The 144,179-nt window shown below is 38.5% G+C and overlaps 5 protein-coding genes and 2 pseudogenes across 6 annotated transcripts; 4 read left to right on the forward strand and 3 right to left on the reverse strand.

The window, feature by feature from the left end:
• The first annotated feature begins 12,744 nt into the window (after positions 1-12,744).
• On the forward strand, positions 12,745-15,891 carry LOC143571256 (wall-associated receptor kinase 2 pseudogene; annotated as a pseudogene).
• A 23,154-nt stretch (positions 15,892-39,045) lies between these two features.
• LOC143571249 (regulatory-associated protein of TOR 1-like) lies at positions 39,046-51,710 on the reverse strand. The gene is made up of 23 exons (XM_077056731.1): positions 51,291-51,710; positions 49,152-49,254; positions 48,987-49,069; positions 48,735-48,893; positions 48,538-48,654; positions 48,300-48,460; positions 47,291-47,445; positions 47,062-47,206; positions 46,866-46,944; positions 46,673-46,774; positions 46,501-46,584; positions 46,301-46,411; positions 45,436-45,792; positions 44,338-44,521; positions 43,691-44,260; positions 42,680-43,006; positions 42,466-42,589; positions 41,014-41,138; positions 40,797-40,942; positions 40,628-40,729; positions 40,457-40,542; positions 39,749-39,842; positions 39,046-39,674 (listed from the first exon to the last, which is right to left on the reverse strand). Exons 1-23 carry the CDS (start codon positions 51,708-51,710, stop codon positions 39,336-39,338), a joined length of 4,173 nt encoding a protein of 1,390 aa, XP_076912846.1. The 3' UTR covers positions 39,046-39,335.
• Positions 51,711-58,404: 6,694 nt separating this feature from the next.
• On the reverse strand, positions 58,405-61,418 carry LOC143571241 (alanine--glyoxylate aminotransferase 2 homolog 2, mitochondrial-like). The gene is made up of 9 exons (XM_077056725.1): positions 61,161-61,418; positions 60,264-60,494; positions 60,015-60,185; positions 59,722-59,865; positions 59,452-59,631; positions 59,151-59,376; positions 58,788-58,901; positions 58,608-58,694; positions 58,405-58,524 (listed from the first exon to the last, which is right to left on the reverse strand). Exons 1-9 carry the CDS (start codon positions 61,416-61,418, stop codon positions 58,481-58,483), a joined length of 1,455 nt encoding a protein of 484 aa, XP_076912840.1. The 3' UTR covers positions 58,405-58,480.
• Positions 61,419-63,502: 2,084 nt separating this feature from the next.
• Positions 63,503-65,483, reverse strand: LOC143571242 (EP1-like glycoprotein 3; annotated as a pseudogene). The gene is made up of 2 exons (XR_013142060.1): positions 64,841-65,483; positions 63,503-64,449 (listed from the first exon to the last, which is right to left on the reverse strand). The product of XR_013142060.1 is annotated as an EP1-like glycoprotein 3 (transcript).
• A 17,656-nt stretch (positions 65,484-83,139) lies between these two features.
• Positions 83,140-84,557, forward strand: LOC143571243 (cationic peroxidase 1-like). The gene is made up of 3 exons (XM_077056726.1): positions 83,140-83,361; positions 83,547-83,741; positions 83,846-84,557. Exons 1-3 carry the CDS (start codon positions 83,140-83,142, stop codon positions 84,401-84,403), a joined length of 975 nt encoding a protein of 324 aa, XP_076912841.1. The 3' UTR covers positions 84,404-84,557.
• A 19,436-nt stretch (positions 84,558-103,993) lies between these two features.
• On the forward strand, positions 103,994-108,800 carry LOC143571244 (cationic peroxidase 1-like). The gene is made up of 3 exons (XM_077056727.1): positions 103,994-104,230; positions 105,161-105,355; positions 108,243-108,800. The coding sequence occupies exons 1-3, from the start codon at positions 104,012-104,014 to the stop codon at positions 108,798-108,800; spliced, it is 972 nt and encodes a 323-aa protein (XP_076912842.1). The 5' UTR covers positions 103,994-104,011.
• Positions 108,801-111,321: 2,521 nt separating this feature from the next.
• LOC143571245 (cationic peroxidase 1-like) lies at positions 111,322-112,655 on the forward strand. Its single transcript, XM_077056728.1, has 3 exons — positions 111,322-111,543; positions 111,769-111,963; positions 112,098-112,655. Exons 1-3 carry the CDS (start codon positions 111,322-111,324, stop codon positions 112,653-112,655), a joined length of 975 nt encoding a protein of 324 aa, XP_076912843.1.
• The last annotated feature ends 31,524 nt before the right edge of the window (positions 112,656-144,179 follow it).

Raw genomic sequence — 144,179 nt, forward strand, 5'->3', positions numbered from 1 at the left:
TAAAATTGAACTTTTTGAGAATTGTTAAGTGTTTAAGACTACTGAGACCATGGCTAGCACTGATTCAGAATTGTTAAAGGGGTATTTTTTGTTGGAAAATCAAGTGGGAACTCCTCAAAAACCTCCTAAGTTCATGACCTTAAATGACAACTTTGCCGACTTCAAGTGGAGTGGAGGTTCATGAACTTTATCTCGTTGACTGAAACTGATTTAATGAGATGTTTTGAACTAGGTCCTCATGTTCCCATGACTGTCACTCAAGCAGGGGAACAACTAAAAACTCCTGAAAACTATGATCAGAACGATAGGGACCTGTTAACACAAGATAAGAAAGCATATCTCATTTTAACTATTTGTCTTTCAATTGAGATCACTGAGACTCTACGTTAACACACAAGTGAAAGGGTTTGTGGGATGCTCTTGTTGAGAAGGTTGAGGGCAATGCTGAAATTAGAGAAAACAAGAAAGCCCTATTAAAGGAAGAATTCAAAATGTTCAACCATCGTCAAGGTGAAGCTGTGTTGGACTTAGTAACAAGATTTGAGAAGCTGATGGTTAGAGTCAGAGCTGCAAGTGTCAGCATCACAAACTCTGAGGTCAATCATAAGTTGATGAATTCATTGCCTTATAGTTGGAGTACAAACACTATCACAATCAAGAGAACCACCAATCCGAATGCCATGACAAACAGTGATTTGATATCCACTATCAAATCATTTGAAATGGACAAGCAAATGAGAATGAACAATCATCTGAGTTCTCTGAATCAAGCTGGAGTGAGCACTGCATCTTCAATGCCAATTGCTTTCATTAGCAAAAACTCAGCAAAATGTTTACCCAGTGACTACTCCAAAGTATTCACCATCTGTGGCTCCGCAAGAAACAACATTCATTTCAACCAGGAATCAGTCTGTTCCATCTGGTTTTAGTGCATTTCAAAAGGCAGTCGATATTGCGGTTGAACAAGCTTTGAAGGCTCATGGGATCACCTCATCCTCTAAACTTCAGCCAAGTAGAAGTTCAAGCTACTGTGAAGCACTACCCATGTTGAATGACTCAAATATCTCAATAGTCCATGCCTTTCTGTCAAGCCATGAAGAGTTGATGCAAGGAAATCTATTGCCACAACAATTTGAGATTGGGGATATGAGAGATATCAATCAAAAGGATCTAGACAAGATGGATATCAAGTACCAAATGGCAATGGCTGTACAAAGAGCTACAAACTTCATGAAAATGTATGGGAAAGATAGCTTCAAAGATTCAGATAGGAAGAGGATTGGTTTCGACAAGTCAAAGCTGCGATGTTACAACTGTGGTGAGATGGGTCACTTTTTGAGAGAATGCACAAATCCGTCAAAGCCAGCCAATGATATTCGTGTAACTGAGGTGACTGAGGAAGAAAACAGTAAAGCTGCTGGAAAGAAGCATGAGGTGCATAAGCCAAGCAGCTCAGCTCCAAGAATTGGCAATCATCCACACAAGGGTAATTCAAGCTCAAACACAAGGGCCCTTGTCTCCCAAACGGAGGTCCAAACTGGCATGGATTGAGATGATCAATTCCAAGAGCTGCAGAATCCTCTTAACATGGCAGGCATTGCTTTCACGACAAACAATGAAGCGTCTACGTCTTCAGCTGCAAGTTCTGATGCATCACTCATCAATGAGGTAAACCATAATCTTTGCACTCACGCTTGCATAAATAAGGTGACATATTATAGATATCTGCAACACGAAGTTTTGAAAGAGAATGCAAAACTTCGTCAATTAAATGCTGAATATATGAAAGCTGACAAGATCTATGTTGAAAAGATTAAAACTCACCATGATGATGTGGCAAATCTTAAACTTAAGAATTTTGTAAATGAGCAAGATGTCATCTATTATAAAAATATAATTATTAAGTTAAAAGATGAAATTGAGAAATTAAAACTTGATGCTTCTGATAAAAAAGAAAAGGAAAAACAAGTTGAAAGAGTTGAAGCGTCATCTGAGCAAATGGATGATATTATCGGAGCACAAAGAAGTACTAAAGTTAAAACGGGGCTAGGATATGATTATTCAGCGGTTCCTCCACCAATGAATGATAATTATACTAGTTTGCCCTATTTTAGCTATAGTACTTCTCCTGATGAAGAAATGACATATGGGATTGGTAAAGTACCAAAACCAGTGAAATTTGTTCAAGCAGCATCAAAAACTGCTGCTCCAATTCAATAATCTAATAAGTCTAATGTCAACGTATATTGTGGAGCAGGTGATATAATCAAAGGTGATTGTGGGAAGGTTAACCTGGGTTGTAAGTCAAATGGAGAGTTAGAACCCCGTTTTGAGTCTTGTGTGGGTCTAACAAAATCAATTAACAATCATGTCTGTAATAAAGTGTGTGAGTCAATGTTAGGAAGTTTGATGTCAGGATCAAAAGCTGTATTTTGTGAAACTTCTAGTGATGAAAGTCGTACAAATGTTTGTAATGAAAGTGAATGTTCTTCATCTGATTCAGATTGTGAAAATGTTTTTGACGAAACAATTGAAGTCAAGGTTGATGAACAGACCAATCCTAGTTGCTCATCAATTGATAATGATGTTGAGAACTTAACAAAAGAGAAATCGAGTTTTGAAAATGAAAAATCAAGCACTTCTTGTAAATATGTGCCACCAAAGAAAACCTCATTTTCCCAAAATACAAATTATAACAATAGTTCTCAATATTATGATCAGTTTGATAATGCCTATTACTATTCTCAACAGAAACCTAGGCGTTCAAATTATTTTACTTCAAAATTTTCAAATGTTCATCGTTATCAGACAGATACAGGTTACAGACATGTTGACCCACCCACATCCACTTACATGCAATGTAACATTTCGGTTTTTTTTACCATATTCGTTGTTTTCATCTTGTCATTGTATGAACATCTTTCGGATCCTAATCTTTAATAAAATTTTGCAATTATTAGTGTTCGCTTTCAGCCCTCCATGATTTATTTAATGTTTATTCTTTATTTATACTACAAAAGTGCATGTATAACCTAGTAAAATCCATATATTTTTAAAAGCTAACAAAATTAAATCATATTTGTATGACATAATTATAGATATATTAAAACACAATACACGTGCTTCCTTTTTCCTTAATCTGTCTAGATATGAACACACATATAAGTCATACATTTTTTTTTACAAAAAGATTTAAAATCCAATTCTTGAGATAACTTCCAACTCTCCTAAAAATATAACCCCTTGGATTCTCTACTAAATAACATATTAATTCCAAGTATCTAGTCATAACATTTTAAAGTTACAATACCATTTCCTTCCTACATTTCTTTTTCTTTATCTATTTACCTTCTAGATGATAGTTGACTTAGCAAAGATATTTCAAATCTTGCAAAGATATCTAGAATTCAACTTCTTGGACTCTTCAATATCTTGGACAACCTTATACTCCACTCCAACACCTACATAATCTACCTAATCTTTCACTATCTCTATCCTAGATTCTACCAGCAGATGAAAGTCAACTTTGAAGACCCATATCTCACTCCAAATTCAACTAAATGACTCCATTCTTCGTCTATATTAACCTTCAATCTCCTCTTGAAAGATTAACACTGGCCTCACTTCATTTTATCAAGTTTTCGACCTTCAAATCCACATAAAGTCAATACTGCGCAAGTACCGATACTGCGGTGATACTTTTACTTTGTCATTCTGTTTAAGGTATCAAACGAACTCCGATTTAGTTGATTCTTTTTCCCACTTCCAAGGATTTCATTAATGTTTAGTTTGGTTGAATTCCCAGGTGCATTTGATGCCCAGAAACGACCTGACATTCGCCCAAAAGAGTCACGAGTTCTAGAGGCATCATATGTGAGTTTTGTCATTCCCCCGTTTTCACATATTTTCAAAAGTTTTGGGGGCGTATACGTACTTAAAATATTTCATATTATACATATCTTAACATTAGCAAACGTGGTATTGTGTGTGAATTGCTAGACCTAGTTGCTAAATTGATTACTTGTTTAATTTGCGCATTCGGAGAGGTCCACCATATTCTCAATATAGTATGATCATACGACCGTCTACTTTAAACCGGCGCCCGATTTGCTTGGCAATGGTTCACTTGACACTTATTTGCTCATTGGTTTGGTTTATTTACTGTTTTACTTGCGTTTTGCTACTTTTCATATTATATATATCATTGCAAAATTAATGGCATGCTCACTCAACATTTTTTGTTGACAAAACTATTGTATTTTCTATGTATATGCAGGTTATCATTTAAACTGAAGACTTGGAGTATTTGAATGCTAGATTGAGACCTTAGGCCATTTCAAGAAACACTTTATTTAAGTTATAATTTGGATTATTTCTATTTTGACATAGATTATTGTTTGGAAATTAAATTACTATTTTGGATATTATTTGGTTATTTATGGAATGAATTAACCACAATTATTGCATGATAGTTACCTCGAGCTATGAGCAATCATTCTCACGCCCCGGCATTTCCGCCTTAGGTTGGGGTGTGACATGCAACATCCCACATATTTCAGTGATCAAGATATCTATAACTGCAATCAAAGAAAATGTTGCTTTGTTTGTGGCAATCCGTCTCATCTTGCAAGACATTGCAAAAACTGGCATAAGCAACAAGGAGACGTCAACTGTCAGTTTGGTCAGACAGTTCATAAATTTCCTTCTCAAACTATGAAAATGTCTAACCAAACTTACACTTCAGCCAGTGAGACAGATTTAAGGCCCAAAAGAATTGAGAAACCCAAGAAACCTTTCTGCCTAACCCAAAGGGAAAGGAAGAGGTTAGCGAAGGGGTCTGAAGCTAAAAAGTCCAAGAACCCTTCAAATGTTTTCTCTAAGGCTAATCAAGAAGACTTTGTGGTTAGGTCTAAACCAAAATGAAGGCAATCCAGAAAACCATTTCAAAACCGAGGAAATCATAATTCAAGTTCCTCGAGGGATTGCTCTTCAGATTCTGACTCACCAAAAGACTATATTTTCAGAAATAATAAAATTAAACTTGGTAATTTTGTGTTTAATTTTCCCGAGACATGTACGTCTCGGGAAACCCTCCACTAACTGGTTGTTCTTATGTGTAGGGTCAGCCTAGAAGGCATGTCAATAGTATTTGGTACTTAGACAGTGGCTGCACCCGACACATGACAGGAGACGAGTCGCTGTTGTTTGACATTAAACCATTCGACGGTGGACATGTTTCCTTTGCTGGTGACATTGGAGGAGATATAACTAAGCAAGGAAAAGTCTCAAATGGTACTTTGACATTTAATGAGGTCAATCTGGTGGAACAGCTCAACCACAACCTGCTCAGTGTATCTCAAATTTGTGATAAGAAATTCTCAACCCTGTTCACAAAAAATGAATGTCTTATATTGAAACCAGGTTTCAAAGTCCCTAAAGAATGGATCATGTTGCGTACTCCGAGGCACAATGATGCCTACATTCTGGACATGAGAAGTAATTATTCCCTGCGTTCTGCTTCTTGTTTGATGTCCAAGGCCTCGGAGAACGATTCATCCTTATGGCATAGACATTTGGGTCACGTAAACTTTAAAAACTCGAATAAGTTGGTTAAAGGTGACCACGTGAGGGGTTTACCTGTAAAGTCTTTTCATTGTGCTGAAAAAAGTTTATCTTGTTCAAAATGCAAACAGCATAAACTCCCTCACCGACTTAAAATTGTCAATTCCATAAACTCCACTCTTCAGTTGTTGCACATGGACCTTTTTGGTCCAATTCAACCACTGGCAATAGGTCGAAAAGCTTATTGTCTGGTTATTACTGATGATTTTTCACATTTCAGTTGGACGTTTCTGTTAGGGCACAAGGATGAGACATCACAGTTTCTACTCAGGTTTATTGCGTTGGTTGAGAATCAAACAGACAAAAGAGTGAAGTGTATCAGGAGTGACAATGGAACAGAATTCTGCAACAAAGTTGTGAATGAATTCTGCCACAACAAGAGAATCCTTCGTCAGTTCAGCGCACCTTACACTCCCGAACAAAATGGGGTGGCTGAACGACGAAACCGTACGCTGGTTGAAGCCGCTAGAACAATGCTGGCATACTCCAAACTCCCATTAATTTTCTGGGGTGAAGCCATCAACGCAGCTTGCTTTACCCAGAATCGTGTGCTTCTAAACAAAGGACTGAACAAGACTCCGTATGAAGTCTTCTATGGAACGAAGCCAAGGGTGAATTTCTATAGAATGTTTGGATGTACCTGTACCATACTCCAAACCAATGCTGGAACAACCTCCAAGTTTGCTGAAAAGGCGGATGAGTGCTATTTTGTTGGTTATTCTGCTGACAAAAGTGTCTATCTGGTGTACAACAAGAAAACTGAGTGATCTTAGAGTCTTTCAACATTGATTGGCAAGAATTAAACCCTACTGATGCACACAACGGTCCTGACTGGATGTTTGACTATGAAAGTTTGTTCAAGCAGTTTCGTGGGATGTATGTGACACCAGCAGTACCACCAATTTCCCTAGTTGTTTCCGCACCAGTTCAACCTGCTGATGATCAGTCTATCTTGATGCAAGCTGTATTGAGAGGACTTGAAGATGTTAGTATTGCTGCTCCTCCACCTGCACTTAATGTACAACCCGTGGCTAATCCACCAGCCCTGGCCAATAATGTGTAGCCCTCTACAGACACCACCGAGATACCCGTTGTTGAAGACATCACTAATTCAGATACCGATTCATGTGTGTCAGCTGACAACGAAGAAAATGTTCAAGTTGAACATGTAAAGCCACCTCCAGCAGAACCTAGTGTGGTGGAATCCGTCCCCACACCTCCCTCAGAAGAAGATAATCAAGATCATGCAGTGGAGGTTGATACATCAAATGTGTAGGCTAATCCAACTCCGAACGAAGCTTCTGATAACACCAACTCAACCACTGTTCCAACCGTTGTTGTCCCATTCTATGACAACCTATGGGAAGGTCCCATTGCTCCAGAAAACTTGATTGTTCAAGAGGAATATGCAATTGATCCTCAACCAAGTGCTTCTGTCCCTACGACCACCGTTTTCCATCCCATAGAGAGCTTGACCATTCAGCTAGAGGCAACACGAGTCGAGCATGTCGAGAAAATTCCACAGTTACCAATTCATCGTCAACATCTGACTAAGAACATCATTGGATACCCGTCCACTGGCATCCAAACACGCAGCACCTCTGACACAATTAACAAATGTCTTTTTTCTTGTTTTATTTCACAGGTGGAACCCAAGGACTATAAAGTGGCATTGAAAGAGAACTCCTGGGTCGAAGCCATGCAGGAAGAGCTGTTACAGTTCAAGAACCTGAATGTTTGGAGGCTAGTGAAGAAGCCAGAACACAAAAAGCCGATCAAAACAAAATAGGTTTTCCGAAATAAGAAAGATGACAAGGGGGTGATCATTAGAAATAAAGCCCGGCTCGTTGTACAAGGCTTTTGGCAACATGAAGGTCTTGATTACGATGAAATCTATGCACCGGTAGCCAGATTAGAAGCAATTCGTATCTTTCTGGCATACGCCTCGTACATGAACTTCAAAGTATATCAAATGGATGTCAAGACTGCTTTCTTGTACAGGAAATTAAAAGAGGAAATCTATGTCAGTCAACCTCTAGGTTTTAAAGATCCAAGTCATCCTAATTACGTTTACCACCTTGACAAAGCACTTTGTGGTCTTCATCAAGCACCTCGTGCATGGTATGCCACACTGGCCGATCATTTAGTGAAGAACGGATACAAGAGAGGAATCGTCGATCAAACTCTCTTTGTCAAGAAGGTCAAGGGTGATCTGATTCTTGTACAAGTTTATGTTGATTACATTATCTTCAGGTCCATGAATGAGAATCTGTGCAAGGAGTTTTCTGAGATTTTGTAGAAGCTATTTGAAATGAGTTCCTTAGGAGAGATGACTTTCTTCCTGGGCTTACAAGTTGAGCAAAAGAAGGATGGGACTTTAATTCATCAAGAAAAGTACGTTCATGACATTGTTTAGAAATTTGGATTCAAGGACTCAACATCTTTCATGACACCAATCGCTACGCGACCTGTTCTCGCTCCTGATCCATCAGGAAAACCAGTCGATCAACACTTTTATAGGTCAATGATTGGCTCCCTGATGTATCTTACTGCAAGCAGACCAGACATCATGTTTCTTGTTTGTCAGTGTGCCAGATATCAGTCAGACCTGAGGGAATCCCGCATGACGGCTATCAAGCGTATTTTCAGATACTTGAAGGGTAGACCTCGCTTGGGTCTTTGGTATCCAAAGGAATCTCCATTGAAACTTCATGCTTACACCGACAGTGACTATGGGGGATGTAACTTGGACAGAAAATCAACATCGGGTGAATGTCAATTCCTAGGAGATCGGTTGATCTCATGGCAGTGCAAGAAACAAGTTACTGTGTCCACCTCCACAACAGAAGCCGAGTACATTGCTGCATCCAGCTGCTGCTCTCAAGTGATATGGATCCAGCATCAGTTGCTGGATTACGGTTTGAATTTCTATGGAACCACGATCAAATGTGATAATGAGGCGGCCGTTTCAATTGTTAAACACCCGGTCCAGCACTCAAAAGACTAAGCACATCGACATCCGAATACACTTTATTCGTGATTGTTTTGACCGTAAGCTTGTCGATATAAAAAGGGTCCATTCTGACTATAACTTTGCTGATCTCTTTACCAAAGCTTTTAGTCGTGCCCGATTTTTGTTTCTCATTGAGTCATTGGGCATGATTTCCTTTGAGTAAATTTTATCTTTGTTTTAAAATTGTAAATATTTTTTAAATATGTCACAATTTTAGAGGAGAAAAATGAGTTGACTTTAACTCACCAAAAAGATTTTCTATTCACTCTAGAAAAACCAAAATCAAGTCACCTGACTTAACAAAAAGATTTTTAGTTTTATATATAATATTAATTTCATCTTTACTCCTATTTAAGAAAATTTAAAAAGATTTGTCCCGTTTAGAGGGAGCTCTTTTGTAGAGGGAGTCGGTATTTAAATTTTTTCAATCAAGAATTTGATCTGACTAAGTGGAAAGTGATAGTACATTGGTATGTAATGACTCTATAGCGCGTCAAAAGATTAAATCAAAAGGCTACAAGGTCACTCATCGATGTGTAGATAGGATTGACAAACAAGTAAGTGTTAGGTGATATAAACTTAAACTTTTGCCGATACTAGTGGCTATACGTTTATAAAGCAGTTGCATGATTCCGTTTAAGTCATATTAATAAAGGAAGAAATGTAATTACACATGTCATACCCCAGCCTCTCTTTACCTGATCACAGTTGTCTTATGAAAATCAGTGTCATTTTAAATTTTTTTAACTTAAGTCAAGAAAAGAGTCATGTAAAGCGTCAAGAAAAAGAAAGAAAAAAGAAAATTAAAGAAAAAGAGTCAGAAAAAGAGTCAGTCTTAGGAATTTTAACTTCTGCTTTATTTCTTCATTTATTTTGATTCAAGCCTTGGACTTTCTCCTGCGCGATAATATGGTATTATCCGACCTGATTGTTAAGGCCTTGAATCTTCTTCTTTGTTTTATTTTATTTCTTTTGTTCAAGCATTGGACTTTCTCTGCGCGATAATATGGTATTATCCGACCTGATTGTTATTGCCTGAACTTCTGCTTTATTTTAACTTTTCTATATCGAGTCAAGTGTGCAAAGCACAAAGTGTCAAGTGCACAATGTACAAAAGTGTCAAGTATGTTGATAAGGGTACTGTGGTCAACTAAGAAAGGTTTAAGCCAAGTTGAGATGATATGTCAACACAAACTAGGCTCGATATATGATGGAATCAGTAACATGTCTGATTAAGTGGGGACCACATAAGTATCGTGCCTAATCGAACCTTAAATGTATCATATTAACATAAAAACACTTGTTAAACAGGTGGACAATATTTACAATCAATGATGAATTTGTGTCACAATGACATTAAAATAGAAACGTGATCTAGGGCTTTGCAAATCAATATGATTCCATGTCGAGATCGTTTTTTGTAAATATATCAAAGAAAAGAAGTAATGAAAATTAATTAAATTTTAACTTTAAATATATTTTTTTAAAATATTTTTGTTTATGTTTTGTTTTTATTTTTCATATATTAATTAACTTAGTGTTTTAATATTTTATGTTTTATTTTTAATTTTTCACTTAATTTTCATTTTTATTTTTTTTAATTTTATTTGGAATTTAAATCAAATTTCACTTCATTTTATTTTATTTTGTTCTGTTAAAGAGATAACTATTGCAAATGTTAAACAAGTAACGGACCGACAAAAGAAAATAAAGAAAAATAAACAAGTGCTCGGATTCGGTGGGTAAATGTTTTTTTTTTTTTGGTTTGAAAATGCAAATTTTTAAGGGACCGAGGACCGAGAGTGTATTTTCAGTGATTACTCGCGATGTTTTGACCATATCGTGAGATAGGTTGACCCTATATATAAGGGAAACCTAAATTATCATTCATTATTCACAAAAATTGTTACTATTCACTCTCTCTTCTCTCTCACACTTTGAATACAAACCCTAGTTTTCTTCTTCAAAATTCACAATCAATCAGCCTCCATTATCGTCTTTTATCATGATTCCAGATCCTACACCCTCGATATAACTTCATAAACATGATTCTTCACCATCTGTTCTTCTTGTTTTCTGGTTTCGCGAAGATCGAGGCGGCGGTTCATATGAACCATCGGCCAGATCTAAGAACAGATCTTCAAATATGTTGTTATAATCACACTTATAAACTGCCATTAGACTTTAGTTTGTGTTAATCATCTTTAATTGTTAGTTTTTAGGTTTATTGTATATCGTTTGTAAATATAGGTTTTTTTTCATGTGTTCAAGGGTTCAATTGACCAAGCAAACCAAATGGTTTTTGGTTCAATCTCTCCAGAAACTCAATTCGCGTCTAGGCGACTCCAAAGGAAAGAAAAAGAAACAAAAAATTGACTAAGTTAAATTTCCTAGGTATTGAAGTGGCTCGAACAAAAGAAGGTCTCGTGTTGAGCCAAAGAAAGTACACGTTAGATATTTTGGAAGATTGTGGCTTACACGGATGTCGTCCAAGTACTTTCCCAATGGAACAAAACTTGAAGTTGGATAAAGACATTGATGGGCCTCGAGTGGATGAAAACCAATACAGAAGACTTGTGGGACGACTTTTATACCTTCAAGCCACAAGACCGAATATCGCCTACTCAGTCAACATGTTGAGCCAATTTGTCTCTGATCCACGACAAACCCACATGGAGGCAGCCACCCGAGTGTTGCGCTATCTTAAAGCCAGCCCGGGTCAAGGAATATTACTACCGAAGGAGGGTGGAACGAATCTTGTCACATATTGTGATTCGGATTGGATGGGATGCTAATACACAAGACGATCACGTACAGGATATCTTCTACTCTTGGGTGGTGCACCAATTTCGTGGAAGTCCAAGAAACAATCGGTGGTGTTGCGTTCTTCTGCAGAAGCGGAATACCGAGCGATGGCTACTACAGTAAGTGAAATACTTTGGATGAGATGGCTCTTGAAAGAACTCGATATTGCTCAATGTGGTCCGACCCCTCTATTTTGTGATAATCAAGCCGCGCATCATATTGCAAACAATCCCGTGTTTCATGAACGCACGAGACACGTTGAAATGGACTGCTATTTTGTTAGGGAGAGAGTAGAGTCACGAGAAATCAATCCTCTGTACATCGACACCAAATCACAGATTGCCGACTTATTTACTAAAGCTTTGGGAACTCAACAATTTCGGTTTCTACTTGACAAGATGGGTGTTCGAGATCTTCACACACCAACTTGAGAGGAAGTAATGGAAACCACCATATTTTAGTGATTCTCTCAATTATTTGACCAGATCGTTATGCATCTTTTTAGCCCATATTTTGAGGAGTAATATTCTCCTTTCCTTTTAAGTGTAATTGTCTCTATATATCATGTGGAGACATTTTTTTATCTATTGAAAAATAAAACAGAAATTTAAAATCTTTAGGTAAAATATTGACCTAATTTATTCATCTCATGCCGGTTTGGATTGGATTTTGCTCCTCCTTCCCTCCACTAGAGTTGTCACCTGCCAACTCTTGAAATACCCAAACCATCTCAATTTATCTTTACTCGTCTTATATATCCATGATATAGATACCCTCTCAACTTTTGCACAAAAAGAAAAACTTTATTTCTTATTATGCAATTCATCTCACCCGCCCACCTCACGTTTCTATATCTGATTGCCTCCCGCTTTCGCAATACACACTTTATAAAAAGAAAATTAAAAATAAAAGTCAAAACAACAAATGAAGTAGACGAAAAGTTATTTTTACTCATTTGTTGTTTACTTAATTAGCATGACAAAGTAGATGTGAATGGTGGTGTCTATAATATTGTGTAATTAACAAGGTCGGTCATTTTTTAAAATGACGTGCTTTTTTCTATTATTTTTGTAAGGTTAACTTGTTTAAATATTGGATATTGTGGCATATACATGATACATGCTACACCAGTTAACCCTGCCAGAACACTTGATATATAACAACTAATGAATTACTTAATTACAATTTGAACGATTGACCTTTTCATAAGTATTATTTCATGCATCAATTCATACTATAAATCAGTTGGATTTACTCTATTAACAATATCAAAAGTAGTTTGGTTGTAACTACAAAACACAACCATGAAACTAATATTCCATGTTCCAATGTGGGTACTACTTCTAATGTTCTCTTTCACAGCATCTGATTCAAACTTCACATCTGAAACTTACACTCTTATCACTGCTACTAACATTGCGAAGCCAGGCTGCGAGAGCCGATGTGGAGACTTAATCGTCCCCTATCCTTTTGGTATCGACACCAACTCAACGTGTTCTATAGCCCACGAGTTTGAAATCTACTGCAACACTTCGATACATCCTCCCGTGGCCTTAATTAAAAATACAAATACAGGTTACACCCCAATTAAAAACATATCTGATTCCACACTCCGGGTTTCTAGTATGGTGGCTACTAGATGTTATTCGCCTAATGGTACTGCTTCCAACTCGTTTGGTGTCTCTCCAGATTTAACGAATTCGCCCTATACTTTCTCACGGGTAAATAAGTTCATTGCTCTCGGTTGCAATGATTACGCTTGGATGACCTCAGAGTCAACGTCTAGTAACGTATCTACGGGTTGTGTCGTGTTTTGCCCTGATTTAGGGAGAATCCACGGTGACGAGTGTTCGGGCAATGGTTGTTGTCAATCATCCATTGATCAAGACATTACCTACTATCAAACTCAGCTAAGTTCCTTGCTTGATGCAGATGATGTAGGCTTTACGAAGCCTTTAAATCAATGTACATATGCGTTTCTTGCTGAGAAGAACGTGCACATGTTTAATGGTGCAACAGATTTAAATGACACTTCTTTCCGTGAAAGGATTGAGGCTAATGTCTCAGTTGTGCTTGAATGGGCTATTGGCAATCTGAGTTGTCAAGCAGCCGATGGTTTCGCATGTCAAGCGAATAGCAAGTGTGTTAACTCTACTAGAGTAACTGGTGGATACCGTTGCGTGTGCAAAGATGGCTATGAAGGAAACCCTTACCTGTCTCCTGGCTGCCAAGGTACATAAATTATTTCTAAGTTTTACATGTTTGTTTTATTGCAAATTATCATTTTTCCTTAAGGTTTTAACCAAATGTAAAATTAAACCTCATAACATAAGATTGCTCATATGCACCAAGAGTATATGTATAATTCACAATATTAAAAGGTAAATAATCTGTTGGTGCATCATCTCAACGCCAAATTGACAAGTCAATAAGTATATTATATCAATCCATTCCGGCCTCCTAATAGTTTTGACTTCATAAACCATAGGCAGTTAAACTTGGAAACCAATGAGCTTTCTTTTTTTTTTTTTGGCTTTAACGTCAACTTTACAGGCTCAAATTCAACTCTTTGTATTTTATTATGAGTGTACAATGGAGAGTTGGATATGTGAGGTTTTGAAAAGTAAACAAAATAGATGTTATTTGCTAATTTATAGTTGAGGCTCCGTGAATGTTATTGTCAGTCTTGTATGTCTTGTGGTCTTTTTGTGTTCATCTACTCACACAAGTCTTAATAGATTATTAATTCTGACCGATGTAGTGCAAGTGAATTTTCTTCTTGTAAGATATATCTTTTCAAGTCCCTCTGTACATGTTCTTATTATTATTATTTTTTTTTTTTCGTTCACAAGTACGTGTAGCTTGGATCTCAATACATAGCCCTTCATCTTTGTTTAATTTCGGTTATCGTTAAAAATATCAGAATGTTGCAAATTATGGTATTTCTTTCTTTAGACATCGATGAGTGCCAGGACCGAGAAACCAATCCTTGTTATGGCGATTGCAAAAATACTCTAGGGAGTTACCAATGTACTTGTCCGCCAGGATCTTCTGGTGATGCAAAGATAGTAAATGGTTGTCAACACTCTAAAGACTCGAAAGTTTCGTCAATCAAGTTCAGTATAGGTAAAGCACTTGCAAATATGTGTATTCCATTTTTCTTCAACTGCTTCCGGTTTTCGAAACACATGTTTTCACCTAGAGCACAACAACCACTGATAGAAGTGTTCTTTATTTGTAATTCACATGTAGCAATGGTGTTTGGCATGCTGGCAATATTTGCTGGCATATCAGGGACTTTCTTTGTTTTAAAGAGGAAGAAGCTAATGATGCTTCGGGAAAAGTTCTTTGAGCAAAATGGCGGCATGTTGCTTAAACAAAAGATCAATTCACAAGGATCTGATCAAGAAATGATGTTATTTACCACTACACAACTTCGTAAAGCAACTAATCATTATTCTCAAGAAAATATTATTGGTCGAGGTGCCTCTGGTGTTGTGTACAAGGGAGTTTTGTCTGATATGCGTGTAGTTGCCATAAAGAAGTCCAAAATATTGGATGAGAGCCAAGCACAACCGTTCATAAATGAACTATTAATCCTTACACAAGTCATCCATCGAAATGTGGTAAAGCTTTTAGGGTGTTGTTTGGAAGAAGAAGTCCCTATACTAGTTTATGAATACATATCAAATAACACGCTCTATCATCACATTCATTCCAGGTTGGGTGGAATGAATTGGCTGACATGGGATCATCGGTTAAGGGTTGCCGCTGAAGCATCTAGTGCACTTGCATACCTTCATTCAGAAACTATTATGCCTATCATACACAGAGATGTTAAGTCTGGCAACATACTACTAGACGATAATTACACGGCAAAAATTTCAGATTTTGGTGCATCAAGGTTAATCCCATTAGATCATGAACAAGTAACTACTCTTATTCAAGGTACGTTAGGGTATTTAGATCCTGAGTACTTTAGCACAAGCCAACTAACTGAAAAAAGCGATGTGTATAGCTTTGGAGTGATCCTCGCTGAACTCATAACTGGAAAAAAGCCCATTGGTGTTGATAGAGTGAATGTCGATAAAAATTTAGCAACATATTTTGTCAATTCACTTAAAGAAAATTGCCTATTTGAAATTGTTGATCCTAGAATATTACGTGAATGCACTCTTGACCAACTGCAACTTGTAGGCGATCTAGTAAAGAGATGCCTTAATTCAGAGGGTCGTGATAGACCTACAATGAAAGAGGTGGCAGCAGAATTAGACAACTTGAGAAAATTCACAACTCGTCCTTGGACTCAACAACAAACACATCAAGAGACTAGAAGCTCAGCCATAGAAGTTGAGCAATCTGATCTTTACGAAGTTCCATTAGATACTATTAACTCAGAATCTTGCTACAATACCACATATATGGGGCTTGAAGAAAACATTCCACGTTAAATGTTCATCTGGTGTTTCTTGTAGAGTCGATTACTTGAGCATCACCACCTTTTATAGTTATTAGGGTTATAAATGTTGTTTTTCATAATGTTTAATAATAATGTTGTGTGAGCATCTTACTTTGATTTGACTATCTCCATGTTTAAACTAAAGATACGTTATCAAAATTCCGCAGCGAGTTCGTCGAGGAGTGCGGGGTAGCGCGCCCCTACACGGGGTTCGGGGAAGAGCCTCGAGAAAAATATTTAGTAACCTGTTTAGTTTTTGGTCAGTTTAAGGGTTTTCGATCAACCTCGAGTTTTTGGTCAACTTTAGTTTTCGGTCAACTTTAGTTTTCAGTTATGAACTGAGATCTCTGTTTTGACCGAGATTTCGGTTTTAAATGAGATCTCGGTGTAATCAGAGATTTCGGTTTATTAGATCTCGGTTTGAACGAAAAACTATATTAGGGGATAAGCTTTTGTTCCAGATTCTTAGGGATCAGTTTTATCTCCAAATCTTTGTTATTTTCGAAATTTGTATTTTCATTAATAATTCAAATCTCAAAAAAAAAATTGAAGATTTGTTTATTCATTTAATTTAAGAATAACAAAAAGATGATCCGAATTCTGAACCAAAATATGCATAATTTTTAGAAAACCATGATGAACACAAAGAATATCACTGAAAACATAATTGTTAACAGGTTTTTAATGTGAAAATCAGTTGTATTGTTTTGAAACACTTTATATGAGAACCGATTTCAATAAATACAAGCATAATAAAAACCAAAATTAGAGTTTATCAAGACTTTAGATTCATATCTTCCGGTTTAAATCCATATTTATTGGAAACCATGAAGAACCGATTAAACAACATCTCTCTTGATACCATATGTTGATCAATTCCTCATGGTGATTATGAAAACATGGATGATATGATAAAGCTGATAAGATGTGCGTACCTTTTATAGCAGGGAGAGCAGCCATAGCATATGAGAAACCTCCAGACATGATTGTCAGCTTGATCGAGTTCTCCTTTAGGATTTATTGTTAAGGATGAGGATTAGGGTTCTTGAGAGAGAACCGAACATGGGAGAGAAGAGGTTTACGAATTATGTGTTGTGTATATGTGTCTCGGGTAACCACTTTGATATTAATTAGTCTCCCTTAAATACACCCATGGTAAGACCTTTATTAGCTAATGAGGGTAATACAATATAATAATAACGTATAATTGTTTATTATTTTGATCTATTTATTATATAAATGATTATAATGATCATACGGTGAATATATAAATATATTAATTCTTACAATATTTAGATGGTTTAGGGTAAAACGTTTACTTTTTAAACGAACATCAAAATCCATTTTGTTCGTTCTTTCAGACATGAATGTCTAGCCCTTGAACTTTCAACTATTGGCACTTTAGCCGTGGTACTTTTAGATCTTGATAGTTTAAGCCCTTAAACTTTCAGCTATTGAGAGCTATCAAATATTGAAAGTTTAGCCCTTAAACTTTCAACTATTGACACTTTAGCCATTTAGCTTTCTAAAATTGATGGTTTAACCCTTTAGCTTTCAGAGTGACAGTTTAGCCCTTTCTCTTTTAGACATTCACAATTTAGCGCTTGTACTTTAAGCTATTGATGGTTGTTCCGACATGATCTGGACGCTTTGTTTAGGCTTTTGTATTAGATAATGTGCTTTTTTTTAGTTAAGGTTGCAATGGCAATTGCTTGAATCTTTAACATTGTCCATTATTGTTCATTAGGCAGGCAGTATACTCATAACCTTAACCTTGTGCCTGATGACCAACTACTAATTGCCTGACAATCCTCCATTGGTTTTTAAGTTAGGGACAGCTTTATATATATCCTTACACACTTGTGAAATGGGGAAGGGATAATTTGAGAACCTCTTTAGTTGTTAGAGATTTGAGAATCAAATATAAACCACATGTTTCATTAAGTATGTAACTAATTTGTTGTAAATTAAACCATAATAAAAAATTAAAGAACGAGAGAATCAGTATTATTAAATGGTAAATGGTATTTTAAGTAAAGTGCATGAAAAGAAAAGACAAAAAAACCAATTCATATTTTCTTTCGTTGTTTATATATATTTAATTATTATTTTAAACTAAATCACCTTTTTATATAAAAAAACTGATTTATTAAAGCGAATCATATGTTTTATAATTACATACATATAGCAATTGTTTACTAAAAAAACATTTACGTAAGTTACGTTCTTTTTAACTACACAAGTTACATTTCGTTTGATAACTACACAAGATACATTTTGTTATAGAAAAACATTTGCACAAGTCATATTTCTTTCAAAAAAAGATTGTGTAACTTATGTAAATATCATAATATTACATAAATGTGATATAATAATATTACATATATGAAATATCTTATCACACTAGAATTGTAATAAACATTTATAAACAATTTTATGTGTAATAGACCCTTAAATGTTTGTAATATTCTGATTTTTGCAACACTGCATATATGTAATCCACGTAACATGTGTAATATCATATTTACATTTACGTAATGCATATTACACAAGGTAATTTACATGAGTTTGATGTAATCCACTTAAATTATAATCGATTACATATATGAAAATATGTTTGATGTAATCCACTTAAATTATAATCGATTACATATATGAAAATATGGTATTGCATATTTGTAATCCACGTAAAATATGTGTAAAATTGTATTTACATAAAACGAATTATATATAAAAGACCATCATCAAACTTTTAATTAGTTGTTTATATTTTTGTTGAAAAATTTTAAAAAGTGTTTTCTAAATAAAATTGAATAAAGCATCAAGCTCTAAATCTAACATAGTGATAAATAAGTAAAATAATATAATATATTTATTTATCAAGATAAAAGGGTTCGTTAAAAAAATATAACTTGAACATGTATGCCATTAAAAAACCAAACTAAAATTGATGCAGATAAAATAATAGAGTAAGAATAAAAATCAAAATCAAAATCAAAATCAAACTATATTAAAAGATTAAACGAATTTGGAGTGAAGATTTTGAAAGTCAAAACCATTTATTTTTGCAAAATGAAAATTAGACTTCTATCATCCTTGAATGCATTTTGTAAAGTGAAAATTAAATTAATTCTTGTAATGATTTTTGTCTTTTTGAAAGTCAAACAATGAGAAAAATATTAATTAATTAGTTATAATAAAGAAAGAAAAATAAATAATTGACACAATTACCCTTCTAACTATTTAAAAGAATAATTATGTGTTTTAATTCTGTCCACTCATTACGTTTTCACGTTCTTACAAGTCAATAAGGTTTTCAATTGAAACTAGTTTTGCGAAACCTCGCGTTGCGGGGTTGTGAAACCATATCCAAAAATGAAATTTCATTCAAAGTTTACGATTGATTGTTTCACATTGCTTGCTCAATGTTTCTATGTAGCTCTCAACTAATTGACACTACCAAATCAAAAGTAAAGAAACCTACACAAATTATGTAGCACTCAAAAAGCTTTAAAAAACATCTAAAGTGCCCTACGTTAAAAAAGAAAAACGTATTCTAACCAACTTCGTTGTGTCCAACATTCACAGCCTGTAAACATCAAATATTGAGAATTAATAAGTTTGCAATGAAGTAAAATACATAATTATAATATAATACCTTTAAATGGCCACTTTCATGAAAGATCAATTTATTAAGCTCACAACTTGAAAGCAACAATGTTTGTACACACAAATGCATACTTCTTGCTAAAGAGACGACTCTTGCATTATTTCTAGCCTACAATATAAAAAAAAACAAACATCATCGTAGCCATAAATCGATGTGAAAGGAGGAATCACAAACATAACCATCATACTTCCAAAGGTCAAATTCGAGTCAAAAGACTAAAATGTAAACCGAACATCATCATAGCCATAGGCATCATCACATACCATAAACGAATATTAAATTGTCAACTTGAGGCATGGGTCGTATCACGGCTGCAACATACAATGCCACGTCTAAAACCAAACTTCATCATAGCCATTGTAACATCTCGGGAATTCCCTGATCAATCTTGGGCCAAAGGTGACAATTCTGAAACCTAAAGGATTGAAAATGAAAAATTGGATTTTTCAGACCCATCGCGCTACGCGATGGGTAGATAAATAAGATCATCGCGCTACGCGATGCAGATTCCCAGAAAGCCAAGAAAAAGGGGGTGCCACGCTACGCGACGACCCGGATTCAGATGGGCATCATGCTACGCGATACCCCATTAAGTAATCAGGGCCACGTGGCCAACCACGTGTCAACACGTGGCATCACCTTGTCAATTGCGGCGTCGCGCTACGCGACAGTCTCCAAAACTTTGCTATAAAAGGGGGCTACGGGTTTAAACCCCATGCATGCCACAATCACATTCACACACACACACTTAGTGTTGGAGAACGTGCCCGAGTGACGTGAAGTTCCAAGGTCCATTTTCTTGAAGTTCGTGTAAGTATTGGAGATATAACGAGCTGTAGAGCAATTAAGCGAGTTAGGAGCGAAGTTCTGCCAACTAAGCAATCATTCTGCCTTAGCATAAGTATTCCAAGTATTCACTAAGATAGAATCTAAGTTTAAGTTATTGTTAATCATATTATAATAGCTTAAACTCAGTCAAGGCTATGGCCTTTAACCTTGAAAGTATTTTCAAAAGCATTCACAAACAGATTTCAATCAAGCATATGTTTATAAATATAATGTTATACAAAACTATATTTTGACGGACATGTAGTAACTAGAAGGGGGATATCATTAGTAGACTCTTCTTGCCTAAGGTAAGTGATTCGTACACATCCCAATCAACCACGGGTCCCGTTTACTTACCTTGAGAAATTTGCCAATGTGATAGACTCTATTAGGCCAAAGCATGCTATACCAAACGTCACCCAAATACAATCATGATTTCGAAATACATTCACAAACCTAATCAAGGTTAAAAACCAGACTTAAAGTCTGCAGTCTAATCAAGAAACACCATCAAGGTGATCATTCAAACCTATTTGTTTATAGGTTAACAATCAGTCACAATCGGGAAAGGTTTTTTAAACGAGATCACCAAATCATTCAGACAGACAATCACAGGTGAATATGTTCAACCTTTTTATAACGTGAATACGTTAAAACCTTTACAAACAGTCAAAACATATTTATACTCTATAGGATGGACAGGTTGTTTGTCTTATAGAGTCAGTCAAACGTTTACATGAGATTACGTGATCTCTAAAACGTTATAATACAAATTAGAGAATAAAACAACTCAGACCGAATACACATGTTTCTGGATCCAAACATAACCGTTAAGCCTATACAGTCAAAGGCTACGTGGCCGCGGGCTAATGGTCATATATAATTTCTCCAGAATGGGCTACGTGGCTCGGAGACTTGTGTGTGTATGGTAGTGGACAATACCGAAAATAGGAATATTTCTGCTGAGCAATGTCAAGAAAACTATATTTGTATTATAATTGTTATTTAAAATGCTTTTAGAGTCAACGATTCACCAGCATATCGCTGACGTATTTTTCCCCACATTACAAGTAAGCAAGCATAGTACAGATAGCAAGGCATAAGAGTCATTTATGGAGTTAAATGCTCGCAGATGGTGATGGCTCAGTTTTAAATAAATAAAATATTATAACAAGAATAAACAAGGTTTGTAAACCAAATACTTGGATATTTATTATCCAAAAGAATTTTCAAAATAAATTAATATTTTATTATAATCAAAGACTTCCGATAATAACCTGCAACTCTGATATATTTTCAAAACATGTACCAACTATGGGTGTCACACCTAGGCCCTAAATCGGGGTGTGACAGCCATAAATCGATAAATAATACGTTTTTCACTTCAACATTTGATAAGAATTTAGAAGCATTTGATGTGCTCAGCTTGGTTTCAAATCATCATCATAGCACAAATGAACTAAATGTACAAAACGAAGGCTAAGATCTCCGTTATGGTTGCAACATACGTTGCCATTCCAAATAACAGAGTGTCATCATAGCAAAAAAAAAATGTACAAACAACATAAGTAGACTAACTATAATCGCTAAAGTATAACCAACCTTCCATATAGTAAAGAAAAGTAAAGCTCATAAGAAAGGAGCCGCAACGGTGACATCAGATGTCAGATGTGCTCGGATTGGTTGCAAACCACCATCATAGAAACCTTGAACACCTTTCAACCCATAAACAACCAGAATCCGCCACTAAAATGAGTGCAATCTCATCATTTCAACCCGTAATCAGAGCAGCGCATCAAAGTCATATAAACAATCCGCGACTCATGATAACCTTGAACCCCACACGTTGCAGATCCGCGGCTGCCATACACGACCCAAAATTCGCTGGCAACAAAGAAACCACAAATACGAACAACAATGAACAACAACCAACGGACTATTGCCCATCGAAGATATCAACAATTGATGTAAAAGTTAACCAATTTCAAGTACAACACATAAAGCATAATGTATACTCAGATGAATCACTTTCAAAAACCATGGCATTAACAAAGCATACCAGCCAATAACAACAACCGTTGACACACGCAAGGGTGAAGGTGAAGGTTCCGATCACAAAAACTGTACCACCACCGCTGCCTAGGGTTTCCAAAAAGGAACCGGCAGTAGTAGGTTAGCCGTGAAAACCCATCCCACTGCCTCATATCCGCAACAATAACATATCCGATCACAACCTTGAAGCCATAAACAACCAAACATCGCTACTACAATCATTCTGCCTTAGCATAAACAACCAAGCACGCTTGGCCGGAGTTTTTGGCAGTGGAGAAAGTAAAAATGAGACAGAGAGACGGTAACGATGGTAGAAAAGAAATATGAAACACTAAACCCTATGACTCATATGGTGTTCTTCTGCTCAGATTTATGTTTTGTTTTTCAGTGGTAGATGCTGAAGAGATGATATGTGTAGAAGTGGAAGAAACAACGTGGAAAGGTGAGAGACACATGGAAGTAAAACATGTAGGTACAATGGCTAAAGCATCATGGACAACTATTGAAGCCAAACAACTCCCGTAAATGTAATATATATAATCTCACCTCGTGTGAAATATCATATATATATATATATATATATCCAATCAAAACTTAAAATATCATAAATATTATAAACTATTAATTGCATGGCAATTACTCCGTAGGTTTTCAAGTGGTGTTTTAAGTAATGACCCAATCCATATGTTTTTAGGTGAAATGTTTTAAGTTCTTTTGCAATGACCTGTTAGGCTATCTGCTATGGTGGGAGGCTTCGAAGCCCCTCCATAGTGCCACATCATCGCCTCATAGAAACGGGGCTTCGAAGCCCGCCCCCCTATGGTTTAATGCCCCTTGGGCGCCCATATATATCTATATATATATATATACACTAGTAGATGTGCCCGCGTGTTGCGGCGGGGACATAACACGGATTCGGTCAGTATGAGCTCGGTTTGGGGTGGAGATGCTGCAGAAATTCGATGACATGGTATAGTTCGTGACTGTATCGTAGTTCGCTGTAGGTCAATGCAAGAGATCTTAGTGGAGGTTGAGTAAAAACAAAGCAAATAAGACAAACAGAGCGAGAAGTGTTTACGGTCAGCACAAGACAACTTGCAAGACGATACTTCGTTTATGTTAACTTTGCAATGGTAATAATATTACTTTTGGCCCATCGAAGAATTTGGAGAAAAAACATGTTTCATTTCGTTAAACGTAAATGCAAAAACAATGTAAACACAGGCATCCTTATTCCCATTAATTAAAAGTTATAAGCTAGCTAACAAACACATGAAATGAAAAATAACAAAAGATGATAACAAAAGCTGGACCAGCATCCTACGATTTTATTTTTTAAAACATAAATGCACAAAGAGGTATTTCTTTAGATTACATTGAAGATATATCATCTAGCAGGAACCTAGACTGAACTGCATAATCAACCGGACTAACAATCTTCGCATTAATCTGTGCTTGATACTCGATACCATCTAGCAGGAACCTAGACTCAACCGCAAATGAAGGTATGTCTTTGTCATTATTGTACTCCCGTGGTGCAACCATCAAACAAAATTCGTGTGGGGCCCATGTTGCTTTCTTAAGCTGTGCATGATAAGCACGTCCATCATCCAATAAACATTTGAAAGGTGCATGATAAATCTGCATGCGGGCCTAATGGTCATCCAAGCATGTCATATGGCGTGATACAATTTTTTTGCACAATTTACACGTGTTGTTTAGATAAACGTGTTGCATTTGTAGTTTAGGATTTACCTTGGACTTCATGTTATCAAGCTCATCAACAGAGTAGCCTATTATGGTTTCTGCCTCATCAACAAAAAGAGAAATCCAAACTTCATCACGGTGTCTGAGAACATACCTGCAATATCAACCAATTAAATATAGACGTCATGACCATGATTAGTAATCGTAAAAAATCAAGCATATGGCAATTAAGTATAAGATGGTAATAATGCATGTAACTATATCAAATCAAAACACTGAACGCCGGATGCATAAAAAACAAGTGACAAGACTCCGTTACAAAACAATAACAAATTCTATCATGATTACAGCAATACATGTGCCAAAATGTTCATCAGATGCGTAAACAAAGTGTAATAAGCTTAACGTGTGAACAACTGATTCTTTCATGGCAATATCGATATAGATGGTAAAACGATTCTTAAATAGGTTTGCCAGATAGCTGATCAGCAAGCAATAACCAATAATGGCCGACAGGGCAGGGGGGGGGGGGGGGTTGCGAGCCAAGTTCTGCAATTTTATGGTGTCAAAAATTTATATAACCGTACAGAAAATGATTGGATCTTGATCATTTTATAATTATTGGACCAAAAACCTTTTTTTTTTTATCTATAATCCATTTATTCAAGTTTAAGGTGCCCAAACTAAAATTAAAAACGAAAAAGAATAAAAATCAAATAAAAAATAAAAAGAAATAGAAGCCAATTGAAATTCCTCCTTGGCCCCTTCCTTTTTTGCGAAAGCTGAACAGAACCTGAACGAATACCAGGCTAGCCGACCAGCAGCGCAATATCAACCAATTAAATATAGAAACCATGATTAGTAATCATCAAAATCGTCACAATTTCACACACCTCAAGTTAGAGTCAGTTTGTGTTTTTTTGCATATTTCACATGAGTAAGCAGAACCAACGTTATCGGTAAGTTTCTTGTTGCATGTTTTGCATGCGCGATAATGCATGGCTTGATTAGTCTTAATGAAACTCATACATGCACGCAGGGATGAGATCGGTACCGTACAGATACCGGTACCAAATATCCCGGTCCCGAAAATTACAAATAGTTTATGGTATTGATTTGGTACCGAATTTCCACAACACAATGTTGCAATCTGCTCAATTTACCAAACATTTCTTTGATCAGCCGCATTAATGTATTTACCAAACATTTCTAGTATGACTTCTTTAGATTATGTAGTCTTAATGTTTTTATCCTGTAATGTTATTGAATCTGTAGCGATTGTATCGAGTGTCGAAAGAGACAAAGAAGGAGATGGTAACCGGGTTGCTTTGTTTTTGCTGACCGGGTCAGAACAACAGGCATGTTTTGTAAAAAAAAACTGCATCAGCGAGGACATATTTTGGTTTGAAACAAATGATGCAAGCTGTAGCTGGTCACCTAAGATGTGAGTGGACTGCATTTAGTGTTTGTTGGTTTTGTGTACCTTTAGTTGGTTGACAGACATGTAACAGATACAAAATATTTAATATATATGCTTCATTCTTTTTGGCTACATGCTTCAAATATTCAATCAAACAATTTGGACAGTTTCAATAGTTCTACAACTAATAATATATGATCAAGTTAGCGGTATTACTGATGATGAATCGGAGACTGCGGAAACGATGGACAAAGAAATCTGATTGTGTCGAATAAAACCTCCATGATGTATACTTAAGCGGCCTCAGTTTTGACCTCAAAAATAAAACATCTGCAATATGCAAATAACGAATCAGTTTTGTCCTTAAAAGTCAACTAAAGGGCAGTTTGACTTTGGACCTTGGCCTGAAGAGCTGTTTGGCTTGAAAAAAGTCAACTGAAACAGGGGAACTGTTGCTGCCATTGCATTAATAGTCTCAGTCAACTCGCTTAAGAAGTAGAATCAATAATATAATCCATCTCATAATATAATCAATCCATCTCATGAATAAACACACTAACACATAAAAATCAAAATAAGCAATATGCAGAATTCATAAGGATCAACTAGTGCCCCATTATGAAACATATTATTATTTAAAAAAGTTGTATAAACAATCGGTACTCAACCGGTACTCTCGAAAAAAATCGGCACCGGTACCCATTTTCCCGGTCCCGATAATTACAAATATTCGGTACCGGTACCGAATTCAATCGGTTTGGTACTTTCGGTATCGGTACCCAGTAACAAATGCTCGACCCTACATGCACGCATAGTGTAATATGCAGGCAACAAGACAAATGTCATTGTTAGGCTAACATAATAAGTCATGAATTACTATATAAAAGATTAAGAATTAACAACAGAAGTCATGGCAACAATAACACGGCATAACCAAAACGCATCACCAACATAGCATCATAATAACATGTATATCAAAGAAACTCCCTGTTGAGAAAATTAGGGGAAAAATAGGAACTGTTTCAACTATCCAAACTAAGTATGCATTAAGAATAATCTTTGAGACTTTTTAGATCTGCTCAACCGAGTTGTTTTGTTTACTTTGTAGCTTAACCTTTTTTTTTGTCTTATATCTTTTACCCATTTGACCTGTTAAGAGGCAGAACATAAAAATCTACCTTTTTTATAATAATAGGCCAGAGTGCCACATTTTGAATAAAAAATACTTAGGGTCGTGCTCTTATTGATTTAATGAATGTTGACTTGAATGACCAACTGAAAGCTTTTGAGTTTGGTTTTTATTTTTATAATAATCTGATTTTCTTATCTGTAATTGCACCATCTGGTCATTGCAGATTAATGTTAGTGATATTTATTGTTCAGGTTTGACTCAATAGTTTAGTTACCGCTGTGACCCAATAATATTTTGTATTTAAAAATTCAGTTTCAACCCTGCATATGTTCGATTAACAGTATAAACGAACGGTCCACGAATGCAGACGAACTAACATAAATGAATATAGTTGAACAAACATAAACAGACATAACTAAGTGAAACAAATTACACGTAGACGAGAACATCAATTACTTTTATACTTATGAGCTTATATATAAATTCTCAATATCATCAAATTCATAATTATTTAATGTCATCATCATCATCATCATCGTACTCAGTATATCCCACCAATAGCAATGCTATGGTAGGGTCTGAGGAGGGTAAGATGTAGACAGCCTTACCTCTATCCCATAGGGATAGAGAGGCTGCTTCCGGTGAGACCCCCGGCTCGATAGTAGTTTTGCATCAAGCCTTGGACATAAGGCACATAGCACTCAATCATCGGGACACCGGCTGATCGGTGCATGTGCCCTTGTCTTTCGGCTATCAACGCCACCACATGATGCCTGATTAACCTTCCGCCACTTTTAACGTTATTTTCACGAGATTAGTAAAATAACGTCAAAATTAGTGCAATTTTACTTTTGCCCACCCGAGGGTTCACACATATATACATTATATGCGCGCACCGCAAGCAGGGCGTTAATTAAAGAGTACGTAGTTTACTTATGAAAGTCAAATGATTTCGGTTTTAATTACACATTAGACAAGAAATACTTCTGTATTTGTTAACAAATAGCAACACGACGCAACTACAAAAAAATGTATTAACAAAGGTTCGTTTTCGGGATCATAAAGATAAAATCGAAAACGACGTTTGACTTATATAGAGTTGACCAATGTGCCATAGTACTGCTCATTAGTATTATTATTACCTAAGGCACTCTACTCTTTTTGGCGGCTTACAGGCATTGGATCACCCTTTGTCTCTCCGCTTCTGAATTCACAAGGAAACCATCAATATGTCTTGTACAATATTCCTTCTAAAGTGAAACAAGATGTTTAAAAGTCAACAAAATGGTCAAACTTGTATCAAAACTGAAAGAACAAAAATTATTAAACTTTGTAAGTTGCTAACCTGGTAAGCGTCTGGCCTTTTAGCGTCACATAACTTCTAATTGTCCCAAGAAACCCCAAATTTCGTGTTGGGTCTGAAAAAAACCATCAGCCCTGCGTGTTTGACCCACAGTAAAAATCAATCGGTAACTCCTCATAGCAGCCTAATTAAGTATATCTTTAGTAAATTTGAAAACAATCATCAAATTAAAACAATAGCATACAAAAGAATTCAATAATTTAAGAGTACATTTGATTGAAATAAAGAAAACAAAAATAAGTTATCTAGTCACAGAGAAACATAATGGACTGAGCAAGGTTTTAACATTCAACAAATTAGTAACAGTTAATAGTTGTCCGAATACGTTAAATTGAATTGAATAAGTAAAAGAAAGCGGAGAGAATGAAAACGTACCTGGTTTCGTGGAACACTGCAAACATCGGTCATAGTTATAGCAGAGGTTTTGGCAAATTGACAATACATAATACCAAGGAAGATTATTAACATACCTCGTGAAGAGTCTGGCGATGAAGAATTCCGTGTTCCTATTTTTATAGCAATTAGAATGATTCGTCTTTCAAATATTACATAGAAACTGACATCCATTGAAACGTAGCTGTACCTAAATTGAAGGCTGTAACGGATAACATATACGTCGAACGTTTGGATTCAATTCGTCGGGGAGGTTGTTGGTTATTGAAGGTATGAGTGGAAGGATTGTATTGAAGTCGCCGGACGGGATGGTTGTTGCCGAGAGGAATAATTAGGGCCATAAATGCAACGGCATCGGAATGCGGAAGGTTGCCTAGATGTATTAAGATAATATAGATATAGATATAGATATGTGTGTATGTATTTCGTGCCTTCCGAAAGACTCCCAGAGTCTTACAACAGGGTCAAATGAATGATTCGTGGGTGTCACTGAATCCATATGTATACTTTACTTTTACAGCGTACCACCAAACCAATTTATGCTTTGGACGGATTCTTTTTAACTTTCATAACAAGTAAAAGTTTTAAGCTGTAAAACCTTTGCTTTTTTGGCTTGTTTTATATGTATAAATATAAGTTAATGTATCCTAATTAAGTGGTAATAAAATTCCAAGTAGGCCGATCCACGAATGGTATGGCGGGTTTCATAGTTTTACTAAAGGTAAAATTCAACTAGGTGGATCCTCGCATGGTGAAGAAACACTAACCGGACCCCGGACAGATTACGGGTAACCTGGGGGTTAGATAGATGTTTCCCACGAGGGGTTAGACCCGGCAAAGATGGTTCTTCTGATAACCTGCAAAACAGACACCGTGAGCTCGTCACTGAGAAGGGGGGGTTCCTCCTTGTGACCACCCTCCGGCGTGAGAATCAGACTAGATTGCTCTTTAAATATAAATGTATATTAAGAGATTGCTAGAGCAGATATCAGGTATAATATGATGATAATATGATAAGATGAGATGGTCATACCATTTGTGGTATTTATAGCCGAAGGTAGGTTTCCAAGGAGGTATGGCCGGCTGCAACAGTGTTCCTGTTCCACCAACAGTAGCCTACGCACGTGCCCTGCTGGTAGTTGGTGGGTAGGTAGCGGCTGATAGCGACCAGGCCTGCTGTATACTATTCCTTTTCCACCAACTGTCAGCTACGCACGTGGTATGACAAGAGTTGGTGAGTAGGCAGCGGCTAATAGTGACATACAGTGTAGGAGCATGCTGCTCGCCATACTGTTGTCTATAAGCTGTCGTATCTTTAGTCAGATCTTTTTCCCATACCTCGTCAGGTACAGTACAGAAGATCTTCCCGTATCGTACGGACTGGCTTATTTGGGCGGGAGTATTCCCCCTCCCGCCCTTGTGCGGGATTGTTCCCGGCTTCGCTCATTCCTTCAGGTGACACTGAACGATTGAGAGCTAAGTGCCTTGTGCGTGTAGCCTTGCTGCGCGGGTGGCCTTCCCTAATGGCTTGTATCCGAGGCTGCGGGGACAGGCGGAGTCCTTCACCATTGGGAGGCATTTCCTGCGGGACCAGCTTGCGTACTGCGCGTAAGGACGTCACGTCTCTGAGCATGGTTGGTCCTGCGGATCCAGTTGGTTTCTGCGCAGACGTCCCTGTTTAAGGTGAGTCTTGCGGGTCCAACTGGGCTCTGCTGGGACCTACCTCTTCAAGTCCCCCCAGTCCAATGTTCTTCTCATGCGTTTTTAATAAAGTGAGATGAACTTTTGGACTTAAGCAAAGGGTTTTGAAAAGGGTTTTTTAAGGTTTTCCATGGGGATTCTTCCCGCGGAAGTCCTTGTCACTTGCAGAAATTCCCGAGTTTCCTGCTTGGTCTTTGGGTATGATGCGGGTAGGTCTGTAACCTCCTCGCAAGTCAGGAGCGTTGAGTCCCACTTGTGTGGACTCTCCATGAGGTTTTGGTAGTTTTGAACATAGTGATCAATTATGTTAAAACCACCAATTCCATCCTGGAGCTTCAAACAACGTAGTTCTCGACGTTCCCGCTATGCGGGGATGTTATTTCCGCTTCCGCAAGCATTGCCCAGAAGATCCTTCTTGGTTTCAATTCCCAGCGGAGCGCTAGGTATGTGAAGGGTTTTGCCTTAACACTGTACCAGCGCTCGTCTTACGGTTACTTTACTTCCAAGGTATTCCTGGCGTCAATTCCCTGCGGGTGCTAGGTATGTGAAGGGTTTTGCCTTTACACTGTACCCGCACCCGTCTTATAGTTACTTGGTTGCCGAGGAATATTTGGCTTCAATTCCCTGCGGGTGCTAGGTATGTGAAGGGTTTTGCCTTTACACTGTACCCGCATCCGTCTTACGGTTACTTGTTCGCCAAAATTTACTTGGCTTCAATTCCCTGCGGGTGCTAGGTATGTGAAGGGTTTTGCCTTTACACTGTACCCGCATCCGTCTTACAGTTACTTGTTTGCCAAGGTTTTACTTGGCTTCAATTCCCTGCGGGTGCTAGGTACGTGAAGGGTTTTGCCTTTACACTGTACCCGCATCCGTCTTACGGTTACTTGTTTGCCAAGGTTTTACTTGGCTTCAATTCCCTGCGGGTGCTAGGTACGTGAAGGGTTTTGCCTTTACACTGTACCCGCATCCGTCTTACGGTTACTTGTTTGCCAAGGTTTTACTTGGCTTCAATTCCCTGCGGGTGCTAGGTACGTGAAGGGTTTTGCCTTTACACTGTACCCGCATCCGTCTTACGGTTACTTGTTTGCCAAGGTTTTACTTGGCTTCAATTCCCTGCGGGTGCTAGGTACGTGAAGGGTTTTGCCTTTACACTGTACCCGCATCCGTCTTACGGTTACTTGTTTGCCAAGGTAAGGGGTATTTTCCCGCTTACTTTTTAATATTTTCAAAATTTGAATTTTGAAATTCGAAGGGTTGGTGGAAAGATAGGAACAGTCCAAACCTCTGAAACGTCGTGCGACGGTTTCTTCTGACTGTGTCAGGACGTGCAGGAAGTTATGGTGACGTGACAGTACATGGCCATTCCAGACGCTTTTCAGGCGCGTGGGCGCGATTTTCGGGCGCGTGGCCGCGAAATTACTGGCACACGTCCTTTCAACAGCTGTTTCCAGCTTGCTTTTTGCCACGTGTCATAGTTTCATTGCACCTTCGATTTCTCTCTCCTCCGCATTAAATTCACCGCATTAATTGCAATTACTATATAAAGGAGGAGAGGGTTCTTTGTAATCCACACTTTCACCCTTCTCTTCTTCTTCTTAGCGATTTCCGGCAAATACTCCCCTTTTCAGGCAAGCATTTTCCCGAAATCGTTTTCTTCTTCCTCTGCAATATGTCTTCCCATGATGCTGAAGCTGTAGCCGACGATAGGAGTACTGCTGGCGAGTGCCAGTGTGCTCTACCTGTCGATCAGTACCAGTACGTCGTCAGGAAATTCATGCTTGAGTCTCTTGAGCCTGAGTTTCCTGAACCCCACCAGACTGTGTACGATGCCCCCAGTGGCAAGATCGGGGTATATGCTGCATTCTTTGTTTATGGGAACCTTAGGTTCCCATTGACAAAGTTTGTGTACCGTGTCCTGGAGAGGCACGGTGTGCACCTAACCGAGTTGCATCCGATGGCGATTGCCAAGATCCGGCACTTCGAGTGGGTGTGCCGGATTCTGGGTATTGAGCCCTATGTGGACCGCCTGATGACCTTCTATACTTGGAGGTGCATCCAGGGGTGGTACACCTTGACAACCCGTATTAAGGGTTTGAAGATCTGCGTGACCGAGCGCAGTCTCCGATCGTGGAAGCGGGAGTTCTTCTACGTTTCTGCCCGCGCCATCCCTATTGCCATGAAGTTTAAGAAGGGGCAAGCGCTTCCGAGCCTTCATGCTTCCAGCTACCAGGAGGCGGAATGGTTCGCGAAGATATCCCGGGTCCAATCTCCGGTTTACCGGTTTGCGGAGTCCGGGATGGTGATGCTGGGGATGAGCCGGGTATGGAAGGATGCGTCCCGGTTTCCCATCCTTCTCGAATACGGTTTGAACTCTATTCCTTATGGTATGTCTTGTCTTTCTTGCCGATATGAGTTTGTCTTCTAACTGTTTTTCTTTTCAGAGGGGAACGATTTGGAGTCGCTCTTGTACCCGCGGGAAGCTGACGGTCCCGTGCGGGTGGGCACTCGTGCTCTAGACGAGAACGAGTTGCCCATCCTGGAGCAAACGGCGGATCGGTTTGTGGAGGTCTATCCGCTGGGCCACGAGATCCTGAGCCAACGGCGGCCAGGTAAGGCGATACTCTATCCTCAACCCCTCAATGCTGTACCCGCTGCTGGAATTCCTGACATCCTGTCCTCTTCTGAGGAATCCGCAGATGGTCCTCCGCTGGTGCGGAAGAGGAAGGCTGCCGGTGGGAAAGGGAAGGAGAAGGTGGCCTCCACAGCTGATCCGGTGCTCCTATCTGACACCGAGTCAGATAGTGAAGAGGTGGCGGGGAACCCCGGTGGTGAGAAGACCACTGTTCCGGAGGCTACGACTGTTACCTCCGGAGAACCATTGACGACGGCGGTGACCGGCATCAAGAGACCGGCTCCATCGGGCTCGTCCCCGCCCGTCCGGACGTTCAGGCTCAAGAAAACCCGTAAGTACAAACATCCTTGTTTTTGTAGATTTATCATACTTCATAAATTTATTAACACTTATCTTCTTGTGCAGGCGTGGATGTTGACGCATTCCAGGGTGGAGCGCAGAGGAGTACCTCTCCGCCGATGACGGTAGGCTCGGTCAGCCTACCTGAGGCGACGACCCAGGCGCCTGCGCCTGCTTCCGCTGGATCAGTTGCTCAGTCCCTTGAGCCGACTGTTCCAGCCAAGATGACGTCACCGCCGGTGGTAAGTGCGATTTTTACAGCATCTTTCACCGAGCCGGCGGTTACGATTGCTGCGGATTCTGCGGCAGCGACTGCGGCGGCTGCCACCATGCCCCCGCCACCGGCACCGACGGCCGGCCCATCAGGTACGCATGGGAGTACTCGCCAATCTTTGCCACCTTCCCATCTGCCTGACCTTTTGGATGGGTTTCCTTTGGGTTCAGGTGATGGGTTCGGCGGCTATCGGCCTGTTATAGACCCTACAGGTGCGTAGGGTTCTTTTGGCCCTTTTTCACTTTTATTTTTTATCATCTTTTCGTAACTGCTTTTTTGTTTTTGCAGTGTCGGATTCCAATGAAGTGTATGTTCCGCGATGGAACATACGCCGAGGAACAACCATTCGTACCCCTGTGGAGTGCGTGGAATGGGCTCGCCACGCTGCTCCCCATGGTGCGTTGGGGGAAGCCATGGCTAGCTACCAGGAGGGTAGGCTAACCAATGAGCTTCGGGTTCTCCAGGCCCGGATGCAGCCACGCGTCGAGCTGCTTTGTCGTGAAAACGACAAGTTAAAAGCAGCTCGCGCCAAAGACGTATCTCAAGCGCGGGCTCTTCGGGAGGAGAACCAAAAGTTGGCCGCAGCTGCTGCGGAGAAGGAGAAGGCCTTCAAGGCCCTCGAGGTTGAGGTTCAAGCGCGACTCGAGGCCCGCTCCAAGGCTGCCCAAGCTGTTAACGAACAGCTTCGGCTGGCTAAGGAGACTGCGAGGAACGCAACCGAGAGGGCCACCAAGGCTGAAGCCGTTGCTGAGCCTTTACGCGTGGAGAACGAGGAGCTCAAGGCCAAATTGGAGGCTCTCCAACGTGCTCATGATGCCTTGGCGATGGAGGATGCCAAGAAGCTTCAAGAGATCCTGGACCAGAGGGGCGTGCTTGATCACACCGAGCGGAAGCTTAAGGGCGTTGAAGAGGCTGCTGCAAAGGAAGTGCTACTTGCCAACCTTAACAAAAGCGAAGCCGAACGCGCCCGTACCCAAGCTCAAGCCGCCCTCCAAGAAGCTCTGGTTGCCAAGGAATGGCTTCTTCGAGAAGCGTTGCCTCAGGTATGTTTAGCTTTGCGTCTTCACGCTTTCCTTTGTACATAGAAAAGGTGTTTGACACTTGTATATTTTCTTTGTAGGTTGTGCATCGGGTCTTCTCAGAGACTACTTATGATGATGCCATGAGTGCAGCCCTCAACGCTTCTCACGAGGATGGGGAACGGGCTGGCTTCCTGCTTGGTCTAGGGTTCGTTGAGAAAGGCTTCCCGCCTTCCAACTTCCCTTTCTACAATGTTGATACTGAAGCCATATACGACCAAGCAGTAAATCAATACGCCGCCTTCCCGCATCCAGTGGTGGAGAAGGTGAACCAAGTAGCTGCTGCTGATGATGGGTTAGCTATCCTTAAAGCCTTCCTCGAACCGCCCCGTTCTTCTGATGGAGCGGGTCCAAGTGGAAGCGGCCCTGAAGCTTGATCCTGAAGATCCCTTCCCATTGCTAGGATAGTCTTGTACAGATGTATTTATTTTCTTTTCGTAGGCGGGTAGTTACCCGGCCATTGTAATAATTCGTTTGTGAAATACAAATCTTTTTGCGTATAAGATTGTTATTTCCTTCTTTGGGTTTCTTGCTTTATAAACTTATGACTTGCATACTTAGTTTAAATTAGCAATTTTCCAAGTGTAGAATAAGTTAACCTGTTGAACGTGGTTGATAATGGGTTAAAGTTTTGCTTCATCTTTCGTGATTGTGCGGGTAGAACTGTCACTTGCACTTAGTAGGATGGCTAAACTTTAACCTTCATCTGACCTGCGTGTAGGTTTTCCTCATCTTTTGAGGATAAGTTAACCTTTGAACGTGGTTGATAATAGGTGTGAAGTTTTGCTTCCTCTTTCGTGATTGTGCGGGTAGTACCGTCACTTGCACTCAGTAGGATGGCAAAACTTTACCCTTATCTGACCTGCGTGTAGGTCTTCCTTATCCTTTGAGGATAAGTTAACCTTTGAACGTGGTTGATAATAGGTGTGAAGTTTTGCTTCCTCTTTCGTGATTGTGCGGGTGGAACTGTCACTTGCACTTAGTAGGATGGCAAAACTTTACCCTTATCTGACCTGCGTGTAGGTTTTCCTCATCCTTTTGAGAATTTTGTTTTGAACCGTTAGACGCGCGGTTGTCAATAGGTTAGTGTTCAGTTTCCTTTCATGATTCATGCGGATAGACCGGCACTTTCATTTAATGGGATAATTGAACTCTTCCCCTTTAACTGACCTGCGTGAAGGTTTTTTCCTGTTATTGGGTTTGTGCGGGTAGGACCGCCTTCCCACGCAACGACTTCACGTAATGTGAATGCCGTCACCAGTGTTGCATAGTTTAACCGTTCGACGCGCGGTTGTTGATAGGTTATTGTTCAGTTTCCTCATTATGATTCGTGCGGATAGACCGGCACTTTCATTTTTGGGTGCTGAACCTTTCCCCTTCAACTGACCTGCGTGAAGGTTTTTTCACATTATTGGGTTTGTGCGGGTAGAACCGCCTTCCCACGCAACGACTTCACATAATGTGAATATCGTCATATTAGTGCAGAAAAGTAAAATCATCAGCTTCGATGTTCTAAAGAGAATCATTTCCATTAGAAGTGGCTCTTGGCCTTCTTTACAAATTGGAATTGATTTACATGCAAACTGTGTAAATGAGCTCCCTTCCATGTTGTTGGGATGGGAGTGCCATCGAGCCGATACGCACCTGGTTCGGGATCTCGTTCTTTACGCAGCATGTAGTCTCGACATTGAAGCTGGAATTTTTATTCGTGTTTTCCCCAGCTGGGGTTCTACACGCACCCGCCTGCTCAGCCTTTATTGCGCCACGAGGTGCGCGAGCGTCCCATCTCTGACAAATGCTTCGACCATGTCTTTTACGTCTATGCATTCTTCAGTGTTGTGGCCTTTTGTCTTGTGAAAGTCACAGTATTTGCTCCGATCAGCATCGTGACGATGTCGGATTATTGGAGGCTTTGGCCACGGGAGCTCTTCAGTGGCGAATATCTCAGTGACGCTTTTGGTGAGTGGCGTCCATCTGGAGTTTCGGTGCGGCTGTACATTATCCCTTCCGCCCAATCGATGTTGCAAGCCGGATGAGGTGTCAAAGTTTACCCTTGACTGCCAAATGCCTAGCTTCCGCTTTTTATTTAATCGGGCGGTGAGGACATTGTCTTCTCTCGTCTTCTGAGTGTAGAGGTTTGTGCTCTGTGGGAGATCTCTACCCAGTTGCTTCTCCGTTTCCGCATAGCGTTTTGCTGCTGTCATGATGGCATCCCATGTGGATGGCATGCCATCTTTACCCGTTAGGGTGCGGATGAGCTCTGGGTCATGCGCGCCCTGGATGAAGGCTGCGCGAACAAGATCTTCGCTGATATTGCCCAAACTTAGCTTCTTTGAGTTGAAGCGAGTGATGAAGTTTGGCAGAGATTCATCTTCTTCTCGTATGCATTTGAGGATTGTCCATTGCTCCTCGGTATACTTCCGTTGCTGGCTGAAGTGTTGGCTAAACTTCTGCTGGAAGTCTGCCCAGTCGTAGATGTGGTTGACCGGTAGACGATCAAACCAAGCTCTAGCAGCCCCAACAAGCGTCATTTGGAACATGTAGCACCACGTGGGTTCCGTCCAATTGCTGACGGTTGCCCCTGCTATGAACCTGTTCAAATGATCGTCTGGATCAGATATGCCGTCATATGTGCCTATGTTAGGCATTTGTTTGGCACTCTTTGGGGCGATTGCTTCCGCAATGTCCCTTGCAAACTTGGACGTTCCTGCATTTGCAACGTTTGGTCTGAACGTTTTGGAGAAGTCTCGTGGACTTCCACCTGTGCTTTTTGGTTTGAAGGCTTGTCCAAAATGCCTTTTCGGTTGGGATTCCATTTCCTTACGCTTCCCTTTTGCCCTATGGCGAGGGTTCGCGTCGGAGTCGGATTCCTCCGAGTCATCCTCCCAGTATTCGAATTCTTCGGCCTGTTGTACGGAACGCAAGCGTTCGTTCAACTCGGCCTGGAATTCCTTTTGTCGTGCCTCCGCCCATGCCTTGACTTCATCGAGAGTTTGGCGGGGGAGTCTTCGTTTCTCAACCTGGGTATCCGTGGATCCCAGTAGGCGATCATTTACTGCACTTGCCCCAGCATGAGTAACTGGGGTAGTGTTCGTAAAATTTACTTCACTTGCCCCGGCTTGGGTAACCGGGGTAGTGTTTGTAAAAACTGTGTTACCGGTATTCCCCCCAGTAGCTGGGGTCGTGGTTACCGGAATTTCTCTAACCATCTTTGTAGAAGTTTGAAAAAACTGGAGAAAAATGTAGTTCTAGCTTTATGCACGGATGGCGCCAATGAAGAAACACTAACCGGACCCCGGCCAGATTACGGGTAACCTGGGGGTTAGATAGATGTTTCCCACGAGGGGTTAGACCCGGCAAAGATGGTTCTTCTGATAACCTGCAAAACAGACACCGTGAGCTCGTCACTGAGAAGGGGGGTTCCTCCTTGTGACCACCCTCCGGCGTGAGAATCAGACTAGATTGCTCTTTAAATATAAATGTATATTAAGAGATTGCTAGAGCAGATATCAGGTATAATATGATGATAATATGATAAGATGAGATGGTCATACCATTTGTGGTATTTATAGCCGAAGGTAGGTTTCCAAGGAGGTATGGCCGGCTGCAACAGTGTTCCTGTTCCACCAACAGTAGCCTACGCACATGCCCTGCTGGTAGTTGGTGGGTAGGTAGCGGCTGATAGCGACCAGGCCTGCTGTATACTATTCCTTTTCCACCAACTGTCAGCTACGCACGTGGTATGACAAGAGTTGGTGAGTAGGCAGCGGCTAATAGTGACATACAGTGTAGGAGCATGCTGCTCGCCATACTGTTGTCTATAAGCTGTCGTATCTTTAGTCAGATCTTTTTCCCATACCTCGTCAGGTACAGTACAGAAGATCTTCCCGTATCGTACGGACTGGCTTATTTGGGCGGGAGTATTCCCCCTCCCGCCCTTGTGCGGGATTGTTCCCGGCTTCGCTCATTCCTTCAGGTGACACTGAACGATTGAGAGCTAAGTGCCTTGTGCGTGTAGCCTTGCTGCGCGGGTGGCCTTCCCTAATGGCTTGTATCCGAGGCTGCGGGGACAGGCGGAGTCCTTCACCATTGGGAGGCATTTCCTGCGGGACCAGCTTGCGTACTGCGCGTAAGGACGTCACGTCTCTGAGCATGGTTGGTCCTGCGGATCCAGTTGGTTTCTGCGCAGACGTCCCTGTTTAAGGTGAGTCTTGCGGGTCCAACTGGGCTCTGCTGGGACCTACCTCTTCACATGGTACAGCGGGTTTCATAGGTTTACTATAACATTATATTATATAGTTTTGCCTATTAAATAGAAGATCTTGTTGCTATTTACAGATGTTGCACACAATTATATAAAATAATAAATCCTAATTTAAATCATGTATATTAACTAATCACTAAAATAACCACATAAACAAACTTAGCGTCAAGCAATTCATGAACAGTTCGCTGAACGTTTAGTTCACTTACAGCCCTAAAGACATTCAATACAAATTTCAATTATATATAAACACAAAAGATCTTAAAACATGAGATGAACGAGACATTTTTTACAAATTTGAGAAAACAAGACTGTAAAAGCACACTAAACAAAAGAAAAACAATATTCAAAGAAAATAAAATAAATAAATATTTACACCATCTTTATACCTATATATCATCAACTTATTTCCTGAAAGCCTCCACCAAATACACTTCATTGTCTCACCAACCGCCTTCTTGGAGGCTTAAACGAATCGTATTATATATATTTCAAAAGCAGCCCACGAGCCTGCTTGATGGAAATTGGAAACCGGGCGGCTATACGTAGCCCTTGAATTCGGGCCAGAATGTGGGATTACGTTTAACGTGGTGGCGAGATTTCATCGGCATATATGGAAACACACGAGTCAAAAGCACCGGCTGCTAATAATATTTGGTACGGGTGGAAAGCTAGACAGCTAACGGGCCCGATTTTTTGGGCCATGAAAGTTGGCGAGTAGCGAATGGTGCCTAATTGTTCACCTTCAAGATTGAAGACTTTTATGAGTTGTTTGGCTGAGCCACTAGCTATAAGAGGTGCATGCCGGTGTATGGCTAATGCGGTTAATGAGCCACGGTGTGCTTCGATGGTTAAGTAGGAATCACTTTGGTTTCTGATATCTAAGAATTGAATGTCTCCTGCTTGAGATGCACTCACAATCTAAAATGACAAAAGATTGTAATTTAGTTTAGCAATAAAGCAATTAAAAAAAAGTAGCAAGTTTCGCTTTTTACCTTTGCTGGATCAAGTCCCGGTTGAAAACCGATTCCCACAACACGTTCGATTATACCACCGGCTCGGGTGTGGGGTCGGGTAACACAAACAAGCCTGAATCAAGTAAAACGATTAGAAATTTAGCAAAATAATTGCATATAAACAACTAACATCAAACTTTTAACTCACATCTATAGGCCTATAAACAAACCAAATGTTCAGAGAACAGTTCGAATTAACGGGAAGTTCATTTACTTAATAAACAAACAAGCATGAACACGCATATTGTCCGTTCATTAATGTTCGTGAGCGTTTGTTTATAAAAAATTCGTTTATGTTCATTTATGTTTGTTAGCTTAAGTTTGTTAAAGATCTTCAGTTTACATTCGTTAATATATTCATTTTATAATATTTTGGCCCATTACAACTATCTAGTTTTAAAAACGTTTTAGGTCCAACACATTGCTCTTCACATTACTTACTTTTAACTAGTTTTAGCTCAATTATGTTCGTTCATTTACCTTCGTGAACTGTTCATTATACTGTTAACGAACGAACATGAAAAATCTTTTTTAACGAACGACTCACAAACAAGAAAACCCAGTTTCATGTTCTATTGTTTGTTCAGTTAAAGTTAAACGAACATGCTCTGTTTGTTTTTTCGGTTCGTTTACAAGCTTACTGACACATGGCTAGAAATTACAAAAAAAAAAAAACTATAGCATTACCCATCAGGCGTTCTAATATCATATAATCTAACAGAACCGTCCACAAAGCCAGCTGTAAATTGACCCCCGTGAACTTGAGAAGCAGCCTAAAATTTAAAAAAAAAAAGCAAAATTACAAACCAGTCATGACAAAAATAAAAATATAATTAAAAATAAAATAATAAAATGTACCAATGCTGAAATGGTGCAATCTGATGCAAGAGGTATAGAAGTTAAAAGTTGCTCTTTATCCAAATCCCATACCATAGTTGATGAAATATCACCAGATGCATACTACAATAAAAAATAACTTTTATAAAATTTGAGTGGAAAAAAATAGTATTTTAATTAAGTTGATTACCATATAGCCAGACTGCTGCTGCCAGTCCACTACAGCATTAATGCTCCTGACACCGGGTCTATGACCATGAATCGAAGAAAATGCGGTTACTAGTTTTTGTTTGCCTCTAGAAATGTAATCTTTCCATATTCGCACATTTCCATCACCTGCGTTAACCAAATTGATAGACTTAGTTAGAATATTGGAAAGGAAAAGAAAAGACGATACGATAACTTACTTGAGGCTACAAGCAGTAAGCTTTCATCGAGCTCGTTCACCAAACAAAGTTTTGATATCCCTTTATCCGGATATTCATGGTTATTGAAACTGTTTAATAATGTTGCTTCCTCGTAATTCCATACTCTAGAAAGAAATAAGACCATGAATTAGTGAATGTTTTTAAGTAAGAATCAAATGAATTAACAAACTTAAAGTAGAATAAAATAAACACTAATATGGAAACCAAATTTAAATTTTTGTTATAAAGGAAATGCATGTAATGTAAATAAATTAGTTATAATTATTGGACAAAATAAGGAAATTAACTTTGATCAGCTTACCAAATTTCTTGCTTTTAATTATTTTTAGTGCATCGAAGATAAAACAATATGGAAGAAGAAAACACAATATCTAGACAGATTTTCACATCTTTGATCTTAAAACATTTTATAATCTTATGTATTTAGTTTGGGTGGGAAGATAAGAATAATGAATAAGCATAACATATTTAATCATGATTAGCAAACTTAAGTGTAGCCGAGTGGTAAGTCAAAGTAACATAAGAACTCCAAGGAGTTTCTCCAGGTTCGATTCTCGACTACCTCAAAGACGACATCAATATATAGCCAAATCTAGGAAGTGTTGGAACTTATTTTAGGAGTTCTAGTTCAATCCTCGACTACCTCAAAGACTACATCAATATATGACCAAATCTAGGAAAGTGTTGGAAATTATTTTAGGAGTTCTAAGATTATCCTAATGTAATTTCTAGATAACCTTTTGGTTTTATTTTGTAATTGGATAATGAGATTTCGATAAACTTCGAATAAATATTAGGACAGATTAGAAATAATAAAGATCTTAGAATTTGGCCTATATTAATTCATGTGTTTAATCTAACCAATAGAACGTTTTATTAGTTTTCTTTTTCAAAACCTTATAAACATTCACTACAATCAAAAATAAAATAAAGAGAAAAACTTCACAGCCAAGTTTCTCAAGTGATCCACTGAAGTCACTCAAAACCTTTTTTGTCACCGCGACTTCATTAGGTGTTCAAATAGTATTGTATTATTTAAAAATGTTTAAATTTTTTATGTTACGACAAACGAAACACATACGAATCTTCAATATTAAAAAGTGATTCACATATGTTTCATTTGCCTAACTTAAACTTTTAAAACATTTTAGCATTTATAAAAAAAAACATACAATTGAAACACCTAACAAAAGTTGAGTGACCTTAGAGGGACAAAAATACTGAGTGGCTTTAGTGGAACAATTGGGAAATTTATTCAGACTTTTTACTTTAAAGAAACAAAAATCATCTTAAAAAGATTTGATGCTTTCATCCACTTAATTCTACCTTTCAAAAACATATATTAGAGTTTGATATCATTTTTGATACTCATCATATGTTATAAAATGCAATCCAAGTATTAGAAACAAAACAAAAATATAGTTGGCAGACCTGATACATTCACCCTCATCTGCAGCAACGACTATCGGAGAAAAAGGCTGAAGCAAAGACGTTCTAGCGCCGCTTTCAAATTTCGTATCCCATCGAGCAATTGGATTATGCAGATTCGTACCAGCTGAAAAACATATAAAGTTATAAACTATAGAGTCAGTCAACTAAAGATGGAAGTTATAGACCATAAAATTAATTGTTTTCTGGGACCCACATGAGCGTTGGCATCTTGTGATGTTTTCAAAGACAATTCTTTCCCTTTCTTCACGTTTGATATCAATTTCATCAGTGTCTTCGTTTGCTGTAAGAAGCGGTTTCGAAAAATGGCTGCAGCTCCAGTTATAAATAGTTGACTGAGGAAGAAAACTGCGATCTGATGAACAAGGGCCAGCGTGTGAACCCAAAAGTGGGTCGGCTAGACCCGAGTCCATTAAATGTGGTCTGAATTCAAGAGAACAAACCCTTCGCATCCCTGTCAAGTAACTCGGTCTTGGAGGGCTAACTGGAGGTGTTCTAAAAGTCAACGGTAGATGACCTGTTCCTAACACACATACAAAAATATTTTAACTTTTAAACTTGGTCCACTATAACTTGAAACACCATTCAAACACAGATTATTACTAGGCCTGTAAACGAACCAAAAATTCAGTAAATCGTTCATGAACCGTTTGGCAGGAAATTCGTTTATGTGCGCTTATTTAATAAACGAATGAAGAAAAAACAGAACTTTTTGTTTGTTCCGATAAACGAATGAACGTGAACAATGCTCTGGTTCGTTTATGTTCGAAGGTTTGTCTGCGTTCTTTAGTTTGTGTTTGTTTGTTAATGTATTCATTTAAATTATTAGGCCCATAACAACTTAGTCTAGTTTTGTTAAATTAAAATATCACCCGTTATAATTGAGTCTAGTTTTATCAACTTTTTAGCCCCAACATATTTATATTCACCTGCACTTTTAATTGGTGTTTTCTCAGTTATTCTTGTCCGTGTTCAATCATCCATGTTCAGTAATATTTGTTCATTTGTGTTCATGAACCGTGTGTTTGTACTATTAACGTGTGTTTTTACTATTAACGAATGAACATTAACAAACACGAACAAGAAACCTCTGTCGTTTAAATAAGCGAACGAACACAGGCATGCCCCATTCGTATTCATTTGGTTCGTTTACAGGCCTAGTTATGATCTCAACTAGGGCATGTGTAACAATTAACATTAAAAGTACCTCCATTCATATCAAACCAAGAAGATGAACGGGCTAATCCAGCTAGACTGTTGGCAGCTGTTGACTCTCCCACCCGTTGACCGCCAGTGGCAGCTTTAGCTGACTTCGTCACCACTTGTTCGATTCCAATCATGGAAAGTACCCGTCGGCCCATACTCGAAATCCGCGGTGACGGGTCTTTTGCTAACGTGCACATGGCAGATACACATTGTGTATACAACGCGTTGTCTAACTGTCTAGGTTTTGCATGATTAGCCGGTCCGTTTGTGATACAATCGTTTAAACTCCCGGGATCCGAGTGCTGTGATGAGTCATCAGAAAGTGGTGACCCGTGCATAACACCAGATGTAGCAAGTGGGCTGCTGGATGAAGCCCGCCCGTCCCTCGTAACTGATTGGCTGTCACCACCAACCCGTGACAACAGGCCAATTTGAGAATACTGAGTTGGAGTATTGTAACCGCTAACTGAATTCCTAACTGTAAAAGGAAAAGAACTCGGCTGCGGTTTCCAATACGTTGCAGCTATAGCTTTCAGGTTTCGATTGTGGCCGAAAGCGAACCGCGCAAGAGCTGTAAATTCGGTTTGAGCGTTAATAATTTATTCGAAACAATATTAATGGGCTTTCATCTGAAACAACAAAGCATACCTACTGCCAACTCAGCCCTAACTAATGGGCTTCCATCTGAAATAACACTCAAAAGGCTTTTAACAATACTAATTTCAGCCCCAGCTTTTTCATCATCATCACGTTCATCATCTCCAACTTCCCGAGATGAATCAAATCCAACATCAAGTAAAGTGCCCAATGCAAATACAGCAGAAGCTCTGACCTGAAGAAAATATAACTTTTTTCTAACCATTAAAAGAAAAAAAACAACAATTGAAATTATCCAAGAAACTTTTGTTATATATAGCGGTGTACATTTTAAAGTGTTAGATTTTAAAACTGGTACTTATCTTGTGTCATTTTAGTCATTAAGCTTGTAAAACCGTTGCAATTTAGTCTCTTGGTTAACACATAACCTCTTAAATTTATTTGTTGGCATTGTGGTCTACATGTGCATTTAAAAGAAACCTTATTGACACATCAATAAAAAGTGAACCTATTTTTTCATTAAAGTCATTATAACTGACTTAACAATTTACCATGTAACCAAATGGCCAAATTGGCAGTGTTATAAATTTAGGGTAACTCTACAGAATAGTTACCATGTTTCCCAAATGTCTCACGTAAGTCACTCAAAATTTTTGTCCCTCTAAAATCACTCAACTTTTATTAAGTGTTCCAATATTGCACTTTTTTTGTAAATGTAAAAAAAATTAAAATCAAGCGAGGCAAATGAAACATATATGGATCTTGTTCAATAATAAGTGATTATTCTTTTCCAATTTGACTTAAATTAAACAATTATACACTTGGTTAGAAAAAATTCACATATTTCAAGTTGATTTGTAAAAAGTAATCATAAAACAGTAATAAAGATTCATGCATGTTACATTTGCCTTGATTAAATTTTAAAAATCTAACATTTATTAAAAAAAATAATAATACAAGACTGGAATACCTAATGAAAGTCAATTAGCTTTAGAGGTACTAAATGACTTTAGTGGAAGAGTTGGAAATCTTGGTTACTATTGTGTAAAGCTTTTCCCAAACCAAACTTAAATAACAAAAATGGTACATAATGAGTACTACTAAAACGGAACACAAAAAAACATCTACAAAGTGTAATGATTAGCAAACCTCAGGTTGTGGCTCAGAAAGTAGAGGTGAAAATACAGCAGGAGCATTAGACTGCAGGCCTATAATTTGTGCTTCTGTGAAATCTTCCCAAAGTTTTCCCAAACAAAGACATAGCCACTGTAAAAACAGTGGTTCGGTTTGAGTGTCATTGGGGACTGAACCACTTTGAAGATGTTTTAAACACACGTGAATTAGGTTAGCTTCAATACAAGCTTCTTGACCCTTTCTGTGCCCATCAACAATGACGGTTAAAACAAATGCAGCCATGGCTCGTTGTTCGGGATATGCTTCAACACTATCCAAAAACCTGATGAAATATGTGTGGCCTCCATCCTTCACCAGATCCACCTGGCATGACTGCCAGATCAAAAGAATTTGACTTCAGTCAACACTATCATGCTATACGAAAAGAAATACAAAGATGGCAATTTCAGCATGTTTACTTATGAATGGGTTGATTCGTCTATCTAAATGTTAACTTAAAAGTTTTAATTATTATGGATATTAATCAGTAATATAAACTAAACCATATTTGACATATTAAATATTGAAGAAAGATTAGCCGTTTTGACATGCAATATTGAAGGAAGATTAGCCGTTTTGGCATGTTATCCAACCCACCAATCATTATAAGTTCCTATTAGAGTGATCTTTGACTTATGTTGACTCTATTTAGTTAAGAGGAGTTAGTTATAAGAGTTAGTAATATATAGTTTTATCTAACACACTTGTGTTTCTCTCCTCTTAAATATGAGTAGTTAGTTCATTATCTTTGTAGCACACCAATATATGATCAATAATATGCCTACCTTCTGTCTCTACTCTATACTCTATCACTAAAATGACCTCAACAGCTTTTAGTTACCTTATCAAGTGCTAGGATCTTTGTCCAGATGAACACAAGAATTTGTCTAAGTTCAGGTGTAGTCGTCTGCAATAGCTTCAAAACATATGGAAAGATTCCAACTGATAAAGCCTATAATTAAAAAATATATATTTAAAAATACCATTAATAAATTGTCACACGCCAATGAAGATTATTTCTTTTAAGATAAAACAGCCTACCAAATCAACAGCCCATGGACCCATATCAAGAAATTTTCCAAGAAGCACAAGTGCATGAGATCTATGGCATTGACTGAGTAAAACCTAAACGGTAACACATTTTTATCAGTCATCATTTTCAAAAGTGAATAATTAGCTTCTAGCTATATTACTTCATTCAAATTTTAGATACCTGGAGAACAATAGGCAACTGCTCAGGCGGTTTCTTATGTTCAGAACCATGAGTGAGCCACACTTCAAATGCTTTCAACTGTTCTGTGAAAAAAGGACTCGGCTGACCCAAAAAAGAAAGTACCAGATTAAAAATTAATTAACAAGTTTATGCAAATTTAACTAAAAGCAACTTAGTTATGCAAATTGCATACCTGAAACTCTGCATTAGGGTCCTCCAGCAATGTTGGAAGCTGAGAAAGACAGATTTCAGCAGCCATATCCCATGCATCCCTGCAATTTACATGATCAGAAAGCCATAACTATATTAATAAAAAAAATTACCAACATGCCTTTCATTTTTTTAAAGAGCAGCATAATGTGACGGTGTAAATAAATGCATGTGCCTACCACATATGATGCTGATGCGTTGGAGGCAACATTGGATAAGAAACAGGTGAACAATTTGCAGACCGCATAATTCTCTCAGCAAGTAAAAAGTTTCGAAACAAACTTGCAACCAACAGATCTTGTCTGAATAACCTCTGAAATAAATCTGCAAAGAATAAAAATTTATTAAAATCAAGTGCTTGAAAAGAAAGCCAGTAACATAATAAGAGTATTCTTATCACATCAATACCATGTGGCAGAACATTCCAGGCAATTGTATCCGTAACTGCAGTAAAAATCCAGTTCAGCTCACCAAGCAGTGTTTTACGGTCGGTTTGACGGCCGGGGATTCGGTCAATAAGTGAATAATCAAGCGACTCGTGTAGCAAAGAACGGGTGCAAAACCTGGAGAGTTAAATGCTATCATAAGATCAGTGTGTACCATGAATCAAGTGAGTCATGTATTAATATTATGTAACTTTTTGAGCATACAAAGTCAACCCAACCGGGCCCGTATCAACGCATACCAAATTCAACTTTTTTTGAACTTTTAATCGAAACCCATTTTGAACTTTTTCCACCTCTCTAACCAACTACCGGCAAACAATGCATGTTTTTATTGGAAGTTAATCCTAATTAGTTAATGTGTGAATGTTGAAGGGCTAAACCATAAGAAGTTTAAAAGATAGGTTTAGTTTATTAGTTATGTTTATCTGTTATCAGTTAATGTTTACTGGATTTTGTGATCAAGCCAAGATCACGGCTCTTTCTTTTTATTGAACAAACTTTCACACCAATACATGGACCTAACCATCTATTTAATCAAACAAATTAAAATAAGCATGGCTAATAATAACTAAGCCTATCTTTCAAGATTCTTAGATTTTAGCCATTCAAAAATTCACACATGATCCAACTAGGGTTCTTATGTGAATGTTGAATGGCTAAACCGTAATAAAGTTTGAAAGATAGGTTTAACTTATCAGTTGTGCTTATCAGTTAAATTGCTTGATTTAATTGCACGTTTACCTAGCTGTTTACAGTCCTAGGTATTAGGTATGTTTAGGAAGTTATTTAGCATATATAAAAGATTAAAGTTCATGTAATTGGCGTGAAAGTTTATTCAATACTATGAAAGAGTCATGAACTTGCTTGTGTTTATCAATCAAGATCTGAGCCAACAATTTTGACCCAAACCCATTTTCGCCCCTTAACTTGATTATTTTGGAAATAACAGAATGATTTGAAAGAGTATTTACCATCTTAATGCAATCTTAATAGGGGTTGTAAGGCAAGAAGTAAACACATCAGCAGGAAACTCATGACTTTGTGGTAAGGTCTCATGTGCTTCACAAGCTGCGAGTAAAATACAGTCACGTGGTGAAGTTCCTGAAGAACTTGATGGAGTACAATCTTGAAGCTACAAATTTAATACAATAAAAAATTTAGAATAGAATAAAATATAAATGATGTTAAAATTTAGCAAATATATGATACCTCAATGAAGGCATTGACTATCATCCCTGCAGCCGAACAGTCAAACACATATATTGATGGAGTCTTCAACCACGAATCCAGGTCGCTGATCGGTAAAGGTATATACTGTGTATAACTCTACAACACAAAAGGAAAAGATTAGTCTAGCAAAACTAACAAGGGCATAAAAAAACTCAAAAAATAAAAATATATATTACCCTGTTAAAAAACCATATTTCACCATTGGCAGTTGGCTTAGGTACACCATGACCATTATAATGAAATAAGACCCTTTCAGATTTTGCATATTTTCGACATGTGGTACAGAGTTTCTTCACTTCTTCCACTGTCGGGTCTAATTGACATTTGTATCTGGCCTGTTTCAATGTTCAGTTAAGTTAAGATGGCAGTTGTATAGATATTTGTGATTGATATATGGTGTAAACTGTAATTAAGCAATAATCGCTCACCTTAGGTTGCCACCTTTCATACTGAATATTTAATGTCTTCCCAATCGTTTCAAGTGCTTTTTGTGGCGCCATAGAGAATGGGTCTGAATATAAAAATGAAAATAAATTAGAATAATAGACATTTAAAAGCAACAAAAAGAAGAAACATGAACATTATAGATATACCTATCCAGCACTCCATTCTGGCACAAGGTGAAATCTTTATAACATCAGGTGGGTCCACGCTAATATTCAAACATAACACAAGTGCAACACATCCTGTTTTCATCTGCAATTCAAATCAAAAACTAAATCTAATTACACAAGTGATAAAAAAGCAGATATTTAATGTAAACTTTACTTGTCGAAGAAACCTTTACTTTTGAATTTTGATTTGTACATATTCAAGGTTGGTAATACAAATAATCTAAAATGTGAGCAAAACCAAGAGCAGTGACTTAACAATGTAGTCTGATTATTAAATGTTACTAAAATGCCTATAAAAAATAATAGGCAGTCAACTACATGAATTTTTTTCAGAATTTTTAGCAAAACCAGAGTAACCTATCTTATAGCCAGTGTGACACCTTAAACAACTTTTAATACTTACATTTATCCCTAATGTCATAGTTGTCAATAGAGAATAGCGGTCAATAGCGACAAGCTACCAATGTGCTAAGTAGTGACAGTGATGGAATAGTGCCCGCTATATCATGTTTAGCGATAAACTAGTAGCAAATTTTAAAAAAATAAATAAATAGGGTTTTCATTCATGAAACTTTTTTTACGGTAGAGATTGGTGGAATCTGGTCGGAAAAAATACATTAAAAAGCAAACAAAAAAAACAGTCACTATTTTCATGCTTTTCAGTAGCTATACATTAGATTGCGGGGAACTCCCGTTTCGCAACATAGCGCGCTATAGTGCTTGCTATCTTCGATATTGACAACAGTGCCTAATATGTGTTCATCTTTTAAAAGCATCCAACATCTCATTCCCCATGTCAATCTCTATGAGTCTATTCAATTAAATAACACTTCTTTATTCTTTTTTTGTTACTTTTCTCTTTCTTCCAATCAAAACCACTCATAGAAAATATAATGAGTGGTTTTGGGAGTGGATAGTGAGTCCCTAAATAAGGGGAATAGAAAGTGAGTCCCTAAACTTGATCCACATTTTGGGAGTGGGATCTAGTGTCAGATAAAGCTTTCCCTAAATTATATAAAAAATGGTAAACAAAAGAAATGAGATGTGAATGCTCTTAACATACTTAGATCCCAAGGTGTTTCTCCATAACATTCACGTCTAAACCTAACATCTATCTCATTAATCAACATGTATTCATCAGAAAAAAGATTATATCATTAAACATCATCTCACATGTCTTTCGTGAAGTTATTCATTACTAAAGCCACAATATAAGGCAACAACTATCCTACCACCTAATAAATGTTTGCCAGGCTTCGGCCTTTTCCCAAAAGAAAAAAAAACATTCGACTACCCCCAGTGTAAAGAATAATCATATGAAAAGAACTAATCTTGTGATCACATGATTACACACTCATTGCAAGCACCTAAATAATAATATTTCTGCTACTGACACAGTTAATTTGAACACATAAAGTTGCCTGATTTACCACTACAAAAACATAACCTTCTTCATATCTCTAAAAATGAACAGCTTTACAATCATGTGAATCCTAACTAACAAAATGATACCACTTTTGCCTAATATCCAACCCTAATAGCATACTAAATTGGAAACTAACAGGTTAAGTTCAATACAAAATAAGCTGCAAGCATATATCTTACTAAAAAAGCAGCCCCTGATTATAAAGTAAACAACAAAATGAGACCACTTTTCTCTAATATCCAACACTAATATCATACTAAGTTGGAAATAACCTGCAAGCATATATCTTGTTCACTAAAAAAGCAACTCCTGATTATAAAAAAATGCAACAAAACAAAAAAATAAGCTACAAGCATTACAAAAACAGTTGATTTGAACATAGTAATTCGCCTGATTTAGCATTACAAAAACACAACCTTCTGCAAATAAGTTTGAAACTAACAAGTTAAGTTTAATACAAAATAAGCTGCAAGCCTGCAAGCATATATCTTTAATAAAAAAGCAACCCCTTGTGATAAAAAAAACAACAAAATGAGACCACTTTCCCTAATATCCAACACTAATATCATATTAAGTTGGACATAACCTGCAAGCACATATCTTATTAACTAAAAAGACACCTACTATCGAGATACTGATCATATACAATCATTAAAATGCAAAAATTAAAACGCAAAAAAACGACGAATTACCCGGTCCTTAGGCCGCCATTTCGACACCAAACCACTTTCCGCCGGACCAGACGGCATACACGCCTCAAACGCCTCATGTCTAAGCTCTGTCAACACAACATTCTGCGGCAAATACGCCATGCTAGTAGCCGGCGGTTGATTACTACTATTAACTAGCGGCGTCGTCTCCGAATCCTCCCTATCCATATTACTACTACTACCATAATCCCCCACCCTCTGCACTACCGATCCCGAAGAAGAATCCCTATCCCTAATATTATCATCATCATTATTACAATTATTATTATTATTATCATTATTATTAGTATTAGCATCCACTACAACAACAGTTGAATTCAAATTGATATGATTCGAATTCGAATACCGGTCGAGGTGATTCGAGAGCGAAAACCTAGATTCCATCAAATCGCCCAATGCCATTACAATTGGAATCAATTGAATCGAAAGCTAATCGACGAAGCCGATAAACCAACGGCACATAGAGACTGACCGGATAACAGAATCCAGGTTGGTTAATAAACCCTAGGTATGTGGATTGGATTGAATGGAAGTGATGGTGGATGATTGAAGTAAGGCGACTAATAAGTGATGAAATATGGAGATGAAGATGAAACCCTAGAGATATGAAGAAGCAGGAGCATGTATTGTACAGTAGAAGTAGAAGTAATAGTGCGGCTCAACAGACGACGAGAGAAACAAAGACTGTGTTTAGAGAGAGGGGATATTATTATTATTATTATTATGGGGTTAAAGTGTAGGGTTATTAAAAAGTTGGCGGTTCGAATCTTGGGCTCGTAATTTGTTCAATAAAAGTTTGAATAAAACTAGTTAAAAATAACTTGATTTGAAACGACCTGAGCTGAGCTGAGCTGAGCTGGCTCGTTTTTTGAACTGAGCCGAGCTCGACCTAAGTTCGGCTTGGGTCATGGCTCGGCTCATTGGCTCGATCATAGGCTCGTTTTACCAAGCTGTTCACAAGTCGAGCCAGGGTGGGTTCGGGTTCAAGCTCGAGCTCAAAATCAAACGAGGCAGCTTGGCTCGAGCTTGAGCTTGAAGTAAAGCGAGCATATGGTTGAGCCAACGAGCCGAGCCATGACCCGAGCCGAGCTTAGGTCGAGCTCGGCTTAGTTCCAAAAATGAGCCAGTTAGGTGTAGTTGTTTCAAATCAAGTTTTTTTAGCTAGTTTTATACGAGTTTTTATCGAACGAGCCACAAGCCGAGCTTCAAGCCGTGAGCTTTTTGAATAGCCTAGGTTAAAGTGTTTAATAAAAAAGGTTTATAGGAAATGTCATCAAGCAAAATATTATTATCGATTGTTTAATCATGTCGGGTTTACAGGTTGATCAGTTGAATTGTTTAATCAGAGCGTGTCCTAGACGGTTATAATCATGTGACCAAGGGGTAGACGGATAGTAATTAGGGGTGTATACGACTTGAGCCCAAGCTTCTTTATGCTCAAGCTCAGCTGGTTTATAACTGTAATTCTTAAGCTCCAAAAGCTTGTTTAAGCTTGGTTTAATTTGAGTTTTTAATGAGTTGATCTCGAGTAGCTCACGAGTAGTTTGGCTTATTTACACTCCTCGGAGTATTTAAGTTGTAAATGTGTTAAAATGGGACAAGTGTGTTATAAACGAATAGGTATGACATAATGAAAGTGTGTTTTTTTATTAAATGGGTTAGGCATGACACGAAAATGCCGGTTATTGTTGGGCATTGTTGTGTTTCAGATTGTGTTGAAATTGTCACTGGTTACCGTAGTTCAATATGGGAAAAGAAATTAGTTGAACAAGCTATGGTTATGTGAAGTTATGATAACTAGTCGTCTTTGGTTTATATGCCTGACATGATTGTGAGTTCGTATGTCAACCCATAACATAAGTTTGTAAAACCTACTCATTTAGTTTTGTAATATGTGATTGTAATTATATAAAGTTTGGTTTAACCAATATATCAAATGTATTACATGGGTTAAGATTAAAATATATCTAAAATCGAATGAACTACTATAAAATTAAGTTGAACCTATAACTATTTGGTTGAGACGTACATCACTTTACCATCAAAATATGTATTAAATAAAATGTGTATTCTTTTCGTTGTGGAAAGCCAAGAAATTGTTTAGGAAACGATTATCGTTGTGGAAAGCCAGGAAATTATCTTTTGGTGGTCGACTCATGGTAATCAAATTGGTCCTTAATTCGTTACCCACTTATTACTTCTCGTTATATAAGGCTTCGGATGGGGCGTTGGAGAAATTTGATAGAATCCAAAGAGTATTTTTTTGGGAGGGTCGGAGGACGAAATGAAAATAAATTGGGTGGCATGGAATAATGTGGTTGCTCCGGTTAAAAGGGGGGGGGGACCAGAATAATGTGGTTACTCCGGTTAATAGGGGGCGCGTGGGTTCGTTGCGTGAAACAAATCTTGCTATGCTTGCAAAGTGGTGGTGGAGGTTTAAAAATGAAAAAAAGGTGGGTTATGGAGGAGGCTTGTTTGGGCTTTCCATCACTTGGAAAGATCATGGTCGTTTATTCTGGTTAAGGTCTCGTTACCGGGTCCTTGGAAACATGTAGTGAAGATATCAAGTGAAGTGGCTGAGTTGGGGATTGATTTGGCTATTGCTATGCGGTGTGAGGTGAAAAGTGGCAGTAATACTTTATTTTGGATTGGCCGATGGTGCAGGGACGTGGCATTCCATGCTCGTTTCCCATTGTTGTTCGAACTGGAAACTAATAAGTGGTGTAAAGTTGACGATCAGTTACCAATGTATGAAGGGGAAATATGTAGGCAATGGGGTTGGGGTTGGGGTAGAGTACCGAATAGGCCGGTGGAGGTGGCTGAACTACGCGAACTGCTTATTGCATGTTAACAAGTATGTCTTCTGAAAGGAGAAGATAGTTAGGTTTGCGACTTGGATTATGGGGAAGGCTTTTCGGTTAAGAGTTTAAAAGAAATTTTTGCTATTAATTTGGGGTTCGAAGAAACTTACTTGTTTGAATGGAATAATTTTGTGTAGAAGAAAGTGGGGATCTTAACATGGAGGGCGGAAATGGAACGTACACCGGTTTTGTTTTCTTTGTCTAAATGAGGTGTTGTGGTATAGTCGATTGTCTGTCCAGTTTGTACGTGAAGAAGATTTGGAGTTGGTGGAACACCTGCTTGCATCGTGTCAATTTGCTGAATCAATTTGGAGTATTATTTCTAGTTGGTGTAAGGTCCCAACAATCTTTGCTTTTTCAACTCGGGGTTTGTCGGAATTACATAAATATATTGTCAAGTAGAAAGACAAGGATGTTCCACGCGGTGTGCTTAACAACAATTTGGTGCCTTTGGTGTGCAAGAAATCGTTTGGTGTTCGAGAGAAAACCGCCTAGCTTAAGAAGTGTGATCACTAAGATAAAGGCTTTAAGCTATCTGTGGGTAAAAGATCGGTCTACGTGGTTGGATTTAACGTGGAAAAGGTGGTGTGCGTTTAACGTATAATCATAATTATGAGTGTAATCGGGCGGAACTTGAGGGGTTTGTAGATGTAATTTCTTTATTGTACGGGTGGTATTGGTGTTTGCTAGTTTCTTGCTAGTGCTTGAATAGATTTTGTTGGTCGTTAAAAAAAATAGTCTAAAATCAGTATTAATAAAACAGTAACAAAAGTAAACTCATATTAAAGTTATGATATTGCATAAAGTTATATGCACAAAGACTAAATTATGATGATTTAATATGTCGTCATTGTTAATGTGTCACTTATAACTATAAATTAAAGTCCTCGGTTTATGACTCTGAAATCAACTGAATTTAATGAATGATTACACTTTACCACCCGAACGTATCAATGTATGATGCAAGTTGTCCTCTTTCTGAATAAGTCATAGGTTCTAGGCTTGTTGTGGACAAGTGGTGTGGATTTAAGAGTAGATATAAAATACACTTGCCAATAAAAAAATATCATGCATGCATAAAAACATATGAAGAGGAGATGTGTTTATGGTGCTGTTTGTTTTTTTAAAAAAGGTCTACAAAGGGTTTTTTGTTTGCGCCGCGTAAACATTGCCATTTGCAGACTGTTTGTTTTTTCGAAGACATATCATTGAAAAACGTCTACACAAACTCTTCTTGGTGCAGACTTGGCCCGTTAACTTCTAGAATCTTCTAAGGTCTACAAAGGGTTAAACACTATCACCTATCTACACTCACTGTCCACCACCGCCACCCATCGTCCACCGCCACGACCGTCCACCACCGCCGCCTTCCACCACCACAACCCACTATCCGCCGCTACCACCACTGTCTACCACCATTGTCCATCACCAGCACCCACCGGCCGCCGCCACTTGTCACCACCGTCTACCACCTACCACCACTGTCCACCACCACTATCACCGTCCAGCACCACCACCGCCCACTACCATAGTTCGTACACCACCAATAGTTTATTTTAGCAATCTACAAACATTGAAAATTAAACATTCTTCTTCTTGCAGACTGCAGAAGTTTTGTCCACCTCTTCTTCTACAGATGTATGCAGATGTGGTCCACAGACTGCAGACATTTTTCCTCTAAAAAACAAACACCACCTATTTGTTTTAGAGACACCTCGTGTTCTAATTTCAACGCCTGAATTTTTATGTGTTTTACATCATGTTGAGTTAACAAATGTCAACCTAACTTGAAACATGTAAAATTATAATGATATCCTATTTACATTTGCTATAGGTTGATAAGTGTTCATTTTTAAGATTAATCATGCCATCAAGAGGATAACACGCATTTTTCTTTTTAATAGTGTTTGGATTCATCCTGAATACTCGAGTGAGGTTTTTTGAGTGGATGCAAACTGTTCATACTGATTTTGATGCTCCATGCTTGACTCACCCAATTTCACCATCAAGAAGGAAACTCATTGCTATGGGAAAACTCTTTGAATCATGTTTTGAACCTGAAACCTTAAGGATCTCAAACCTTAACCATCACTCTTATGTTATTAGAACAAAAATCAACTACGCAATGAACTTATAATTCAATGTCTAGATGTGACTTTGTTTATTTATTACTTGTACTGTATGTCAAAGAAAATCACAACAGGAATTAAGGCATGATTGGTTTTAAACTTTGCTTGTGGCCACAATTTTTTATTTACCTATTCTATAGCTAACTAGACATGTCTCTTCACCATTTTACGTAGATAACATTTATATCACCAATCATATCAAATTAATTAAGTCATACATTTAAGATCAAACAATTAAAGGTGTGCTTCATTTATTATCTAATCAAATCACTTGTAGCTTTTGACATTGTGAAATAAAATTCGTGGACCCTCTAAGGTCAGTCGTTATGGGTTAACGCCGCTTCACGTCGGCAACCCACCTTAATGATGTCTCCATCAACCCCTAATTGTTGGTAAGGCGTTCTCTCATAATGCTTAGCATAATTCACGGAATAAAAGAAGAAAGAGGAATGATATTTTTTTTTTTATTTTTAAAGAAAACATAATACGATTTTTTGAGACTCTCTTCCCCTCGACTCTATTTTTATAAAATGTCATGTAATATCATACTAATAGGCCTTCTTATCATCATATTTTTTTGCTTGTTTATTTGAACCTATATACCTTTGTTTGAAATGGTATATTGATTTTTATTAATCCCAACTATTGTCTTTTGGTCACTGATGGTCCCAATTAATGAATTGGCAACTGACAATCCCAATTTTTAACGTATTTGTTCATAATGGTTTGCAACTAACAAAATCCTAACGCCGTTAGTTTCGGGTCATCGGAAAAACGTTTTTGGAGGGAAAAGTCAATTTTTTTGCCGGAAAACACCACCTGACACCGCCACCACTACTTGAGCACCATCAACCAATTCCGACAATGGTTTTAGGGTTTCCGGCGAAATTAATAATTGGGGCTTTTACTAGAAAAAGGTTTCTAAAGGTCCGATACAAAGTTACCAATATGTTTGGGATGAAAATGTTGAATTTTCAGGAAAAAAATGGAGTTTTCCGGCCGAAAATGTTTTTCCGACAACCTGAAACTAACGGCTTGAGAATTCTGTTAGTCGCAGACCGTTAGAAACAAATACGTTAAAAGTTGGGACCGTCAGCAGCCAATTCGTTAGTTGGGACCGGTAAAACCAAAAGACGATAGTTGGGTTAATAAAAACCAATATATCGTTTGAAGTTAACATAATCAATTAAGATATTAAAGTTCCTGTAAATGCAATTAGAAAGTCAAAGTTATTATCACGTTTTTAATTCATTTCCAATGGTTACTTTTGACTTTAATTTAAATACAAACCAAGTTAACCCACAAGTTAAAAGATAGTTTAGTTAAAACCAACTCATTATGTGATATTGACATAACATTAATGTGGTGTTTTAACTCGTGTTTGTTAGTTAAACCAATTTTCTTAGACCAAATAAAAATAGCCATATCAACAGCTAGCCTATAAACCTCCTCATATTTGCATCTAAAATATAAGTAAACCATCTATTAAATGAGTGTAGAATAGCTAAACTACTCTCTAAAAAAAGGCGCAAAACTGATAACTTGGTTACAGGGTTGTGTATGATTTGGTTCAGTTCGGTTATAGCCATATCCAAAACTGAAACCCGATAACTTGGTTATTTGAAATTCCTAACCGAAACCAGTGACCGAAATTTAATTAATCTTCGGTTAATTAACCGATATATTGGCTTGGGCTTGTAGACCAAAATTTGAACTAATGATATTTTGTTGTCAGGTTAGGACCATCTTATCTATTAGTTGGCACATGTACGATAATATCAAAATAATGCGTAGCATACCATGTCACGCTTGCATATGCTACACCAACTCCTCATTATTAAAGTAACAACTTTACAATGAACAAAACATGTTTGACGCGTTAGATCCTAATCAACAAGAAAATACGCTAACAAACCAGAACCGTGCTCGAGTCATTGAACCACTTAATAGAACTTTCATCATATCACTTGGTTTGTGAGGTCCAAGACATGGTCATAAGAGGAAACATAGTATTTGTGCAATAAGTGAAATGCCTTAGTAAACATTTTTACATATTGAAAACGAAAGAAAACCAATTTGTAACATATTCTTTCGTTAAACACAGTTTTTGTTGAGGCGACGAGGTGTCGACTCTTCATGTAATAGAGGATAATATATTTAACATGATTTCGGTACCTAATCTTCAAAGCTTCGACATCGAGTAGTCCATAGCATCCACAAGAAAATCTACAAAAGGACACAATTCAAAGAATTAACAAATTATTTATAATAAAGATATTAAAATGATAAAATTTTAAATAGTAACACACCTGCATCTTGTTTGTTGAAGCATAATGGTGGAGTGATTCTAAAAACATTACCATAAAATCCACCTTTACCAATCAATACCCCTAAATCTGCAATAACATGACCTCTCAAATGATTCATACAAAAAAATATATAAATAAAAAACTTGTTACGTTATATATCATGTCAAATATTATTCATACCTTTCATGTTATCCATCACTTCCAATACTTCTGCATTTGCCGGAGTTTTTGATTTTCGATCGGTCACAAGTTCGACTCCTAGTATCAACCCTCTTCCTCGTACATCTCCGATAACTTCCATAAACAATCGATTCAACAAATTTATCAAAAAAAAAAAAAGAACAAAACAATTAATTATAGTTTTTACACATTGTTCTTAGAAGTTAGGACCAAACTAGACCGGAAAACATCAACAAATCGGTCTAGTTAAGTACCCTTAAACCAACTAGTGGACCAGTAAGACGACCGGTTCAATTATAAAACCATTGGTTTTCACACAACTTAAACATAATGTGCATTTCATTAAAATTATGACACACTTACTTTCATGCTTATCTTTAAGGGAACATAAGCGTTCCTTTAAATAGGATCCAACAACATGTGCATTCTCTTGAAGTTTTTCTTTCTCAATAACTTTGAGAACCGCATGGCCGGCCGCAGTGCTAACCGGGTTTCCTCCAAACGTATTAAAATAATTTCTACGGGTTAGAACCGCCGCGATCTCTGGGGTTGTTACTACCGCGCCTAGAGGAATCCCATTTCCGATACCCTATGAAAAAACATATAAAACTTTTTAGTAAGTGTTTTGGGTCAACTCAACCAGACTGACACAGTGACAAAATACCTTTGCCATTGTGACTATATCAGGCACAATGCTATGGTTTTGAAACCCCCAAAAGTTGCTCCCGGTTCGAGCAAATCCACATTGAACCTCGTCAGCAATCACGAGCCCTCCGGCTTTCTTTATGGTACTATATACACTAGTCAAGTAATTTGGGGCCAATTCGACAATTCCTCCAACCCCCTACCATTAAAGAAAACACTTATGGATTTAACGTAACAAATAAACGTACATAATATAATCCCATTTATAGCGAAAAAAAAAGTAGTTAACCTGAATTGCTTCGAAAATAAAACCGGCAACATGACCCGAGGTCCCAAACTGGATTAAATCTTCCACGTCTTTAGCGTACTTTTCTCCATCCGACCCAAATGCTCCTCTATAAGGATCCGGATTTTGCGTGTGGTGCACCCCAGTCTAGAAATCCAAAACAACATAAGTTGAGTAACGAATATATGTTTCAATGAACAATAAATATATGCTATGTACTTATCTTTATGTTTAATAACAACAAATGCATAAATAACATGACTTTTGTGTTACAAAATAAAAAGGATTTTAATTACCTGCACAACATTAAATTTCCAGTTATACATTGCAGTTGCCCCCATTGTCCCAGCCGCGTTACCATGATACGCGTTCCTCAACGATATAACATCTTGACACCCGGTGTACAACCTTGCGATCATCAACGCTAACTCGTTTGCCTCGGTACCCGAATTAGTAAAAAACACAACCTGCCAAGAATGCACCTAAAGTTAACATACAATCAAATCGAATGCTAATTAATTAACTCGTTTTGATATGTTGTTAACCTTGAGATCACCGGGCATCTTCGAGGCCAGGGCTTCGGCAAAATCGGCAATGGCATGGTTAAGGTAGAGAATGGTGGAGTGTTGTATGTTGGTGACTTGGTTTATGATGGCTTGAACCACATCAGGGTGACCATGACCACAACTTACTGTGGCAATGCCTCCAAATCCATCAAGGTATCTTCTCCCATTCTCATCAAACAAATATTGCATCTTTCCATGAACAATGTTCAACTGTTTTCCACAAATATAAAACACTTGTATATATTATTATAACTAGATAACATAGATCCACTCAATACAAAACAAATTTTAAGCAGATAACCATGAAAATCATATGAATACTTGCTATGAAATAATAAATAATGAGAACTTTGTTAGATGTTAAATATTTATATAGGGGATAGAATGACAATTACAAGAAAACCTAATTAAATCGTATGTTTTAACTAAGGTTATATTGTATGACAATAAATATTGCTATATCAATATTAGACTATATACTAGTTTAACTAAAAAATGAAAAAGTGATTTAACACGTCAACGTCACATAGGTATGTACGAGGGTCTCACTAACTTTTCTATTTAAACTTGTAACGGTTTAACTAAAAATAATATATTTTTTAATATTTTCTTAATAAAAAGTTGTAATTGTGTGGTTTGATTGGTTAGAACAAAGTCTGGCCTCACATCAAACCCTCGTCTTATTGATAGAATATTATTATACATTGCATCACTTTCTTAGTTTTTTACATATCTTTTAACATACTTGCACCTAGTGGATAAAAACTAAAAACCATCTTATGCATCATATATTAAAGTTATCAACTTATCATACTTATCATTCTCACTTTTTCTACTTAAACTGGTTATGCATTAAACAATATAAACCAAACTCACCGGTTTCTTGTAGAAGTAAAACATAGACGGGCTCAAAAACTCTTTACGCTTCTTAAGGATTTCCTCCACGGTCGGCCCCGTGTACCGCGGGGGAGAGTATTCAAACCACGGCAACGTCTCTGGAGCACATGGTTCTTCATTCTTTGACAAAGAACCTACGTGTTCTGGCACCAAAGAGAAACAACCTCGGCGACACCATGATACATGATCCTTTGTTGATCTTAGTACTCTCGAAGTTAACGCTACTAATCTCTGCATATTTGGTAATTTTTTTGTTTAGTGATCAAAGTGGACGAATATTAAGGGATAAGTTGATGTTTTGGTCACGTCTCTATATCATACATTGGATTGGATTTATAAGATGAAGTAGATATTATTTTTTTAATGTTTCTGTAGATGTGCTTGTACTTTTATAATCATGCAACCAAGTGATTGTTATTCATTTGGATTATTATTATTATTATTATTATTATTATTATTATTATTATTATTATTATTATTATTATTATTATTAATAATAATAATAATAGAATATTCTAGATAAAAAAAATGACCAATTATTGTATGTATCGGTATGGGTTTGGCAATTGGCACTTGGCAGTAACTGTAACTGACCGATTAAATATAGACATGCAACATGTGTTAAACAACAGTATTTTGAAACGTCCCTGATCTGTCAATAACAATAGTATTTGAGTTTCACACGTCACTGATCTGTCAATAACAAGAAGTTACAATTTTTTTGGATATGATATTTGTATACCCTTTAGTTATCTACACACACCCTACGTATGATTGTATAGGGTTATACCATCGTATGAAACCCCATATTAAAGAGTATGTGGATAGCTAAAGGGTGTGTGGATAACCATAGTTTTTTTTTCTTTTGTATATTTTTAAAAATATTTTACATTTTTACATTGTTTTTAATATTGAATAAATTTCATATATTAAAATAAAAATACTCAGAGTTATATCTAATACACAAATTTTATACCTAATACAACTAATACAAGATTACAAACTAGAACTTATCCATTGAAACCTAAATACCTAATACACAAATCAAAACCAAATACACATCGAGCCTAGAAAATAGAACCTTATACACGAATTGAAATAAAGAATTTGACTTTTAAATGTTATCACTTGAGAATTAAAGATCGAGATGTGTATGAGAGATGAAGAGAGATGTGAGTCATTGAGTCGGGAGAGAGGTAGTGTTTGACTGAATAGTTATACCAGGTGTTTGTTCGACAATAGCATGCAGTGGTGGCTTTGAGAATTCGCGTGCCCTGGCCGAGTTGGAAAAAATATGTCTCTTTAGCGTTAACGAACTAAATAATGTAAACTAATATTTTTAAGCGACGATTAAAGTTATAGCTATAAACATAACAATTTTGTAAAATCAAAGTACTATAATGAGTTTATGACATACCGAATTACAGTAAACATAAGATTTCAGGTATTTAAAAAAATATATACATAATATCAAGAAATTTTTAAAACTTTTGTGCCTCGAAAATGCCCCGGCTTGGCATTGCCCACCCTTAGAGCCTTAGAGCCTCCCCTGAATTAACATGTACTCGTGAACCTTTAATAAAATTAAGCTACAAAGTTTATTTATATTTTTATTATGAACGCTCCCATATAAATTTCATTGAAAACCAAGTTAAAATATGAATTTTTTTATGACTGTGGTTTTTAATCGTCTCAAGTTGTACTTTTATATTGTATTTTCAGTAGTTATAATATTTTAGCATGTTTTTTAATATGTTTATCTAGTGTTTTCTAAATATTAATGTAAAAAATAATAATCATGTAACATTTTTCACATAATGAAACCACGACATCCTTTCGTGAAAACTGTGTGGAAATCATGTAACATTTATGTGACAGTTTTGATCAGCCACATAATATAATATAATATACACTGAAGCAATTAGATGAAATCAATCGGGTCTTAGTTTCTATGTAAAAACCAAGGCATTCATTTAATAATACTAAGGTATAATTATTTTTAGTTATCACGTTGTGTGGTTGAGCTGGTGACTAATGTCTTTAATTTATATAAATAATTGTTGTATTAACTATTATTATAAGCATTGTATTATTATTAAATATATATTTTCAACTTAAGCAATTTACGATATTATTGATTATCTTTATAGTAGTACTTTATGCCACTTTCGATCTGTTTAATGAGTAGCATCTCGGGTCCGTTGCTAATCACACCATAAACAACATTTGAGTCTTGAAAATCATGAGGTTTTATTAACATTTTAAATAATTTCAAGCAAGTTTCAACAACTTAAACATGTATTAATGTATACCAACAAAACTTATTTCAAATTTTAATTATTATTTGCTACATTTTTCCTTTTCCATAACATATACAAACCCATTCCACCCAAACATACAAAAAGAACAATTCCATCAACAACAACAATCAAAATCAATTCCCATTTCTTCAATCCGTTCCCATTACTCTCACCCTCCAAAACCTTCACCATAAAACTTGTTTCTTCACAAACATTATTAACCTCTTTCATTCCCCTTAACTCTCCATACAAATAACACTCCCTATTCTTACTTGAAAACAATGCACCAACACATGTACAATCCTTTACACACGAATCTGCACATGATTCCTTTGTCGTGTTAACAATCTTCTTGTTTACATCTCTCAAAACAGTCATCACGCTCCGTATACCTTTCATATTGCCCCTTGGACTTTCACAAAAGTTACCATGAGACCCCTTGATTTTCAAAATTGAACATTCATTCGAAGAAGTACAAATTTCATTCACTTTGCAAGCATTCGGTTGATCACATTTCCTTTTAAGAGCTTGGAACGAGGCTTCGAATTTGTGTGTTGTATTTGAGTAAAAATAACACCCTAAGTTCCCGTGGTATTGTCAATGGCGAAAAACCTTAAAATTTTGAGTCTTTTGCATGGAATTTGGGCAATCTTGTGGTTTTTATTGTTCAGCAAATGCAACCCATTCACTGTCAATTTAATGAATGATATGTTTCGGGGTTTCTTGAGGTTGAAATCCCAGTATGAGTACTTAGACTGACCAGAGTTTAAGTAAAGTGCGAGTTTTTCTTGATGAATTTCGAACGAATAATTCGAATTTGAATTTGTAGACGGGGAAGTTAGCTTTGTTCCAACAGATAATGTTTGTCCCAAAAGCATTACATATGTGGGATATTGAAAGCTTTGCCATATGAAGTTGTTGAATTCATCCACAAGAACAAGATTCCCACTCTTTAACAATTGCAACCTCTAAAATGTTCATAAACAACTTGTACTTAATCTTTAGGAAATTTGTTTGCAATCATCTAAAAGACATATCAAGCTAGTAAGATTTCTTTTTTGAACATGTCATTAATGCATGTATGAAATGGGAACCCAACATATAAATCTTAACAAAATAAGATCCTAAGTAATCGGTACCAATGGGTATAAGACATGATCTTATACTAAGGTATGAGACTAGAATTATCAAAAGCGGCATCATATCTGACCCATTACCAATAGAAAAAAAATATTTTATATTAGCTCAACTCAATCCAAAACAATCTATTTTAACCCGGACTTAAATAAACCATTTATCTTGACTGATTATTTAAACGTTTCATAAATCTTCAAATGCACTACAATAGACCAAATTTACCTTTATACCTTTGCCATAGGTTGCGGTTTGCCATCCTAATTGGTCATTATGGCCCGTCAATCTCAAGTTCCCGTCCCAAGTGAGGCCAATCACACATTTCTCAGTGGTAAGAAACCGTAATAAATGTGACGAGCTCCAAACCTTAAAGTTTCCAAGAAAAACATCAAACGAACAAGCATATTTCTCCTCCCCAGCGGCTTCAGCTGTAAGCCCAGCACGAAAGCCAGGCACCGCTTGACTAGTCTTGAGCACAATTGTTGGTGTAGCAAATCCGTTCATGTATAGACCGGGTAAAAGAACGGTAATTTCACTACCGAGTTGAAGGATATCAGTAGTGCAATGGCCATGAAAGGGAGTTGAGAAATGAATGAGTAATGCTAGTGAGAAAAGTATGTTCATGAGAGAAAGAGCTTGGGGGGTGGGTGTAGTTTTCACATAGTTAGTGTTTGTGTTTTCAGTGTGCTAAGGCTCAGAATTGACCCAATGAGACCAAAAAGAAGACATGATTGTGTTGTCATCCCACTCCATAAAAGGTAGCATGATGCTTACTTTCCAATTTTCCATCCAATGGTGTAGGTTGTGCACTAGACATTACCTTCATAAGGGCATTTTTATATTACATCATATTCATTTAATATTTTGGACATATTATTGTGGTTAAGGTGATGTATAAATACTTAGTATTTTCATTTTATTTCATAAGCTAGTTGGTTAGTCTAATAAGTCATTAGATTTTAGGATTATTCCATATTTCTATTATTGTAGATGTGTGTATAATAATAATTTTTTCTTTCTTTATTTTTTTTTGAAAGACGGTATTGTATAAAACGACAACAAGCAAAACCTGGTCACCAAAACAGACAATGTACGTATTTACAAATTTACTACATCAAAATTACACAAATTCTTCCAATTAGCATGCAATTTCTTTGATCTCGAACCCACCAAAGAAAACTTTTAACTTTTATTTCTTCCATCAACTTGGTTGAGCTGATCCTATTGGGCCATATTATTCCTTACATTTTATAAACTCTATAATGTAGCCCGACGTATTGATTGAATTAACATGTTTTGTTCGAGCCGTGGCAATGATGATATTGAAGTTCCATAACATCCAAAAATGAAAAAGCAAATAATTTTTCTTTCTATTACTAAGAGGTATTTTATGCATTTGATTATGAATCAATAACTTTTCTTAATTATACAGTATATGTTATATTTTATGATAATATTAAATATTTAAATTATGTTTTATCTGTGTTAGCCTATAAGTATAAAGTAACAATGACATATTAAATTGAATGCTTTTTCTTGTTATTATACTACATCCTAAAAATGTAACTATCAATTGATTATCTTTTTTCATTAGACTGTCCGCTATGGGCGTCGAAGGAGGGGAAAAAGGGCGCTGAAGGAGGGGGGAACACCGCCGGGGGGCGCGGAGGTGGGGGGGGGGGGCGGAGGGCTGAGCGCTTTCTGGACGGCCGACGCGGAGGAGGGTGTGGTGGACCCCCTCTTTCTCCATCTCTCACACAAATGCGCATATATATATATATTGGGACGCCCAAGGAGCTTTAAACCATAGCGGGCGGGCTTCAAAGCCCGGTGGCATTAACGTGGAACGGTGGAGGGGCTTCGATGCCAGCCTTATGTATCAAACTATTATATGTCCTATCTTTTGTAATATAACTGATATTACTTAAGTACCCCAACTGACAATATATAATTGCAAAATTGTGAGTGGGATGTGACGCAAACCTTCGAATGAAATTGGGTAACAATCCACTATTTCTTGTAAGAGTAGTTGCTGACGCACTTATGATGTTTAGGTGACGTACGCAAGATTATAACTAGAAGTAATTTAAGAAATAGTCCCTCAACTTACAGTAGTTAGTCATTGGGATCTGCATCTACTCTTTCGTCCCATGATAAGGATGATTTCCGTAAAACTATCGTCATTACATACCTCCTATATACGATGCTCAAACAATCTCAATCTCTTCTCCCTTAGTATATTATCTTATCTGAAATACTAGCCACCCATATACCCTATCTATAGCTTCACTATAAATTGGATCTTACCAGGCTGAGTGGTTGGTGTTGATTTCATGTAAACCACCGATCAGTAAAACCCCGGCTTTAAGTGGAATACGCCCGGGTGTAACGTGCAGATCACTCATAAGTTCGTAACACTATTAATAGTGACAATATATTTATTTTATTCCATAATTTCACAAGTATACAAATAGTTTGATAATGAGATAAACAACATTACATCTAAATGAACCAAATATTATTCATTAAAATAATCCTAAGGGATAACTAGTTTTCTTGTCCTGGAATTTCATCGTATCAACCCGCAACACGTTTAAAATAATATATTTTGTCAACAATACATGTTGGTGAGTTTTCATAAGTTTTTGCATATATAAATATATATAAAATGCGTGATTCAACGACTGTCATGCAATAAATATTCAAACATAATGTAAATGAAATCAAATAGTGTCATCCTCCCGTTCATTTTGCAGAAGCCGTAGAAGTCAGGGAAATGAGAACCACCTTACGTAAACAACCGAAGTCGTAACGTTAGACGGCGTAGGTACATCCCGTCGGGCCCTCCCACTATGTGTATGCGTAACTTCCACCATAAAAACAGTAAACACGTTGCACATAACTCACGTATAATTATAAACAATATGCAAGAATAATATTAACATGTACGATAAATGTGAATCGGTTTGTAAACAAGCATATAACTAACGAAATAAAAACTTGTTGTATGCTACACCCCAAAAATATTAAAAGCGTTAAAAATGGGGTTATGAAAAACTCACATGTTAAATAAGCAAGAAAGAGTAAATAAGCGAAGATGTCTTTAAGCGAGTGAACCGACATGGTTCGGTTCAATAAACGACCCTAGATAAATAGATAACTATGATCAAAATAAAGTTGAGGAAAGATAAGAAATAGATGACCGACATGTTCAGTTTATAATTCTTAAACGAAAAGTTTGTAAAAAATATATTTTTTGGTTCTATTTTTATAAGTTAAATGAAATATCTTAGTTATTTGATTTTTAATCAATTTATTTTAGTTTTAGAAAGAAAAAAAAATAAAAATAAAGGTTATAATAATTATTAGTTAATTTTAGTGATTTCGGTTCGTTCCGAGCCGAATATTATTTAATAAAACAAGTTTAACGAGTGGTTCATGTTTTTGGTCGGACATGAACTCGGTTTTGATTCGGGTTTGTGTCTAACATGCTTGAAATGATAAGATGGCGTGACATGTTGGAAAATCTTAGTCTTGTTTATTATTTTTGCAAAAGTTAGTTGTTAACATAAAACTTTTTTTTTAACCGAACATTAACATGCCGATGAGCAATAGTGAAAACACAACCACAGTTGTTAATTTAGAGTGACAACATGATGATGATCATATGATATGTTGCACATAAATAAGACAATAATTACCCGACGATTGAATATCAAAGAAGAAAGAAGAACTTGAAACTTGGATTTTAGCACTATTTGAAAAACAAGAACACAATTGAAAGTATAAAGTGTTGTGGTAAATAATTTGTAGAAGTATGAGAGCCTTTATATAGGCTTCAAATCGTTAATAACAAGGTTGAAGTGATTAATTGCATAAGCTAGTCATAAGATTAGTCTTAAGTAATATTAATCATCAAATTAATGAGTTTTGACCCAATTTGGTGAAGAGGGAATTTAATTATCAATAAAAAAAAGTCTAGGTTCATCCAAGACTTGCAAAATCAAGTCAAAGGGCGGGAATTTAGAGAGGATGAGAATAAGGCAGTTGACTCGTTTTGAAGAACATCAATAATTATAAACAATTAAATAACACAATCAAATACTCAATAAATGCAGAGAGTTTATTAATAATCCGAAAAGTATCAAAATTTTAAAATGGTTTGGGTTTTCGGGTTTTTAAAAATGACGAATGTCACACGATCCACCCCATGAAAGTATGAAACCGTCATCGTTGAGTTGTGATCGGTCAAACCTTTCATTAATTTTTTTTTAATTAAAACAATCATGTTCATTGGATTACATCGAAACAGAAGGTAAGCGAGCAACAAGCTGCGCCGCTACCCCTTTTTGAATCGCAAAACATAGACGGTGTGTCATATGACTCATATTCGAAGTAGAATTAATCAAACGTAAATTACTATTTGTGGTCTACAAGGTTTGACATGTTTAATCCTTTTAGTTCAAAACATAATTCCTGTAATCACTTGGTGAGGTTTGCATTATATAACGATTTTGGTTCTTGATACTAACTCTATTATATTATTCTATTAAGTAAAAGGGTACTTAAAAGTAATTTGACTATATATATAACTGTTTATCATATAAAGGGGTGCTCATATAAAATGTGACCAAAATAACATCTAAGCATGATTTTACTTAACCATGCACTATATGACACATCATCAAAGTAACAAATGCCAAGTAACGAGTTAATAACAATGTAGTAACAAAAATAAGTTCATATCAAAGTTATTGACTTATTGGTCCATTATATTGTAACATCCCGAAATTTCTAAGTAATATTTAATATATTATTTTGTCGGGTGAAATAAACGAGTTAGTGGAACAGCATAATATGAAGACTTAGTAGGATAATTAGATGGGTTTGGATATGGACCAAAAGGAAATATGGGCCTTCGGTCCATGGGCTTGAGGGAGTATAAATACCCCCTTAAACCCCAATCCTTTCCATTCCATCCATTTATCCGTATCTTTACACACACCCAAAACACACACACCACATACACCGCCGGCGGCCGAGGAGAGGAACGAACAAGATCCGAGAGAGGGTGAGCGATTAGTTGTGATTAAACAAGTTAAACGAGATCCAAACAAGCTCAAAAAGGTATGATTCTTGATCTTTGAAGTTTAAAGATCCAAGCTTTATAGTGTATAAACGACCGAAAACGGTTGGGGAACGTATTGGGTGATGTTGAACCATAACAAGGGTGTTAAAATTGCCAAAATGCTTGATAGAAACCAAACAGCGGCTGGACTGGGCAACTTCGCCGCGAACTGGGCAACTTCGCCTTCAAAGCGATAACTTCGCCTTCAAAGCGATAACTTCGCCTAAGGCCAAGTTCGCCTAACTGATAACTTCGCCTAACGCCAAGTTCGCCTAACTGATAACTTCGCCTAAGGCCAAGTTCGCCTAACTGATAACTTCGCCTAAGGCCAAGTTCGCCTAACTGATAACTTCGCTTACGGCCAAGTTCGCCTAACTGATAACTTCGCTTACGGCCAAGTTCGCCTAACTGATAACTTCGCTTACGGCCAAGTTCGCCTGATGACAACTTCGCCTAAAGCTAAGTTCGCCTGATGGCAACTTCGCCTAAAGCTAAGTTCGCCTGATGACAACTTCGCCTAAAGCCAAGTTCGCCTAAGGTTTAACTTCGCCTAAAGCCAAGTTCGCCTAAGGTTTAACTTCGCCTAAAGTCAAGTTCGATTAGAAAATAGATTAAAAACGATAAGTAAAAGTAAGCTAATACTAGGCCACCAGATTAAATTAGGCGAGTATTGATACGTGTAACTTATACAGTCAGCCGAGCTCAGTTAAAGAAGGGATTTACAACTATCGGAGGAAGAAGCAGAGTTCAGGTGAGTTTCTAGCCCCATTTCCTTGTTATGTTTTCGGGGCTGTGTGCATACTCGATGTGAAGTGTGAATACACTTACCTTAAGTGGTAAGTGTATGCTATAGATGTTATACGAGGTATATATTTTATAATGCTTGTCGGTACGTGAACGATCTTCGGATATTGCACGTATCGCCAAGGATAGTAAATTCCAAGTGGTTGATAGTGTGTATGAATGTTATGATGTGACTTGTTTATTACGTAAATACTGAACTGATATGAAGTGTGATATAGGCAGGTAGAGGTAGAGTGTGTTAGAAGTGGCAAGAGTCTAGTAAGGGTGTTAGTGGCATAACGTGAGCGCGTGATAGGGAAAGCCTGTACGTGCCATCGTTATTATGTGTGTATGATTGTTGATGTGACTTGCTTATTATGTAAATGATATAAAGCGTGTTGTAGACAAGTAGAGGTAGAGCGTGTTAGAAGTGGCAAGAGTCTAGTAAGAGTGTTAGTGGCATAACGATAGTACGTGGTAGGTTAAGCCTATACGTGCCTTCGTTATTAAAGTGGCAAAGTGGCATAACGTTTTACGTTATTAAAGTGGCAAAGTGGCATAACGTTATACGTTATTAAAGTGGCAAAGTGGCATAACGTTTTACGTTATTAAAGTGGCAAAGTGGCATAACGTTTTACGTTATTAAAGTGGCAAAGTGGCATAACGTTATACGTTATTAAAGTGGCAAAGTGGCATAACGTTTTACGTTATTAAAGTGGCAAAGTGGCATAACGTTATATGTTATTAAAGTGGCATAACATTATACGTTATTAAAGTGGCAAAGTGGCAAGGTGGTATGTAACATCCTAAAATTTATAATGTTGAATAAAGAAAGTCATGTTAGTGATTTCGCGTTTTTAATTATTAATATCGAGTAGGAGCGGGTCATGGACTTGGATTAATTGAGATAGGATAAATGAGAATGGGATTTCAGGGATATAAATACCCCCAAAATCCCAAAATATCTCATTTCTCACCAAACTCCACACACACTCCACACACTCCTCAAAACACACACATTCTAACCGATCAAGATTCGAAGCCGAAACCCGAGATTTTGTTGATAGATCTGAGTTGGTAAGGTAAGAACAATCCAACAAAGCTATTATTACTGTAAATGGTTAGGATTGGATGGGTTAACCGGACCCGAAACCCAAACTGCCCAAATCGGACCCCTAAAACGTCGATTTTAGGCCGATTTGATGGTTGGGATTTGTAGGCGCCGATCATACGATTCCGTGGGTACCAAAATCGAGTTATTTGGCTAAGAAACGAAGGAGTTATGGGCAAACAGATCTGCAGCGCGATAACTTCGCCTGCAAGATTAAGTTCGCCTGATGAACTTCGCCTTCAAGCGTAACTTCGCCTTCAAGCGTAACTTCGCCTAAGGATAACTTCGCCTGAAGCCAAGTTCGCCTAAGGATAACTTCGCCTGAAGCCAAGTTCGCCTAAGGTTTAACTTCGCCTGAAGCCAAGTTCGCCTAAGGTTTAACTTCTCCTGAAGCCAAGTTCGCCTAAGGTTTAACTTCGCCTGAAGCCAAGTTCGCCTAAGGATAACTTCGCCTGAAGCCAAGTTCGCCTAAGGATAACTTCGCCTGAAGCCAAGTTCGCCTAAGGATAACTTCGCCTGAAGCCAAGTTCGCCTAAGGTTTAACTTCGCCTGAAGCCAAGTTCGCCTAAGGTTTAACTTCGTTGTGGGTCATATATAGATAGAAATACAAAACGAGAAGTAGTAGTTAATTGATATGTGTAAATATTATACAGTTAGCCGAGCCCAGTTAAAGAAAGGAATTACGATCACCGGCGAGCGTAACAGGATCCAGGTGAGTTTCTAGCCCCATTCCTTGTTATGTTTTCGGGGCTGTGTGCATACTTGATGTGTTGTTAATACATTTATCCTAAGTGATAAGTGTATGCCATATGTGATATATGTGATATGTATGAATGATTGCTTGATGGTACGTGAACGATCTTCGGATATTGCACGTACTGTCAGGTTGTAACGTTATAAATATGGTAAGTATGATATGTATGAATGATTGCTTGATGGTACGTGAACGATCTTCGGATATTGCACGTACTGTCAGGTTGTAACGTTATAAATATGGCAAGTATGATATGTATGTTTATGTGTATGAACGTAATAAAGTTAATAAAAGAAGGAAATGACGGTTGTATGGTTGTATGGTTACGAAAAGGGTACCGAGCCCTAATAATACTCGAGGTATGATGTATGGTTGTATGGTAACGTAGAGGGAATCGAACCCTACTAATATTCGAAAACAAGGGACCAGACCCTAATAATATCTGTGATGTTAGGGACCAGACCCTAATAATATCTGTGATGTTAGGGACCAGACCCTAATAATATCTGTGATGTTAGGGACCAGACCCTAATAATATCTGTGATGTTAGGGACCAGACCCTCATAATATCTGTGATGTTAGGGACCAGACCCTCATAATATCTGTGATGTTAGGGACCAGACCCTTATAATATCTGTGATGTTAGGGACCAGACCCTTATAATATCTGTGAGGTTATAGGGCGAAAGGCTCTTTAAAACGTATGATTATGAATGTAAAGAAAGTATGTAAGTAAGAAAGAAAGTATGTAAGTAAGAATGAAGGCGTGAGTACTTATGTATGTATGAAAGAAAGTTATGAGGTTAAGTACGTATGTATGTAATAAGGTATTGTATGGTATTGTATGATTAACTAGAACTCACTCAGCGTAGCTGACTTTTAGTATGCACGCAGGTGAGTAGGTTGAGACAGCTGGCTTGAGTGGAGGACACATGGCAGAAGACTAAAGCCTGGCATCTGAAGATCTGATATGTTTTATAAGTTATGTTTTGATTTTGAAAGACAAGAGGAATGTTTTAAGACATGATTATGAATTGATATGTAATGTTTTATGAAAGTTTTATATTCCGCGTAAAGTTTTAATTAACTCTGATATTTAGAACTGTGTTTATGAGTAAATCCAACACGAAAGTAGGGTTACCGGTGACGGGGCCTTACATGGTAGGTGTAAATAAGAGGCTAAGTGGTAAGGTAAGCAGGTTAGATGTGAAAGTGGGAATACACTTACCTTAAGTGGTAAGTGTATAGATGTTATACAAGTAGCTATTATGTAATGCTTGTCGGTACGTGAACGATCTTCGGATATTGCACGTATCGCCAAGGATAGTGATTGTCAAGTGGTTGTTAGTGTGTATGTATTCTATGATGTGACTTGCTTATTATGTAAATATTGTATTGATATAAAGTGTGCTGTAGACAATTAGGGGTAGATTGTGATAGAAGTGGCAGAGTCTAGTAAGAGTGTTAGTGGCATGACGATAGTACGTGGTAGGGTAAGCCTATACATGACTTCGTTATTAAAGTGGCAAAGTGGCATAACGATATTCGTTATTAAAGTGGCATAAAGTGGCATAAGTGGCTAAGCTGTAGGGGTAACTAAGAGGCTAAGCTATAGGGGTAATTAAGTGGTTAAGCAGTGGCATGTTAGACTGTGGACTATGTGTCTTCGGATACGTATATATTGTATGTAGTGGTTGTATGATAAGTTGCTTGATTAACTAGAACTCACTCAGCGTAGCTGACTTTTAGTATGCACGCAGGTGAGTAGAATGAGACAGCTAGCTTGAGCGGGCACATGGTGGGCGAATAGGAGACTGGCATCTGAAGACTCAAGATGTTTTAATGTAATTGACGTTTATTTTGAAAAACAAGAATGTTTAATTAAGGCAAGTTTTGGATTGCTGTAACGTTTCATGAAAGTTTTTATATTCCGCGAAAGTTTTAATGAACTCTGATTTGTAAGAACTGTGTTTATGAGTAAATCCGACGCTATAGTAGGGCTACCGGGTTCGGGGCCTTACATATATTTAGAAAATTAAAAACTTTCCTTTATAGTATCTGATTTATAAAACCTTTCTTTGGAGTGGAAACTAATTTTTTACCACGATAGTCCTACAGTGACCAAGAGATGACGTAAGAAGGCTAAAACATAAAATCCACCTGGTACATGTCATGTTTAAATGTTTAAATTGTGAAACATAGTGGTCAATATAATCTTACAAGGAATACCATTCAACTAATTTTTATTATGTTTTCGAAGTAGAGTTTGAGTCGCATTTGCTTGGGTTTATTGGTTAGCAGCATTCAACAAAACACATTATATTAAAACACTAGTTTTAGAGCCCGTGTCACACACCAGATAATTCAAATTATAAAATTATAAGCAAAACAAATAATTGCATAGCGTATATGAAAAAAAATGTATTACATCTATGCCTGTATCTATACAATGTATACATAAATTGATTTTTTTTTATATCACAAAATGATTTTTTAAATGAACTTAATAAAAAAATGCCCGTGCAAAAACGTATCCGAGAATGATTCTTTCTATTGAAAAATTCATTCTCGGTGTCATATATGTATGAAAGAATTTTGGTTATGAATTAATTTCGGAAATAAGACTTCTTATACGATAGTAGTTCTAACCATTCAGCCTAAATACAAAAGGAGCGTTACCTTTATTGATATATTTATCAATTTACCACCCATCAAAGGAAAGTAGAACATTAAATTGTAACAATGGATGTTCTTCAAAAACTATGTTTTTCTAAGCTAAACTATGAAAAATATTTTGATAAGTTTCATATGGCTTTTCGACTTTGTTATAATGACAACATAAAAACAACATGATAACCCATTCAATTTTGTGAATATTTTATTTCATTTGAGCATAGTTTAGCATGCCATGCTTCCCATACGATATTCTGATTACCATTGAAAGAAAAATTAATGTTGACATAAATATTTCAAATTTGATAAAAGTTAAGCATTGATAGGCATGGGGGTGACATGTTGAAAGTGTTCGCAATGTTTTTTTAAATTTTAATAGTTGATGGGAAAATAGTCAGTTTGCCAAATCCCGAACCTTTTTATTATTTCAAAAAATGTCCTTAAAAATAAATTTGAAACCCGAATCATGTTTAAAATTGTAACTTTCATACTTTTGACATTTTAAAGTCAACACTTTGAACCCATAACAAATTTGACGATAAATCTATTTTGCATTCTCAAACTTTTAAAAAAAATTTCATTTTTGACCCTAACAAATTTTGACCAAAATATAGTTAACTTGTACTAAACAATCTATTTACCAACTTTTGACCCATAAAATCAAATTTAAGTTCCACAAAAACACCCGAAACAATTTTCATTTGAGAAACATGATTTGTTGTTGATTTTTGGAATTCACCAAGTATTTTGAATATATAGTAAAATAATATGTTAATAACTATATTTATAAAAATATATAGATATTATATAAATATAGTGTAAAAGGAAAGTGAATAATTATTGATTTATTACATATATTAGGGTATATTAGTTTTGGAGGAAAAAAATTATGAGAATTAACCAAAACATGACAAGTGTTCACATTTATTTTACTTTATTAAAATAGGTAGATATTATCTAAATAGAGTAAATCTGAAATTTGGTGCCACACTTTGGACTGCATGTTAGGAATTATTTAATTTAAATAAGCGTGGAAAGTCTTCAAACTTATTTGTTATGGCTCAATGGTTTATGTAATGTTGTCATGTGCTTTCTTGCCTACTTGCCTATTTTTTATGTTACCAGTATAATCAACTTCTCCACATATCTGCTTTTGTGTATTTCCGACCCTAATTGCTCTGTTTCTGTGCTGATTATTGTTTGTTAGAAGCTACGTTTTACGATTATATGAAGGCTTTGTGTTTTATGTTTCGTTTATGAAGATGCTAATGTTTTTTTATTGATGACCTAGATTACCTGCAGTGTATATTATTTAGTAACCAAAATTAGTACTAAGTACTAACTTTTTTTGATAGAATGTAAACTAAATCGCTTTACCGAACCAACCTGAAAACCGGCTCGAAACCAAACTGGTTTTAAAAGTACTGCTTAGGAACTGGTTCGGAACCGATTGACTGTGTACGTTCGGAACCGGTTTGAGAATTTGTTCCTCGAATCTGCAGACTAATTCCAAGTTTTGTCAACCAACCCGACCCGCTTTCAAACAAAATTGGTTTGTAGATTTCATTAACGAATTTCGTTACATGCAGTGTATTAGTCTTCAAAATTAGTAGTAAGTTTTTTTTTTATAGAATGCAAATTTCCAACTTCTTATTATAGGTAGATAGCTAAACCGCATTACCGAAACGACCCAAGACCGATACGGTTTTAAACGGACTGCGTAGCAACCTAGGTTACATACAGTGTATATTATTCACTCATTACAATTAGTACTAGGTAATTTTTGAGGTAGGTAACTAAACCGCTTTACCATACCGACCCGAAAGGCAAGTCGAAACCGAACTGGTTTTAAACGGTTCGCGTATGAACCTAGGTAACCTGCAGCATATATCGTTTAGTCATCAAAGTTGGTACTAATTTTTTTTAATATAGAATGTAAATTCTCAACTTTCTATTAGAGGTAGGTAGGTACACCGCTTTACCAAACCGGGCCGAGCCAGTTTTAAACGGACTATAGGAACCTAAGGTACCTGCATTCTATATATTTAGTCACCAAAATTAGTACCAACTTCTTTTGATAGAATGTAAAGTCTCAACTTTTTATTAGTGGTAGGCAACTAAACCTGTTTACCGACCCGACCCAACCCGAAAAGCAGGTTGAAACCGAAACAGTTTTGCATGGACTACGCAGGAACCGTTTCGGCACCGATTGACAGTGTAGTTTCGGGAATTGGTTTGTGATTTTGTCAACCAAAACCGCTTTCGGTCAACAGATGTCAACATCCGGAGCATACCAATTTTAAGTTTTGACAACCAACCCGACCGAACCCACCCGAAAACTGACTTGAAACCAAACTGGTTTTAAACGGACTATTTAGGAACTGGTTCGGAAACGATTGACAGTGTACGTTCGGAACCGGCTTGTGAATTTGTTCCCCGGGTCTGCAGACTGATTCCAAGTTTTCTCAACCAACCCGACCCTCTCAAACAAAATTGGTTTCTAGATTTCATTAATGAATTTGGTTACCTGCAGTGTATTAGTCTTCAAAACTAGTAGTAAGTTTTTTTTTATAGAATGTAAATTTTCAACTTCTTATTACAGGTAGATAGCTAAACCGCTTTACCGAAACCACCCGAGACCAATACGGTTTTAAACGGACTGCGTAGCAACCTAACTTACATGTAGTGAATAATAATATTATTTGACCAACAAGACAGACTATTAACTTGTGTTTGTAGTTAATTAGTGGCCTGCACATTCATCTGCGTAAGCAATATTATTTGACAAAACCAGACTACGTACGAACCGGTTCCGAACCGACTGACAGTGTACTTTCGGAACTGGTTTTTGATTTTCTCCCCCAGAACTGCTATAGGTTAAAATATTTCAACGTCCGGCGCAGCCCGATTTTAAGTTTTGGCAACCCACCCGACCCGGATTCTAACCAAATTGGTTTTTAGATTTAAAGTGGTCTGTCCATCTATGGTCTCTATTAGTGTAATATTATTTGATACAGCCTATACTTTTTTGTCACCAAAATTACTACTACCGTCTTATTCGGTCATCAAAATTTGGTTTCTCCACCAACACCGGTTTACTGAACCATACCGAAATACAGCTCAACGACGAACCGGTTTCAAACGGACTACACAGAAACCGGATCGAGGCCTTCCCACCAACGGTAGTTTAAAATTTTTGTAATATCATTGTCAGGGTGATGATAACAAATGTTGCTCCTATGCTACTTTCAGTATTCTATATAACTACCTACGTCTTCTCTAATGCTTGACAAACCTTTCATGCTTCGTACTAACCGTCAAATTCCACAATTAAATCACCCACTGCAACGCGCCGGGTAATCATGTAGTTATACATAAAATAAAAAGAATGGAAAGGAATAAGTCACATGTTTAAATTTTGGACAAAAGAGCCGTAGTTGCGGACTGTAACGTACATCCCGCCTCTCGTATTATCAATATTGTCCGTCTTACCCTTAATAGATGGACCATTCAAGGACTAACAGATTTATTTTTTGTTACCTCGATGGAGACTTCATATAAGGTCACCTATCCTAGTACTACTACCACCACTAATATTGTCCGTTTTACCCTCAATGGATGGACCATCCAAGGATTAACAGATTTGTTTTTAGTTGCCTCGATGTAGATTTTACATAAGGTCACCATCCTAGTACTACTACTACCACCAATATTGTCTGTTTTACCCTCGATGGATGGACCATCCAAGGACTAACGGATTTGTTTTTTGTTGTCTCGATGGACACTTCACATACGGCCACCCATCCTAGTACTATTACCACCACCAATATTGTCTGTTTTACCCTCGATGGATGGACCATCCAAGGACTAACGGATTTGTTTTTCGTTGCCTCGATGGAGACTTCACATAAGGTCACCCATCATAGTATTACCACCACCTAAGTACGCATAACCGTGAAGCTCACATTTCATTCACTAGCACTAAACCAAAAACACGTTTGTGATTTAAGAGGTGTGAGCATTACTTATAAACCAATGATTTCTTCTGTCCACAATCGATTTGTGATTTGCCTAGGGTGTACAAATCATCCATGTTAATCTTTGTATCGTTACATGGACGATGATAGCGGCAAGGGAAGGAGACGAAGAGGCACCGACCAAATAAGTGAAGTAGTGAATGGTGGAAAACAAATAGCACATCACAAAATGCAATCATAATTGCCATGTTGTATGAGCTTATATACCAAGCTTCATAATTTGTACATTTTACGAACAGTAGACAACTACGAGTAAACCGTAAATTGCAAATTAGTATAGTATTTAATCGATTTGTTCAAAAATATATTTAAAATACTTTTTTACATTACACTTGTCAATATTTTCTACTCATATCACAACTTACATTTTTCTAACATAGCAAGTATCGATACCATAACAAACCTAATTGATACTAAACCGAATGACCGTCATATATGACTCCCACTAGCTATATTGTGTTTGTAGCAACAATTTTGAATAACGATTCTTTTTACCTTATTATTTATTTTGAATTTTGAATTGTTATCCAATCCGACCACCCCTTAATTCACAATTACTTTTTTTTACCGGCCAAAAGGAGTGGGTTTCTCAACCGCTCGATCCAACTAACTTTAAATATAACATTCCTACTCATAACCCATAAAAAAACCAAGGACATGATCGAACCAACGAGAGCCTCTTTTTTAAAATCATTTTTTATTAAAAAACAATTAGTATAATTCGATTACATGTATCTTTTGACAAGCTAATTAAGGTTATGGGTGACAAATCCTTAAAAAGCCTCACACGGGATGGAGTTGATGTAATTCGTGTTTCGGTTCAACCTAACTCAATTAGAGACACATTTAAGAAACTATAGTGCGGGTAAACAGATTCTGTTAACGCGTCTTGTGTGATAATTGTCGACTTCAAATCCTAATACGGGAGTCTTATAAGGGGGTAACTATTTGATCCATGGTTAATCGTTACTCTTTAGTATAGTTGAAAACTTGAAATGACTTAAGTTGCTCATAGTCATAGGCCATATTGGGTTTCATGATTTGCTTGAAACATCTCAACTCTCAAGCTTCACTTCAGGGCTTTTATAGCCCAAACCTTGACATAAACAACATATATAAGTATAGATCCATAAGGCCATAAAAACTAGTTAACCGGTTAGTACCCGATATAAAAAAAGCCGGTTTATACCCAGAACCGTAACCGGTTAGTGCCTGACTTAAAAAACCCGGTTTATACCAGCTTATCTGAAGCTTTTGATACATATAGATTGAAATGAAACTAGCAGAGCTTGAGCTTGAGCTTGAGATATGCATATAGCCCAAAAGAAGTCGAAAAGTATAGGTTGGCTTTGAGATTAATTGATAATAATGGTGATTGAATGATGAATGAGGTTATAATAAAAAAAACCGTTAATTAGGGCGAAACATAGACATAAGGCGGTCACATTATAATGGCTTGCTAAAGACTTAACAAAAATCATTATCACATGTACGCATCGCCTCCCAAGCTAGAGACCCCGATTTGGTGAATGACTAATATTGGTCAATGTTGATGAATGATAGTTAAAATAATCTACGTTTATTATTATTATCATTCTTTTTTAAAAGGTGTTTAAATATTGCTAAATGAAGTTAATGATTATAAATGTTTGAAAACAACACTTTATATTCCAACATCAAGTGTGCTAAAATGGCCATTCTAAGAACGGTCAGACTGATTCAACAACCAACAAAATATTGAGACCCGTCCTTAAAATCCCGCGTAAAAAACTTTATAAATCCGACCAAATATAATAAATAGTAAAAAGGAAAAGTAATTAGGAAAAATAGGGGTAAGGTTTGTATGATCAAGGGCTAAATTTGAAAAAAAGTGACTATAAGTAGTCCAATTAATCAACTAAACAGTTAAACAATTTAAAAAATCAGTCAAAATTCATTCAAAGTAAAACATGTCAAGTCATCATCAACAAATGGTTCTTCACGCCTAGAGTCTTCGCGAGACGGTTGTACGCCGCCAGTAGGGAATTCTCGGCGTCCAAACGCACGGTGCAGATATCATACTGAGCCATCGCCAATCTTGAAAGAATCGTCGCGGCACAACAAGCCACTGGTCCAGTTGCGGCGATGGCCATCCAGCGTCTTTATGTCATCATGATGACGCACATCGGCATCATGAACCATGCTATTGAGAATCATCGCTTCTATTCTTCAAGAATATCTGAACTAACCATTGCTCTAATGATGGGTAGGGTTTGGTAAAATTTGTAAATGGGGAAGAATTGTAAATGGGGTTTGCTCTAACCTGTATAAGCATTGCTTTACCTAACGTAACATCAAAGTAACACGTACCAAGATAAAAATAATAACAATCTAGATGGGCAGATATGTTACTATGACGGTGGTTTAGAAACAAAGGACATAACTCCGTTAGTATTAGTGTCGGAAGTACAACAGACAGTGTAACATCCGAATTTTTAAAATAAATAATAATAAAGGATTTATTAATATGTTAAGGATATGATTTTTTATAACATGGACTTATCATAAAATATTAAAATAGAGATGGCTTGAAAATTAGGATAATGGGCTTGGAGTACGTCCATAAGTTGGAAATATTTAAGCCAATCTTAAACCCAAAACCTCATTACACTTTTATTTTACCTACACCTCAAAACACCAAGTTTTAATTTAGCTCTGAATCAAGCACGGACTTCACCAATGCATAGATCGGTGATAGATTAAAAAACGTGAAAGGCTCAACATCAAAAAAATCATCTACAAAACCCAGATTGCGTATCTAGACTCGTTAACCTATGTTTTCGTTAAAAAAGGTGGTTCATTTGATGTCGGTTTGTCTTGAAAATTGATAGGATGCTAGATCGGGCCATGATATAAAGGAGAGTCACAAACTTGATAATAAACGAGTTATTTGAACTAGTTCGTGTTAAGCGAGTAAGGTACGGTTCATAAAAAGAATGGGCAAACAAATGGAGAAATCCCTTAAGTTAATATAGCTGTGATTTCTATCACCAGCAAAGTTTTAGCCGGCGGCTAATGTACAATGGGGATCATGAAAACAATCAATTAAAACATACATGTTTTAAGCGGGGGCTACTTAGCCCAAGACTACGGTTTAAAGGCTGGACTAATTAAGATTTAGTCACCAACTAATAAAAGTTTAATATGTTTACAATCCACAAAAACAAAGTTAACAATATGGTTTTATTAAGTGTTTTGTATAGTACCGTATATTTACCAAGTTACAGTTAAGACAAGGTCAAGTTCGATGGGTTATCAATAAGTATGGTTTTTCTATTATTAATAAATATATCCACCAAATACAATTATTTATTTTAAATCTTAGGGGACGTGATTAAACAATGCATTTTTTTTAATTAATTATCACTAGCCAAGTCAAAAACTACTTACATTTTCATATATGTATTAACTTATGGGATCAAGATATCTACCAAGTCTTACTATTAATTATATTCGATATATAATTTCAAACTAACACGCTTTATATATCTTATGTATTAGTTATGGGTGGTGACAAAAGCTTGAACGAAAACATAGTATAGGGACTCAGTACTTATAAAAGTTTTCATTAACGGGGACGTACACAAAATTTTTCAGATAAAAACGGATAAATGTACATCATGTGATAAAAATTTTCGTACTCAAACTGTGTAAAAATACACTATTGAACATAAAAACGTGTGTGTTGATGGGGGTTGACCCCTAGCCCTTATGAAGCTACGCCCTTGTTTATCTACCCATAAATAATCAAAATCAGTGATATGCATGCATATTGAATAACTCAAATCTTTCACCAGTTCTAGAATTATACGAACCAAGTCTTCAAAATTGTTTGGTGCAACCATGCTAATTCTAAACACACAATTTTCTTTGACCATTTACATTAACAGCCATCTTTAACATTTGTATTCCTTATAAATACAACATAACACCATAATTAAGTCCATAACATAATACAACACAACAAATTTGCACTAAAAACCTTTTTGGCTCCCAATTTATGAACAAGATGAACAAAACAAGCTGCTTTACTCTTTTGGTTTCTTTCATTTTTTCTATTGTGGCCGCACATTCAGACTCGGGTTTATCGTCAAGTTATTATGATCGAGTGTGCCCTGAAGCTCTCCCAACCATCAAACGTATGGTGGATGATGCATTGGCACAGGAACGTCGCATGGGCGCTTCTCTGTTACGTCTTCATTTTCATGATTGTTTTGTTAACGTAAGTGATTTATTCCAACTTATTACATATTTGAGATTGAATACTAGTTACTCCATGTAGCATCAACATATAAATCATGTTTAACATTCATGTTTTCAGAATATTCGGTATTCAAAGTAATTTTATACGTTTACTAGTTTATTATATTGGTTTCGTTTTTTGAGTTTATTTTCTATATCATCAAGGGATGTGACGCTTCCATTCTTTTGGATCAAACCTCAACAATAGATACTGAGAAAAATGCAGCCCCGAACGCAAATTCAGCTAGAGGCTTCGAGGTTATCGACAAAATAAAGTCTGAGGTTGACAAGGTTTGCGGTCGCCCTGTGGTATCTTGTGCCGATATCTTAACTGTTGCAGCTCGTGATTCTGTAGCTGCGGTAAGTAAAACATGTTAATCAACATTTGAAATAACAATTAAGTGTTTGCAAGCATGATGATACATATTTTGATACTAAATCTTAAATTTGTATACGAACTGCAGCTTGGTGGCCCATCATGGAAAGTCAAGCTCGGAAGAAGAGACTCAACCACCGCTAGTCAGGCGGCAGCTAATGTTAGCATCCCGTCACCGTTCATGGACTTACCCGCGCTAATAAAAAACTTTGAGGACCAAGGACTCGATGAGGAGGACTTAGTTGTGCTTTCGAGTGCACACACCCTAGGGTTTGCTCAGTGTTTCACCTTTAGATCTCGTATTTACAACGATACCAACATAGATCCAGCTTTCGCAAGCCATCTTCGGACCATTTGCCCACAAGTAGGGGGCGACTCAACTCTCGCACCACTTGACCCGACACCAGGCTCATTTGACGTAAAATACTTCACTGATTTGGTGAATAAAAAAGGGCTTTTGAGCTCTGATCAAGCACTATTTCATGGTGGCGAAACTTCTGAGCTTGTTTTGAAATACAGCGGGAACCAAGAAGAGCTTTGGGAAGATTTTGCAAAGTCTATGATTAAAATGGGCGATATAAAGCCATTGACAGGGAATAGAGGTGAAATTCGAAGGGATTGTAGGAAAGTTAATGTGAATTATTAAGGGTCGTCGAGATGCATGAATTCTTTTATGATAATATAATTATACAATTTTTTTTCCTAATATTTGTGATGCCGATTAATTTGTTTTCAAAAGTGTAATGTTTTAGTCTTTTATATTTCAAATTAAAATTGTTTGTAATGTGCTTGTATTAAGTATACATTATTTAGAAAAAAGATTTGCTCTTTTTATATATCATGTATAAGATTAGTACTCCTGTTATTTAAGTGTGATAGAAGACCTTAGCAAAAAACTCAGGCTTTATATCTATTAATCGAGCCATCTGGCCGGTGTCGGTTAATCATGAAAATTATGCAACAGCCCGCAATGAATGATACGTGTCGAACATATCAATAGCATATTAACCACGTTTAATTGCAACCAGTTTTATTTGCATGCTTAAGTTATGCACCTTTATTTTAGTTTGCATGTTTCCATGTTACACTTTTACATTCCTAGAATTTAGAGTAGTGGAGTAGTGTTGGTTTATTAACTCCTTTGCATTGTAAGCCTATAAAAGGCATTTTAACTTTGTTTAATGTTAAGAAGAATATTAAAGTAAAACTATATCTTGTTCTAGCTATTTCTTTGGAGTCTAACCCGCTCAAAGGGTCACTATCTTGAGAGACTAGCCATCTTGGATCGGCTTTCTATCAATGAACGTTTTCATATTGTCTTGTATCAGAAAGAGGAAATAGCTCCTTAAGATTGAAGTCATACACACTCTAATTTGGAGGTTAATTTGTATATCAGATTGAGGTGAAGTTAACATCCAAAAGTTATACGTATATATTATACTATATGTGTAGGGCCAATATTCTATATTGTTTTTAGGATTGTATATGTCGTTTTAGTTTGCTTTTAGTCGGTGTAGTACGTACTCGGTACGTTTAGTTTGTACGTTTATTTTGTAAGTTTTGGAGAAATGGGGACCCTATAAAAGGTCACCTACCCATTTCTCCACAACAACTCTTCACTACTTCAAGAAAATAAAGTTTCAGTCTCTCCAAAACCTCTCCTCTCATTTTCTCTCTTTTGTAATAACAAACTAAGATCCGAGATCCGAGTGTTGTTGGTGATTTTCGCTAACCAACAACACGGATTGATCCGAGTCAAGTCTTGAGATCCATCTAGAGGACCTACAAGTGGTATAATAGCTTAAGATAGTCCATTTTTGGCCTTACAATCACCCCCTTGATCTGTGATCTCAAAACTTTGTCATACAATGTGATAATGCATGCTTAAGATAGTCCATCTGACAACAACTTTGCTGACCTTTCACTAAAACCATCGATCATGCTCGATTTGAATTTCGGGTTGAATAGATTGGCATGATCAATTTTGATTAAAACAAACTATCTATCTTTTTGTATATAAATTGTAAATATTTTTCAAATATGTCACAATTTTAGAGGGAGAAAATGAGTTAAGTTTAACTTACCAAAAAGATTTTCAATTCATCTTAAGAAAAGCAAAAACAAATCATTTGATTTACCAAAAAGATTTTATATTACTTTTAAGAAAATCTAAAAGGAATTGTCCCGTTTAGAGGGAGCTCCTGCTTAGAGGGAGTCAGATATTTAAAATTTTTAAATTTTGAGAAATTGATCCGCCATTGGAATGATAAGAAATTATCTTTAACGATTTTAGCACATGAAAAGAGTAGATCAAAAGCCAACAAGATCATTGCTTGATGTGTAGATAGGCTTGACAAATGAGTAAGTGTCATAGTGATATAAACTTAAATATCTGCCTATGCTAGTGGTTACACGTTATGAAGCGGTTGCCGACTCCAACTAAAGTCATATTAATGAAGGCTGAATTGCAATTAAACATGTCATACCCAAGCCTCTCTTTACCTTATCACAGTTGTCTTATGAAAAATTAGTGTCATTTTTAATTTTTATTGAGTCAAGAAAAGAGTCAAGTAAAGCGTCAAGAAAAGCAAGAAAAAGAAAAACAAAAGAGTCAAAAAAGAAAAAGAAAAATCAAGAAAAAGAGTCAGTTCTAGGAATTTTAACTTCTGCATTATTTCTTCATTTATTTTGATTCAAGCCTTGGACTTTCTCCTGCGCGATAATATGGTATTTTCCGACCTGATTGTTAAGGCCCTGAATCTTCTGCTTTGTTTTATTTTCTTTCTTTTGTTCAAGCCTTGAACTTTCTCTGCGCGATAATATGGTATTATCCGACCTGATTGTTATGGCATGAACTTCTGCTTTATTTTAATCTTTCTAGATCGAGTTAAGTGTACAAAGTTTCAAGTGCACAAAGTCAAAGTGTCAAGTGTGTTAATAAGATTACTGTGATCAAATAAGAAAGGTTTAAGTCAAGTTGAGGTGACATGTGAAAGCAAATTAAGCCCGAGGTATGATGGAGTCTGTAATTTGTCAGATTAAATGGGGACCACACAAGCATTGTGCCTAATTGTACCTTAACGTATCATGTTGACATCAAAATACTTGTTAAGTTTAAAGTGGACAAATTATATCTACAATCGACTTTGGGTTCTTGGCATAATAATGTCCAAATAGAAGTGTGATCTAGAACGTTAACAGATTATGTGATTCCATGTTGTGATTTTTCTCAGAAAAATAATTTAGTAAACGTTTAAAGTAAATATTTTTGATATATAATATTAATTTCATCTTTACTCCTATCTTATTTTTGTTTATTTTTTGTTTCAACTTCAAAATATTATGTATATATTTTCGTTATTTTTAAAATATATGAAAATGCCAAAAAGATTTTAAACTTTTATTATGTTCGTACATATTTTGTTAAACTTTGTTTAATTCAAAATCATGTGTTTTGTTGTCAAGGTCGTTCATGCAAAGTTCGTTGGAAATCTGGGACTTAAACAAATCATTTACAAGTTGAGAGACTGAAATTGGGAGGGTCTGTGAACGAATCTTATTCGTTCTAAGTTTTGTGCAGTTATACATGGACAGGTAGATCAAGATCAAGTCTGCTTGGAGTTGCAGATGTTGAAGCACTTAAAAGAAAGCGAGAACGTGAAAGTTGGTGGTTGAACCTAAAAAGGAACTGATTGTATCTGAAGACAAGGAAAGAAACCAGTCGGCTCAAGAAAGTCAACAAAAGAAAATTAGATGTCGAGCCTCCCGCATCTGATGTTTCTAAAATTTGCTGTTGCCGATCCTTCCCAAAAAATAAGATAAGAACTGGAAAATAAAGAACTGTTCAAGATCCAATCTGGTTCAAGATCCTGGATCAAGACAAGTACTAAGTTTCAAGAAATAAAGATGAAGCAAAGAAGTTGACGAAGGTTCCTCGACATACTCAATCCTAGAGGGAGATTGTAGGGCCAATATTCTATATTGTTTTTAGGATTGTATATGTCGTTTTAGTTTGCTTTTAGTCGGTGTAGTACGTACTCGGTACGTTTAGTTTGTACGTTTATTTTGTAAGTTTTGGAGAAATGGGACCCTATAAAAGGTCACCTACCCATTTCTCCACAACAACTCTTCACTACTTCAAGAAAATAAAGTTTCTCTCTCTCCAAAACCTCTCCTCTCATTTTCTCTCTTTTGTAATAACAAACTAAGATCCGAGATCCGAGTGTTGTTGGTGATTTCCGCTAACCAACAACACGGATTGATCCGAGTCAAGTCTTGAGATCCATCTAGAGGACCTACAATATGTGTTTTGAAGACTAGTTTATTGTACTTCTGTTTATTGCTAGGCGTAAGTATCCTAATTGTTTGTAGAGATGTTTAGGCCTTATGTGGATTGAACAACACCTACTCTAGTTATATTAATTACTCGTAATGCCACCAAACCTGCAAAACTATAGGATTCGAACCCCCCCCCCCCCGGCGTGCCCATTGATCCTTCAATGAATTACGATATGGTGTTTTGCCCATGTGATTCGTCAACCGTCGTTCATCTACAAGTTCAATTGATGTTGTACTAAGAGGTGCGAAATTGTGTGATTGTAATCGGTCTGTTAAAGTGCAACTGTTATCATACTCGAACTTTTGAAAAAAAAATCAATGCACATAAAGAAAATGCAAAAAAAATGGCTAAGATGAACTCGGATCTTGAGCTACTAGAAATAAATTGGCAATCAAGAACAAAAGGCTAAAAAATATGTTATACATTTCATGATTGTGTTCATCTTCTATCATGTATTTTAGTTACCTTTTAATTGTAATATGTAATATCACTTTTGATTTGCCTACCTATCTAAAATTAATCAAAGTATCCAGCTGTAATAAATTCAAAAAATGTTACTAAAGTTGCATAACTGAACAAACCATAGGTATGAAAATGTCCGTTAGCTCAAAAGAGAAAATTAATAAAATAATCAAAATTACTAATTTGCCCTTGAATTAGCGGACAAAATAGATGGGGTGGCCATTTGCAATAAATTCAAAAACGGTACTAAAGTTGCATAATTGGACAAATCACAGGAACTAAAATGGCATTTAACTCCATTGTGTTATCTTGTCGTCTGAAATCAAGTACGTTTGAAAGTGTCGCTTCTTTTATTCGTTTGAGTCCTTATTCTATTTTTTTTACACTTTGAGGTTTTCATTTGTTCGTTTAGGCTTTCTTTTGTTTGTTTGAAAAGCGTTTAGTTTTCACTGAATGAGGCTAGCAGCGACTGTCGGGCTTTTGCATTTCACTAAACATTGTAGTCCAGGGCACGTGGGATGATTAAGGAGGCGATTCCCTCATTCTAGTATTCACTTACTCGATGGGGTCTCCATTTGTTTGTTGGAGCTTTCATTTGTTCGTTTGAAAACTATTGCTTCAGTTTTCACTGAACGAGGCTAGCAGGGACTGTTTGTCTTTTTTTTTCATTGAATGGGACATTCAGGGGCTCATGAGATGATTAAGGAGGTGATTCCCTCATTCTATTCTTATTTTACTCGTTGCGGTCTCTATTTGTTCTTTTGGGCTTTCATTGGTTCATTTGAAAACTGTCGCTTCTGATTTCATTGAACGAGGCTTGCAGCGACTGTCAGGATTTTGGTTTTCACTGAACGAGGCATTCAGGGACTCATGAGATGATTACGGATGTGATTCCCTTATTCTAGTCTTACCGGTTATGGTCTCCATTTGTTCGTTTGGGATTTCATTTGTTCATTTGAAAACCGTCGCTTCTGTTTTCACTGAACGAGGCTAGCAGTGACTGTCAGGCTTTTGTATTAACTGAACGGAGTCATTAGAGACCCTAGGGGTGGTTAAGGATGTGATTCCCTACTTCTAGTTTTCTTTTACTCGTTGCGGTCTCCATTTGTTCGTTTGGGCTTTCATTTGTTTGTTTGAAAACTATTGCTTCTGTTTTTGCTGAACGAGGCTAGCTGCGACTGTCGGTCTTTAGGTTTTCACTGAACGAGGCATTCAGGGACTCATGAGATGATTACGAATGTGATTCCCTCATTCTAGTCTAATTTTTACCAGTAACTAAAATAAATGATAAGATGAAAACAACCATGAAATGTATAACATATTTTTTTAGAATTTTGCTCTTGATTGCGAATTTACTTCTAGTAGCTCAAGATTCGAGTTCGTCTTGGCCACTTTTCTTACATTTTCTTTATGTGCATTGATTTTTTTTTCAAAAGTTCAGGTATGATAATAGTTGCATTTTAACACATCGATTACAATCACATAAATTTGCACCTCTTAGTATAACATCAATTGAACTTGTAGATGAACGACTATTGACGAATCACATGGGCATAACACCGTATCGTAATTCATTGAACTTGCAGATGAACAATGGTTATGGTTTGAATGATCAATGGGCACGTTGAGGGTGGGGGGGGGGGGGATCTGTTCATTTAGGGTCAGAGATGATCTTTTAATTGTAATATGTAATGTCTCTATTGGTTTGACTATCTATCAAAAACTAATCAAAGTATTCAGTTGCAATAAATTCAAAAAATTGTACTAAAGTTGGGTAATTGAACAAACTACATGTATGAAACTGACACTTTGCTCAAAAGAGAAAATAAATAAAATAATTGAAATTACTAATTTGCCCTTGATTTAAGCGAACAAAATAGACAGGATTAAAAAAACGTACTAAAATTGTAAGTTTTAGAAAAGTGAGGTAGCCATTTGCAATAAATTCAAAAGCGGTACTGAAGTTGCGTAATTGGACAAACCACAGGTACTAAAATTGCACTTAACTCTTCAAAAAAAAAGTAGCACTAAATGGTAAATAGAGAGAATTCTACGAATGGTCCCTGTGGTTTGAGTCAAATTTTATGCAGCGTTGATAATGTTTAAAACTTGCATGCATGGTGTCATTAAGATCCCAAAAATTTGTGGTGGCAATAAAAAAAATGTTACTAAAGTTTAAAAGTTTGTAGTGGCAGACAAAAAAGTGTCATTAAAGGCCGACGGCTTGTAGTGGCAGACAAAAGTAGTGTCATTAAAAGTTCAATGTTAGTGGCATACAAAATGTGGCACTAAAACCTCAAAAATTTTTAGTAGTGGTTGATAAAAAATGTTACTAAGCTTAAGTTTGTAATGGTAGGAAAAAAAAATATCACAAAAGGTCCAAAAGCTTATAGTTGCAGCATAAAAGAAGCTACTAGAAGTCCAAATTTTATAGTGACAGACATAATAAATGCAACTAAAAGTAGAAAAAATTAATGGCACATGAAAAAAAGTGCCATTGAAAGTCCAAATTATTTTAATAGTATACCGAAAAAAGTGCACTAAAAACCAAAAAGTTTTGTAGCGGCAGATTCAAAAAGTGTCACTAAAATTTCAAAATGTTTTATTGTTATGCGAAAAAAGTGTCACTAAAAGTTCAAAATGTTTTAATGGCATGTGTAAAAAGGTGTCACTAAAACCCAAAAGTTTGTAGTGCTGATGAAAAAAATGCCACTAAAAGGCTTTATTTTAGTTTGTTTTAACAATTTTTGTGTGTTATTAAACAGTTTTTTTTGTAGTGCAAGGTCATATATTATTTTAAACGCTATCAACTAATCGAACTAAAGATCATAAGAGAATAGATTAAAAGAAATTATTTAACATAGGAAATAAAATGCTTAAAAGTGTAATATTTCTCTCTATAGCAAATTTGAGAATGAGTACGTCAAGTAATTTTTTTTTTCAAATGCCTATATCCTATGAACGACTTATGTGTTTTTTTTATATTATTATTTGTTTTTTAAATAATATTGTGTTGAAATTTGATAACCAAAGTTGATATTTTTTGTATATGTCACTAAGTTTGACAAATTCTCAGGCATTTAAGTGATTAAACATTTAAGCTACTACTACCAGCCAAGTCAACTTAACTCCACTTTTCTTTTCTTTCTTTTAATTTTTTTTTTATCATATCTCATTTTAATTTAGGGGGGAATTCTGTGAAAATTAACAACTAAATGCTACATTCTATAGGAATTTAACCCTTATATCCTATTCCATAACCATCTTACTACCCCACCAATTAGTGTTTCTTCATTGGCGCCATCCGTGCATAAAAGCTAGAACTAATTCTTAGTTTTTTCAAAATTTCTGAAGAAATGGTTAACGTTACTCCGGTCCCAAGGCCAGTAAGTGACCAAGAAACCCCGGTGACCACAACCCCAGCAACTGGGAACACCGGCGGTTATACAAATTTTACGAACACTACCCCGGTTACCCAAGCCGGGACAAGTGCAGTAAACAATATTCCACTGGGGTTCACTGATGCCCAGTTGGAGAAACGGACGAGGGTCCCTCGCCAAACACTAGATCAAGTTAAGGCGTGGGCCGAAGCACGTCAGAAAGAGTTCCAAGCTGAGTTGGATGAACGCTTGCGTTCAGTTCAACAGGCTGACGAATTCGGCAGTACTCGCCAACATCTCAATATGAACAGTGAGTGCGAGTACTCAGACGATGAGCGGGAAGAATCCGATACCGACGCAAACCCTCGCCATAAGGCAAAAGGGAAGCGTAAGGAAACGGACTTCCAACCGACAAGGAATTTTGGAGAAACCTTTAAACCAACGAATGCGGAGAGAAACCCGCGTGACTTCTCCAAAACCTTTAGACCAACTGCTGCAAATGCAGGAAAGTCAAAGTTCGCAAGGGACATTGCGGAAGCAATCGCCCCGAGAAGTGCCAAACAAATGTCCAACATCGGCACTTATGATGGTCTATCCGACCCAGACGACCACTTGAACAGATTCATTGCGGGGGCAACCGTCAGTAACTGGACGGAACCCACGTGGTGTTATATGTTCCAGATGACTCTGGTTGGAGCGGCCAGGGCATGGTTCGATCGTTTACCGGTCCACCACATCTATGATTGGGCGGACTTTCAGAACAAGTTCAGCCAACACTTCAGCCAACAAAGGAAATATACTGAAGAACAATGGACGATCCTCAACTGCGTTAGAGAGGAGGATGAATCTTTACTAGACTTCATCACTCGCTTCAACTCCAAAAAGCTAAGTCTGGGCAACATAAGTGAAGATCTTGTTCGCGCCACTTTCATCCAGGGCGCCGAATACCCAGAGCTTATCCGCACATTGACGGGTAAGGACGGCATGCCATCCACATGGGATGCCATCATGACGGCGGCCAAGCGCTTTGCCGAGACGGAGAAGCAACTGGGAAGGGATCTTCCCCAGAGTACACACCTCTACACGCAAAGGACTAGAGAAAACAATGTTCGGATAGCCCGGCAGAACAAAAAGAGGAAGCTAGGTATTTGGCAGTCAAGGGTAAACTTTGACACCTCATCCAGCTCTCACCCTCTTGTTGGCGGAAGAGATAACACACACCCTTCAAGCCGAAAACACCGGTGGACGCCACTCACCAAAAGCGTCACGGAGATATTTGCCACCGAAAAACTACCATGGCCAAAAGCTCCAATGATCCGGCAGCGACCTAATGCGGATCAGAGCAAATCCTGTGACTTCCACGGGACAAAAGGTCATGGTACGGAAGAGTGTACATCCTTGAAGGATATTGTTGAAACATTCGTCAAGGATGGAAGACTTGCACACCTTGTGGCATCAATCAAGAAGGGAGGAAGGAATGATAACCGGTACAGAGGCAACGGACGAAAGCCCGTTGACATCAGCATCAACATGGTTCATGGTAAGATCAGAGGAAGAAAAAGGAGAGCGACAGAACCATGCGCGTGGAAGGAAGCTGAGGTGCGCTTCCCGCGAGTGCCAGGAGGACCCAGCAAAGAAGGCCCTATCGTCATCAAAAGCCAGCTAGGGCACTACATCACTTCTCACACTCTTGCTGACAACGGCGCCTCGTCAACGGTAATGTACAGGCAGTTCTTCGACAAGCTAGATGACGAAGACAAGGAACGCCTGGAAACGATCTACGCCTCGATGGAAGGGTTCGATGGCAGCACAAACACCCCCCTGGGTATCCTATCTTTCCCCGTCACTCTTACGGACGGGAATCACTCACGCACGGAAGACGTGGATTTTGTCGTGATGAGGAAGCCACACCACACATACGACATTCTCTTCGGAAGAGACGGGATGGCAAAATTCAACGCCGTGGTATCTTCAGTCCACGGCATGATGGGATGGCCAACAGCTGAGGGTGTAGCGATGATCACCGGCATTCCCCAGGTATGCATCGTATCTGTCTCATCTAAACCCAAACCAAAGATGGTTAAACTAATCATCACCGAACCGGAAAGATGGGCCTTCAACGGCAAATACCCGGACCAGGCCGTTTCCATTGGCCCAACAGTTGTTGATCCCACACGTACCTTACTCAAACGCTTATTACAGAAAAACGCTGACATCTTCGCGTGGACACCAGCTGACATGACTGGTGTACCCCGAAGTAAGGCAGAACATAAGCTCAAGTGCGATCCGGATGTTACGCCAGTCGTACAAAAGCGTAGAGTAATGGGGCCAGAACAAACTAACGCGTGTAGAACCCAAGTCAAGGAACTCCTTGACGCGGGCATCGTACGCGTTAGTAGATATCAAACATGGGTTGCAAATCCCGTTATGTTACCGAAGAATAACAAACAATGGCGCATGTGCATAGATTTCAAGGACTTAAACAAAGCATGCCCCAAAGATTGTTATCCGTTACCTGAAATTGATCTTAAGGTGGATTCGTTAGCACCGTTTCGCCTTAAATGCTTCCTAGATGCATATAAGGGGTACCATCAAATCCACATGGCCGTTGATGATCAGGACAAAACCGCTTTTCGGACGCCCGATGGCACATTTTGTTACCAAATGACGCCATTTGGACTTAAGAATGCCGGGTCCACATACCAACGCCTGATGGACAACCAGTTTTATGCCCAAATTGGGAGGAACTTGGAAGTCTACATGGATGACTTGGTCATCAAAAGCCCTGACGCAGAAGCGATGTTGAAAGACATCGAAGAAACTTTCAACACGCTTAGGAAGATAAACATGAAACTCAACCCGAGCAAGTGTGCCTTTGGAATGGAAGAAGGGAAGTTCTTGGGGGTCATCGTCACTAAAGATGGCTTCAGAGCGAACCCTGAAAAGGTCGAGGCCATTATCAAAATGGAATCACCTACTACCATCAAACAGGCCCAGACACTGAATGGACGACTGGTGGCACTTAATCGCTTTTTGGCAAACCACGCGGATAAGTCGTTTCCCTTCGTGTCAACATTGAGAAACTGTTTAAAGAAAACGCACTTCCGCTGGACACCAGAAGCGGAAGCAGCTTTTCAGGAGATTCGGTCACGCTTGATCGAACTCCCAACGCTCACAGCACCAAAAGCGGGAGAGGAGTTAATCCTATACCTTTCCGCAACAGATAGAGCAACCGGGGCAGTCCTGCTAGTAGAGCGAAAAGGCATCCAGATGCCAATCTATTATGTCAGCCGTATCCTAACAGACGTAGAAACCCGGTACTCTACCCTCGAAAAATTAGTCTTAGCACTTATACACGCTTCACGCAGGTTAAGACGATATTTCCAGGGTCACCCAATCACCATTCTCTCCAACTTCAAACTTGCAAACGTTCTAGGCAAACCCGAGTTATCGGGACGCCTAGCCAAATGGGTAATTGAGTTGGGGGAATACGCGATAAAGTATAAGCCAAGACCAGCCATAAAAGGCCAGGTTTTGGCCGACTTTATTGCGGAAGTGCCTGCATCGCGGGAAAATGAGTGCCAGGAAGAGGCTCAACCCTCTCCAGCACAGGACATCAATGATGTCTGGCGACTCTACACTGATGGAGCAGCCAGTAACGAGGGTTCAGGCGCAGGACTGAAACTAACCAACCCAGTAGGCCAAGAATACACTTACGCTATTCGACTGGATTTTCCAAGTACGAATAACGAAGCCGAGTATGAAGCATTCTTGGCCGGGCTGAGAATTGCGCGTAAGATGGGAGTGAAACACTTGGAAGCCCACGTGGATTCTATGTTAGTAGCCAATCAAATCAACGGGACGTACACGGCCGTGAACGACACAATGGCCCTGTACCTCGCACAAGCAAAAACCTTTATGCGCGATTTTAATGATTGCAAAGTCATACACGTCAAGCGTAGTGAAAACTAATCTGCGGATGCGTTAAGCAAGCTTGCATCATTAGCCTTCACCCACTTGGGAAAGGACATCCGCATTGAACTCCTCGAGGCACCTTCGGTCCCGCACAAGGAAATTTGTGTCATCCAAACCGGCACAGAAACGTGGATGACACCAATAATAAAATACCTTGCGGCAGGTACACTACCAGAGTCAAAAACACAGGCAAGAAAACTACGCTGTAAAGCACTGAATTATCAACTCATCGATGACATCCTTTACAGACGTAACTTTCTTGGCCCACTCTTAAGATGCGTGGACAACCAAGATGCTGACTACCTCCTAAGGGAAGTACACGAAGGCATCTGTGGAGTACACGCAGGTCCCCGCGCTGTTGTAGCTAAGCTAAACAACGCGGGATACTTTTGGCCGGGGATGCATACGGATGCGCTGGCATACATCAGAAAATGCAGGTCTTGCCAGCTCTACGCACCCAAAACGCACCGCCCGAAGAATGAACTTGTTCCAGTCACCTCTTCATGGCCATTTCAGAAGTGGGCCATCGATGTGACAGGCCCATTTCCTACAGCAGCAGGAAATGTTCAGTTCCTAGTGGTAGCCATCGACTACTTCACCAAGTGGATAGAAGCAAAACCCTTAGCCCAAACAACCGCGAAACATATTAAAAAATTTATTTGGGAATTTATTATTTGTCGTTTTGGACTTCCACAGAATTTGGTGAGCGATAACGGCACCAACTTTGCTGAAAAGAAGCTACAACAGTGGCTGAAAGAACTTCAAATCACCCACACCTTTACCTCAGTGGCACACCCGCAAGGTAATGGTGAGGTGGAAAGAGCAAATAAGAGCATCGTCGAAGGCATAAAGAAAAGACTCTTGGAACACAGATCCGGCTGGGTGGACGAGCTTCCGCACGTCCTTTGGGCAAACAGAACGCTGAAGAAGGCCAGTACGGGAGAAACCCCGTTCAGTCTCACTTATGGCACTGAAGCCATGGTCCCGGTCGAAATTGGTTTACCCTCACCAAGGGTCTTGATTCAGCCAGAAGACAATGATGCGGAAAGACGGTTAGACCTTATGCTAACCGAGGAACGCAGAGACTTAGCCGCAGTGCGTGAAGAGAACTACAAGCGACAAATGCAAAAGTACTACAACACGCGGGTAAAACTCTGCAACTTCAATGTAGGAGACTACATACTGCGTAACAACGAGGCTTCGAACCAAGAACGCCCAGGAAAGCTGGCCCCGGTCTGGGAAGGGCCATACATTATCAAAGAAGTTCTGGGAAAGGGCGCATACCGGCTCGAAAGGCTCGATGGCACTCCCATCCCAAGAACATGGAATGGAGCTCAATTACGCAAATGTTATATGTAGATCAATTCCAAACTTGTAAAGAAAAGGCCTAGAGCCACTTCTAATGGAAATGATTCTCCTTTCACAATGTGTTGATAGCCTTACCTTTATACTTATGAACTTCCCACACTGATGTGCCGGGTATTCATCGCATAAATAGGGGAAGAAGTAAGTCGTTACGTGTGGAAGGCGGCAAAACCCGCATAAACACAACGGTAAAAATTTCAAGTTTTAAGGAAAACCTCCACGCAGGTCAGATGTAAGTAAAGTTTAGCCATCCTTGTAAGTGCAAGTGACGGTCTTACCCGCACAATCACGAACAAGGAGGCAAAACTTCAACCTATTATCTACCACGTCCAAAGGTTAACTTATTCTGAACACTTAGAAAATTTCAAAGGAAAAGATGAGGAAAACTTCCACGCAAGTCAGATATAAGTAAAGTTAAGCCATCCTACTAAGTGTAAGTGACGGTCATACCCGCACAATCATGAAAGAGGAAGCGAAACAAACTTATAATTTGCCACGTTAAAAAGTTAACTTATCTAAGTACTAAAGAAATTGCTAAGTTAGATCAAAACATGCGTAAAATAAACAAGGCAAAGAATTAACACAATCTTTATTCCATCAAAATTCAAATATTACAAAGATTGCTGGGTGCATACCCGCATACAAAAGAAGCTATACAAAAACAAAAATCTACGCTAATGGTGGAAAGGGATCTTCAGGATCATGCTTCAGGACCACTTCCACTTGGACCCGCACCATCAGTAGAGCGTGGCGGTTCAAGGAAAGCTTTAAGGATAGCTAGCCCATCATCAGCAGCAGCGACTTCGTTTACCTTCTCCACCACCGGATGCGGGAAGGCGGCATACTGATTCACTGCTTGGTCATAAACAGCTTCAGTATCCACATCATACAAAGGGAAGTTGGAAGGCGGGATGCCTTTCTCAACAAACCCTAGACCAAGCAGGAAGCCGGCCTTTTCCCCATCCTCATGAGAAGCGTTGAGGGCTGTGCTCATAGCATCGTCATAAGACGTCTCCGTGAAGACCCGATGCACAACCTACAAAAAGAAAAAAAAATACAAGTATCAAAACCTTTTCTATTTACAAAGAAAAGCGCAAAGACATGAAAAGCTTACCTGAGACAACGCTTCTCGAAGAAGCCATTCCTTGGCAACCAGAGCTTCTTGGAGGGCGGCTTGAGCTTGGTTACAGGCGCGTTCGGCTTCACTTTTATTGAGGTTGGCAAGCAACACTTCCTTTGCAGCAGCCTCTTCGACGCCCTTTAGCTTCCGCTCAGTGTGGTCAAGCACGCCCCTCTGGTCCAGGATCTCTTGGAGCTTCTTCGCGTCCTCCATCGCCAAGGCATCATGAGCCTGTTGGAGCGCCTCTAATTTAGCTTTAAGTTCCTCATTCTCGAGGCGTAGAGGCTCAGCAACAGCTTCAGCCTTGGTGGCCCTTTCAGTTGCGTTCCTAGCAGTTTCCTTAGCCAGCCGAAGCTGTTCGTTAACAGCTTGGGCAGTCTTGGAACTGGCCTCGAGACGGGCCTGAACCTCAACTTCAAGGGCCTTGAACGCCTTCTCCTTCTCCGCAGCCGCGGCGGAGAGCCTCCTATTCTCCTCCCGGACAGCCCGCGCCTGAGCTACTTCTTTAATGCGAGCTGCTTTTAACTTGTCGTTTTCACGACAAAGCAGCTCGACGCGCGGCTGCATCCGGGCCAGGAGAACCCGAAGCTCATTGGTTAGCCTACCCTCCTGGTAGCTAGCCATGGCTTCCCCCAACGCACCACTGGGAGCTGCGTGACGAGCCCACTCCACAGGTGTGCGAAGGGTTGTTCCTCGGCGGATGTTCCATCGTGGAACATACACTTCATTGGAATCCGACACTGCAAAAAACAAAAAGCAGTTAGGAAAAGATGATATATAAAAAAAAAAAAAAAAAATAGGCCAAAAGAACCCTACGCACCTGTAGGGTCAATAACAGGCCGATAGCCGCCAAACCCATCACCTGAACCTAAGGGAAATCCGTCCAAGAGGTCAGGTAGATGGGAAGGAGGCAGAGGTTGGCGAGAAGCCCCATGCATACCTGAAGGATCGGCCGTCGTTGCCGATGACGGAGGAGGCATGGTGAAGGCCGCCGCGGTCGCCGCTGCGGAGTACGCAGCAAAAGTAACCACCGGCTCAGTGAAAGATGCGGTAAATATGGCGCTGACAGCCGGCGGTGATGTCATCACAGCTGGAACAGTTGGCTCAACGGAGTGAGCAACTGAACCAGCGGAAGCAGGCGTAGGCGCAGCCGCCTGGGTCGTCGCCTCAGGTAGGCTGACCAAGCCTACCGTCATGGGCGGGGAGGTACTCCTCCCCGCTCCACCCTGGAATGCCGTAGCATCCACGCCTGCACAAGGAAGATAAGTATTAATGATGGAAAGCTATGAAGTTAAAAATAAAGGAAGTTTGTACTTACGGGTTTTCTTGAGCCTAAAAGTGCGGACAGGCGGGGACGAACCCGATGGAGCCGGCCTCTTTGCGCCGCACACCGTCGTCATCCTGGGCTCTCCGGAGGTGACAGTCGCAGCCTCCGGAGCAGTGGTCTTATCACCACCGGGGTTCCCCGCCACCTCCTCGCTCTCGGTCTCTGAGTCAGACCGAGGCACCGGATCGGCAGTGGCCACCTTCACCTTCCCCTTCCCGTCGGCAGCCTTCTTCATCCGCACCAACGAAGGACCATCTGCGGATTCCTCATCAGAACACAGGATTAGAGGAATTCCAGCAGAGGTTTCAACATTGAGGGGTCGAGGGTTGAATAACGCCTTACCTGGCCGCCTGGCACTCAGGATCTCGTGGCCTGGCGGGTAGACCTCCACGAACCGATCCGCCGTCTGTGCAAGGATGGGCAACTCGTTCTCATCTAGAGCACGAGTACCCATCCGAGCGGGACTATCAGCCTCCCGCGGATACAGGAGCGACTGCAAGTCGTTCCCCTCTGAAATAAAAGAAACAGTTAGAAGACAAACAAATATAAACAAAGAAGACAGACCGTACCGTAAGGAACAGAGTTCAAACCGTATTCGAGGACGATCGGGACCTTTTGCGCATCCGCATCCTTCCATACCCGGCTCATCCCGAGCATCACCATCCCGGACTCCGCAAAGCGGTAAACCGGAGATTGGACTCGGGATATATTTGAGAACCATTCCGCCTCCTGGTAGTTGGAGGCGTGAAGGCTGGGAAGTGCTTGCCCATTCTTGAACTTCATGGCAAGGGGGATGGCGCGAGCGGAGATAAAAAAGAACTCCCGCTTCCATGAACAAAGACTGCACTCGGTTGCGCAAATCTTCAAACCCTTGATCCGGGTTATCAGGGTATACCACCCCTGGATGCACCTCCAAGAGTAGAAGGTCATCAGGCGGTCGACGAAGGGCTCAACGCCCAGAATCCGGCACACCCACTCGAAGTGGCGAATCTTCGCGATCGCCATCGGGTGCACCTCGGTCAGGTGCACACCGTGCCTCTCCAGGACACGGTACACAAACTTTGTCAATGGGAACCTAAGATTCCCATAGACAAAGAATGCAGCATATACCCCGATCTTGCCTCTGGGGGCATCATACACCGTCTGATGAGGTTCAGGAAACTCAGGCTCGAGAGACTCGAGCATGAACTTCCTGACGATGTACTGATATAGATCGACAGGCAGAGCACACTGGCACTCGCCAGCAGTACTCTTGTCATCGGCGTACACCCCAGCCTCCTGGGCTGTAGCCTCAAGATCGTGAGAAGACATCTTGCAGATATGAAAGAAGAAAACGATTTCAAGAGAATGCTCGACTGAAAAGGTGAGTATTCGCCGGAAATCGTTTTGAAGATGAAGAGAAAAGTGAAAGTGTGGATTACAAAGAACCCTCTCCCCCTTTATATACTAATCGCAATTAATGCGATGAATTTAATGCGGAAGAGAGAGAAATCGAAGGTGCAATGAAACTATGACACGTGGCAAAAAGCAAGCTGGCAACAGCTGTTGAAAGGACGCGTGCCATTAATTTCGCGGCCACGCGCCCGAAAAATCGCGCCCACGCGCCTGAAAAAGCGTCTGGAATGACCATGTGCTGTCACGTCACCATAACTTCCTGCACGTCATGACACAGTCAGAAGAAACCGTCGCACGACGTTTCAGCAGTTTGGACTGTTCTTATCCTTTCACCAACTCTTCGAATTTCAAAAAAAATTCAAAAAGATTCAAAAGTAAGCGGGAAAATACCCTTACCTTGGCAACCAAGTAACCATAAGACGGGTGCGGGTACAGTGTCAAGGCAAAACCCTTCACATACTTAGCACCCGCAGGGAATTGACGCCAGGAATACCTTGGAAGTAAAGTAACCGTAAGACGAGTGCGGGTACAGTGTCAAGGCAAAACCCTTCACATACTTAGCACTCTGCAGGGAATTCAAACCAAGAAGGATCTTCTGGGCCATGCTTGCGGAAACGGGAATAACATCCCCGCATGACGGGAACGTCGAGAACTATATTGTTTGAAACTCCAAGATGGAATTGGTGGTTTTAGCATAATTGATCACTATGTCGAAAACTACCAAAACCCCATGGAGAATCCACACAAGTGGGACTCAACGCTCCTGACTTGCGAGGAGGTTACAAACCTACCTGCTTCATACCCAAAGATCAAGCAGAAAAGTCGGGAATTTCTGCGTGACATCAGGAAAACCGCGGGAAGAATCCCCACGGAAAACCTTAAAACTAAAAACCCTTTTCAAAACCCCTTGCTAGTCCAAAAGTTCACCTCACTTATTAATAACTCATGAGAAGAACATTGGACTGGGGGGACTTGAAGAGGTAGGTCCCAGCAGAGCCTAGTTGGACCCGCAAGACTCACCTTGAACAGGGACGTCTGCGCAACGACCAACTGCTCCCGCAGGACCCACCATGCTCAGAGAAAACCTTACGCGCAGTACGCCAGCTGTACCCGCAGGGAAAGCCTCCCAATGGTGAAGTACCCCGCTTGTTCCCGCAGTTGCGGATACAAGCCATCAGGGAAGGCTACCCGCACTGATAGCAAGGCTACACGCACAAGGCACTAGCTACTTCAGTAGTCACATGAAGGAATGAGCAAGGCGGGAATACTCCCGCTTAAATGAGCCAGTCCGTATGCTTCTGGAAGATCTTTTGTACTATACCTACTAAGGTATGGGCAGAACAGACGATCTGACCAGAACAGCCCATGAACCAATCACAGGGTGACAGCTCACCGACAACAGTACGAGGAGGAGCACCCTCTAGTACTGTTTGTCACTATTAGCCGCTGCCTACTCACCAACCCTTACTATGGGACGTGCGCAGCCTACAGTTGGGGGAACAGTGCATAGCCGGCAGTAAAGGAACAGTGTACAGCCGACCTTGTTACTGTCGGCCGTAGTCTATCCACCAACTAGCATGGCATGTGCGTAGTCCACTGTTGGTAGAACATGAATACTATTCAGCCGGCTGTACCTTCTAGGAAACCTACCTTCGGCTATAAATACTCCAACACCTTGGAATGGTAAGGACATCTCTGATATCTCGTTATCTTATCTAGCAATCTCTTAATATACACTTATATTCAGAGCAATCTAGTCTGATTCTCACGCCGGAGGGTGGTCACAAGGAGGAACCCCCCCCCTTCTCAGTGACGAGCTTACGGTGTCTGTTTTGCAGGTCACCTGAAGAACAACCTTCTCTGCTGGACCTTATCCTCGTGGGAAACATTACTTAACCCCCAGATTATCCGTAATCTGCCCCGGGGTCAATTAGTGTTTCTTCAGTTTTTTAAATAATATTGTGTTGAAATTTGATAACCAAAGTTGATATTTTTTGTATATGTCAAGTTTGACAAATTCTCAGGCATTTAAGTGATTAAACATTTAAGCTTTAAATAATATTGTGTTGAAATTTGATAACCAAAGTTGATATTTTTTGTATATGTCACTAAGTTTGACAAATTCTCAGGCATTTAAGTGATTAAACATTTAAGCTACTACTACCAGCCAAGTCAACTTAACTCCACTTTTCTTTTCTTTCTTTTAATTTTTTTTTTATCATATCTCATTTTAATTTAGGGGGGAATTCTGTAAAAATTAACAACTAAATGCTACATTCTATAGGAATTTAGCCCTTATATCCTATTCCATAACCATCTTACTACCCCACTGAACAACTAATTACATTAACAAACAACTAATACAAATTTATTACTTAAAACGTTTATTAACTTGAAACAAAATTTTTCAAAAAAAAAAAAGGTGAACGGAAAACAAACAACTAATCGCAAAACCATAAACAAATCAAACAACTAATTTATCTAATCTAAACATGACGTTAATACAAAATACTAGCAGTTACATGACTTTGAGATTAACAAGAACACAACCTAATAATCTGATGAGCTACTCATCAAATTCTACCCCTAGAGGCCTAGATTGTGCGAATCGTAGTTGTTGACGATGGAAGAGAGAAAAACAATATTAATTCGCAAATCGAATAATTACTCGACGATCTTAATTATTCAACGGGTTATGGGTTTATTAACCAAGTCTCCTGCACTTTTTACTAGTTTAGTGTAAGTATACTGACTAATAAATATTATCTTTTGTCATTGACCATTTCTAAGAACCAACCACCTTTACCGTTTGTATTTTCTTATAAATCTAACATAATAGAACACAAAGAATTTGTACTAAAAAGCACTTTTAGTTACCAGTTTTGAAGAAGATGAACATCATAAGTTTCTTGTCTCTTCTTGTCTCGCTCGCTATTTTTATTGTCTCCGCATCTTCATCTTCAGACTCGGGTTTGTCATCAAGTTATTATGATCAAATTTGCCCTGAAGCTCTGCCAACCATCAAACTTGTAGTCGAAGATACAGTGGCACAAGAACGGCGCATGGGTGCTTCTCTATTACGTTTACATTTTCATGATTGTTTTGTTAACGTAAGTAACTTATTCTTATCGAATTTATATTTGATACTCCACATTCGTTATTCATATGATTACGATCTATATATATGGCTCAATCTTATAAGTGAAGTCTTTAAAACATTTAGAACAAGTCACCTAATTAGGATTCAAGGGTTCTAACTTCATAAAAAAGGATTAAAGCACCTTTGCTTGATGGATCGACTAACATTTTTCTTGATGTTCTTCTATTCATAATTACTCAAAACTTTATTAAAGTTGTTAATTATTTAATTAAACATGTAATTTTTACTATGTTCTAAACTAGTCGAGCCTCAGTTGATTTCAGTTCGAGCTCCGCTTATTTAACTTAACCACTTAAGAGACCCAACTCTTCCTATGAGTAGTTTAGTAAGTTGAAGCTCGACTCAGCTTTGAGCCATTTATGATTCATAACTAATTTTATGTTATTTAAATATGTTTATAATACACACACATATATAAACACATAACATAATATAAGTTTCTCATATATACATTTTTCTTATGGATCGGGCTTGTCATTCAAAAGGGGGTTGCGACGCAACTTATTGCCTACTTACTTTACTTGTCTCTTTATTTTAATTGAAACCATATTCAATATTAATGATAAAGGATTACGTATAATTAGATATATATTTTATATATTAAGTAGACATTTCGAATAATATAATCTTTTAGGCTCACAAGCTAGTGTAGCTTAATATGTGAAACTCGGGCTTGTTTAATTACTCAGACTCAGTTCAAGATTTTATGAAGCAAGTCTAAAGTAGCTTGGGCTCACTAACACTCCTAATTTCCACGTATTAATTGTGTTTTATTATCATATATATTCTCTGATTTGGTATTAAACTTGACTATTTACGCTTGCTAAAAATGAGAAATTAAAAACTTTCATTATTTTTTTTTATTTTCTGTATCATATAGGGATGTGATGCTTCCGTTCTTTTGGATCAAACATCAACGATAGATAGTGAGAAAAATGCGGCATCCAACTTGAATTCTGCTAGAGGATTTGAGGTTATTGACAAAATCAAGATTGAGGTCGACAAAGTTTGTGGCCGCCCCATTGTGTCTTGTGCCGACATCTTAGCTATTGCTGCTCGTGATTCTGTCGTTGCGGTAAGTAAAACATATCAATGAAAACCTTGAGAAGCAATCAAGTAATATTCATTTGTTCCATCTCAAGATGTGAAATCTCTATATTATGTACGTTGCAATAATATAGAATGCATGAGGCCTTAACAGAGTATAATCATAAAAACTGTGAGCAGGTTGTCATGTAAAACTCAATTATAACATGCTGATTATGCTATTGATGATATGCATGTGTTCCTCATTCAACTTCTTTCGTGAGGTTAATTATGTGGGGTAGGCGGGTTTCCAGCCGGTGGATAATTGTTCAATTCAAACACAACCCATATTTTTATTTATATTACAAACATCTAACCTAACGCGCGCACATGACTTAAAATCATGTAACCCAAACAGAGCTTGTTTCCCCCAATTAATATTTTAATTACTAAATGGATTGATATGTAATAATCAAGTTGTAAACGCACTAATCGAGTTGGTTGTTGTAAGAAATTAGGTTACATGAGTTATTGGGTCGACATTTTAAATAAAAAGGTTGGTGGGTCGACATTTTAGCTAAATAGGTTAAACATGTCAACTCGAACATAACATGTTTGATTCAATAGGTCAATCTAACCACAACCTATCTTTTAAACTATTAAATATATTAACTTAAAGCTTGATTATTTTTGTTTGGTGTTCGTGCCCTGTTTCTGGCCTTGCGGGTAGTGTCGAAAACTGTTTGGATTTTTTTTAAATAGGAAAATGAAGAAAATAAAATGGTTTTTAGGAGAGAGAAAGATTGTTGATTGAAAATAGGAGATCCGCCATTTGAAATGGCGGATGTCAGATTACACATAGGGGTTGTCAGTTTTTGTCTGGTGATGTGGACGAGAACCATGAGTTCTGCCGTTTGAAATGACGGATCTTGAATATTTTATTCGTGTTCCGCCATTTCAAATGGCGGATGTCAGTTACAGCTGACCGCCGGTCACCTAAATATTTTTGATTGACATCCGCCATTTCAAATGACGGATGTGAACAGTGGTCGTCTATATTTTATTATATTTCAATGACATTCGCCATTTCAAATGGCAGATGTGAACAGTGACTGACATGACAACAAGATTCGGTCAACCAAGATATTAAGCTTTTGAATGGAGTGAACTGCCATGGCCATGACTCACCTAACTCCGAATTATTATCACCGTAAAATGTTAGTTTATCCTTTTTTTGAACAAGTTTAATTATTTACTTTATAAGTTTTTTACGTAATTATTATCATTTATTAATTCAGCATATGGAACAACATGAAAATTTTTACGTAATTATTTTTTTTAAATATTAGTTTTATCTATATTTTTTTTGAACAAGTTTAATTATTTATTAATTATAAGTTTTTTACGTAATTATTATCATTTGTAACAACATGAAAATTTGCTTATTAATTCATTTTTACTTAAAAATAGTTATTGTCACCAACTTTTTTTAAAAGCATGCTACACAAACTCAACATAGGGTGAAAGGTCACATCCCTAGAAAAACAAATTACGGTTTATAGGGTCATCATAGGGTCAAAGTAATCAACAATGCAAGTGCAAGTTTTAACCTTTTAGGCCGCGTGCTATGGTGGGGGGCTTCGAAGCCCCTCCTCCACGGTGTCATGTAAGCGCCACGTGGGCACTGGGGGCATCGAAGCCCCAGGGCATAATGCCCCTCTCTGGTGAGGGGCTTTGAAGCCCAACCTTTTTTATTTTATTTTTTTTATAAAACAAATAAACCATTACAAATAAAAATAAAAAACATACAAATAAAAAAACCAATAAAAATAAAAATAAAAACCCTACAAATAAAAATAAAAATCGTACAAATAAAAATATAACTAATGCTCGTCGTCCTCGTCCTCGTTTGCATAGAACGGGTTGCTAAGGGCGACATTATTTGCGAGCAAACTAGCCCACCACATACAACCGGATCCCACGGGTTTTGATTCGGGTTCGGATTTGGGTTCGGTGTTGAGCTTGAGCTCGGGTTCGGGTTCGGGTTCAGGTTCGAGTTAGGATTCATGATTTGGTGTGATGATGGTTAAATTTAGTGTGAAGATGAATGTTGTGAAGATGGTTGTTTGAGTAAAATTGAGAAAAAGGTTTGAATTTCTATAGAAATGTTTACTTTATTTTATTTTTTTTAAACGGCTAATTAAGTGACCGTTGGTGGTGGGCCCCCCACCTCACCCCCTTTCGCGCCCATCTTCCCCTCCACCTTTCCCCTCTCCGTGCCCCTCGACGGTGTTTGGCGCCCACCGTGCCCGTCTCCCCCTCCCTTTCGCGCCCATAGCGTGTGGTCTTAGCATTCTATGTATTTAGTTATATTTTAATGACATCCACCATTTGAAATGGCGGATGTGAACAGTGACTTTTCATACTTGACATGACAACCACTCTATGTATTTTATTATATTTCAATGACATCCGCCATTTCAAATGGCGGATGTCACTAAAATATAATAAAAAATACATAGGTGGGTCATAGGGAAGTACGAGTTACTGTTCCGTCATTTGAAATTGCGGATGTCAATCAAAAATATTTAGGTGACCGGCGGTCAGCTGTAACTGACATCCGCCATTTGAAATGGCGGAACACGAATAAAATATTCAAGATCCGTCATTTCAAATAGCGGAACCATTGTTCTCGTCCACATCACCAGACAACCCCTATGTGTAATCTGACATCCGCCATTTCAAATGAGGTACCTCCTATTTCCAATCAACAATCTTTCTCTCTCCTAAAAACCATTTTATGCTCTTCAACTTTCCTACTTTAAAAAAAAAAAATCAAAATTGTTGTTTGGCCAACTGCATATTCCCACACTAACTTTAAACTTGTGAGTTGTGACTAAACTTAACTTCTTTTATGGATAATATATGACGTGTAGCTTGGTGGCCCATGGTGGAAAGTCAAGCTCGGAAGAAGAGACTCAACCACCGCTAGTCGAACGACAGCTAACAATAAGATGATGACGCCATTCATGGATTTACCTGCCATAATAAAAAATTTTGAGGACCAAGGGCTTGATGAGAAAGACTTAGTTGTGCTTTCAGGCGCACACACTTTAGGGTTTGCTCAGTGTCGAACCTTTAGATCTCGTATTTACAATGTGACCAACATTGATCCAGCCTTTGCGAGCCACCTTCAGACCATTTGCCCACAAGTTGGGGGTGACACCATGCTTGCACCACTAGACCCAACACCAAGCTCGTTTGATGTGAAATACTTTTCCAATTTAGTGAGTAAAAAAGGGATTTTGAGTACTGATCAAGCACTATTTAACGGTAAAGATACTTCTGAACTTGTTTTGAAATATAGTAGAAACAAGAAAGAGTTCTCAAGGGATTTTGCGAAGTCGATGATCAAAATGGGTGATATGAAGCCATTAACAGGGAACAAAGGTGAAATTCGGCAAGACTGTAGAAAAGTTAATTTGAAGTATTAATGGTCGATCAAGTGTTAAATCATGCATTTATAAATTAAAATCGTTTGTAATGTTTATTATTATGTATACAAGTTATTAAGAAATAAGATTAAAATTACTAATATTTTTGTTGTAGGGGTAACACCCCAATATTTTTTTTAAGAAAACTTTATATTATAATAAAAGGATCAAATTGCAATATAGAGGCAGATAAGCGGACAACAAGCTGCGCTGACACCCCAAATAGAGAACCAAACAAAAAACATCACATATCGCTTGCAAAGCGGACAACTAAACAGATCTGCATGCGACGTTAATAGGTCACTATCAACCCTAACCACTTTACATAAAGACTCCTTTAACTTATTATAATAACACATATCACACTTTCTACAAATGCCACAAAGATCTGTATACTCTAGTGTAAACTTTCAACACTTGAAACATTCAACCAATAAGTTATGAACACTTTAGTGAAATAAAAGGAAGCAACACGTTTGCAATCCACAAAAACAAAGTTAAGTTAAGGGGGGTGGGGGTGGGGGTGGTTTAAAAACCATCACTTGCTCCCACTAATTACGGTGTGCCACCTCACCCCACCACTAGTGATGGAATTTTGGTGGAGGTCATGGTGGGATGGAATTTATTTTTATTTTTTTTACAATAAATACTAAAACAAGTTTAAATTAAATAAAAAATAAAACAAAATTAAATATTTGATGTATAACATTGAAGTATAACATTGTTATCCTCTAACGGATCGATGGATGTTTGTGACGGTTGAGATTGAAACGTTTCAAGAGGATTATTTTGAAACATTTGGCTAGAAAAAGGTGGAATAAACGGTTGGTTTTGATACGGTGTCGATGAAAACGGTGAATTAAATGTTTGAGATTGAAATGGTTGGTTTTGGAACGGTTGTGGTTGAAAAGGTTGTTGTTGGAATGGTTGGGTTGTGTCGGGTTCATCTTGTAATCGGAATCTCGCCGGCTCGCCAAGATTTTGTCGAACCTTTGGTCGGGATTGGGTTTTCTTTGAACCCGAGCCACGTTTCTTTGAACCCTCCATTTGTGTGATGTTAAATGTTGTTTGTAGTAGAGGATTTGAGTTAGATTTGAGTTGGATTTGAAGTTGGATTTGATTATATTTATATAGGTTAATTTAGTTTTTTTTTATCTCCTCTCAACGGTCACATTAACGGTCGGAATTGGGAATTGTGCGCGTGATGGCCATCACGGCCGGCCCCCCATCACGCGTGATGGGAGGACCGGCGGCGGTGTTCCCGTGACCATCACGCGTGATGGCCACGCTATAACGGACCAGCCCCACTTCCCTAACAATATGGCTTTATTAAGTTGTTTGTATAGTAGTGTATATTTACCAAGTTACAGTAGACAAGGTCAAGCTCGATGGGTTATCAATAAATATGGTTTTTCTATTATTAACATATATATCCACCAAATACAATTATTTATTTCAAATATTATGGGACGTGATTAAACAATGTATTCTTTTTAATTAATTATTACTAGCCAAGTCAAAAATTACTTATATTTTCATATATGTATAATAATAATAATATTCATTATTCACAATTATTTTTAAAATTAAATTACATCGAAACAGAAGGCAAGAGGGCAACAAGCTGCGCGCTACCCCTTTTTTAATCGCAAAAAAAGATATCTATATCTACCAAGTCTTATATATTTTTCGATAACGAGTTGGCTATTAATTATATTCAATCTATAATTTCAAACTAACACACTTTATATATCTTATGTATTAGTTATGGGTAGGGGCGATCCTTGGACGCGTTCGGGGTGGGGGAGGGGGGGCTCAAAAATGTATTAAAAAAACAATAAACGAGGAGAGCCGGGCTCAAATTTCAGTCGAAAACAAGTAAATATACACTACATATACAAATTTTCGGACGAAAACGGATAAATTTACACTATTGCGCAAAAAAACAAAGGGGTCGGGCCACCCCGGGCCCTCGCTTGCCATTGCTTATAGGTGGTGGTAAAGCTTGGACGACAACATATGGTGGGGGACTCAGTACTTATAAATGATTTCATAGACGGGGGCGGGCACACAATATTTTAGGTGAAAACGGGTAAATGTAGACCATGCAATAAAATTTTTCGTACTAAAACGATGTAAAGATACACTATTGAACATAAAAACGTGTGTGCTGGTTGGTGGGTGGGTGGGGGGAGGTGGTGTTTGACCACTAGCCCTTACGAAGCTACGCCCTTGTTTATGGAATATCTACCCACATAAATAATTAAAAACAGTTGTATGCACGCATATTGAATAACTCAAATCTTTCACCAGTTCTAGAATTATATAAAACCAAGTCTCCAAAATTGTTTGGTGCAACCATGGTAATTCTAAACACTTATTTTTCTTTGACCAGTTCCATTAACAGCCATCTTTAACATTTGCATTCCTTATAAATACAACATAACACCATAATTAAGTCCATAACAACATAATACAGCACAACGAATTTGCACTAGACAACCTTTTTGGCTCCCAATTTATGAACAAGATGAACAAAATAAGCTGCTTTTCTCTCTTGGTTTCTTTCATTTTTTCTATAGTGGCTGCACATTCAGACTCAGGTTTATCATCAAGTTATTACGATCGAGTATGCCCTGAAGCTCTCCCGACCATCAAGCGTGTGGTGGAGGATGCATTGGCACAAGAACGTCGCATGGGCGCTTCTCTATTACGTCTTCATTTTCACGATTGTTTTGTTAACGTAAGTAATTTATTCCTACCTATTTATATTTGAGATTGCACATTCATTATTCTTGTAACATCAACATAAAAAGCGTGTTAAATATACATGTTTTCAGAAAATTTGTAATTCAATATTCAAGTTAACTGTATACCTTTACTAAATTGAAAAATCACAAACTTCCATTATACTTTTTCACATAAAAGTGTTGGTTTTGTTTTTGACTTTATTTTTTATTTCATGAAGGGATGTGATGCTTCCATTCTTTTGGACCAAACCTCAACAATAGATACTGAGAAAAATGCAGCCCCAAACGCAAATTCAGCCAGAGGCTTCGAGGTTATCGACAGAATAAAGTCTGAGGTTGACAAGGTTTGCGGTCGCCCTGTGGTATCTTGTGCCGATATCTTAACTGTTGCTGCTAGTGATTCTGTAGCTGCGGTAAGTAAAACAAGTTGATCAACACATATAACTTAAATTTGTTCATCACTAACGTTTGAAATAACAATTAAGTGTTTGAAAGCATGATAATACATATTTTGACACTAAATCTTAAATTTGTATATGGAATGCAGCTTGGTGGCCCATCATGGAAAGTCAAGCTCGGAAGAAGAGACTCAACCACCGCTAGTCAGGCGGCAGCTAATGTTAGCATCCCGTCACCGTTCATGGACTCACCCGCCCTAATAAAAAACTTTGAGGACCAAGGGCTCGATGAGGAGGACTTAGTTGTGCTTTCGGGTGCACACACCCTAGGGTTTGCTCAGTGTCGAACCTTTAGGCCTCGTATTTACAGTGATACCAACATAGATCCAGCTTTCGCAAGCCATCTTCGGACCATTTGCCCACAAGTCGGGGGCGACTCAACTCTAGCACCACTTGACCCGACACCAGGCTCATTTGACGTAAAATACTTCACTGATTTGGTGAATAAAAAAGGGCTTTTGAGCTCTGATCAAGCACTATTTCATGGTGGCGAAACTGCTGAGCTTGTTTTGAAATACAGCGGGGACCAAGAAGAGTTTTGGGAAGATTTTGCAAAGTCTATGATTAAAATGGGCGATATAAAGCCATTGACAGGGAATAGAGGTGAAATTCGAAGGGATTGTAGGAAAGTTAATGTGAATTATTAAGGGTCGTCGAGATGCTTGAATTCTTTTATGATGATATAATTATACAATTATTTTTTTCTAATATTTGTGATGCCGATTAATTTGTTTTCAAAAGTGTAATGTTTTAGTATTTTATATTTCAAATTAAATTCGTTTGTAATGTGCTTGTATTAAGTATAATTTATTTAGAAAAAAAAGATTTGCTCTTTATATATCATGTATAAGATTGATTACTCCTGTTATTTTAGTGTGATAAAAGACCTTAGAAAAAAGTCTGGCTTTATATCTATTAATCGAGCAATCTGGGTGTCGGTTAATCCTGAAAATTATGCGACATCTAGTGATGAACGTTTTCATATTGTCTTGTATCAGAAAGAGGAAATAGTTCCTTAAGATTGAATTAAGTCATACATTCTGATTTTCTTTTGGTCCTTTTTGGGTATCTTAGTTCATATGGGGAGCTGAATTTGGAGATTTGTATATCAGAGATAGGTGAAGTTAACATCCAAAAGTTATACGCATTATACTGTATGTGTTTAGAAGACTAGTTTATTGTAGTTCTGTTTGTTGCTCGGTGTAAGTATCCTAATTGTTTGTAGAGATGTTTAGGCCTTATGTTGTTTGAACAACACCTACTCTATTTATATATATTAATTACTCGTAATACCACCAAACCTGCAAAACTATAGGATTCAAACCCTTAACTGTAGGTCCCAACGTGGGTGGATCTAACAACGTTCTTGGATCAACCTAAACTTAGTGCTAGCGGAAATCACACTAAGCAACCTAAGAGGTCTCGGATCTTGAGAGTTATTTGCTTTCGGGTTTAGAGTGAGAGAAAGAGAGAGAGAGAGAGCGAGAGAGACAAGAGAAAGTAAGATAATGTGAAGTTAGAGAATTTGGTAAAAAGGTTGTTCTTTCTCATGCCATGCTCCCTATGTATAGAGGAGTATGCATGAAAAATATGTCATTGTCAATGCCCAATGGGCTTAATTACCAGTTTTTCCCTTGGGCCTATACATACGAAACAAACAACTAAAGCCCAAGAGATACAAACTGAATACAAAAGACTTAATACAAAAAGGGACCTAACAATCTCCCTCTAGTCTTTAGTATTGAAAACCGTCGGTGTCATATTCCAGCCAGTCGTCCTCGGGTAGTGGAAGTTCAACAAGTCTTCGGACGAACTTGTTGAAGGCTTCAACTATCCGGTCTGTATTTTGACGACCCAAATCCTCGACGGTCCCTAACGGTGAGTTGTAGAGCTTCTTTACATCTTCAATGTGAAAACCCATTAGCTCATACTCGTCGAACATCCTTATCTCTTGCATGTCACGGCAGTGGATGACGGCCTCACCGGTTGTATTATCAAACTCCCAGCCAATGAAGTCTCGGAGGATGTTAGGAACATAGGGCTCACCATGGTAAATGATATGACAATCCTTTGGTGCCCTGTATCTCCACATTGTTCGTGGCTCTCCGGTGGTTGGGTCAATTTGTCTCGGGTTCTTGTACTTGCGACCCTTATTCAACTCAAAGTCTTTGTAATCCACTTTAGATTGTTGATAAAGATATGTGGGGATCCAACTCTCTAGTTTACTACCAATCTCCACTCTTCCTAGAGCCTTTCTTAAATAATTGATGTCCAGCTCTAGTGATGACTTCAGCTGGTGGTGGTCGAGATAAATAAGGTCTCCATTGTATCTTCTGATGGCCCAAACACTGTTCGTCTTATCATATTTCTCATAAATGATCAGCGAATCGTCATGATAAGGGTAATTGAGCTCGTGGGCACATGCACGACTTGACACAATGTGCGTCTTTCTCTTCTTCTTTGGTGGTTCGTGTGTCAAGTCGGCGGCTGGATTAGTTGTGGGAGCTTCTGAAGCTAGAACTTGAGCAGGAGGTGTGTCTGGATTTGGTGAGTAGTTGATATAGTCTTCTTCTACTACCTCCTCCATGTTCTGTGTAATCACATGCTCCAATCCTGTTCCTGCATCAATAAAAGCTTCCAACATACATGCAAAATCACCTTCAGGGAATATCTCTTTGTACATGTCACTGATCTGTGTGTCGTGTTCCCCGACTTTGCCAGCTGAATCATGGGCAGCAGGGTCTTCATAATCATGTTGAGTGGGTGGAGGTGATTGAGTGTTAACTCCACCTCCACCTCCTGCTGCCCCGGCCCCTCCGTCTCCTCCATTTCCACCATCACCATCATCATCATCATCATCATTATCTTCATCAAAGCTGTCATGCACATTTTCTTCTTCTTCATCTTCACCATCAGCCTCATCATCATCTGTCTTCTCATCTTCATCTCCTTCATCACCACCACCAACAGTTGCCTCGCCCTCCAAACCAACAAACTGAACTCCTCGCAAAGCCACACTTGGACTGAGGTAGGCTGTGATCCACCAGCCTGAGAAGTCTCACCAGACCTTCTCCATCCCCTAAACACAGCATCAAGTCGATCTTCCAGACCATGAAAGTCGTCCTCGTGAATGCCCATAAGATCTGAGGTGGCCTGGTGCTTGCTCACGAACTCCTCATTGGTCATCAACTGTAGTTTGTTAAGACGGTCGTGCTCCTTGATCTTTGAGTTGATGGCCTCTATCTCGGTTCCGTAAGTGTCCCGAGAGAGGCAGAGGAGGCGAGCTGACCTTCAAGAAAAAAGACTCGGGAGTTGGTTGCCTCTTTTTCGACGTCCCACTTGGCTACCGCATCATCAATTCTCTTGAACAGTCTTTCTTCGAGAATAGTGGCAGCGGGTAGATTCCTTTCTAGTGTAGCCACTCTATTTCCAACCCTTGAATGATCTGCTCTCAAATTTGCGTTTTCAGAGGCATCATGGTTCATTAGCACTTGCAGATTCTGGATTCGGGTATGGAAAGTATTGGTCAGTAGTCTTTGATTCTCAGCAAGTGCATCGCTTGCCTCCTTCTGCTCTTCCAATACTCTTATCCTCTCCTTCAGAGCTGCTTTCTCCTTCTAATCCTCAATCTCCTTCTGTTTCATATCTTTGATAAACTTGAGGAGCACGATTTCTCGTTCCGCTCTTTTAGCATTGGATTCCTCCAGTGCGACGATCCTATCAAGGATAGGATCGGCGTACACCGGAGGTGTCAAAGGCTTCCCTTTGGTGATGGGTTTGGGTGAGAAGATAGTGGTTGGTGGTGTAGTGGACATGATAGGTGGTGAAGTAGTTGGTATGGGTAGGGTAATTGGTTGAGTTGGTATTGGTGAGGTTGTGATGGTTGGTGATTTTGTAGGAGATGAGGTTATAACTATTTGGCTCCATAGGCTGATTGTTTGGATTGGTGAGCTAAAGATGGAGGATGTGAATATTGAGGTAGGTTGTGTGGGTGAAGTGGTTAAGGGTTCGGTTTGAATGGGTTCAGGTGGTGTGGATGGTAGTGGTTGGTCTTGAGGTGGTGAGGGAGGCATTTGAGGTAGGAATGTAGATATGGGTTGGTCTATTTGAGTGGGCTCGGGTGATGATTTGGGTGAGTCATGTAACATGGTTTTGGCTTTCTTGGCCTTGGACTTGGACTTGGTTCTGGTTTTGGGTTTCCTATAGGTGGGTATCAGGATTTTAGCTACATCTAAGTCCTTGAGAGCTTTGGCTAAGGCTTCTTTGGTGACTACAGGTTGGTTAGAGGGTTTACCTTGAGAGGGAAGCTTGACAATGAGCTTGGGAGCCTTCTTGGAGTCTCCAACCTTCCTCAGACGCTTCAAGGGCGGCTGGTCTTCCTCTTCCTCCTCCTCTTCAACCACCTTCTCTTTACCAGAAGCACTACCAATAGAAGGCTTGTCGGTAACCTTCCTCTTCAGATCATGCTTAGCCTTTGTACGATCTTTTGGTGCTTCATCTGATGAATCAGCTTCAACCTCATCATTAACATCAGCCTCATCCCTAGCAGGCTCAGTCTCTGCGAACAACCCAAACTTCGGACCCGGCCTCGGCCCCTCATACACATATCCCTTCCCTTTGGTGCTCAACAACACACCAAAAATCGATGTCTTGATCTCATTAACGTGACAGGGCTCTGGAAGGGATTTCTTGTCTTTGGCTTTCTTTGATCCTGGTCTGGGTACTTCGGGCATCATATCATCAATCGGCATGTGTACAAACCTTGGATACATGAGCCACCTCGAGTCATTCTTTGCATTGGCGAACATGCATAAGAATATTCTCCTTGAGTAGTTAAACTTTTCTCGAGTGGTCAACGCAAACATAATACGTACCCAATCTACCCCCATGCTATCATAACCTCCATGAATGTCAGCAAAGCAGTGGGTGACTATGTGAAAGAGAAACCTCCAATATGGCGGGAAGTGTTTCTTCTCTAAGCTCTTCCACTCAGTATCATAGGCCATCTGAGCAACAAAGTCTTCCAACTTCCCCCTGTCTCCCTTCTCATACTTGTAATTCGGTTCATCCTGTATCTTCAACACTCTTCTAATATCCTCTTCAGTGCGGTCAGTTCCCTCCCAGCCACCATTGTAGTAAATAACAAAGCATCATCAGCAGGCTTTGCAAATGCCAAGAAATCCAATACCCATTTGTAATACACAGCTGGGTTGGCAGAGATAGCATTTGCAACGGGAGTCTGTCTTAGTCCTTTCACTATAGAAGTGAAGACTTTGTCTGCCTTGGCTTTTGGAAGTTCGAGAGCGCAGAATTGATTATGACCCTGAAATCAGACATTAAGAACATGAGAATCATCATCAATTACAAATTAAACAAGATGAATATATACATACTCAAGAGTTTAACCTTAGATAAACATAGACTAATGTAAATAAGGATTAACTTATAATGTTCATTTTAGTTTAATAGGTGCAACATGTATAAGTTTGATGTGTCCATAACAGTCCAAAGTCCAAACAGTCCAGTAACATCAGTTTCAAAATTCTGAAAAATTTGCCAAGTATGACTTTTTCGCATAAGAATTTCGCATCGGGTCCAGTTTTGCTTCGCATGAGCATGCGAAGCGAAACAAGAGTCATTTCGCTTCACATGGGCATGCGAAGAGAAATGGAAAGCCTTTTCGCTTCGCATGGGTGTGTGAAGCGAAACAAAAGTCATTTCGCTTCGCATGGACATGCGAAGCGAAAAAACCTTTTATGAGAAAAATTTAACTTGCATAACTTTTGTTTCCTTTTCATTTCTTTGGTGTCATCTAGACCCGAATTTGGTTTATGGAGATTTTGGGCTGAAACTCCTTTGATTTTCATGGTCAATTGAACCCTGGAACTCATGAAATAACCCTAGGTCTACAAACTTTACAATCAAACCTATAATCTAACAAATTAATGATGAAAATCAAGTTTTGTAATCCTAATAATCATTTAATAATGAACATTATGACAACAAATGAGCATTAAACACCAGATCTGGCCGACGGTTCATCTGAACCGTCGCCACGATGTCCGTGAACCCATAAACATAAGAAGAACAGAAGAATGATGATGTTTATGATATTATACCACTGGTGTGTGTTCTGGATTCATAATCAAAAGCGATATAAAGGAGGCCGGATCTTGAATATTGAAGATGAGATTGGGGTTTGAGAGATCAAAGAAGGAGAGAGAAAGTGAGAGAGGAAGTGGATAAGTTTTGGTAAATAGTGAAAGAGATTTTAGGTTGCCTTATATATAGGGTCAGCCTATCTCGCTATAAGATCAAAATATCGCGAGTATTCCCCGAAAATACACTCTCAGTCCTCGGTCATTAAAAATATTTACATTCTCAAACCCGAAAAACATTTACCCACCGAATCCAAGAACTAGTTTATTTTTCTTGATTTTCTTTTGTCGGTCCGTAACATTTGCAAAAGTGATCTCTTTAACAAAACAAAAATAAAATTTGATTTAAACTAACATAAAATTAAAATTAAAATAAAAGAGAAAAATAAAAATAAAATTAAAAACAAAAAAAAAACATAAAATATTAGTATATACAGTTAATAAAATTTTGAAGATAAAAATAAGACAAAAATAATTAAAATATGTTTACAGTTAAAGTTAGAATTTAATTAATTTACATAAGTTCTTTTCTTTAATATATTTTCAAAGAACGATCGCGACATGGAATCATATTGGTTTGCAAAGCGCTAGATCGCGTTTCTATTTTGAAATTATTGTGACACAAATTCATCATCAACTGCAGATATTGTCCACTTGTTTAACTTGACAAGTGTTTTGATGTTAATGTGATACATTTAAGGTTCAATTGGGCATGATACTTGTGTGGTCCCCACTTAATCAGACATGTTACTGATTCCGTCATACCTTGGGCCTAGTTTGTGTTGACATATCACCTCAACTTGACTTAAACCTTTCTTATTTGATCACAATACTCTTATTAACGTACTTGACACTTAGTACATTATATATTTGATATTTTGTGCTTTACACACTTGACTCGATCTAGAAAAGTTAAAATAAAGTAGAAATTCAGGACCTTAACAATCAGATCTTGTATGACTAAAAGCAGAGAAAGTCCAAGGCTTGAATAAAAATAAATGAAGAAATAAAGTAGAATTTAAAATCCTAAATGACTCTTTTTCTTGACTTTTCATTTTGTTTGTTTTTTTTTTTTTCTGTTTTTCCTTTTCTTTTCTTGACCCTTTGTTTTTCTATTTCTTGTCTTTCTATGAGGCTTTACTTGACTCAAATAAAAAATAAAAAATTTGACACTTATTTCATAAGACAACTGTGATCAGGTAAAGAGAGACTTGGGTATGACATGTATAATTACATTTTTGCCTTCATGAATATGACTTTACGGAATCATGCAACCGCTTCATAAACTTATAACCACTAGCAACGGCAGTAGTTTAAGTTTATATCACCCAACACTTACTTGTTTGTCAAGCCTATCTACACATTGATGAATGACCTTGTAGCCTTTTGTTCTACTCTTTTAATGCGCTAGAATCATTACATACCAATGTACTATCACTTTCCACATAGTCAGATCAAATTCTTAAAAATTTTTAAATAACCTACTCCCTCTACGAAGGAGCTCCCTCTTAACGGGATAAAACTTTTAAGTTTTCTTAATATTTTCTTAAATAAAAGTGAAGATGAAATTAATATTAAATATTAAAATGAAATCTTTTTGTTAAGTCAAGTGACTTGATTTTGGATTTTCTAAGAGTAAATTTAAAATCTTTTTGGTGAATTAAAGTTAACTCATTTTCTCCCTCTAACATTGTGACATATTTGAGAAATATTAACAATTTTAAAACAAAGATAAAATTACTCAAAAGAAATCATGCCCAACGATTCAACGAGAAACAAAAATCGGGCACGACTAAAAGCTTTGGTAAAGAGATCTGCATAGTTAAAAAATCAGAATGGACCCTTGTTATATCGACAAGCTTACGATCGAAACAATCACGAATGAAATGCATTCAGATGTCAATGTGCTTAGTCTTTGAGTGCTGGACTGGGTTTTTAACAATTGCAACGGCCGCCTCATTATCACATTTAATCATGGATCCATAGAAATTCAAACCGTAATCCAGCAGTTGATGTTGGATCCACATCATTTGGGAGCAGCAGCTGGATGCAGCAATGTACTCGGCTTCTGCTATGGAGGTGGACACAGTGACTTGTTTCTTGCACTACCATGAGATCAACCGATCTCCCAGGAATTGACATCCACCCGATGTTGATTTTCTGTCCAAGTTGTATCCCCAATAATCACTATCGGTGTAAGCATGAAGTTCCAAGGGAGATTCCTTTGGATACCAAAGACCCAAACGTGGTATACCCTTCAAGTATCTGAAAATACGCTTGACAGCCGTCATGTGGGATTCTCTTGGATTTGACTGATATCTGGCACACTAACAAACAGGGAATATAATGTCTGGTCTGCTTACCGTGAGATACATCAGGGAACCAATCATTGACCTATAGAGGTGTTGATCGACTGGTTTTCCTGATGGATCAGGAGCGAGAACAGGTAGCATAACGATTGGTGTCATGAAAGCTGTTGAGTCCTTGAATCCAAATTTCTGAACAATGTCATGAACGTACTTTTCCTGATGAACCAAAGTCCCGTCCTTCTTTTGTTCAACTTGTAAGCCTAGGAAGAAAGTCATCTCCCCTAAGGAACTCATTTCAAATCGCTTCTGCATAATCTCAGAAAACTCCTTGCACAGATTCTCATTCGTGGACCCGAAGATAATGTCATCAACATACACTTGAACAAGAATCCGATCACCCTTGACCTTTTTGACAAAAAGAGTTTGATCAACAATGCCTCTTTTGTATCCGTTCTTTACTAAATGATCAGCCAATGTGGCATACCATGCACGAGGTGCTTGGTGAAGACCATAAAGTGCTTTGTTAAGTCGGTAAACATAATCAGGATGAGTTGGATCTTCAAAACCTGGAGGTTGACTGACGTAGATTTCTTCTTTTTACTTTCCCGTACAGAAAAACAGTCTTCACGTCCATTTTGTACACTTTGAAGTTCATGTACGAGGCGTATGCCAGAAAGATGCGAATAGCTTCTAATCTGGCTACCGGTGCATAGACTTCATCGTAATCAAGACCTTCACATTGCCAAAAGCCTTGCACAACAAGTCGGGCTTTATTTCTAATGATCACCCCCTTGTCATCTTTCTTATTTTGGAACACCCATTTTGTTCCAATCGGCTTCTTATGTTCTGGCTTCTTCACCAGCCTCCAAACATTCAACTTCTTGAACTGCAACAGTTCTTCTTGCATTGCTTCAACCCAGGAATTCTCTTTCAATGCGACTTTGTAATTCTTGGGTTCAACCTGCGAACTAAAACAAGCAAAAACATCTGTTAATGTTCCCAGAGGTGCTTCTTGTCTAAATGCCAGCGGACTTATCTCCAATAATGTTCTCGATCGGATGTCGTCGATGAATAGGTAGCTGAGGAATTTGTTCGACATGTTCGACCGGTGTTGCTTGCAGCTCAATTGTGATGCTTTCTATGGGACGAAAAACTGTAGTCTCATCAATAGGAACATGGGGTTGAGGTTCACTGGCACCCTCTTGTTGATCAAGCAGATGTTCCTGATCGATGGGACCCTCCCATAGGTTCTCATAAAACGGTACAACAACTGCTGGAACAGAGGTTGAGTCAGTGTTATCAGAAGCTTCATTCGGACTGGGATCAACCTGCACATTTGATGCATCAACCTCCACTGCAGGACCTTGATTATCTTCTTTTGAGGAAGGTGTGGGGACAGATTCCACCACACTAGATTCTGCAGGAGGTGGCTTTGCTTGTTTGACTTGAACATTTTCTTCGTTGTCTGCTGACACATATGAATCAGTATCTGACTCAGTGATGTCTTCAACAATGGGCATCTCGGTGGTGTCGGCAAAGGGCTGCACATTATTAACCGGGGCTGGTTGATTAGCCACGGGTTGTACATTAAGTACGGGTGCAGGACCAGCTATATTTACATCATCAAGACCTCTCAATACAGCTTGCATCAAAATAGATTGATCATCAGTAGGTTGAACTGGTGCAGAAACAACAGGAGAAACTGTTGGTGTGATTGGGATCACGTACATCCCAGGAAACTACTTGAACAAACTTTCATAATCAAACATCCAGTCAGGACCGTTGTGTGCATCGGTAGGTTTCAATGCTTGCCAATCAATGTTGAAAGATTCCAAGATCACTCTAGTTTTCTTGTTGTACACCCGATAAGCACTTTTGTCAGCAGAATAACCAACAAAATTGCACTCATCCACCTTTTCTGCAAACTTGGAGGTTGTTCCAACATTGGTTTAGAGTATGGTACATGGACATCCGAACGTTCTGAAGAAATTCACCCTTGGCTTCTTTCCATAGAAGATTTCATAAGGAGTCTTGCTCAATCTTTTATTCAGAAGCACACGGTTCTGGGTAAAGCAAACAACATTGATGGCTTCACCCCAGAAAATCAATGGTAGTTTGGAGTATGACAGCATTGTTCGAGCGGCTTCAACCAACGTACGGTTTCATCGTTCAGCCACCCTATTTTGTTTGGGAATGTAAGATGCGCTGAATTGACGAAGGATCCCTTTGTTATGACAGAATTCATTGATTACTTTGTTACAAAATTCTGTCCCATTGTCACTTCTTATACACTTCACTCTCTTGTCAGTTTTGATTTTCAACCAGCACGATAAACCTGAGCAGAAATTGCGATGTCTCATCCTTGTGCCCTAACAGAAATGTCCAACTGAAACGCGAAAAATCGTCAGTAATAACCAGACAATAGGCTTTTAGACCTATTGCCATTGGTTGAATTGGACCGAAGAGGTCCATGTGCAACTGCTGGAGAGTGGAGTTTATGGAATTTATAGTCTTGGGTCTGTGAGGGAGTTTGTGCTGTTTACATTTAGAACAAGATAAACATTTTTCAGCACAATGAAAAGATTTAACAGGCAAACCTCTCATGTGGTCACCTTTAACCAACTTATTCAAGTTCTTAAAGTTGACATGACCCAAACGTCTATGTCATAAAGATGAATCGTTCTCCGAGGCCTTGGACATCAAAAAAGAAGCAGAATGCATGGAATAATTGCTTCTCATGTCCAGAATGTAGGCATCATTGTGCCTCGGAGTACGCAACATGATCCACTCCTCAGGGACTTTAAAACCTGGTTTCAATATAAGACATTCATTTTCTGTAAACAGGGTTGAAAATTTCTTATCACATATTTGAGATACGCTGAGCAGGTTGTGGTTGAGCTGTTCCACCAGATTGACCTCATCAAAGGTAAAAGTACCGTTTGAGACCTTTCCTTGCTTTGTTATCTCTCCTCCAATATCACCAGCAAAGGAAACGTGCCTGCCGTCGAATGGTTTGATGTCAAACAACAGTGACTCGTATCCTGTCATGTGTGGGGTGTAGCCACTGTCTAAGTACCAAATACTGTTGATAGGCCTTCCAGACTGACCCTACACACATGAACAACCGGTTAGTGGAGGGTTTCCCGAGACGCATTTGTCTCGGGAAAATTAAACACAAAATCACCAAGTTTAATTTTATGATTTCTGAAAATATAGTCCTTTAGTGAGTCAGAATCTGAAGAGCAATACCTCGAGGAATTTGAATTATAATTTCCTCGGTTTTGAAACGATTTTCTTGATTGACTCCTTTTTGGTTTGGTCTTAATCACAAAGTCTTCTGGATTAGCCTTAGTGAAAACCTTTGAAGGGTTCTTAGGCTTTTCAGCTTCAGATCTCTTTGCTAACCTCTTCCTTTCTCTTTGTGTTAGCCAGAAAGGTTTCTTGGGTTTCTCATTTCTTTTGGATCTGAAATCCGTCTCACCGGCTGAACCGTGAGTTTGGTGAGGCATTTTCTTAGTTTGAGCAGGAAACTTAGGAAATGTCTGGCCAAACTTACTGTTAAAGTCTCTTTGTTGCTTGTGCCAGTTCTTGTAGTGTCTCGCAAGATGAGAAGGATTTCCACAAACAAAGCAACACTTTCGTTGGTTACACTTATAGACATCATAATCACTGAGATATGTGGGATAGGGTGATGTGGTCTGGTTAACATGTTGGTAACTCTTAGCTGATTGATAAATGTAAACATTTGAATGTTGAGTTGCAAAATAATTTGATTGACTTGGTTTCTGTCGAGAGTAGTAATAGGCACTATCAAATTGATCATAAAATTGAGAACTATTTTTACAATTTATATTTTGAGAAAATGAGGTTTTCTTAGGTGGCTCATATTTACAGGAAGTGCTTGGTTTTTCATTTTCAAAGTTTGAAACCTGTTTTCTTAAATTCTCAATATCATGATCAGTTGATGAGCAACTAGGACTTGTCTGTTCATCAACCTTAGCTTCAATTGTTTCATCAAAAACAGTTTCACACTCTAAATCAGAAGAAGAACATTCAGTTTCATTACAAACATCATTACAACTATCATCATTTGGAGTTTCACAAAATACAGCTTTTGATCCTGACATCAAACTTCCTAACATTGATTCACACACTTTATTACAAACAGGATTGTTAATTGATTTTGTTAGACCCACACAAGACTCAAAACGGGGTTCTAACTCTCCTTTTGGCTTACAACCCTGGTTAACCTTCCCACAATCACCATTGATTATATCACCTGTTCCACAAGACATGTTGAGGTTAGACTTATCAGATGATGAGACTGGAGCAACAGTTTGAGAGACAGCAGGAACAAATTTTACAGGTTTTGGTATTCTACCAATTCCATATTCCATCTCTTTATCTGGAAAAGTATTATAGCTAAAGTGGGGCAAACTAGTATAATTATCATTCATTGGTGGAGGCACCGCTGAATAATCATATCCTAGCCCCGCCTTAACTTTAGTACTTCTTTGTGCTCCGATAATATCATCCAATTGCTCAGACGATGCTTCAAATTTTTCAACATGTTTTTCCTTTTCTCTTTTATCAGAAGCATTAAGTTTAAATTTCTCAATTTCATCCTTTAACTCATTAATTATATTTTTATAATATACGACATCTTGCTCCTTTACAAAATTTTTAAGTTTAAGATTTGCCACATCATCATGGTGAGTTTTTATCTTTTCAACATAGATCTTGTCAGCTTTTACATATTCAGCATTTAATTGACGAAGTTTTGCATTTTCTTTCAAAACTTCGTCCTGAAGATATCTATAATATGTAACCTTATTAACGCAAGCTTGAGTGCAAAGTTTGTGATTTACCTCATAGACGGGTGATGCATTGGAACTTGCAGCTGTGGATGATGATGCTTCATTGTTTGTCGTGAATGCCATGCCAGCCATGTTGAGAGGCTTTTGCAGCTCTTGAAATTGATCATCCCAATCCATACCAACTTGGACCTCCGTTTGGGAGACAAGGGCCCTTGTGTTTGAGCTTGAATTGCCCTTGTGTGGATGATTTCCAATTCTTAGAGTTGAGCTGCTGGGTTTCTGCACCTCATGCTTCTTTCCAGCAGCCTTACTGTTTTCTTCCTTAGTCACCTCAGTCACACGAATATCATTTGCTGGCTTTGACGGATTCGTGCATTCTCGCGAAAAGTGACCCATTTCACCGCAGTTGTAACATCGCAGCTTTGACTTGTCAAACCCGATCCTCTTTATATCTGAATCCTTGAAGCTGTCTTTCCCATACGTCTTCATGAAGTTTGTAGCTCTTTGCACGGCCATTGCCATTTGGTACTTGATATCCATCTTTTCGAGATCCTTTTGATTTATATCTCTCATATCTCCAATCTCAAATTGCGGTGGCAATAGATTACCTTGCATCAACTCTTCATGACTTGACAGAAAAGCATGAACTATTGAGATGTTTGAGCCATTCAACATGGGTAGTGCTTCACAATAGCTGGAGCTTTTTTTGGCTGATTCTTTGATGATGATGAAATTCCATGAGCCTTCAATGCTTGCTCAACCGCACTATCTATTGCCTTTTGAAATGAGCTAGGCTCAGATGATCCAGATTGACTTCCCTTTGAGATAAATGCAGTAGTCTGTGGTGGAATACTTGAGGAGTACTTTGGAGTGTTCACAGGGTACACATTCTGCTGAGTTTTGCTTAGGAAAGCAGTTGGAATAGAGGATGCAGTACTCATCCCAGCTTGATTCAAAGATCTCAAATGATTATTCATTCTCATTTGCTCGTCCATTTCAAATGACTTGATAGTGGATATCAAATCACTGTTTGTCATGGCGTTCAGATTGGTGGTTCATTTGATTGTGATTGTGTTTGTACTCCAACTATAAGGTAATGAATTCATCAACTTGTGATTGACCTCGGAGTTGGTGATGTTGACACTTGCAGCTCTGACCCTCACCATTAGCTTCTCAAATCTCTTTACCAAGTCCAACACAGCTTCACCTTGACGATGGTTGAACATATTGAATTCTTCTTTCAACAGGGCTTTCTTGTTTTCCCTGATTTCAACATTGCCCTCAACCTTCTCAACAAGTGCATCCCACAAACCTTTGGCACTTCTGTGTTCCCGCAGAGTCTCTGTAATCTCATTTGAAAGACAAACGGTTAAAGTGAGATATGCTTTCTTGTTTTGTTCTAACAAAGCCCTATCATTATCATCATAGTTTTCAGGAGTCTTTAGTTGTTCCCCATCTTGAGTGACAGTCACCGAAACATGAGGACCTTGTTCAAAGCATCTCATTAAGTCAGAGTCAGTCAATGAGATAAAATTCATGAACCTCCATTTAAAATCGGCAAAGTTATCATCAAGGGTCATATACTTTGGAGGTTTAGTTGGTGTTCCCACTTGGTTCTCCAACAACAAATACCCCTTTAACAACTCAGAATCAATGCTTGTCATGATCTCAGCAGTCTTCAAACACTTAACAGTCTTTAGCAGCCTTGCATTTTCAAACAAGCAACAATTTTGCGCGAAATAGTTTTCAAGCGAAGCGAAAAAGTTTTCTATGCGAAGCGAAAAAGTCGGTGAACAGCGAAGCGAAAAAGTTTCAAGCGAAGCGAAAAACCATGCGAAGCGAAATCACAAGCGATGCCAAAAACTTTCAAGCGAAGCGAAAAACCTTCAAATGGGAAAAGGTTCAGTTTTTCTAAAAGAAATCTTTCTTGGGATCCGTTCTACCAAATCTGTCAGATCTGGTCAAAATTTGGTACACGGAATTTCATGCCAAGCGATGCGAAAATCTTTAACTTATCATTTTCAACAAGTTTCAAGCCCATAACACCACTTTTAACACTTTTAAACCAGAAACTTTCAGATCTAAGGCTAGTATACTTGTTGTTTTCACCAAGAACACCTTCTAAGACATCTTATGAACTTTTGAAGCCGAATATTTTTGTATTTTTGTTGTTTTTGTGAATCTTCTTGTCAATAACACTTCTTTTCTTTTCCCAAGATCAAAACCCAAGGTTGTGATTCAAAAACCCTCAACTAGTGAGCCGAAGCTCTGATACCAATTGTAGGTCCCAACATGGGTGTATCTAACAACGTTCTTGGATCAACCTAAACTTAGTGCTAGCGGAAATCACACTAAGCAACCTAAGAGGTCTCGGATCTTGAGAGTTATATGCTTTCGGGTCTAGAGTGAGAGAAAAAGAGAGAGAGACAAGAGAAAGTAAGATAATGTGAAGTTAGAGAATTTGGCAAAAAGGTTGTTCTTTCTCATGCCATGCTCCCTATATATAGAGGAGCATGCATGAGAAACATGTCATTGTCAATGCCCAATGGGCTTAATTACAAGTTTTTTTCCTTGGGCCTATACATACAAAACAAACAACTAAAGCCCAAGAGATACAAACTCAATACAAAAGACTTAATACAAAAAGGGACTTAACATTAACCCATAGGTATTATTTTAGCCTTTATAAACGGTGATGTTGTGTTGGCGTGTTGCTAGGGGAGAAATCTTAATGTGGTTTAAGTTGTTATGAAATAGTTATCGCTCAAAGAACCGCATTTCCAACAACTAAATCAAAACTTATATAGTTATTATTTATCATATACTCTTGTCTCTCTTTCTATACTTACGCGTCCTCATGGTGACCCTAATGGTGTTCATCTTTGTCTCATATTAGAGACAACATGATCATACAATCATGCATACTTTGGCGTCAGATGTTTTGTTGTAACAAGCTTCTTGCTATTGACGTACTTCAATGATAATTTATGTGTTTTATCTAAGAAAAAAGTAGCTCTAGACAGTAAATAACTATGCGCTTTAGTAAGTCTTAAGGTGTACGTAACTGCGTACTAATGCAAAAATTCTAATATGCATGACTAGGCCGGTTGACAGGAAAGGCAAGGAGGGAGCTGCCCAGGCCCCATTACAAAAATATTGGCGTAACACAACATTTATTTTATAAAAATAGTTGTATTAGGAAAAATTGCATTAGAACTAATGCAACTTTTTTGTTACATAATGCTGCTCTTTTATCTAATGAAACATTTTGAAAATGTTGCATAACTGTTGCCTTATCTAAGAAAAATGTTCATTAGGTATAATGCAACTGCCTTTATAAAATAAAGGCTGCCGGGGCTTGGAATTTTCTTTTTTAAGAAAACATTGTTTACCCTATCTTTGTGTACTATTTTTTTAAATTTATATTTTATAGACCCAGTTTTTCTATTCGCTCAATGCCCCCACATTTTATGGAACTTATCTCGGAGACGGCTCTGCATATTATGACGTATTTTTGGAATTTATCTTGGAGGCGGCTCTGCATATGACTACGTACTTGCAACGTTTTCATAACCAAATATGGTCTTTATGTAATATATATAATTGAAACCCCTAAAATCCTACGTGTTGCGATGTAGTCGCTCCCCCCTTTTATGAAAGCCACCAGATTGCTTGATTTTTAAATGGAGGCCTCTTATTGATTTAACCCAAATTCATGGGTATGGGTCTTACCAAAACCAGATAGCTCTTAAACGGGTTATAACATCTCATTAAATTAAAAATTAATCTTACCAATTATTTGATAGGAAAATCCTATATAATAGGGATATACTAAAATTTAATATCCAATTTAAAAAGAAAAAGATATTATTTATAATTAATAAACAATTTTATAGTAAAAAAACATAAGCAGGTCATGGATCACCAAATCCAGAAAGCTTTTAAACGGGTTATAACATATCATTTTTTTTATAAAACCCTTTTATCATCAAACCCTAAGTATATTATTAACTTTCTTATAATAAAGAAAATTAAAATCCAAAAAGTAAATATTAAAAAACAAAAAGTGTAAAACAACCATTATCTCAAGCCATCAGATTGATTTATTTGTAAATAAAGGCTTCTCACGCATTTGACTCGAATTCTCGGGTAAATGTCTCACCTAACCCATATAGCTCTTAAACGGGTTATAATATCTCATGATATTAAAAACTAATCTCATCAAATATTTGATACGAAAATCCTATAAAATAGGGATATACTAAAAATTAATATCCTATTTTATTTAAAAAAGATATTATTTATAATTAAGAAATAATTTTAAAATAAAGAAAATAAATGGGTAATGGGTATCAACAAACCCATATAGCTTTTAAACCAGATTATAACATATCATTTATTTGTGAAATCATTTTATCATCAAACCTCAAGTATATTAATTATTAACTTTCTTACAATAAATAAAATTACAATCCAAATATACATATATAAATATTAAAAACGAATAATGTAAAACAACCCCCGTAATACAGGTGATAAAATCTAGTTATAAGATAGATAAACAAAAGTCTACTTTAGCACCTATCGAAATATTTACCAAGTTTAAGTACGGCAACTTCTTTTGGGTGATCACTGATCAATCAATGTGGGTTTTGTCTATTATTAACCAAGTCAAACACAACAACTAATTTTATATCATATGATAACTTAAAGATTATAAATTTTATAGCACCCACCAAATCTTAAGTATTCTTAATTAGACTATGTAATCAGTTGTATTTTTATTAGTTTGCATTAATAATTATTATTTCTTTCACTGGCAAAGTTTTATCCGGTGGCTAAAAGTATAATGGGATCACAAAAACAACCAATTGAAACATACACGTTCTAAGCGGGAGGGAGGGGAGGGGAGGGGAGGGGGGCTAACAATTAGCCTGTTAGACCACGGACGTTAAAGGGTTGACTAATTAAGATTTAGTCGCCAAATAATACTTAGCTGGCACTTTAACATGTGTATTGATTAATTTGATCGAATGTACTATGTTTAGTGCTGTAGGTTCCCTGGACGGATCACACGAGATATCCCGATATACACAGGTGCGGAATCCCTGTGTAGATCGTTACGGACGTAGAACACAAACACACGAACACACGAATACGATACGAACAAACACACGTTATATTAATAACTCAACACGTGATGCTTACAGACTCTCGACCTCACGTCACTTGACTCACTGAATTACACGTAACTCGAACTACTAACTCTACGTAAACTGTAATCCGTAATCTATATAAATACACGACAACTTCGCCTCAGGCGAAGTTGTCCATAACTTCGCTTGTTCAACAAGTTCGCCTAGGCGAACTTGTCAACAACTTCGCTTTAAACAAACAAATACATAAACAATATTACAGACTCGATTACAGACATTAGACATATGAACTACTGACATCTATGCACCAACAGACTCCCCCTTGGCAGTAGCTTCATATCTTGATCTTTCAGCTCTTGTCTCGTAATCCTGTATCTTCAAGCATGCACTCCTTCTCTAACACACACCGTGACTACTCGCTGATATTTCCTTGCTTCATCCTTCCAAGCAGGAATATAGAATATCTTCTTTTCATTCAACACTTGCAGATCAGCTTTCGATAAGTTAACAAGATGCATCGGATCATACACCCTCAGCACTTCTTGTTCATCTTCGTCTTCCATCACGGCTTCAGCAGTCTGGCAATCAACGTACCACCATTTTAGATTCTTCAACACATCTTAAGGCATAGTCTTCATTGGAACCTCCTTGATGCATCGGATCGGTTTGTACTTCATCACCATCCATGGCTTGCCATCTGCTCTCATTCCCCTTTCTGTATCCTCCACGAGCTTTCCCTTCTGTGGCTTTAATAATTCAAACTTCTTCTCTTTTATGCTTTCTTTCCACACGATCTTCTCAATCACTCTTGCCATGTTGTCATCACTTCTATTTATCAGGCCCAACCTGGCCAAATCCTTCACCTCACATTCCGGTAACGTATTGAGAGATCTCAGGGTTCTTTTGAAGTATTGAATACCATCATAACGCTTCACCACAAACAACTTTATCTGTTCATCATATATCCAACAGATAATTCCCTTCTTCGACTCAGCATAGCCTTTGATGTTATAACTTTTCTTGAACATGGCTGGAACAGCAGGCTTCTTGGTCTTAATAAACCAATGAGCACAGCCCTCCTTCCACCTAGGCTGCTCCTCCCACTCAGTCTCATCCATCTCAGTACCCATGTCGGCTTTCTCAACATCAGGGATCTCGTGTTCAACGTCTTCTACTACTATCTCTCCTTCCTCAATCTCACTCTCAATCTCAATCTGCTCACCGATCTTCTCAATCACATCACTCGGCAGCACATCTTCATCAAATAACACATCATCGCTGAACATATCATCGTCCAGTTCCTTCAACGCATCAATCACGTCATCCTCAACCAACACCACATCATCACCACCAGCACCACCAGCCGCGTCGGCAGACTCCCCCTCAGCTGTGGAAGTACCAAGAGCTTGAGAAGTTCTTGGCAGCTCACCACCTGCATCTTTCGATGCATTGGGATCATCGTCTCGGTCATTTCTTCTTTTCGTCCTGAGCTCGTCGCCCTTACAGCTCATCTCCCCCTGAGATGCCAAGAACTCCTTCAAGGCATCTATAATTTTCCCATGCTCAACCAGGAGGGATGACTGTAGTTGATTTGCTTCCACTAGGCGTTGAATAGTCTTCGATTGCTCTGCCACGATCCGCTCTAGTGAAGCTATTCTCTCTGAGTCTGACATAGGCGTAGGCGAGACATCAGAAGCAGGCGTAACCGCAGGTGGTACCATACCTGATAACCCTGCAGTAGTGACGACCGTTGACTCTACAAATCGTGCAGCTACCACCGACTGAGTAAGCGTTGGAGGTGGTAGAGACACGATCTCCGGAGTCGATGTCTGGATAGCAGTGGTAGATGGAATGCCAGCAAATGATGTAGCCACCACGGGAACATCCGCAACGCTTGTACTTGTAACCTGTACAGAAGAAGGAACGATAGACATACCAGACAGTGCGGCCGGAGCAAAACGTACCATCCTTGAAGTCTCTCCAGCTCCCATGCCAGCATCCGTCCTTTCCCGTCTTGATCTTCTTATCAGCTTATGTATATCTTCTTCCTCTTCTGACTCATCATCATCCTCCGTTCTCTTTCTCTTCCCAACCGTTCTCTCTCGAGACACCATCAACCGTCTCCCCTCATTCATAATCTCATCCAAATCTGAGTCAGCAATCGACGTTGCTGCTCTAGTAACACTTACACCCGAACCCTTTGTAGCAGAGACCTGCACCTCTTCAACATGATCCATATCAAAATAACCTTGACCTCCAAAGACAGCATCAAGATCTATATCCTCTGCAGCCGACACAACAGGCACAGCAGGTGGAGCTTGAGTTGCTCTTGCCTGTCGCGGTTGAGGATCTCTGAACTCGTCCCCACCAGCAGGAACGTACTCTGGGTTGATTAAAAACCCAAACAGTGGAGTATGCCTTGGACGACGTTCAGGGTTGCTCCTCGCACTCGAAGTGCGGCATTGAGCAAAGATACGTTTGCTCACAGATTCCACGTATCTTATCGGGCGTCTCTGAGGTAGATTCGGAGCCACATGGTTCAATATCATCTGGATAAAACGTGGGTACATAATGAACCGCTCCCGAGACATCGCCCTCCTCTGTCTGTCTATCTCGTAAAAGACCATCTGACTGAAACTGTAGCGTTTATTGTAAGTCAGTGCAGTCATTGCAGACTGCATGGTCGCACCCATACCGTCAGTGCCCGCCTTCCTCCCAGACATGCAAACTATCATAACGTGCATGAGGAAGCGCCACTGATCTAGAAGGAAACCCTTCCTCCTCTGGGTATCACCTAATGGACCAGAGTAGCCCATTCGGAGAAACGCTCCATCACGGAACGGAGCCACGAACTCTGTAGGGTCATCCCTAGTCTCTTCACCGAAACGTAAAGCCACCCGTATCTGTTCAGAATTGAACTGAACTTGTTGATTGTTCACAGTCGCTCGCATGACTGGAGGCTCAACACGACAATCATATTCTACCGTCTGCCAAAAGTCTTCGATATTTGGTAGAGATATCGGCAGAGTGTTCGTGATAGCATGAAAAATCCTCGAGCGTAGGAGGAAAGTTATGATCTCGCGGTAATCGTCCACACCGCTCGCCTCCGGGTCTAAAGTGATGTACATATTGTGACCCGGGAAAAATTGACGTTGGTTATCACCATCGTCTCCTCCTGCACCTCCAGCACCAGCTACCGCAGCCATATCTGCAACAAACTAACCAAGTTAGATAAACGTTAATGAATAACACAAGTTCGCTGGTTACCATGAGCGAAGTTGTGATAAACTCTGTATAGGCGAAGTTAAAGTGGAGGCGAAGTTGGGAACAACTTCGCTTCAGCCTTAAGTTCGTCTAATTAATATTAAGTAAAAATGATCTAGGCGAAGTTAATGTTAACTTCGCCTCATCACAACATCGCCTCAGGCGAATTTAAGTTTCAGGCGAAGTTACGGATAACTTCGCCTCAGGCGAACTTAAGCTTCAGGCGAAGTTACGGATAACTTCGCCTCAGACGAACTTAAGCTCCAGGCGAAGTTACGGATAACTTCGCCTAAACCCTAACTTCGCCTGAATCTGAATCGGCGACAGTTCGATAATTCAAAATTCAAAATCCGAGATTTTATGATAAGTTTGAAGATTAAGGACTCCGAATAACATAGTTTTAAGGTTATCTAGACGATCAGAATAGTTCTTAACACGTAAAAACACAAGTTATGAAAATCGGTTTCAAAACCGATGGTCCGAGGGTTCGAAACCAGTCGAAACAAACATTTAGAAGCTTGAATGAACATTGATTATGTGATATAATGGCATTTCGAACCTTGAATCGGTGTGAAAACTGGGAATAAATAACACGTAATCGAAATAAATGATAAGTTCGCCGGAAAGGTGTCGGATAAGTTCGCTGTGGATATAAGTTATGAACAGGGTGACTGTTGAACATCCTTATATAGGGTCTGGGTTATACAGGCGAAGTTACAGATAACTTCGCCTAGGCGAAGTTAACCACAACTTCGCCTGTTCAACAACATCGCCTATATATTTACAGAATTTAACCTTATAAGTTTAACATTTTTCCAATTAAGTTATAAAACTTTCCTTGAAGAACTAAACGACACGATCAAGTCTAAGTAACCAGTTAAAAAATCATAAAACTATCTAAGTACAAAAACTTAAAAAATTTAAAGTATAAGGGATCAAATTTCAATCTCGATAGGGACTGCTACGTTTTAGAAAAGATCCGAACAGGAATCATACTAATTGCGTGACTATCACATAGATCCGTGTTTAGCTGTATTATGACATATAGAGACAGGTTGTAAGCAGGTATAACTTAAAGTGGTTTTCATCGTGTCTGTGATACGAGTTAGTTTCGATTAAGCCTCAAAATTTAAGTGGGCAACAACTCAGAAATATTGATGCCTCCTATCTCTCCTCAAAGCGTATTTGGCTTTCCCCAAGTCACCCCGAATTGACTTTGACCCATAGTGTCTGATTAAGTTGTAAGTATTCTTGATCTGCTTCCCGTTCTTCTCTCTTACTTAATGATTGTGAAGTCTTGATTTTGTCATCTCTAATATGTTTCAATAACTCCAAATATTTTTTTTTTTTTTTTTGAATAAACATAGACTTCAAAGTAGAAATTAACCGCAAGTCCCGAATCTGGATCACTGCAGTATCTTGAGACGCTATCTTCACGGGAATCAGAACACACATGGGCTCGTGTATGACTGGGTAATCGCTTTTCTGCCTATCATTCGGAAAGATATATATGAAGACATGCAAAACTCTTAAGGAGTTTCCACGTAAAATCAAGTAGATTTAGTTTGTATCACGTTTACTTTTACGCACCATAAAAAGTTACCATGACATACAATGACTGTCCTAAAGCCTTTTAAGCCTAATAACTTCACTAGTTAAGCACACAAAGTTAGTATATCTATCATTTTCCAAGGTTGGATCAATTTTCCGTTTAACATAGCTAACGAACTTCTTACGAAGTAACAGACTTGAAAAATAATTTCATTTCCCATTTCTTTCAAAATTTTAACATTAATCGCCCCGACCAAAACAAAGTCTTCAGGTAAACGGCTATCCCGAAGATCCAATGGATCAGATGGACCGACCACATACTAGTATGTGTCCTTCTAACTAAGTATGATCGACTAATTTTAAGCGAAAGAATGAAAAACTCATCATAAACCGCCCCGGTCACTATCAGTAATCTGGTTAATGGCTATCCTCAAAATCTACAAGTAGAAAATGAGGACCAAAACATATCCGAAGACAAGTCCTTCAAACTGATGTAACCGACATATTTTTAAGCGATTAGTGAGGTTTTTTTTTTTTTTTTTTTTTTTTTTTTTTTTTATAAAATCACAAGAAAAGCATGGTTACTCGGGATTGATCATCCCATTCAGTTCAATAAGGTTTTGAAATCTGGATTTGTCAAACGCTTTTGTATATAAATCAGCGAAATTATCAAGCGTATCCACCTTTTCAAGCATTATCAGTTTCTTCTCAGCACAATCCCGTATGAAATGATGACGTATGTCAATGTGTTTAGTTTTACTATGTTTCACGGGATTGTTAGTTACTGAGATAGCAGCTGTGTTATCAATGCAAATAGGAGTAAGTAAGAAATTCAGACCATAGTCGTGCAACTGTTGTTGTATCCAAAGAACCTGAGAGCAGCAGTTGGATGCTGCCATGTATTCTGCCTCACAGGTTGAAATTGCGACTGAAGTCTGCTTCTTGCACTGCCACGACACCAATCTGCCACCAAGAAACTGACATCCTCCAGTTGTTGACTTCCGACTCTGATTGCACCTTCCATAATTAGAATCTGTGTAAGCGACCAACTCCAAGTCTCCTCCTCTCAGGTACCACAACCCCAGCTTCGGCTTGCCCTTGAGATACCGTAGTATCCTCTTTGCACCTTTCAAATGAGATTCTTTTGGATTTGCCTGAAAACGTGCACAAAGACAAACATTATATCAGGCCTAGATGCAGTTAAGTACATTAAAGAACCTATTATTGCCCGATATTGAGTTGGGTCCACATCTGCATCACCGTCTACTTCAGCACCCAATTTGTGATTGACGCAGATTGGAGTATCATATGGAGAACTGTCCTCCATCTTGAAGCGCTTGAGCACATCATGAACATACTTCGTCTGATGAATGAACATCCCGTCCTTCTTCTGATCAACCTGCAATCCTAGAAAGAAAGTTAGTTCACCCATAGCACTCATTTCAAACCTTTTCTTCATGACGGCTTCAAACTCCTGACACATGGAGACTTTTGACGCAGCAAATATAATGTCATCCACGTAGACTTGTACCAGCAGGAAGTCGCTTCCATCTCTTTTGAAGAACAACGTGCTATCAATTTTCCCTCTTTCAAAACCATTCTCGAGCAAGTAATCCGATAAAGTTGAATACCAGGCACGAGGTGCCTGATGTAATCCATACAACGCCTTGCTCAACCTGTACACGTGATCTGGAAAGTCTGGGTCAGGAAAACCCGGAGGTTGCTCAACATACACAACCTCATCAACTTTCCCATTCAAAAACGCACTCTTCACATCTAGCTGAAACACCTTCATCTTTTCATAAGCAGCAAACGCTAAAAACAATCTTATGGCTTCCAACCTGGCGACAGGAGCGAACACTTCATTATAATCAATCCCCTCTTGTTGATTGAATCCTTTCACAACTAGCCTCGCCTTGTTTCTTATGATAATCCCTTTCTCATCTCTCTTGCACTTAAACACCCATTTTGTGCCAATCGCATGCACATGCTTTGGTTTTTCAACCAAATCCCAAACTTCCATTTTCTTGAACTGAGCCAACTCTTCTTGCATGGCTTCGACCCACGAGCTGTCCTTTAAAGCCATTTGATAATTCTTCGGTTCAATCTGGCTTATAAAGCAGGTATACAGGCATTCATTGATTATTCCTGTCTCCTTAATGCTTGTATAAACACAGGTGTGTTCATTCAAGCTACTTCTCGTTTGTACACCTGAGGACACATCACCAATCACATTATCCAAAGGGTGATCTTTATGAATTCTCGTGGTCGGAACAGAACCGACATGTAAATTATCTTCCAAATTAGAAGAGATCTCATCAATGGTTGTTTCATGCTGAGAGTGAAAAGGATTGATAAATTCTTCTTTAGCAGAGGCAGCAGGGGTACCGATAGTGTTTGATGAGGAAGGTTGACATTTATCAATCAGCTGTCTTTGCAATAGATTTTCTTCCTCATCAAGTATCATCTTCGTCGCAGCTCTTTCTTCTTCTTCAGAAATTTCCAAATCCGGTATGTTAAACGACTTAAAAAGCTTAACATAGTCGAAAAGCTCAGCAGGTCCATTGCTAGGTTTTGGCGGTTGGTAACTTGTGATGTCGGTGTTACACACCACCTCCACCTTGCAGGTCGAAGTATTGAAGACACGTCTGTTGGGAGTACCAACAACATAACCGACTAAGATTCCTTCATCGGCTACTTCGCCAAATTTAGAGTTTGTCTTCAAGATCGAACAAGGGGACCCGAATGGTTCAAGACCACTCAAGTTGGGCTTCCTTCCATGCATAAGCTCGTAACATGTTTTACCAAGTCTCTTAACAGTTAACACTCTATTCAGAACATAGCAGGCTGTAGCAACCGCTTCAGCCCAGAACATCACAGGAAGCTTCGAATCTGCCAGCATAGTTCTGGCTCCTTCAATTAAAGTTCGGTTCTTCCTTTCAGCCACTCCATTCTGTTGCGGAGTATACGGAGCGCTGTATTGGTGTTCAATTCCTTTCTGAAGACAGAAGATCTCCATCTCAAAATTCTTGAACTCCGTTCCATTGTCACTCCTGATGAACTTAACTGTTTTACTCATGACGTTCTCAACTTTGGTAATCAAATTCTTCACCATTTGAGCCGTCTCATCTTTCGATTTCAGAAAATATACCCACGAATATCGCGAGTAGTCATCAGTGATCACCAAGCAGTAAGAAGTACCTCCTAGACTTTTTGTATTCACGGGACCGAATAGATCCATGTGAAGCAGTTCTAGAGTACTGGCAATAGAGTTGACCTTCTTGGTGAGATGGGATTTCTTATGTTGCTTTCCCTTCTTGCATGCTATACATTTTCTTCAAAGTTAAAACTTTTCAAGGGAACGCCCATCACAAGGCCATTCCTGACAATGTGGTTCATTTTCCGAAGATGAATGTGCCCCATCCTCCTGTGCCACAATTCGGATTCTGATTCGCTTGCTTTTGTCATTAAACATGATTCTTCCGTGGCCATTTCAGTAGACCTCATATCCATCACATAAGTATTTGTATCACGTGGAGCTTTCATCACTATCCACTCGTCTGGTATCTGAAAACCAGGCTTCAACACGATCGCCTCATTCTTCGTGAAATGAACAGTGTACTCCTTATCACAAATCTGCGACACACTCAGCAGATTGTGCTTCAACTCTTCTACAAAGTTCACATTCTCAAGAGTCATTTTCCCATTGGACACCGTTCCTTTTCCAGTAATTCTTCCTCCACTTTCACCGGCAAAGCTAACTCTCGCTCCTTGAACAGGTTTTAAGTCGTGCAACAAGTATTTGTTACCCGTCATGTGCCGGGAACAGCCGCTATCTACAATCCAAAGACTGTGGGCAGCCCTGTTCAACTGTTCCTGCACAATAAAGCAAAGGATTAGAATCTAGGGACCCAAGACCAATTGGTCTTGGATCTATACATCCCGTACTTCTGCTTTCCAAAGTTAGCATCTGGATAATTCCTGTCAGTCCTATTAGGAAATCTCCTTGGAAATTGCGTGTGAGGCCTTCCAAACCTATGTGTATTGAAAGTATTATATCTTGCGGTTTGGTTATTAGCATTGTTAAACTGATGTTTGTTTATGTGAAAACCTGAATTAGTTACATTTCGGAAATTTGAAGGGTTTTCATTTTTAACAGTATTAAAATTACCATTAGGCTTATGCTCAGTTTTAATAGGCCTCACACCTCTGAATTTCGGCGTCAGAGGACAATCTGCAACAAGATGTCCTACCTTATTACATCTAAAACAACACCTATGTTCCTTTTTCTTTTCAAAGGTTGTTTTGGATGTTGAGGCTGTGTTACCGGCCGTTCGTCTCACATAAGGTGGGACGTACGGGTTAAGTGGAGTACTCTTTTTATAAGTTTTATCTTTTTCTCCACCAGTGGGTAACACTACCTTCTCTTTTGTCTTACCCGATTCGGACAACTTATCCGAATCTGATGAGACTGGACTTGTAACAGAAATTTTCACACTTGAAACAGGCGAACTCGTTTCGCCACTACTAACACTTGGTTCTTTACTCGTAACCTTGATTGGAACTGTCTGAGGAACTTCAAAATCAACGGATTTCTGAACACTAGGATTAAAAGTGTAATTGTGGTTATAAGGTGGTGGAACCTCGTGATAACCAATTCCTCCCCTCTTTGTAGAGGTACCTTGATCACTAACAAGGTGATCAAGAATAGCTGAGGAATTTCTGAACTGTTCAAGTTTTCGGTTCAGTTCCACCACTTTCACCTGGTGGTCAGCAATCTGCTTTTCTCGTTCAGCAATCAGTTTAGTCTTTTCTTCTAAAACCTCATAACTTAGATCAATTACTTCAATTTTTTCAGCAAGTTTTGTTTTTAAGCTTTTAACATCTTTTTCACACGCTTTTATTTTAACTTTGTAACTGTTTTCTCTTGCTTTCGTAAAGTGATGATCTTCTTTAAGAGTTTTAAATTTAGCATCTAAACGAACATACTGATCATTTATGGTAGCAAGTTGCTCAGACAAATTCTCACATTTAGTACAAATAGATTTAGAACTTACCTCGGAGAGTTAATCCTTGTTGTCTGTCATGAAAGCTTTTTCCTTACCAGTAGCTTTCTCTTCTCCGGTAGTCTTCTCACGTTCTTCATTCTCAACCTTAGCCATATTTGCCTGTTCACTAGTTTCATTCGAATGCAGGTTCCAGTTGTATTCACCTGCTTCTCTGGACATCATGGCATTGATTTCCTTACTATTCCCATTGTACTGTGCAGACCTGCCTTGACCACGTTCAACTCTCTCATTTCTGCACTCTTTAGCAAAGTGGCCGTTTTGTTGACAGTTATAGCACCTCACCTTAGACTTGTCGAACCCTGGCATGCCACCAACAAACTTTCTCCCCGTCTTTCTCATAAACTTCTTCACTCTCCTCACTATCATGGCCATCTGCCATTGTAAATCCATTTCCTCCAGATCATCAGCATCGATCTGGTCATAGTCTTCATCCAGCATCGCTGGATCAACAACCTTTCCTTGAATATAGTTTTCATATGAAGCAATAAACGAAGCATAGAGGCCAAACTGCTCTTCAGCAGATTTGACGCTCATTGGCATTTTAGAGTAATTATTGCTTGAGGAACTTGAAGATCCACTACTCTTGCTTGCTGTCTGTTGAGTACCACTTGATCCACCCGCAACAAAGCAAACATCCCCATTTGAGTTTACTGACACATGCCCTTCCTGTGAAGACTTGGCACCCGACTCGCTCTTCGAGTAGTAGGCAGCAGAATCAGTCTTTGAACTTGAATTGGAGTTTACTTTAGCACCGTACATGCCTGGATCTTGAACCTGATCCATAGATGTTTCTTTCCTTACCATATTAAGCACAAAAGTTCTGAGCTTGTTGACAGTGGTTTCAAGATCATAAGTAGGGAAGTCCTTGTCTTCCCTCATCAGCACAGTATACATCTCCCATTTTGGTGGGAGGGCATCGAGAATCTTTTCCACAATCTCTTCTTCTCGGTAGGAAATGGAGTAGTTACTCAATTCAGTCATTAGATGATAATATCGAGTGATAATATCATCAAGAGATTCGTTCTTTAAGTACTTAAAGACTGAAAATTGAGTTTTGAGCAACTTTATCTTTGAAGCCCGAATACCTATATTCCCCTCAAATCTGTTCTCAAGAGCTTCCCAAAGCTCTCTAGCTGATGTATACTTTCTGAACGTATGGAGGATCTCATGTGGAAGAGCCATTGTGATTGCAGCATGAGCCTTGCTTTCGGCTTCATACATCTTTTTCTCCTCCTCTTCCATTTTACTGTATTTCTTGATTTGGTCTCGACCCTCATACTCCATGACTGGTGGAATATATCCATCTTGGATGCATACCCACATTTTCGCATCCTGGTACTTAACGTATTGTATGAACCGATCCTTCCACGCGACAAAATCGGTTCCCTTCAGCAACCTTGGGGCCTTTGTAGCTGACCCCGCTTCAACTTCCATCTTTACAAGCTCCGAAATGTTGATCGACGACATCCTTCTTGAAGACTAAGAAACCCGAAAAATTCTGAGTAGGCGAAGTTAAAAAATTTCCTCTGAACAGTACTGTAGGCGAAGTTAGGGATAACTTCGCTTAAGTAATAACTTCGCTGGATCTTTCTTAAATTCGCGTGAATAAGCGAAGTTGAGAATAACTTCGCTTAGGGTAAGCGAACTTAGAAAGTAGGCGAATTTGATGAGAACTTCGCTGAGTTAGGCGAAGTTGAGGAGGTAGGCGAAGTTGTCAATAACTTCGCTTCTCCTTATATCTTCGCCGAAACCCTACGTATCCTGACGGCAACTTCGCCTGATGAACAGCAACTTCGCCTGACGAACTTAAACTTTCTGCAGATCTGAAAATCGGATTTTAACGACATTTTTGACGGTTTAAAGGCTTGAACACACTGGTAGGAGGCTAGAATGAGCAAAAACACCAAAAACTCGTCCCGTGAATAGTCGAAATGGGACGAATTCTACACCCGCGTGAATATCCCGAACCACACAATTGAGCAAAAGCTCTGATACCAATTGTAGGTTCCCTGGACGGATCACACGAGATATCCCGATATACACAGGTGCGGAATCCCTGTGTAGATCGTTACGGACGTAGAACACAAACACACGAACACACGAATACGATACGAACAAACACACGTTATATTAATAACTCAACACGTGATGCTTACAGACTCTCGACCTCACGTCACTTGACTCACTGAATTACACGTAACTCGAACTACTAACTCTACGTAAACTGTAATCCGTAATCTATATAAATACACGACAACTTCGCCTCAGGCGAAGTTGTCCATAACTTCGGTTGTTCAACAAGTTCGCCTAGGCGAACTTGTCAACAACTTCGCTTGGTTAACAAGTTCGCCTAAGCGAACTTGTCAACAACTTCGCTTTAAACAAACAAATACATAAACAATATTACAGACTCGATTACAGACATTAGACATATGAACTACTGACATCTATGCACCAACAAGTGCGCTAGCTAATATTTAGCCTAGCTACGTAGTTAGCGACTTTGTTTGGGGCAAGTGATTGGTTGGTGAAGAGGTAGGTCCCAGCAGAGCCCAGTTGGACCCGCAGGACTCACCTTGAAGAGAGACGTCTGCGCAGAAACCAACTGGATCCGCAGGACCCACCATGCTCAGAGACGTGACGTCCTTACGCGCAGTACGCAAGCTGTTCCCGCAGGAAATGCCTCCCAATGGTGAAGTACTCCGCCTGTTCCCGCAGCTGCGGATACAAGCCATCAGGGAAGGACACCCGCGCAGCAAGGCTACACGCACAAGGCACTTAGCTCTCAAAATAATTCAGTAATGTCACCAGAAGAAGGAATGAGCAAAGCCGGGAACAATCCCGCACAAAGGCGGGAGGGGGAATACTCCCGCCCAAATGAGCCAGTCCGTACGATACTGGAGGATCTTTTGTACTGTACCTGACGAGGTATGGGCAAAAGATCTGACCAGAGATACGACAGCTCATTGACAACAGTATGGCGAGCAGCATGCTCTTGTACTGTATGTCACTATTAGCCGCTGCCTACTCACCAACTCCTGTCATACCACGTGCATAGCCTGCAGTTGGTGGAAAAGGAATAGTACACAGCAGGCCTGGTCACTGTCAGCCGCTGCCTACCCACCAACTACCAGCATGGCACGTGCGTAGGCCACAGTTGGTAGAACAGGAATACTATTCAGCCGGCTATACCTTCTTGGAAACCTACCTTCGGCTATAAATACCCCAAATGGTATGATCATCTTATCTTATCTTGTATCTTATATCTTATACCTGATATCTGCTCTAGCAATCTCTTAATATACATTTATATTCAAGAGCAATCTAGTCTGATTCTCACGCCGGAGGGTGGTCACAAGGAGGTACCCCCCCTTCTCAGTGACGAGCTCACGGTGTCTGTTTTGCAGGTTATCAGAAGAACCATCTTTGCCGGATCTAACCCCTCGTGGGAAACATCTATTTATCCCCCAGATTATCCGTAATCTGCCCGGGGTCGATTAGTGTTTCTTCATTGGCGCCATCCGTGCATAAAAGCTAGAACTTAATTCTTTTTCAGTTCTCAAAACTTCTGGAAAGATGGTTAGAAACTCCGATAACCACAACCCCAGCTACTGGGGGAATACCGACGACTACACAGTTTTTACGAACACTACCCCGGTTACCCAAGCCGGGGTAAGTGCAGTAAATTTTACGAACACTACCCCAGTTACCCAAGCTGGGGCAAGTGCAGTAAATAATCTCTCACTGGGATTCACCGATACCCAGTTAGAGAGACAAAGAACGAGGCTCCCCCGCCAAACACTCGATGAAGTTAAAGCGTGGGCGGAAGCACGTCAAAAAGAATTCC

This window comes from Bidens hawaiensis, unplaced genomic scaffold (assembly GCF_021521415.1).
Source record: "Bidens hawaiensis isolate Kalapana, Puna unplaced genomic scaffold, B.hawaiensis_p1.1 tig00025239_1, whole genome shotgun sequence".
Taxonomy (NCBI): domain Eukaryota; kingdom Viridiplantae; phylum Streptophyta; class Magnoliopsida; order Asterales; family Asteraceae; genus Bidens; species Bidens hawaiensis.

Bases quoted from the DNA above. Each gene is read 5' to 3' on its own strand.
- LOC143571249 (XM_077056731.1), bottom strand. From the start codon at position 51,710: ATGGCATTGGGCGATTTGATGGAATCTAGGTTTTCGCTCTCGAATCAC. The intron at 44,522-45,435 runs GTTTGCTAATCA...TATTTTCTTCAG, and splicing joins TTTCTGAGCCACAACCTGAG to GTCAGAGCTTCTGCTGTATT. The intron at 39,843-40,456 runs GTAATGCTATAG...TACTTGATTCAG, and splicing joins GATATTAGAACGCCTGATGG to GCTTGTTTGTGTTACCCGAC.
- LOC143571241 (XM_077056725.1), bottom strand. From the start codon at position 61,418: ATGCAGAGATTAGTAGCGTTAACTTCGAGAGTACTAAGATCAACAAAG. The intron at 60,495-61,160 runs GTGAGTTTGGTT...TGTGGAAAACAG, and splicing joins TTTACTTCTACAAGAAACCG to TTGAACATTGTTCATGGAAA. The intron at 60,186-60,263 runs GTTAACAACATA...CATTCTTGGCAG, and splicing joins AGATGCCCGGTGATCTCAAG to GTTGTGTTTTTTACTAATTC.
- LOC143571243 (XM_077056726.1), top strand. From the start codon at position 83,140: ATGAACAAGATGAACAAAACAAGCTGCTTTACTCTTTTGGTTTCTTTC. The intron at 83,362-83,546 runs GTAAGTGATTTA...TATATCATCAAG, and splicing joins TTCATGATTGTTTTGTTAAC to GGATGTGACGCTTCCATTCT. The intron at 83,742-83,845 runs GTAAGTAAAACA...TACGAACTGCAG, and splicing joins CTCGTGATTCTGTAGCTGCG to CTTGGTGGCCCATCATGGAA.
- LOC143571244 (XM_077056727.1), top strand. From the start codon at position 104,012: ATGAACATCATAAGTTTCTTGTCTCTTCTTGTCTCGCTCGCTATTTTT. The intron at 104,231-105,160 runs GTAAGTAACTTA...TGTATCATATAG, and splicing joins TTCATGATTGTTTTGTTAAC to GGATGTGATGCTTCCGTTCT. The intron at 105,356-108,242 runs GTAAGTAAAACA...TATGACGTGTAG, and splicing joins CTCGTGATTCTGTCGTTGCG to CTTGGTGGCCCATGGTGGAA.
- LOC143571245 (XM_077056728.1), top strand. From the start codon at position 111,322: ATGAACAAGATGAACAAAATAAGCTGCTTTTCTCTCTTGGTTTCTTTC. The intron at 111,544-111,768 runs GTAAGTAATTTA...TATTTCATGAAG, and splicing joins TTCACGATTGTTTTGTTAAC to GGATGTGATGCTTCCATTCT. The intron at 111,964-112,097 runs GTAAGTAAAACA...TATGGAATGCAG, and splicing joins CTAGTGATTCTGTAGCTGCG to CTTGGTGGCCCATCATGGAA.